Here is a 117,274-nt window from a genome sequence, read left to right on the forward strand (position 1 = left end):
CAGCCCCAGACCATTATTCTTCCTCCACCAAACTTTACAGTTGCCACTATTCATTCGGGCAGGTAGCATTCTCCTGGCATTCGCCAAAACCAGATTTGTCCGTCGGACTGGAAGATGGTGACGAGTGATTCATCACTCCAGAGAAAGTGTTTCCACTGCTCCAGAGCCCTTGGCGGCGAGCTTTACACCACTCCAGCTGACACTTGGCATTGCGCATGGTGATCCCAGGCTTGTGTGCGGCTGCATTTCACTGTTCGTCTACACCTGTTATTTACGAAGCATGTGACAAATAAAATGAAATGTTTGAGCTGAAAGCTCCACTTATGTCGAACTTCCCACTGCAACACAGGCAGAACACAGCAGAGAGACACCGTGCATAACTAATGAGTCTACATGTGGTCATGTACTCTCCTTCTCTCTCTCCCTCTCTCTATTTGTTCTTCCACTCAGTCTCTTCCTCTTGCTCTCTTCTGTCTCTCTTCACCGCTTTCTCTCCCTCTCTCTTTGTCTTTCTTTGCTTTCTCTCTCTCCATCGTACAGCAGCTCACAGTCTTCACCCACCCACTCAGTGTCAACCCGACGCTGTGATTTAAACAGTGGGCATAACCCAACACTTTAGCAGTACACAGCTGAGATAAATGAAGCTGCCAACCTGTTTGTAGGTCACCCAGTAAGACTAAAGTCTGTGTTGTACTGCCTTGTGGAAAAGCATGTACATACAGAGGTATTACAGTGTTTGATGTAACATCGTGGCTATATAGGAGCCTGTTGTTAATAGAATTAGTCTGATGAAGTAGTTTATTGTATAAAGGGGATGTAAAGATATTTTAAACGGATGCATGGTCTCTTGTGTTTTCTATGAGTTTGAATTGAGATCCAGGTTTCATGTTCATAAAGCATCTTGAGGGATGATCTAGGATCAGGTCCCCCCTGTCCATATAATCATATCACTTATGATCTAAAGGCAAAACTGGTCCTAGATCTGAACTCTTTCTCTGAGACGCTGTATGAATACAGGCCCTGATTCACAGACTTTGTTTAATCTTGTTTGGACAGCATTTATTGAAGATTAGCCCACATAGGGGAAGCCATGGTGACCTACTGGGAATTCTGGGAAGGAAATTCAGTGCTCAGAAAATGTGTCAATGACTGTGCCTCCAAGACACTGTTTCTTCTCTCCACACACAGACACACACTTACACACACACACACACATTTCTTTTCTCCACATCTCAGAGGACCAGACAGTAGGGGAGGACACTTTACTTGGAGAGTTGTCTGGATGGCCTACATTCAGAGTTTGTTAAGGCGTGAAAGTGTGTCAAATCCCTGGGTTCGAGACCAAAAATACAACCTTGTGGTTGAGTGCAGTCCCTAGGTGCAATGGTATTATTTTAAAGCCTGGCACGCAAGGATAGGTGTAGGACGATGCAGGTTGATCATGCTGTTGGAAATATACTATCCGCTTACAACCTTTAGATAACTTCAATAGATTCCATTAGGTCAACATTTAGTTGAGGCACAATGTAAAACTTTTAAATAAGTCAATTGTAGTAAATCTCTTTAGGTGGGAAAATACATTTCATATTTCACTAAAGAACAATGGAGAGAGAGAGAGAGAGAGAGAGAGAGAGAGAGAGAGAGAGAGAGAGAGAGAGAGAGAGAGAGAGAGAGAGACCTCGGCCTAAACATCAGCACCACATGCACCTTCCACAAAGCTGTGAACGATCTGAGAGACAAGGCAGGAAGGTCCTATGCCATCAAACGGAACACCAAATAATGCATGCAAAGCAGAATTAGGCCAATACCCGCTAATTACCAAAATCCAGAAAAGAGCCGTTAAATTCTACAACCACCTAAAAGAAAGCGATTCCCAAACCTTCCATAACAAAGCCATCACCTACAGAGAGATGAACCTAGAGAAGAATCCCCTAAACAAGCTGGTCCTGGGGCTCTGTTCACAAACACACCCCACAGAGCCCCAGGACAGCAACACAATTAGACCCAACCAAATCATGAGAAAACAAAAAGATAATTACTTGACACATTGGAAATAATTAACAAAAAACCAGAGCAAACAAGAATGCTATTTGGCCCTAAACAGAGAGTACACAGTGGCAGAATACCTGACAACTGTGACTGACCCAAATTTAAGGAACGCTTTGACTATGTATAGACTCAGTGAGCATAGCCTTGCTATTGAGAAAGGCCTCCGTAGGCAGACCTGGCTCTCAAGGGAAGACAGGCTATGTGCACACTGCTCACAAAATGAGGTGGAAACTGAGCTGCATTTCCTAACCTCCTGCCATATTAGAGACACATATTTCCCTCAGATTACACAGACCCGCAAAGAATTTGAAAACAAACCCAATTTTGATAAACTCCCATATGATGCTGCCATCACAGCAGCAAGATTTGTGACCTGTTGCCACAAGAAAAGTGAAGAACAAACACAGAGAACCCATATTTATGTTTATTTATTTTCCTTTTTGTACTTTAACTATTTGCACATAATATGACATTTGAAATGTCTTTATTCTTTTGGAACTTTTGTGAGTGTAATGTTCACTGTAAAAAAAATGTATTGTTTATTAAACTTTTGTTTATTATCTATTTGTAATCTTTCTTTAACTAGGCAAGTCAGTTAAGAACAAATTCTTATTTACAATGACGGCCTAGGAACAGTGTGTTAACTGCCTTGGTCAGGGGCAGAACGACAGATTTTCACCTTGTGAGCTCAGGGATTCCATCAAGCAACCTTTCGGTTACTGGCCCAACGCTCTAACCACTAGGCTTCCTGCCACCCCATTTCACTTGCTTTGGCAATGTAAACATATGTTTCCAATACCAATAAAGCCCTTAAATTGACATTGAATTGAATTGAGAGCGAGAGACATTGATCCCCCGGTACTATAATCACTTTATTTAGATTCTCCTTCTCTCTCTCCCAGGGTATTTCAATACAACTTACCCCAGAAAGGTCACACTAAAACAAAGGAGATGTGTTCTATTCCAAAGACTGGCTTCGTCCCAAATTGTACCCTTTTCCCTATATAGTGTATTACTTTTGGCCAGAGCTCCAAGTCACTGACAAGGATGATAATCCACAGTAACGCATCGCTCAGACCAGACAAGTGGCATATTTTCCAATTTACACAATACACTGAATGAAAACTAAGAGGGACAGACAGGACGTCAAGTCAAATGGCTGCAGTCAGACATTAGAGCCAATCAGCAGTTTACACGTCTCACCTCGCTTCTCCTCTTATGTCTGTCTGTTGTGCAGCCGCCACAGACCCAGGGTGCATCTCAAGTCTAGCACGGCTAGCATGGCTTCTTCCCCTCATCTCTTCTCCTTATGGCTTCCTCTCTACTCCATCTGGCTTCCTTTCCTCGTCTCCTCTCCCTCTGCATTTATCCATAAACAAAGGAATGGTGGAAGCAATATAGTGGAAGCCTACTGGGAAGGAAATGAGACAAGAGAAGGAGAATAAGGACAGGAGGCAACTTTAGACTATAGTGGTACCTCTCCCAAGTGTGTCAAACTGTGGGTGACTGTGCTGTTGCTCAATATATTATTGACTGAGGCTTCAGAAAATTGCTGCAGTGACACTGTGGATGTAGGTATTTCTTCGTACCACAACCCTGCCCCCATTCTGTCCTTTCTCTGCTATTCCTGAGGATTGCCATGCATATTGAATCAAGCCTGCCGCTGGGAGGGAGTGTGTTTGTGTGTGTCTTTTACAAAGTATCAACACTTGACAGATAGGGAAAGAGAGCCCTCGTGTGGCAACTCCTGTTACTACAACCTGTGCGTGTTGTTATCAACGCTAACAACTCTACGTTAGTGTTTCTCAATCCATTCCTAGCCTGGCTAGGGTTTGCACATTTATGTGCTAGCCAAGCACTATAATTCATCTCATCGAGGGCTGGGTAAGCACAAAAACGGATATCCTGGTAGCATCCCACAGGAATGGATTGCACACCTCTATTACAAACCACTAAACACAGGAGTTCTACTAGGTCTATGATCAAATCAGTTTGCACTGCATATTTTGGCTCGTTCAAATACATTAAAGTCCGCTTTGCAAGTGCCATTGTAACTGGGCCCACACTAGTCTTTGTAAGGTGGATGTTATAACGATAATTATTATGCGCTGCCATCGGTAGTAGGGGCATCTGCTTAGACAATAAACATTGGCTGTGTCCCAAATGTAATGCAATGCAAACCTCGGAGGTCCTGAGGGGATATGTGTCACTAACTGCACTGATTATGTGCATATTTGATTAGTGTTTACTGCTATGCTAATGATGAAAGTAAATTCAATGCCTCCAAAGAGAAGTCTATTGGGTCATTCAGAGTCTCATAATGCCGTCTAGCTACACTCAATGTGTGTGGTGCCAGAAGACGTCCAGGGTGCCCCCCCATGTTTAATTAACTGCAAATCATATTCTTCACCTTTTTGTTGAAATTACGAAAATGTAAGTGGTTGGGTGCTGGTTAGAAATTGATATCCTGTTGAAATAACCGGATTATCTGCGGGTCACTAACTGTTACTTTATGTACTGGCTGGTGTATATCGTGTTTGCCAGAGTTAGGTGGCGAAGGTCTGGGCGCTCCTGCTTCCGTAACTACCCAGTCATACCAAAATCTAGCATCGTTAAACCAGCCTGGTATAGCAAACTCATGTTCTGTTTCACGTCACGTGTCAAATTGACAAAAAATGCAGAGGGATTAAATATAAATGAACAGGTTGAATCTCTGTTGACGCATTAGTCTCTGCATCGTAGCAGCATCAGTTTGGCTCTGAACACAATAGGGTGTCGCCCAAGGTCACAGAGGTTTTTCGCAGTCTGAAAGGACATAACAATGGAGTTTTTCAACAGTGATGGAGGTCTAGGAGCTGGCAAGCTTCCCCCAGGAACGAATAGCAGTGCAATATTGTTTAGCTTGGAGTGGTGGGCCAACATCAAAGCGGAGATGTCTGCCAGGCCAGCCACACAGGAACCCTACCTGCAAGAGTTGAGTGCCATCAACGTAAGTTATGACGCTGTGATAGAAGTACCAGGTGAGTTTGTGTACAGAGAACCAAGGGGGACCTAGTAACCTTAGAGACAGCAGTAGTAAGGTGCCAGGTATGATGCCAACAAAAAGAGTGCAAAGCCGGAGACGATTCAGCGTGAGTTGCAGCAGTAGTTTGCATCGTAGCAGCATTGGTTCGGCTCTGAACTCACACGAAGGTTCTTCAGTCTGGACACAATGGAACCCTTCAGACAGAGCACTTCATTTAAGTCTTATCGTTGTGAGAAAATGCATTAGAAATATTCAGTTCATACGCGCTTCATGTCTACAAAGAGAAAAACACAGGACCGGTGTATGAGACTGTCACCACAGGCTAAACACAACCCACCTCAGTAATTCACCATGTAATGTATTGGGTAACACCATTCAACATTTTTAAAGGAGAATATAGCCAGTCAACAATAGAGACGTCTGGTCAGGAGGCCTTTAATGGAAGATTCGCTCAAATTAAGGGGATGTATTGATTGGTTCTCAAATGTTTTTCTTGGGGGATTTGAAAAACCAAGTTGTGTAATGCAAGGGGCGGCGCGTGGCTGTTTGCTGAGACTAGAGAACCAACCAGTAAAAGCAGAGCCACCGCGTCATTATCGACGCATCATGCCAACTGCATCAAAATAGCCTTTCCAGACTGAAGTCAGGAGGACTTAAGACTTTGGTATGAGGTATGCGCCAGACTACCTATATCCCAAAAACGACTTTGAACATAACCATATTCAAGCACACTGCAAATGTAATAGTGTACAGATAAACATGTCAAATATACATGCTTTTTAAAATCCAGGACATGTTGAGGAAATTACAAAAACAGGACAGTTTCAGACTTTTTTTCCCAAAGTTTTTTTATTCGATGACAATATACAAGAACATCTTGAGCACGAGGAACATCCCTGATTCTCCGGGCTCACTGTAGGGAAACAGAGGAAGAGAAGTTAGTTCACCTGCAAAACAGAAATTCACAATCTCCACTTACAACAACTCTACTGGGGGGGGGGGGCACAACTCAACTAGAGGAAGAGGGGTAATTGGGCTGAGGGTCCGAAGGGTAATAGTATTGAAATTGGGAACAGATGCATTTGCTAGAGACGAAGCTCAACCTACATATTTCAAAAAAAAAATATGTAAATGCATCCAAATGAAAAACTGTCATATTGCAGTTAACTGACATTTTTCAGCTCAGTGAAGAATTTATTGGGCAGTAGAGTATAAAATAATATTGAAGTATATAGCAAAGTACAGTTGAAGTTGGAAGTTTACATACACCTTAGCCAAATACATTTAAACTTCTCACAATTCCTGACATTTAATCCTAGTAAAAATTCCCTGTCTTGGGTCAGTTAGGATCAGCACTTTATTTTAAGAATGTGAAATGTCAGAATAAATAGTAGAGTGTGATTTATTTTCACTTTTATTTATTTCATCACATTTCCAGTGGGTCAGAAGTTTACATACACTCAATTAGTATTTGGTAGCATTGCCTTTAAATTGTTTAACTTGGGTCAAACGTTTCAGGTAGCCTTCCACAAGCTTCCCAGAATAAATTGGGTGAATTTTAGCCCATTCCCCCTGACAGAGCTGGTGGAACTGAGGCAAGTTTTATAGACTTCCTTGCTCGCACACACTTTTTCAGTTTTGCCCACAAATTTTCTATAGGATTGATGTCAGGGCTTTGTGATGGCCACTCCAGTACCTTGGCTTTGTTGTCCTTAAGCCATTTTGCCACAACTTTGGAAGTATGCTTGGGGTCATTGTCCATTTGGAAGACCCATTTGAGACCAAGCTTTAACTTCCTGACTGATGTCTTGAGATGTTGCTTCAATATATCCACATTATTTTCCTTCTCATGATGCCATCTATTTTGTGAAGTGCACCAGTCCCTCATGCAGCAAAGCACCCCCACAACACGATGCTGCCACCCCCGTGCTTCACGGTTGGGATGATGTTCTTCGGCTTGCAAGCCTCCCTTTTTCCTCCAAACATAACGATGGTCATTATGGCCAAACAGCTCATTTTTGTTTCATCAGACCATTTCTCCCAAAAGTACAATCTTTATCCCCATGTGCAGTTGCAAACCGTAGTCAGGCTTTTTTATGCCTGTTTTGGTGCAGTGGCTTCTTCCTTGCTGAGCTGCCTTTCAGGTTATGTCGATATAGGACTCGTTTTACTGTGGATATAGATACTTTTGTACCCGTTTCCTCCAGCATCTTCACAAGGTCCTTTGCTGTTGTTCTGGGATTGATTTGCACTTTTCGCACCAAAGTACGTTCATCTCTAGGAAACAGAACGCGTCTCCTTTGTCAGTGGTATGACGGCTGCATGGTCCCACGGTGTTTATACTTGCGTATAATTGTTTGTACAGATGAACGTGGTACTTTCAGGCATTTGGAAATTGCTCCCAAGGATGAACCTGACTTGTGGAGGTCTACAATTTTTTTTCTGTCTTGGCTGATTTCTTTAGATGTTCCCATGATGTCAAGCAAAGAGGCACTGAGTTTGAAGGTAAGCCTTGAAATACATTCACAGGTACACCTCCAATTGACTCAAATGATGTCAATTAGCTTATCAGAAGCTCCTAAAGCCATGACATCATTTTCTGGAATTTTCCAAGCTTTTTAAAGGCACAGTCAACTTAGTGTATGTAAACTTCTGACCCACTGGAATTTTGATACTGTGAATTATAAGTGAAATAATCTGTCTGTAAACAATTGTTGGAAAAATGACTTGTGTCATACACAAAGTAGATGTCCTAACCGACTTGCCAAAACTATAGTTTGTTAACAAGAAATTTGTGGAGGGGTTGAAAAACACATTTTAATGACGCCAACCTAAGTGAATATAAACTTCAACTGTATATTGTATTAAATGAAACTAGGAACTTTAACATTTCAGAGAAAAGTCGTATGACTAGGCACGTGGTTCAGTTGTCTCACATCGAGACAGTGGGCTATAAATTATTATCATCTTAGACATGCTTTAATAAACAACCACCAAAGGTCACCGCTCATAACGCATGTTAGCATAACTGTACTGAGCGTTTGATCAATACATAGTCATAATAAAAGAGTTTAATAGGAGAATAAGAATGGTAATCGTTTAGAAGCAATTAAATCGTTTTTTTTTGTTGATATGACGTTAGTTGATATTATAATATTTGTCAGAGAATAAGTACCACCAGCCAGGGTAGGTTTAGGAGTTTGGGGGAAAAGGGGGATGGAAGATGGGTTGAAGTAGTAAGGATGCGTGCTTGTAGATAAGGTTGTTGGAAGACTACAGGTGAGATCTCTACAGGTGAGGTACCAAGAGATAAGATTCAATGTGCAATTCAACACAATATAACACACCATGCCCTGTTTTCTTTATACCTGTAACAGACACCTCATTTCTGTAAAAAAAAATCCATGGGAGGCAAAATAAAAGGCAAAAGGATGAAGAAAGTAATGTTAAACTCTTTTACTTCAAATAATTCACACTCCTATTGTAGATCTCTGAATGGCATAAGATTTGAGCCTATAGATGAATTTCATTCAGTTGGGGCCAATTCCACCAAGGAAAAGAATACAAAATCAAAGCTAAATGCTGAGCGCCAGATGCGGACATGTCAATAAATGCACACAAATGCAGCTTCTAGATACGTCCCTCAATACATTCCTGCAGGATCCCTGGGGGATGCACATGTGTGTTTTAGCCCAGCACTGAGACTTGATTAGTTGAATTATGCGTGTTTGTACTGGGATAAAACAAAAATGTGTACTGCATTGGGGTCCTTAAGGAATGAATTGAGAAACTGCTCTAGTTCCTAGTCTTTCAGAGATCCACTAGGCAACCTACTGTTGAGTCTTAGGACCACACTATACGGTTCAACCTGGGATCTAAACCACTATTAGTGCTCAGTTCACACTCGCCAACATTAGTGTCATGAGTTAGAATGAGCAGCTAAGTATTAACTGGTAGGTGACTGAACTGAAACCCAATGTGGATGTTAGATAAATCCACATGTAAAAAGGCACCGTAGCTTTTTAGGTTATATAATGGGAAGATGGGGATGAAGTCTAACAGGAGTTAGCTAGGAACATCACCCCTAAGTAGTAGTATCTGCACACAGCAGTTAGTCTACTGATGAAAACAACATTTACCTTCTACATTCCCGAAGAACAGTAGATAAGAGAAGATGACAATGCATATTAAAACAGTAAGAACGTATAAATAAAGAAAGTACTAACAGACTTGGGAAGAAGGAAAGATACACATGTAATTAATGATTAATACGAAATAAGTGAAACTTGGGGTGCGTTTCAATAGTCTCAAGAAATTCCCTCTTCCCTCCATCTGAACTGATGTGAAATTCGCTTGGGTGAAAGCAGCCATCTAGCATTATGCATTCACCAACTCTGCTGATTTACAGTGCAGATGAAGGAGAATAAAAGGAGCTATTGTAAAAATGTGACTATTGAAATGCATCCATCCTTGAACAAGAATAATGTACCATAGGGAGAATGGCCACATTACCTTTTTGCCAGCAGCGCCCACACTGGCTTTCTTGGTGCCTCGTACTTTCTTCATTCTGTTCTTGCGTTCCTTGCGCTGTTTTCTGGAGGACTTCTTCTTCTCATAGAGACCGTGCTGTGAGAACAGAAAACCAAACATTTTAACCAAACAGCACTGCGTCCACTGTGTGTGGGTTATCTTTCCATTAGTCAGCATCACTGGCAGACAATACTTGATAATGATGGGACTCATAGAAACTATGTACAGACTTGGTGTCATACAAATAGAAAATATTGCCTAAAAACTGCTATATCCATTCAATTGGTGCATTCCACAAACAAAGGCCCACTTGTTTCCATTTTTCCAGCATCCACTCACCCTGGCCAGTCTGTGCTTGGGCTCGTTTTTCTTAGCGTAGTCGAGAGAGTCGTAGACCATGGCGAAGCCCGTCGTCTTGCCGCCACCAAACTGGGTCCTGAAGCCAAAGACGAACACCACATCAGGGGTGGTCTTGTACATTTTGGCCAGCTTCTCCCGGATCTCAGTCTTGGGGACTGTGGCTTTGCCCGGATGGAGGACATCGACAACCTGGAAGCGGAGACAATGGACAAAAGTTTATGACCATGCAGCACTAGAAAACTAGCACACAAGTGATCTTGATGCTTCCTAACATTTAACAGATCATTTAATCAATAGACCATCAGGGCAGATCATGACGGTCTTTTGATCTACTGATAGCGGTCAGCTGAACACTCAGTATGAAGAGATGTTTTGTTTTGGTGGTATACAGTGGTAGGAAAGAAACATTTTGGCTTACCATTTGCTTCCTCTGAAGCAGCCGGTTTGTCATGAACTTTCGGGTTCTGACTGTCACTGTGTCGTTCTGAAAGTAGATGGGGGAACAGAGTTTAGGGACCCTACACACATCTAGATACTATACACACACGTAGCAAGACACGTAGTATACATCAACACAAGTATTGAAACAAGACATTGGCTTTGTCAGGTAGCAAGTTAGTTAGCAGGCCATTATGAAAAGTTACTTGTTGCATTACAATTACACATCAGATTACAAATCAACTGTTACTCTAACAGTGAAATGCTTAATTATGGGCCCTTCACAACAATGCAGAGAAAGAGGAAAAAATGTAAACGTAATAAAAAGGTAAAAACAATTCGTAACAATAATGTGGCTATATACACGATACCAGCACCGGGTTGATGTGCAGGGGTACGAGGTAGATATGTACATATAACTAGGAATTAAGTGACTAGGCAAAAGGATAGATAAACAGCGCATGTGACAAGGCAAAAAAGTTAGTGCAAAAAGGGTCAATGCAGATAGTTAAATAGTTTACCAAATAGTTACCCGGACTAACTATTAGCAGTCTTATGGCTTAAGGTTAGAAGCTGTTCAGGGTCCTGTTAGTTCCAGACTTGGTGCATCAGCACCACTTGCCATGCGATACCAGAGAACAGTCTATTACTTGAGTGGCTGGAGTGACAATTTTTAGGGCCTTGTTCTGACACAGCCTGGTATAGAGGTCCTGGATGAGTTCCGCCACTGATGTACTGGGCTGCATGCACTACCCTCTGCAGCGCCTTGTAGTAGGATGCCAAGCAGTTGCCATACCAAGCGCTGATGTAGCCAGTCAAGATGCTCTCAATAGTGCAGCTGTATAACTTTGAGGATCTGAGGGCCCATGCCAATTCCTTTCAGCCTCCTGAGCAGGAAGAGGCTTTGTCGTGCCCTCTTTACAACTGTCTTGGTATGTGGACCATGATAGATCCTTAGTGATGTGGACACAGAGGAACTTAAAGCTCTCGACCCGCTGCACTACAGCCCAGTCGATATGAATGGGGGTATGTTTGGCCCTCCATTTCCTGTAGTCTACTCTCAGCTAGTGTCTAGCTGATGTTGAGGGAGCGGTTGTTCTCCTGGCATCTTCCCTATAGGCTTTCTCATCATTGATCAGGCCTACCACCGTCATGTCATCAAACGTATCATGCCATGCAACAAGAGGTAGCTAGCAAACTACATTACTTGGATTTAGCAGCTAGATAGATACGAGTGACAAGTCCAAGATATACTTTTGAGGACAGTCCTAAACCAAATCATAGCGACAGGTTACTGCATCAATAACTAACATCCTGGCTATCTACTGTAGCCAACCAAGGCAAGTTAACTAGCTAAGTTAGCTTCCATCTACTCAAATCATGTAAACGAACCACTTCAAACACCGGAGCACTTCTGGACAGGTTGACTACAAGGAACATGACAAAGATCATGCATTTGTGGTAACTTAGCGTTAGTCATCTTGTCGGAACTAGCTAGTTACCAGAATCCTAATACCACTTTACAAGTGACATACTGTGCCAGGGAGGCTCACTAGCCACAGCAGTCGAGGACACCTTGCTAGCACATACCTTAGCATGTAGCTAGCCATATTGCCTGTGCTACCCAAATAATAGTATTAGACAAGACTGGACAAAACCACAATGTCGCCGCCAACACGTAGTCGTGGAAAATAAGAAGCCATGTGTTACAAAAGTATTACTGAATGGTTTGTACAACTGAACAGGTCCAACAGCCGGGCGCTTGGCTAGGCCACCGAAATTCATCAGTTCATAAAAGACTAAAAACTACTTTTACCATTTCAATATTCTAATATTCCTACAGGAATGGCTTATACATGTATTTGAACTTCGTGATTTTAATAACGATGAGAGGATGGTAAAGATAAACAAAAGATTTAATTCTACATTTTATGCCACAAGACTCACCATCTTGACATCAGCCTCTCAGGGACGAGGAAAAGGAGGAAGGACCAGATGCCGGCCAACCAAACGCCTGAATGCAAGCCGTGCGACTTGAATACTTGCCTGAATAAAAGTACATTCAAATTATTTGAGAGACCACATAGGGAAATAGAACGTGTCGTTTTTGTATTTTTTTATGTATTATTTCTTTCAAGTGTATATGACTACAGAGTGTCACTCAATCAAATAAATGCCCATGTAATTTTAGCAAAACACATGAATGTATGCAATACAGTATGAATAACATGTTTGTTCATTACAAATGTATTAATTGATGACATTTTATTCATCTTGCAGCTACACAATCATGCCCTGATGCCCTTTTTCCAAAAGTAGCCCACCACAGTATTATACAGTATATGTTTATGTATCATTTTGTTTATTATTGAACGACGTAAGTATTTCTATTCACATGATTCATGGAAATGGACGGTAGTAGACAAAACAAAGAGCGCAATTTTTGAGTTTGTATTTGTATTTGTATTTATTAGGGATCCCCATAAGCTGTTGCCAAGGCAGCAGTTACGCTTCCTGGGGTCCAAACACATTAAGGCACTTACATTACATATAAAACAAAATATAAAACAGTACATCATATAACATTATTACACCACTACATATCTACAATACAAAATGTATAATACACACCATACAACAATATACGTGTGTGTGGAGTGTGTATGCTTGCGCTTGTGTGCGTCGCTACCTTTGTGTGTGCCTCTTCACAGTTCCCGCTGTTCCATAATGTGTAATTCCTACCGGTACCGCTAGATGTCAGTAAAGTAGTGTCAATGACAGCCTGGTCAAAGATTTATTTAACCTTTATTTAACCAGGCAAGTCGGTTAAGAACACATTCCTATTTACAATGACGGCCTATCCCGGCCAATCCCTACCCTAACCCGTACGACGCTGGGCCAATTGTGCGCCACCCTATGGGACTCCCGATCACGAGCGGTTGTGATACAGCCCTGGATCAAATCAAATCAAATCAAATTGTACTAGTCACGTGTCGATTACAACAGGTGTATTACAGTGGAATGCTTACTTACGAGTCCCTAACCAACAATGCAGTTAAAAATAATAACACGAATAATAATAATAATTAAAAAGTAACAAGTAATTAAAGAGCAGCAGTAAAATAACAATAGTGAGACTATATATAAGGGGGTACTGGTACAGAGTCAATGTGCAGGGGAACTGGTTAGTCGAGGTAATTGAGGTAATATGTACATTTAGGTAGAGTTATTAAAGTGACTATGCATAGATGATAACATCAGAGAGTAGCAGGGGTGTAAAGGGGGAGGGGGGGGGGGCAATGCAAATAGTCTGGGTAGCCATTTGATTAGATGTTCAGGAGTCTTATGGCTTGGGGGTAGAAGCTGTTTAGAAGCATCTTGGACCTAGACTTGGCGCTCCGGTACCGCTTGCTGTGCGGTAGCAGAGAGAGCAGTCTATGACTAGGGTGGCTGGAGTCTTTCACAATTTTTAGGGCCTTCCTCTGACACCGCCTGGTATAGAGGTCCTGGATTGCAGGAAGCTTGGACCCAGTGATGTACTGGGTTGTACACACTGGTCTGTAGTGATGCCTCTAGCACTGTGATGCAGTGCCTTAGACCGCTGCGCCACTCATGTGATACTTTTGAGGAGATGGAAAGCTCCATTTGAATAGCTCCACTCAATTAGTATTTGGTAGCATTGCCTTTAAATTGTTTAACTTGGGTCAAACGTTTCGGGTAGCCTTCCACAAGCTTCCCACAATAAGTTGAGTGGATAGGTGGGTTTTGGTTAGATAACGTGGTATAAGTGGGAGAGGTGGGTTTTGGTTAGATAACGTGGGAGAGTTGGGTTTTGGTTAGATAACGTGGTATAAGTGGGAGAGGTTGGTTTTGGTTAGATAACGTGGTATAAGTGGGAGAGGTGGGTTTTGGTTAGATAACGTGGGAGAGGTGGGTTTTGGTTAGATAACGTGGGAAAGGTGGGTTTTGGTTAGATAACGTGGTATAAGTGGGATAGGTGGGTTTTGGTTAGATAACGTGGGAGAGCTGGGTTTTGGTTAGATAACGTGGTATAAGTGGGATAGGTGGGTTTTGGTTAGATAAAGTGGTATAAGTGGGATAGGTGGGTTTTGGTTATATAACGTGGTATAAGTGGGATAGGTTGGTTTTGGTTAGGTAACGTGGTATAAGTGGGAGAGGTGGGTTTTGGTTAGATAACGTGGTATAAGTGGGAGAGGTGGGTTTTGGTTAGATAACGTTGTATAAGTGGGAGAGGTGGGTTTTGGTTAGATAACGTGGTATAAGTGGGAGAGGTGGGTTTTGGTTAGATAACGTGGCATAGGTGGGTTTTGGTTAGATAACGTGGTATAAGTGGGAGAGGTGGGTTTTGGTTAGATAACGTGGGAGAGGTGGGTTTTGGTTAGATAACGTGGGAGAGGTGGGTTTCGGTTAGATAACGTGGTATAAGTGGGAGAGGTGGGTTTTGGTTAGATAACGTGGTATAAGTGGGAGAGGTGGGTTTTGGTTAGATAACGTGGTATAAGTGGGAGAGGTTGGGTTTTGGTTAGATAACGTGGGAGAGGTGGGTTTTGGTTAGATAACATGGTATAAGTGGAATAGGTGGGTTTTTGTTAGATAACGTGGTATAAGTGGGAGAGGTGGGTTTTGGTTAGATAACGTGGGATAGGTGGGTTTTGGTTAGATAATGTGGTATAAGTGGGAGAGGTGGGTTTTGGTTAGATAACGTGGGACAGGTGGGTTTTGGTTAGATAACGTGGTATAAGTGGGAGAGGTGGGTTTTGGTTAGATAACGTGGTATAAGTGGGATAGGTGGGTTTTGGTTAGATAACGTGGTATAAGTGGGACAGGTGGGTTTTGGTTAGATAACGTGGTATAAGTGGGAGAGGTGGGTTTTGGTTAGATAACGTGGTATAAGTGGGAGAGGTGGGTTTTGGTTAGATAACGTGGTATAAGTGGGAGAGGTGGGTTTTGGTTAGATAACGAGGGAGAGGTCGGTTTTGGTTAGATAACCTGGTATAAGTGGGTTTTGGTTAGATAACGTGGTATAAGTGGGATAGGTGGGTTTTGGTTAGATAACGTGGTATAGGTGGGATAGGTGGGTTTTGGTTAGATAACGTGGTATATGTGGGATAAGTGGGTTTTGGTTTGGTAACGTGGTATAAGTGGGAGAGGTGGGTTTTGGTTAGATAACGTGGTATAAGTTGGGTTTGGTTAGATAACGTGGTATAAGTGGGAGAGGTGGGTTTTGGTTAGATAACGTGGTATAAGTTGGATAGGTGGGTTTTGGTAAGATAACGTGGTATAAGTGGGAGAGGTGGGTTTTGGTTAGATAACGTGGCATAGGTGGGTTTTGGTTAGATAACGTGGTATAAGTGGGATAGGTGGGTTTTGGTTAGATAATGTGGTATAAGTTGGATAGGTGGGTTTTGGTTAGATAACGTGGTATAAGTGGGAGAGGTGGGTTTTGGTTAGATAACGTGGTATAAGTGGAATAGGTGGGTTTTGGTTAGATAACGTGGTATAAGTGGGATAGGTGGGTTTTGGTTAGATAACGTGGTATAAGTGGGAGAGGTGGGTTTTTGTTAGATATTGTGGTATAACTGGGAGAGGTGGGTTTTGGTTAGATAATGTGGTATAAGTGGGATAGGTGGGTTTTGGTTAGATAACGTGGTATAGGTGGGAGAGGTGGGCTTTGGTTAGATAACGTGGTATAAGTGGGAGAGGTGGGTTTTTGGTTAGATAACATGGGAGACGTGGGTTTTGGTTTGATAACGTGGTATAAATGGGAGAGGTGGGATTTGGTTAGATAACGTGGTACAAGTGGGAGAGGTGGGTTTTGGTTAGATAACGTGGTATAAGTGGGAGAGGTGGGTTTTGGTTAGATAACCTGGGAGAGGTGGGTTTTGGTTAGATAACGTGGTATAAGTGGGAGAATTGGGTTTTGGTTAGATAACGTGGCATAGGTGGGTTTTGGTTTGATAACGTGGTATAAATGGGAGAGTTGGGTTTTGGTTAGATAACGTGGCATAGGTGGGTTTTGGTTTGATAACGTGGTATAAATGGGAGAGGTGGGTTTTGGTTAGATAACGTGGTATAAGTGGGAGAGTTGGGTTTTGGTTAGATAACGTGGTATAAGTGGGAGAGGTGGGTTTTGGTTAGATAACGTGGTATAAGTGGGAGAGGTGGGCTTTGGTTAGATAATGTGGGAGAGGTGGGTTTTGGTTAGATAACATGGGAGAGGTGGGTTTTGGTTAGATAATGTGGTATAAGTGGGAGAGGTGGATTTTGGTTAGATAACGTGGTATAAGTGGGAGAGGTGGGTTTTGGTTAGATAACGTGGTGTAAGTGGGAGAGGTTTGTTTTGGTAAGATAACGTGGTATAAGTGGGAGAGGTGGGTTTTTGTTAGATAACGTGGTATAAGTGGGAGAGGTGGGTTTTGGTTAGATAACGTGGTATAAGTGTTATAGTTGGGTTTTGGTTAGATAACGTGGTATAAGTGGGAGAGGTGGGTTTTGGTTAGATAACGTGGTATAAGTGGGAGAGGTGGGTTTTGGTTAGATAACCTGGGAGAGGTGGGTTTTGGTTAGATAACGTGGTATAAGTGGGAGAATTGGGTTTTGGTTAGATAACATGGGAGAGGTGGGTTCTGGTTAGATAACGTGGTATAAATGGGAGAGGTGGGTTTTGGTTAGATAACGTGGTATAAGTGGGAGAGGTGGGTTTTGGTTAGATAACGTGGCATAGGTGGGTTTTGATTAGATAACGTGGTATAAGTGGGACACAATGCAGATGGCCCGGTTAGCCAATGTGCGGGAGCACTGGTTGGTCCTCCCAATTTAGGTAGTATGTACATGAATGTGTAGTTAAAGTGATTGTGCATATATGATAAACAGAGAGTAGCTGCAGTGTAAAAAGAAGGGGGGGGGGGGTTATCTAACCAAAACCCACCTATCCAACTTATACCACGTTAACTAACCAAAACCCACAATGCAAATAGTCCGGGTAGCCATTTGATTAGCTGTTCAGGTGTCTTATGGCTTGGGGGTAAAAACTGTTGAGAAGCCTTTTTGTCCTAGACTTGGCACTCCGGTACCGCTTGCCATGCGGTACTAGAGAGAACAGTCTATGACTGGGGTGGCTGGGGTCTTTGACAATTTTTAGCGCCTTCCTCTGACACCGCCTGGTGTAAAGGTCCTGGATGGCAGGCAGCTGGGCCGTACGCTGTCACGAGAATTTTCAATCCCAATGATGATAACTAAACAATCATTTAAGCTTTGACCAATTCCCAAGGTTCGTAAGACCCTGGGTTTAATAATAATTAGGCAAAGACTCAGATTCTGCAAAAGGTTCGTGGTTCTTTATTCATGAGAGCTCTAAAGTCAAAAATGCATACACAGTCATTTTATAACTCCCCCCCCCCCCCCACACACACTCAGACAGTTTATCACTTTTATACCAGCCTAAGCCTCCCTAGTTTAGAGGGGCCTTGAAAAGGCCCTCTTTCCTGTTATCAGTTTTTCAGAGTTACAACCAGGTCATGTGTAGTTCAATTGTCCTTTGTTTTCTCAACCATACTTTTCTCACCCTTAACTTGTCTCACACATACATTATTGAATTATAGTTTTATAATTCTAATACATTTCACATAGTCTTATACGTTTCAGGGTGAAATTGTTTAGTCATTACTTTAAACATATAAATTCCTTTATCATACGCATTACCCTCTGTAGTGCCTTGTGGTCAGAGGCCGAGCAAATGCCGTATCAGGCAGTGATGCAACCAGTCAGGATGCTCTCGCTGTTGCAGCTGTAGAACCTTTTGAGGATCTCAGGACCCATGCCAAATCCTTTTAGTTTCCTGAGGGGAAATAAGCTTTGTCGTGCCCTCTTCACGACTGTCTTAGTGTGTTTGGACCATTCTAGTTTGTTGTAGATGTGGACACCAAGGAACTTGAAGCTCTCAACCTGCTCCACTACAGCCCAGTCGATGAGAATGGGGGCATGCTCCTTTTCCTGTAGTCCACAATCATCTCCTTAGTCTTGGTTACGTTGAGGGATAGGTTGTTATTCTGGCACCAACCGGCCAGGTCTCTGACCTCCTCCCTATAGCCTGTCTCGTCGTTGTCGGTGATCAGGCCTACCACTGTTGTGTAATCTGCAAACTTAATAATGGTGTTGGAGTCGTGCCTGTCCATGCAGTCGTGGGTGAACAGGTAGTACTGGAGGGGACTGAGCACACACCCCTGGGGAGCTCCAGGGTTGAGGATCAGCGTGTGTTGCTACCTACCCTCACCACCTGGGGGCGGCCCGTCAGGAAGCCCAGGATCCAGTTGCAGAAGGAGGTGTTTAGTCCCAGGATCCTTAGTTTAGTCATGAGCATTGAGGGTACTATGGTGTTGAACGCTGAGCTGTAATCAATGAATAGCATTCTCCCGTAGGTGTTCCTTTTGTCCAGGTGGGAAAGGGCAGTGTGGAGTACAATAGAGATTGCATCATCTGTGGATCTGTTTGGGCGGTATGCAAATTGGAGTGGGTCTAGGGTTTCTGGGATAATGATGTTGATGTGAGCCATGACCAACCTTTCAAAGCACTTCATGGCTACGGACGTGAGTGCTACGGGTCTGTAGTCATTTAGGCAGGTTGCCTTTGTGTTCTTGGGCACAGGGACTATGCTGGTCTGCTTGAAACATGCTGGTATTACAGAATCAATCAGGGACATGTTGAAAATGTCAGTGAAGACACCTGCCAGTTGGTCAGCACATGCCTGGAGCACATGTCCTGGTAATTCGTCTGGCTCCGCTGCCTTGTGTATGTTGACCTGTTTAAAGGTCTTACTCACATCGGCTACGGAGAGCGTGATCACACAGTCGTCCGGAACAGCTGATGCTCTCATGCATGCCTCAGCGTTACTTGCCTCGAAGCGAGCATAGAAGTGATTCAGCTCATCTGGTAGGCTCGTGTCACTGGGCAGCTCGCGACTGTGCTTCCCTTTGTAGTCTGCAATAGCTTGCAAGCCCTGCCACATAAGACGAGTGTCGGAGCCGGTGTAGTATGATTCAATCTTAGCCCTGTATTGACGCTTTGCCTGGATGATGGTTCGTTGCAGGGCATAGCAGTATTTATTGTAAGCTTCCGGGTTAGAGTCCCGCACGTTGAAAGTGGCAGCTCTACCCTTTAGCTCAGTACGAATGTTCCCTGTAATCAATGGCTTCTGGTTGGGGTATGTACGTACAGTCACTGTGGGGACGACGTCCTCGATGCACTTATTGATGAAGCCAGTGACTGATGTGGTGTACTCCTCAATGCCATTGGAAGAATCCCGAACATGTTCCAGTCTGTGATAGCAAAACAGCAAATCAGGCCTACCACTGTTGTATTGTCAGCAAACATGAGGTTTGAGTTGGAGACGTGCGTAGCCACGCAGTCAGAAATGTAGATTCCATGAAAACAAAAATCTGACATAGATTGATTTTTCATGACGAGTCCCCGTGCTTGTCTCAAAGCAGCGCGATAACACTTTCCCAATCATAACGCAGCTGAAATTATGGTTAACCACACACAGCTATTTCTTTAAAGTATTTAAAATGGCTGGATGACCTTGGGAGTTTCAGTAAGCAACAATATGATAAATGTCGTCAATGGTATTAGTCTACTTTTTTCCAATATTTTCGTCATTGAGTGATATTCATTTCCACAGTAATTATTGATTTAAGTTGTGGTTAAGAAAACATGCATGAATAGTGGTAGGCTTTGTGAAGTCATGTGTGAAGCGACGGGCCTCACAATGTTAAGAACTGCCACGAGGATGGTAACATCCTAGTAACTGGTGCTGCCTATCAACCATCATTATGAAGCATAAATCTTGTGAATGCGTTGCTTACGCCAGACTTAGCTTCGACAAGTCTTATTTTTGGTTGGTACAACAGGTATAAATTCTGATCCAAAAGTTGGACGTAGCTATGCCCGACCTAGCATTAAAGACTAACTTTTACCCCTAACTGGTGCAACCAGAAGAAAACAGAGAGACCCAGATGTACTGCCAGTTCCATGTTGGATCTATATGTAATAGCAATTAACACTTAGGAGTGACAGACAGAGTGACCGACAGAGTGACAACAGAGGAGCACAAGGAGAAGCAAAGACAGGCAGACGGTGACAGACACAAAAACAGACAGACAGAGACAGTGACAGCAGAGAATATATGCAGAGAGAGATGGAAAACAGGGAGGCAACGAAGGGCCCGGTTATAGTGGTGAGTTGAAAGGAGGAGGACTATGCTACACCGGTCAATGATAAAGTAACAGTTGAGGAACACTGTAATATAAAGTACTGCCTATGTTACGTGTCAGTAGCATTACTGCCTGTGTGTGTAAGTAGCATGGGGTGCGGGTGTGCATGAGGTGACGTGGGCTTGTATGGCTAAAATCTGTGACTTATTCCACTTATTTCATTTGCTGTATATAGGCTTATTTTTTTCATATTTATTTAGGCAGGGTGGAGTCCTTATTTGAGACTTATTGAAGCGATAGGCCTAAGTCAAGATAATATCCCTGCTGTGTCCCATGCATCACCAGAGATATATACGTAAATACGTGAGTATAGCCTATTCCTCTCTCAGTGTGGAGACACTCCAGCTGTGCTACTAGCTCTCCTTGACCACTCCGCTGCATCGCGCGCTGGCATGTTGCATCATCACTCAAGCATCATTAGGCTATAGGACGTTGATAGGAGAACATTTAACCACCTCATGTAACCTATAACTGCAATGAAATATTGAGGATGATGATCATCATCATCATCATGGGATAGAAAGGAGTGGCTATTTAGGGTTCAAGGACGGTGTTATAGCCCATCCTGTCTCAGAGCATTTCGTATTATTCTATATGTAAATCCGAGACACTCCAATGAGTTTGACATGTTACGTTTCATATGGTATGTATTAATTTGTGGATGTCCATCATCCATTTGATATGATATGTTATGAATTACAATTCGTAAAATTCAGTACCAGTCATAATATTTGTCCATGAAGGCCTGATTCACGCAGTCTTCTTTGAACAGTTGATGTTGAGATGTGTCTGTTACTTGAACTCTGTGAATCATTTATTTGGGCTGCAATTTCTGAGGCTGGTAATTCTGATGAACTTATCCTCTGCAGCAGAGGAAACTCTGGGTCTTCCTTTCCTGTGGCGGTCCTCAGGAGAGTCCGCTTCATCATAGCGCTTGATGTTTTTTGCGACTGCACTTGAAGATCCTTTCAAAGTTCTTGAAATTTTCAGCATTGACTGACCTTCATGTCTTAAAGTAATGATGGGCTGTTCTTGCCATAATATGGACTTGGTCTTTTACCAAATAGGTCTATCTTCTGTATGCCACCACTACCTTGTCACAACACAACTGAAAGGAAATAAAGTTAAAACAGAAAAAGATAAAAGTGAAGTAGGCATAGGACAACTTAATCGCATAGCCTTTACTAACCCCTTAAAACGTTTCAATGTCCAAAAGAAAGAAAACGGATTTCAAGTGTAAAGAATATAAATGGACACTTCTCAGCTAGCACATTTGGTTCCTTGGAAGTTGTGGGAATGTACGTTTTTGATTTACCATTGGTTCTGAGAATTAAGTTTCCTGACCGGCAGAACTGAACATTTTTTAAACGTTCTGAGAAAGGAAGTGAACATTTCACCTGTTCTAGGAACATTGATTTTGAGATTGCAGGGAGATTCTGATACTATGGTTCCCTGAAAGTTTTCCTGGGAGGTTTAATTAATAATAACTTAACCTTAAAACTTTCACTGAATGTTTTAATAACATTTTTAAAGGGTAGGTAGCATAAATGTAACCAGTGCAAAGTTTTCTATTTTTGGAGTTATTACATAAAACCGATCAGAATTCAAAATAAGTCATGTCAGAAAATGTTTTTCTGGGATGTGATGTAATATGGAGGACCGGGGAAGCCAGCCTATTCCCTCCAACAGAATTAACTTCAAATGTATATCTTCAAATTAAACCAAATCGTTTGCACTTATAACTTCTGATTTCAATTTAATTTTCAACCAACTTACAAGCAAATACTTTATGAATTTATTGTTACAAATCAACTTGTAAGGTTGCTAGCCAACTAGCCTGATAATGTTAACCCTACTAGCCTGCTAACTGTAGCCCTACCAGCCTGTTAAACGTTACATTAACACTGAATGAGTCAGCCAGTTTCTATCAACACCTAGCTTACAGGCACATTAAAGTAAACCAAAGTTTGAGAAATACGTAACGCCATCTAACCATATATCAAATAATGTTAGCTATATGCAGGTATCTTAGTCAGCAAGCTAGCCAGCCAGCTAAAAAAAAGCATGCCAGCAAGCCAGCCGGGTAATTACATTTACATTTAAGTCATTTAGCAGACGCTCTTATCCAGAGTGACTTACAAATTGGTGCATTCACCTTATGATATCCAGTGGAACAACCACTTTACAATACAACATCTAAATCTTTTAAGGGGGGTTAGAAGGATTACTTTATCCTATCCTAGGTATTCCTTAAAGAGGTGGGGATGTTAGCTATTTTGCCAACTAATGTTAGCTATTAGCCTAGACAACCAGCACGGCTATGATCGGCATGCTAGAACCCAACTACTGGAGATCAGTTAGAATACAACTAATACAACACAACTGAAACCTAACCGCAGATCATAAGAGCAGAGATTGATGGGTGGGGCCTGTCATGCCAAATAGTGTCCTCCGGCCAAATAGTCCCCCCCTCTGCATCACAATGGGATTCGATGAGTTCTAGCTTCTGTTGCTAGGGCTGTTGCCAGAACTTGCACAATTCTGACTGGATTACGTAATGAACCAAAGTGTCCATTGCAATGCTGGTTGCTTGGCTCTATTTTACCTCGTAGTGGTTGCGAAGGAAGGAGGATGCGGGCAGTTCTAGTTCTATTTCACCAGCATAAACACTTTCACAGTCCTCATATATTTTTACATTTTAGGCAAGTTAGTTAAGAACAAATTCTTATTTACAATGACGGACTACCAGGGAACAGTAGGTGAACTGCCTTGTTCAAGGGCAGAACAACAGATTTGACCTTGTAAGCTCGTGGATTCGAGCCAGCAACCTTTCAGTTACTGGCCCAATGTTCTAACCACTAGGCTAACTGCTGCCCCTATTTAAGGATGGCCAGCCACACAGAAGGGTGATTTTTACTAAGGAGGAGAAGGAGGCTGTGCTGACCAATATGCCTGCTAGCCATTTCGGAGTGAAGCACATGATTGCCAAAATCAAACTATGCTTCTTCTGACGGGGAAATGGACAGCTGGGCAAGTGAAATAACCTTTGTTTATCAATCACATTATATTATATCAGAAAATATTATGATTTCAATGAACGTCATATCAGAGAGCACAAAATGTTTCAATATGTCACTTTTTGTTTAAAGGTCAGTACCATGTCTAGCCTGCCAGAAGTTTGAGAGGGCGAAGACTGTGGCAACGGAGTTGAAGCCATCAAAGTTTTTTCACCATGGCACATGATCGGTAAGTGTCTCAATTCAAATTTTCCCCTGATAAGTTGTTTTGTAATGGTTACTTTATTTGACCACAGCAGAGTTCAATATTATAGAATATGTGTGTGTGTGTGTGTGTGTGTGTGTGTGTGTGTGTGTGTGTGTGTGTGTGTGTGTGTGTGTGTGTGTGTGTGTGTCAGTATCCTTACAAATATGAAAATGTGCAGACTGTATGACACAAATAAGGGTAAGAATAAAGTAATCTTCTCTCTAACACTTTAAATATTATGGGCGGACCTCATCGGACTCGTCACAAAATCCAGGAATGGCAACTGGTGTCTGATGGCGACCGATCACTTTACCAAGTGGGTGGAAGGCAATACCCATTAAGGTCAGTAAAGGAAGACTATGTGCCTAACTCTAAATTCCCTTCTATAACCCTTAAAAAGTGTGCTTGGAACCAAAAATAGATTTGTTTTGTATGATACCTATCAAGGACGAGACTGGCGAGGCCACCTCCAAGGCGATGGTGGACATCTTCAACACCGGTTCTCCTGAGGTCATCTTGAGTGACCGAGGTCATGAACGCTGGAACAAGGTACGGATGTTATAGGTTATATTCTGTCACCAATGGTTTGTTTAATTAATTTTTACAATTTGTTTTTGTTTTTCTATGGTACATAATCCGACATATTTCAATATCTTACATTGTCAATAATCACTTTCCTAACCTCTCCTTCAGGTTTGGTGAATCGACCAACCAGACCCTCAAGATTGCCATGGAAGCCCCTTGTTGGTACAAGGAAGGGTTGGAGAACAACCTGAAGGTTGGGAGCTGCAGCTGTTGACTGAGGTAAACAATGCAATTGTATATATAATTATTGCATATATTGTAGTCTTTAAAATGTGTGATTGACTTAGTGTTGTTGTTAGTCTATTGCTATTTTGTATAACGTACTTTCAGATCACTGAAACCCCACCTGATGTGGTGGAAGTCGTCGAACCAGATCAGAACGCCTTCGAGGACCACCTCCAGGCATGGACTGAGAAGGATGTGGAGGTTTTTGACCAGGTAAAAATGATTGTCCACTGTTAATTTATTTTCTGACTGGCCAAGAGATATGTAAGAAATGTATTTGTAATATGAAATATAATTGCATTTATTCCTGTTCTCAATCAAGGTGAAACTGAACATGGACAAGGCGCAGGAGAAACAGAATGAGAGCTACCGTAGCAGAGTCATTAAGGAGATCAAGTGCTATGACATACCGGCAAATTACTTGGTTTGGAAGAAGGATGAAAGGAATGCGAGACCTGGGAAACCTCGCTGCTCTTTCGCTCCTAGCTGGGGTCACCATCTATTAAAGTGAATATAAAAAATGATTTGCACACAAAATTACCTGAAGCTAGTATTAGTTTCCCTAACACTAATATTTTGATCTTTGTCTTCCTATGCTTACCTCGGTGGTGAAAGCCAACAATCTTCTACAGTTGGAGCAGTTGGACGGTCGACCACTGAAAGCACTGACACCCTACACTTCAGTGAAGCCCAATAGAAAAAGTATGTTAAGCTTTGGTTGACATTTGAGAAAGCAAGAAATGGTAGTTATGCTGAGCTTATAAAAAATGTAGCTCTTCAATTTACCTCTCCAAATGACTTTAGGACCATCGACTGTCTGAGCCCCCCAGGAGGTATCCCATCCACCAGAACCAGGGAGTTCAGATCAGTCTGATTCTCTGTGCTCTGAGTCGGAGGGGAACCAGTTTGAGGTAGGCTATACCTTCCAAAAGTGTTGAAATGTACATATCTCCCATTTCTAACACTGCACGAATCCATCAAATGTTCTCACAGTAAAGTGTAACCTGTGCATTTGCTTGTTTACGTCTTGTCTCCTACACTGTTCCCTTTAACTATGCTCCTGTTCTCCAAGAGCTAGGGGTTCTGCCCAACACCCAGACGTGGATCCACCTGATGTCCTCCATTACCAACCACCTTTCATTACATCATCTACAGCTACTGTTGTTGTCATTATCTGCTAAGAAAGTTGTGTTGCTCTATCATACTGGGCACATAATATGTGAGATACACAGATTAACTAAAAACACTAGTCCTGCAAACACTCAGAACAAAGCGAGCAGCAGGGCCTGGACTTTGCAGTCTCCCTCTTCAAGTCCCCCTTCCGAGACTGGCTGCCTGTTGAGAACAAGTGACAGGCAGAACCTCCCACCCACACAGCAACCACCTCATCTATTTTCCACACACCAGAATGCAGTATTTTAGTCTATGATTGCCATGCGAGTGTACAAAAAAATCTGTGAAAATAAATGAATGACACAACTGTACCAAAAACTATCAAAGTTTATGTATTACAATCTTAAATATTGCCAGGTTGGTTTTCACAGCTGTTTCACAAGGTGTTCATTATAGTAAGTTGTAAGTTATCCTTTGATGGTATTTATTTGTTCCATATTATTCATTGTTGTATCCAAAACCTACAATAGATTCATATATACTCAACCACAAGGGTGTACTGATGAGCTATGCGAGATAGAAAAAACAATCATAGTAGAGGACTACTGAAATGATATTATTTCAGTGTAGATAAGGGAAGTGCAGGTTAAAATAAAATCATGACAGCCAGACAAGCCAGTGTTGAATCGAACGGATTTGCATATGAATGGAGTGGAAATTAGCTGACTTTGTGATCTGTAAGGTAAGTAACTTTAATGTGTCAAGCAGATTACACATTTCTTTGCCATTTCCAAAATATAGCAACGTTTAAGACATGGATTTAATGTTGTAATGTTAACAAGGTACCCAAAAGTAGTTTGAATTAATATTTTAATTTTATTAGCTAAACAAAACTTGTTTAAACAGCAAAATTGTGGCGGAAATCAGCCTTGTTTGCATAGCGATGATGAAAATAACATAATTTAGGCTGTAATGATCTCCAAAATTTGAATAATCAGGTCATCACACCGTTGATATAGCAACGGACGCTAATAGTTTATCGAATCCCATTGTGACGCAGAGGGGGACACTATTTGGCCAGGAGACATTATTTGGCATGACAGGTCGATTGTTGTTTGGTGGTATTATTCATTTGTAATGTAAGTGCCTTAATGTGTTTGGGTCCCAGGAAGAGTAGCTGCCATGGCAGCAGCCAATGGGGATCCTTAATAAATAAAAATACAAATCAGATGGTAAGAGTCAGGGAAGATCCAAAAGCTATAGCGAGAAAAATCCAAAATAGATAGATTCCAGATATCAGTCAGCTAGTCTACTTCACAGAGAAAATGCCGAAGTGGGGGGGACATAACTTTTAATTTATTTGTATTTTATTAATTTCTTATCCAGTCGGATAAACACTCCAAACAGCCTACCAGAACGCTCGGAGGCGTCAGCATGGCCCTAAAGCACACCATTACCTCGTTGTGTATCACATTCCAATGATAAAACTGGGGGGGACAAAAATGCTATTTCAGAATGTGGGGGCAGAATGCAGTCTTACCTAGCTACAGGTTATGGAAAATGTTCTCTTTTAGTATTTGTAAAAACATTTGAGTAAATACTACAGTAATATCCCCAAAAACAATACAATAAATACTACAGCACAGTACAGTCTGCAAAATACTACAGTAAACATTATTACAGTTTGCAAAAATACTACAGTAAATACTACAGTATACTAGTCAGCAAAAACACTACAGTAAATACTACAGTATATTACAGACAGCAAAAACACAAAGTAAATACGACAGTATACTACAGACCACAACAACACTATAGTAATTAATATGGTATATTCAAAAAATATATCATTTATACTGTAGTAAACTGTAAATACTACAGTATAATACAGTAAATACTACAGTAAAGTCTGCAAAAACACTACAGTGAATACTATAGTATTCCTACCATAGTATACCATACAAGCATTTTGCTATACCCACAATAACATCTGCTAAGTATGTGTATGACCAATACATTTGATTTGATTTGAGTATAGTATTTTTTCATGTGAGCACTAAGCTCTCCCAGTTTGAGTCTGATCAAAACTCTCACTCTCACTCACGGTCTCCTCTCTTCACAGTGTTGTCAATTGTGGAAGGTAATGTACCTATTTTTATAGAAAGCTCCATAAATGACTTCCAAGGAAAATTTTAGATCAGGTGAGATACGGTTTGTGTGTGTGTGTTTGTGTGCAGTGTCTGGAATGGAGATGGAAGCTTACAAACCCTCATCCAATCCTAACCCTTTCCCTCTCAGTATGGATTCCCTGTCCAGCTTAAATGTATACTGTTCATTCAAATATATAGGAATTAAACAAATGTAGCAGGAAAAATACTTTTAAAGTTGTCCAACATTCATACTTACATTTGAAGTCGGAAGTTTACATACACTTAGGTTGGAGTCATTAAAACTCGTTTTTCAACCACTCCACACATTTCTTGTTAATAAACTATAGTTTTGGCAAGTCGGTTAGGACATCTACTTTGTGCATGACACAAGTAATTTTTCCAACAATTGTTTACAGACAGATTATTTCACTTATAATTCATTGTATCACAATTCCAGTAGGTCAGAAGTTTACATAAACTAAGTTGACTATGCCTTTAAACAGCTTGGAAAATTCCAGAAAATGATGTCAAGGCTTTAGAAGCTTCTGACATCATTTGAGTCAATTGGAGGTGTACCTGTGGATGTATTTCAAGGCCTACCTTCAAACGCAGTGCCTCTTTGCTTGACATCGTGGGGAAATCAAAAGAAATCAGCCAAGACCTCAGAAAAAAATTGTAGATCTCCACAAGTCTGGTTCATCCTTGGGAGCAATTTCCAAACGCCTGAAGTACAGAAGTATAAACACCATGGGACCAAGCAGCCGTCATACCGCTCAGGAAAGAGACGTGTTCTGTCTGCTAGCGATTAATGTACTGTAGTGACCCGCACAGACAGCTGTGTGTTATGTGTTAGGCTATTAGTTGGTTGTCTGGTACTTACCAGTACCCAGTGTTCGTGGGATCCGACATGCCAATCAACCTGCTATCTGCCAATCACGGGAATGCCTGGAATGTTCTGATGCTGGGCATCCTGGTGGTTGGCGGAGTGGCGTGGAGGGGGTTGGGCAGGGGGATGGAGCATTGGAAGTTAAGACCAGGTTTAGCCATTGTACTTCCTCTTACGTCTGGGCTTCACAAGAGAAGGTCACGGTTGGTTTGTAGGGTATCTTTCATTTATTTGGCGTGGGCTACGGCCAAACAGTAGCCTGTGTAAAGTTGGGTTAATAAACCGTCAATTCGTTAACTCAGTCCTCTGTCTGGACAATTGTTCCTTTATGATCTAGTCTGGTCATTACAGTACTTTGGTGCGAAAAGTGCAAATCAATCCCAGAACAACAGCAAAGGACCTCGTGAAGATGCTGGAGGAAACAGGTACAAAAGTATCTATATCCACAGTAAAACGAGTCCTATATCGACGTAACCTGAAAGGCCGCTCAGCAAGGAAGAAGCCACTGCTCCAAAACTGCCATAAAAAAAGCCAGACTATGGTTTGCAACTGCACATGGGGACAAAGATCATACTTTTTGGAGAAATGTCCTCTGGTCTGATGAAACAAAAATAGAACTGTGGGGCCATAATGACCATCATTATGTTTGGAGGAAAAAGGGGGAGGCTTGCAAGCCGAAGAACATCATCCCAACCGTGAAGCACGGGGTGGCAGCATCATGTCGTGGGGGTGCTTTGCTGCAGGAGGGACTGGTGCACTTCACAAAATAGATGGCATCATGAGGGAGGAAAATTATGTGGATATATTGAAGCAACATCTCAAGATATTAGTTTAAAACTTGGTCACATACGGGTCTTCCAAATGGACAATGACCCCAGGCATACTTCCAAAGTTATGACAAAATGGCTTAAGGACAACAAAGTCAAGGTATTGGAGTGGCCATCACAAAGCCCTGACCTCAATCCTATAGAATATTTGTGGGCAAGGAGGCCTACAAACCTGACTCAGTTACACCAGCTCTGTCAGGGGGAATGGGCCAAAATTCACCCAACTTTTTGTGGGAAGCTTGTGGAAGGCTACCTGAAATGTTTGACCCAAGTTTTAAACAATTTAAAGGCAATGCTACCAAATACTAATTAAGTGTATGTAAACTTCTGACCCACTGGGAATGTGATGAAAGAAATAAAAGCATAAAAGTAAATTGTTCTCTCTACTATTATTCTGACATTTCACATTCTTAAAATAAAGTGGTGATCCTAACTGACCTTAGACAGGGAATTTTTACTAGGATTAAATGTCAGGAATTGTGAAAAACTGAGTTTAAATGTATTTGGCTAAGGTGTACTTAAACTTCCGACTTCAACTGTACATGGGACAGCAGCGTTGGCTGTGTGAGTGTGTTTGTGTGTGTGCGTTTGTGAGTATGGGCGTATGGGTGTGTGTTAGTCTTTATATGTGAGAACAGGAGTCTGCATGTGTATAAGGTGTGTGTGTGTGTGTGTGTGAGAGAGAGAGAGAGAGAGAGTTAGAGAGAGAGAGAGAGAGAGAGAGAGAGAGAGAGAGAGAGAGCTTGTGTGTGTGTTTTGTGCAAGTGGGTCTATCTTTGTCTGTTAGTACAGGAGATGGTGCAATGACTGTCTGATGGCCTGGAGATAAAAACTGTTTTTTCAGTCTTTCGGTCCCGGTCTTGATGCACCTGTTCTGTCTATCTGCTAAATGGTAGCAGAGTGAACAGACCGTGACTCGGGTGGCGAGGTCCTTGATGATCTTCTTGGCCTTCCTTTGACACTGAGTGGTGTAAATGTCCTGGAGGGCAGGCAGTGTGTCCTCAGTGATGTGTTGGGCTGACCGCACTACCCTCTGGAGAGCCATTCGGTTGAGGGCGGTGTTTGCAGAATCAGTAAGTGGCACTTTTCAAATGCAATCCATGTATCATTAAAGTTTGCAATCACAGACATAAACACAGTCTCTGGTTTTTAATCAGGTAGTGTACATGGATACTGCTGGAGCCTTGTGTGGAGACTCTTAGCCTTGAGAGGCAGTCATAAAGGTTGGGAAGCTTTATCCCAAATGGCACCCTATTCCCTATATAGTGCAATATTTTTGACCTGTCGGCCCTGGTCAAAAGTAGTGCACTGTATAGGGAATAGGGTGCCATTTGGAACACAGACTCAGTGTATGAACTGTCACTCAGAGAGAAAAGCTATTTCAGAGCTCCTTTGTTAATTTAGTTAATTTAGTCTGGGCCCAAACATTATGCATAAAGTATAAAGCATGAATATATTAATTCTGCTTTAATTGACCTGCACAATAATATAGATGTGTCTGCAATTCATCATTAGCAGACATCAAAGACGACAGTGAAATGTCTCTCTACATTACTTTGTTATGCACTTTGCTGTCTTCAAACCTAGACTAATCATATTTGAAAATATGAAATGTGATATCCCTCCTGCATTTGAAAGCTATGGAAAGTTTGGGGTTTTAATCACAAGTTGTCTTGATCTAGTTGACACTTTGTTGTACGCATTTAATAGGATCGTCTGTCATTTAATTGCTTTTCTCTTTCTTCGTATAATGTGCTTATTGTCTCCATTTGGAGAGGTGGTTTTCAAACTTTACTGATCTAGAATTCTGTTAGTGTTTTGTTGTTTGGACAAACCCCAGGGAACCCCAATTTCACTGCATTGATTTTGTCCCCAGTTCTTTCCTATGTGGGCAGATTCCCAGGCATTTATAGATTCAGTTGTTGTGCCAATAATTTCCACTGCGCTTCACAAAACTAGACAACAGTTTAATTTGAAGCTAGAAAACAGTTTCATCAAAATAGAATGAATTTCCAATTACCCAACACAGTCATATAACGAGTTGTTTGGCGCTTTAGAACACTTTTCGTACCCTCTACGGGAGACCACCTGTGTGTGTGTGTTTGTGTGCCAATGCATTAGTATTCTCAGGCCTTGTCTTAGGGGCCAGGGCAGACCTACTCCTCCGATTATGCCTGTTATAAACAAGGTTTCAGCAGGAAGAAAATAACAATCTGTTTCTTTCTGTAAGATTGGGTGTAATCATAGTCTCATTCCAAATCACCAGATGTGTCCAGTACTGCCTGGTCTCTTAGGGAGGTGAACAACAATAATATTTTGTTTTGTTTTACTTGGAAATGTATGTATAGGAGCCTCAGCGGACTAAAGTAGGCTATGTTTATGTTTTAAAACATCCTCATCCATCCCAATAGCTCAACCTCTAAAACCAACACACTAACAGCCTCCTACAGTCTGACCACCTTCTCGGCTACCTATAGCCTACATTTTAACTAATGATTAATTGAGCACTAACCAGCTATCCAGCTGTGACTGTGAAAACTATTTCAGATCATGAAACAGACATAGCATTATAACTATGTTAGCTCCTTTCATTTTTCAGAACTGATTTATTCATTGGATAGATGGTGGAATGTATTTGAAAATGTAATCTGCATGTTCATATTCAGTCTACATCTCTCTGTTAATAAATGTGTAATATTGATTTTATATTTTCTGGATGAGATCAAAGCACAGTGGACCTATGGAACGGTCGAGGCTGGAAACGTGTAAGTGTTGACTCAAATCTCATTACACTAGACTAGGTTCAAGGTTCGGTCAAATACCTTGTATAAATGTGTTGGTCTTTTAATGATCAAATTGTATTCTAAGCCTTTTCCCGGTGAGTTTTACTCCTGGATGTAGCTTTACTGTACTTGACTGTACAAAGAGAAGCACAGCCAAGAGCTGCCCAGTGACACGAGCCTACCAGACGAGCTAAACTACTTCTATTCTCGTTTCGAGGCAAATAACACTGAAACATGCATGAGAGCACCAGCTGTTCCGGACGACTGCAGCCGATGTGAGTAAGACCTTTAACAGGTCAACATTCACACAGCTGCAGGGCCAGACGGATTACCAGGACGTGTACTGCGAGCATGCGCTGACCAACTGGCAAGTGTCTTCACTGACATTTTCCTCGTCCGAGTCTGTAATACCAACATGTTTTAAGAAGACCACCATAGTCCCTGTGCCCAAGAACACTAAGGTAACTTGCCTAAATGACTACCGACCCGTAGCACTCAGGTCTGTAGCCATTAAGTGCTTTGAAAGGCTGGTCATGGCTCACATCAACACCATTATCCCAGAAACCCTAGACCCACTCCAATTTGCATACCACCCTAACAAATCCACAGATGATGCAATCTCTATTGCACTCCACACTGCCCTGTCCCACCTGGACAAAAGGAACACCTATGTGAGAATGCTATTCATTGACTACAGCTCAGCGTTCAACACCCTAGTACCCTCAAAGCTCATCAATAAGCTAAGGACTCTGGGACTAACATGCTGACTACACCGCTTGTGTCGCGTGCGCGAGCATTGCAAAATAAATGTACACATACCTGTTACTTAATCATTGCACCCACACTACTCGCGCGCGCCAATGAGCGTCTGCGTTACCAAGCGCTAAAATAGAAGTCAGTTCTATTTGTGATGCTGAACGCGGTGCAAGTCCTGCCTCTCCCATCTCCTCATTGGCATATACCCACGTGCCATCTCCTCATTGGTTATACCCACGTGGGTGATTTGAAAGATGAACAGAGGTCGGTCAGTCGGTTGTTGAAATACACCTTATTATGAAAGTTAGATGCCAATTGCCATATAAAGTCCAAAGAAGAAAAAGCCTGGAAGGAGGAGAGATGACTAGAAAGGATTCGGTTGACCGTTTTATGTGTGGATTAATTGTCGGAGTAGAGGACCTTCTGCATTTCAGGTAAAATAACAACTCAATGTTTATATCCCAGGACAAATTAGCTAGCAACAGCAAGCTAGCTAAATAGGACCAATTAGCTAGCAACCGCAAGCTAGCTAGCTAAATTGCCATAAATGTTTAATGCTTTTCGACCTGTCCCCAAATTAACATAATTGGTTCAGAGTTTGTTTTGATATTTCAACCTGCATGTCGTGATCGCGTTTGGTATGGGGGGGACAAAATCCATTTGCGCATGATGGCGCACGATGGCGCACGCGGACGTACGCGCACGTCCGGTTTGGGCATGGTGTAATCCTGTACTCCCTGATCACTCAGGACTGCACGGCCAGGCACGACTCCAACACCATCATTAAGTTTGCCGATGACACAACAGTGGTAGGCCTGATCACCGACAACGACGAGACCGCCTATAGGGAGGAGGTCAGAGAGCTGGCCGTATGGTGTCAGGACAACAACCTCTCCCTCAATGTGATCAAGACTAAGGAGATGATTGTGGACTACAGGAAAAGGAGGACCAAGCACGCCCCCATTCTCATTGACGGGGCTGTAGTGGAGCAGGTTGAGAGCTTCAAATTCCTTGGTGTCCACATCACCAACAAACTAACATGGTCCAAGCACACCAAGACAATCGTGAAGAGGGTACGACAAAACCTATTCCTCATTAGGAGACTGAAAAGATTTGGCATGGGTCCTCAGATCCTCCAAATATTATACAGCTGCACCATCGAGAGCATCCTGACTGGTTGCGTCACTGCCTGGTATGGCAACTGCTCGACCCCGGACTGCAAGGCACTACAGAGAGTAGTGCGTACGGCCCAGTACATCACTGTACAGGACCTCTATACCAGGCGGTGTCAGAGGAAGGCCCTAAAAGTTGTCAAAGACTCCAGCCATCCTAGTCATAGACTGTTCTCTCTGCTACCGCACGGCAAGCAGTACCGGAGCACCAAGTGTAGGTCCAAGAGGCTTCTAAACAGCTTCTACCCCCAAGCCATAAGACTTCTGAACATCTAATCAAATGGCTACTCAGACTATTTTCATTGCCCACCTCCCCACCCCATCTTTCATGCCGCTTTTACTCTCTGTTATTATCTTGGGCTCCCGTGTGGCGCACTGGGCTCCAGAGAGGTGCAGTGGTCTAAGACACTGCATCTCAGTACAAGAGCCGTCACTGCAGTACTTGGTTCGAATCCAGGTTACATCACATCCGGTTGTGAATGGGAGTCCCATAGGGCGGTGCACAACTGGCCCAGCGTTGTCCGGGTTTGGCCGGGGTAGGCCGTCATTGTAAATAAGAATTTGTTCTTAACTGACTTGCCTAGTTAAATAAAGGTTAAATAAAAAATATATGCATAGTCACTTTAATAACTCTACCTACATGTACATATTAACTCAATTACCTCAACTAACCGGTGCCCCCGCACATTGACTGTACCGGTACCCCCTGTATATAGCCTCCACATTGACTCTGTACCGGTACCCCCTGTACATAGCCTCCACATTGACTCTGTACCGGTACCCCCTGTACATAGCCTCGCTCTTGTTATTTTACTGCTGCTCTTTAATTATTTGTTCCTTTTATTTCTTATTCTTATTCATACTTTTTAACTGCATTGTTGGTTAGGGGCCTGTAAGTAAGCATTTGGATGTTCCCCTGGAGCTAGTTTAGGGGTCTTCCACTGGTAAGAACCTTTTTTAAGGGCACAACAGCAGGAGATGGTATAGACTACCTGGTATCTGAAACCATCAGTTTTCTGGTTGCCGGCAGTACATAGGCCTGTGGAAAAACTACTTAAAGACTGACACTGACAATACATCGGTCTGTGGAAAAACTACTTAAAGACTGACACTAACAAAGCCAGTGCCTGACACAGATGCTGACATCTATGCTTCTGAGTACTGATGTACTTTGTTGTATACTAATTCTGTCTCCATACAGTCGTTATCCCGTTTCTGGTAAGACCCAAATACAGACTGTGTTGAAGTCACAATGTTTATTATAGCAACAGGGGCAGGCAAACGACAGGTCAAGGCAGGCAGGGGTCGATAATCCAGGGTAGTGGGGCAAAGGTACAGGACGGAGGGCAGGCTCAGGGTCAGGTCAGGCAGAGGTCGGTAATCCAGAGTAGGGGCAAAGGTACAGGACGGCAGGCAAGCAGGCTCAGGGGCATGCAGAGTGGTCAGGCAGGCGGGCTCTGAGTCAGGACAGGCAAGGGTCAAAACCAGGAGGGCGAGAAAAAGAGAGACTAGGAAAAGCAGGAGCTGAGACAAAACACTGGTTGAATTGGCAACAGACAAACAGAGAACACAGGTATAAGTACCCAGGGGAAAATGGGGAAGATGGGCGACACCTGGAGGGGGGTGGAGACAAGCACAAGAACAGGTGAAACAGATCAGGGCGTGACAGTCTTCTGTAAAGCCTTATTCTCCCCATGTCTTTTCAATGGGATTAACTAATGATGAATCAGAAAAGGACAGTTTCTGAATTACTCAATGACCTTCAGGTTTTACGTAGACACACCCATACCCACGCGTTGATCATTATGTTGTTATTGTCAGAGGATGTAAAACAAGAAGAACACCTCAGTGGAAAGATACAATTAAAACATTTGTAACTTCCTGTCATCAAACATCATTTAAAATGACCTCAGTCTTCTCAGATAAGGCTGACCTGAACTAGCCTACAGTAATTAGGAAATTCAACACTGCAATTTTGAGGCTCTCTTCTAAAACAAGACTTCCTTTCATGACTTCCTGTCTTCAAACATTCATTCAAAATGGCCTCCGTCCTTTCGGATAAGAATAAGACAGATCTGAGCTACATTAGGCTAATTAAGCAATAAGGCTCAAGAGGCCACGCTATATCATGATATAGTCACAGGTAAATGGTGTTGTTCAACCCGACACGAGGCAGAGGGTCAGTCAAACTATTTACCTGTGACCAGGGGCGCAACTTTCACTGGGGAAAGGGGAGACATGCCCCCCCCCCCCCCCCCCCCATTCTGAAATTGCATTTTTGGCCCCCACAGTTTTATCATTGGAATGTGATACAAAGTGAGGCAACGGTTTGCTTTAGGACCATGCAGACTTCTTCGAGCAGTCGGGTAGGCTGTTTGGAGTGTTTATCCTGCTGGATAAAAAAATATATTTAAAAAATGATGTATCCCCCACTTCTAAAACCAAAGTTGCACCCCTGCCTGTGACTAAATTCAAAATATAGCACAGACTCGCGTGCCTTATTGCTTTTATAAAATGGTTACTAACAAATTAAAATAACAATGAATAACATATTTTAACACAACTCAAAGACAACGAGAAGCTTTTGGGTAAAATAACAGCTGAAAATGAAGGAAGATAATGGTTCAGATATGATTATACTGAAACCGTCGACCATATTTATAGATTGTTTTTTATAAATAATGTTTTGTTATTACATTTAACCTCCTTAGGAGGTGACGTTAGAGGACAGCATGCAGGAGAAGTGAAAGCTCAGGAATGAGACGAGTTTCCCATTAGTAATTACAAGTTGGAAGGGTGTTCAAGTGGATTTTTCCCAGTAGTATGTGGTAAATACCACCTTCCCACTTGGTTATGAACACAGCATCAGGGGTGGTTTATTTAAGCAATAAGACCCAAGGGGTCTGGTATATGGCCAATATAAAATGGCTAAGGGCTGTTCTTAGGCACGATACAGCCCTTAGTTGTGGTATATTGGCCATATACCACAAACCTCCAAGGTACCTTATTGCTAATATAAACTGGTTACCAGCATAATTAGAGCAGTAAAAATGCATGTTTTGTCATACCTGTGGTATACAATCTAATGTACCACGGATGTCAGCCAATTACCATTCAGGGATAGAACCACCCAATTTATAATTAAGCAATAAGGCATGAGGGGGTGTGGTCGTGCCTAAGAACAGCCCTTAGACGTGGTATATTGGCCATATGCAACTAACACTCGAGGTGCCTTATTGATATTATAAACTGGCTACCAATGTAATTAGAAGAGTAAAAAGTATTTTTTGGTCGTATCCGCCAATCAGCATTCAGGGCTTGCACCACCTGGTTCATAATTAAGCAATAAGTCCCGGGGGGTGGGGTATATGGCCAATAGGGTTAGGGTTAGGGCTGTCCTTATGCACAACGCAACGCAAAGTGCCTGGATACAGCCCTTAGTCGTGGTATATTGGCCATATACCACAAACCCCCGAGGTGCCTTATTACTATTATAAACTGGTTACAAACGTAATTAGAAGAGTAAAACATTTTTGTGGGTCATGCCCGTGGTATATGGTCTGATATACCACGGCTGTCAGACAATCAGCATTCAAGGCTCTAACCACCCAGTTTATAATGCCCATGATTGATTTACTGCTCTAATTACGTTGGTAACCAGCTTATAATAGCGGCTAAGGGCTGTATCCAGGCACTACACATTGCGTAATGTCAAAGAACAACCCTTAGTCTGTCACGATCGTTAAAAGGAGTAGACCAAGGTGCAGCGTGGTAAGTGTTCATCCTTGTATTTATTTTAAATCAGAACTCTAAACACAAAATAAGAAACAATGATAACAACCGTAACATCTTGCAGGCTTAACATGCTGTACAAAAATAAGATCCCACAACTACAGGTGGGGAAAGGCTGCCTAAGTATGATTCCCAATCAGAGACAACGATAGACAGCTGCCTCTGATTAGGAACCATACTCGGCTCAACACAAAGAAATAAACACCATAGAATGCCCACCCCACACCCTGACCTAACCACATAGAGAAACAACCTGTCTCTCTCAGGTCAGGGCGTGACATAGCCGTGGTATATTGGCCATATACCACACCCCCTTGCGCCTTATTACTTAAATATACAACACCTCCTTAGGCCTTATTGCTTAATCGTAACGTGTCAATAGACTGTGGGATCCAATGATTTACAAGGTGTGCAGATTTTTCTTCGCTAATCATTTTGACAAATCATGATCTCACAGGTGTTCCAAACATTCAAATTTCAATAGGGGAGGGGATATTTCGCCCCTCCCCTTGACTGTAACTTGCGAACAGATGGGGGTGGAGCTACCGCCCTGTTCCTCGTTGTAGTGTATTTTTCTAACACGTCTTCCCCTAGGACTTAATCTAGCATCTGACGCAATTACGTAAGATTTTAGTTCTGCGTTTCAGAGATTACGTTGCTACAGACAGTGGCATGCACACGGCCACATAGAACACACACACACACACACACACACACACACACACACACACACACACACACACCACACACACACACACACACACACACACACACACACACACACACACACACACACACAGCCACATAAAACACACACACACAGCCACATAAAACACACACACACACACACACACACACACACACACACACACACACACACACACACACACACACAGCCACATAAAACACACACACACACAGCCACATAAAACACACACACACACACACACACACACACACACACACACACACACACATACACACACACACACACATACACACACACACACACACACACACACACACACACACACACACACACACACACACACACACACACACACACACACACAGCCACATAAAACACACACACACAGCCACATAAAACACACACACACACACACACACACACACACACACACACACACACACACACACACACACACACAGCCACATAAAACACACACACACACACAGCCACATAACACACACACACACACACACACACACACACACACACACACACACACACACACACACACACACACACACACACACACACACACACACACAGCCACATAAAACACACACACACAGCCACATAAAACACACACACACACACACACACACACACACACACACACACACACACACACACACACACACACAGCGACATAAAACACACACACACACAGCCACATAAAACACACACACACACACACACACACACACACACACACACACACACACACACACACACACACACACACACACACACACACACACACACACACACACACACACACACACACAGCCACATAAAACACACACACACAGCCACATCCACACACACACACACACACACACACACACACACACACACACACACACACACACACACACACACACACACACACACAGCCACATAAAACACACACACACAGACACACACACACACACACACACACACACACACACACACACACACACACACACACACACACACACACACAGCCACATAAAACACACACACACAGCCACATAAAACACACACACACACACACACACACACACACACACACACACACACACACACACACACACACACACACACACACACACACACACAGCCACATAAAACACACACACACAGCCACATAAAACACACACACACACACACACACACACACACACACACACACACACACACACACACACAGCCACATAAAACACACACACACAGCCACATAAAACACACACACACAGACACACACACACACACACACACACACACACACACACACACACACACACAGCCACATAAAACACACACACACAGCCACATAAAACACACACACACAGCCACACACACACACACACACACACACACACACACACACACACACACACACACACACACACACACACATTCACACACACATCATTTGGATATATACTATATAAACAAAAGTATGTGGACACCCCTTGAAATTAGTGGATTCGGTTATTTCAGTCACATCTGTTGCTGACAGGTGTATAAAATTGAGCACACAGCCATGTAATCTCCATAGGGAAACATTGGCAGTAAAATGGCCTTAATGAAGAGCTCAGTGACTTTCAGGGTGGCACTGTCATAGGATGCCACTTTTCCAACAAATGTATGCCCTGCTAAAGCTGCCCTGGTCAACTGTAAGTGCTGTTATTGTGAAGAGGAAACATCTAGGAGCAACAATGGTTCAGTTGCGAAGTGGTAGACTCTACACAAGCTCACTGAACGGGACCGCTGACTGCTGAAGCGCGCAGTGCATAACATTTTTTGTCCTCGGTTGCAACACTCACTACCGAGTTCCAAACTGCCTCTGGAAGCAACGTCAGCACAATAACTGTTCGTCGGGAGCTTCATGAAATGGATTTCCATGGCCGAGCAGCCGCACACAAGCCTAAGATCACCAAGCACAATGCCAAGCGTCAGCTGGAGTGGTGTAACGCTCGCCACCATTGGACTCTGGAGCAGTGAAAACGCGTTCTCTGGAGTGATGAATCACACTTCAACATTTGGCAGTCCAACAGACAAATCTGGGTTTGGAAGATGCCAGGAGAATGCTAGCCAGACTGCGAGCCAGGCCTAATTGGTGGAGGAGGAATAATGGTCTGGGGCTGTTTTTCATGGTTTGGGCTACGCCCCTTAGTTCCAGTGATGGTAAATCTTAACGCTACAGCATACAATGACATTCTAGATGACTCTGTGCTTCCAACTTTGTGGCAACAGTTTGGGGAAGGCCCTTTCCATTTTCAGCATGACAATGCCACCGTGCACAAAGCGAGGTATATAAAGTATTGATTTGTTGAGATCGGTGTGGAAGAACTTGACTGGCCTGCACAGAGCCCTAACTTAACCCCATCAAACACCTTTGGGATGAATTGGAAAGCCGAATGCAAGCCAGGCCTAATCTCCCAACATCAGTGCCCGACTTCACTAATGCTCTTGTGGCTGAATGGAAGCAAGTCCCCGCAGCAATGTTTCAACATCTAGTGGAAAGCCTTTTCCAGAAGAGTGGAGGCTGTTATAGCAGCAAAGGGTGGACCAACTCCATATTAATGCCCATTATTCTGGACTGAGATGTTCGACGAGCATGTGTCCACATACACTACAAGACCAAAAGTATTTGCTGTACTTGAAACACTTGACATTGCACACCACCTAGTGGTCAAAATAATATCCTACACCAGGGCTATTCAATAACTGACCCTAGGGCTGAGGAACTACTACCCATATAGCCTTATGGTGTCATATTTGCAGAGGACTTGTATTACTATTACAATGTCAGTTATTTCATTATTGATGTTTTCAAGACAACTGGGAACTAAAAAAAACGAGGTCAGATCATAACGCCAGTGATCTTCAAGCCGGAAAGCCAGAGCTCTAGAAAGGGCCAGAGTTGCCGACAATTCCGAGTTGGATGACCGTTCAAAATGATTTTTCTTAGTCGGAGCAAAAAAAAATTAAGGTTCGCAGTTGTCTTCAACACACTGAAGTCGAAGATTTCCGAGTTCCCAGTCGTTTCGAACACGACAAACCCAAGCATGTCTGTTTTTCCAGAGGACGATTCGGACGTGATTAAACTGCCCTCTGTAATTTTTTTTTTTTACCGTTATGACTGAAGCCTTGAGGCTTTTCTATGCTGCATCAAAACAACTGGGAACTTGTAAATCTCTGACTTCAAACTTCAGTGCATTCAAGACTGAAAACTCTGGGGGAAAAAACGAGCTCTGACTGGGAAAAATAATTTTGAACGATCATACAAATTGGAATGGTCGGAAACAATTATCTCTGTGACTGTGATTAAAACAGAAAAGGAAGACTCTTCAATGTACGCAGTGCACCCAAGCGTGACATTGAAAACACTTGGGAAAATAGATTGCAGTATGAGTCTTTCTTTTCTTTTTATTGAACATACTGTGTACACTCTAATCTCCAACACCTGCTCAAAGCAACTGGATGTATGTATATTCTTCTCTGTGTGTATCTCTGTCTTTTGGAGGGGTTGGGAATGGGATAAAGCAGAAGACAAATTTGTGTTGGACATTTGTTATCAATGTGATCACAACCATGTGAAACCATGTGTACAGACAAAACAGGGAGAACAGCATAATCCTCATCATAAGGAACTTTATTGATCTTGCTGTAACAGTGTCCACTGGCATTGAAATTTCTCAAAAAAATGAAGTGAATTCAAATTAGAACAGCAGTTAAGTTTGTAGTTTCAAATCTCTTTTGTGACAAAATACAAACCATTCATGTAGCTAATTCAAATGTATTTAGTAATTATCGGATTATGTCTAACATTTAGTATAGCCTGAAATAATGTAGAAATTAATTTTCTCCTTTCATTTTGCAAATCTATCAAACCATCACCACAAACGGAAAGCCAAGGTTTTCCAAATGGTAAATCTTTATAAAATCCTTTACCAGAAAGACCCAAAACGCAACATAAAGTCAGGCTTGTATTGGTGATGGATAGATATTCAAGGCTTGGAATGATGATGAAATTCTCAGCTAATCAGAATTGAATCAGTCACATCATCCCTTATGAGTTTAATTGCTGGTAACTAACGGACTACAAAACAGGCAGGTAAGAGCATATCCAGTATTTTTTTGTTTTGTTTTTATGAACATTTTACCCAAACAATGACAAAGGTTCTGAAAAGGATAAGTAATATCAATCTCTTTGACAGAGGATTCTAAGGCCAGTACTTTGCTCTACAAAGTAGTACAAGTAGTAGATGTTGTACAGTTTCTTAGGCCCCATTATAAAATGTCTAAAGCAGTAAAGACGGCTTTGTTTACAGTGTGCTCTGGTAGTAAGGACACATACAGAAATACAGAATGGTCAGTTTAGATTACTGCATTGACTTGGGCGTCTATATTTTGTTAATGGTTAAGAATATCTCTGGTTACCTTTAGACCCTTTTCCTTGTTGTGTGGCTGAAGTACATACAATACATATACGGCAGATTGGTAACCCTGAGACCTATTCAAATAGACCAGCAGAGTCTTCCGCTAGGTCTCAGGGTTAGCCATAGCCTTGGTAGCCCAGTCAGTTTGTATTGTAGCCAACTCCTCTTTGTGTCGTTTCATTGTCATGCCAAACTATGGCTTGACAACGATAGAAGAGTTGGCAACAACACATGCAGGCTACATTCCAATATCCACAGTACCATACCACTTAGGATGCATGTCAAATACATTGCTTCATTCTAAGTGGTATGCTAGCATGGACATTGAAACAGAGCCACAGTATGGGTCCAAGTTGGCCGTACAGTTAACGTATTACATGGTATAGTTTATCTGCGTGGTTTACATACATCACACCCAGTGACGGTGAGACAGAGAGCTAAAGAAGATGGCTGCTGTGAGTGATGTGAGAGCTCACAACATTGGTTTCTACAAGCCACTAGCACACAGCACAGGAACCAGGTTTGTTTCTTCTTCTGTTGTTCTGGTGTGGTTCCTCAGGTGAGGTCAGATGTCCATCTCAAACTGAGCATCCTCACCTTTAAAACACAAGAACACAAATACAATGTCATCTGTACTCTAAAACAGGGGGTGTAATACCTTTGTTATTACTAATTTGACTCAGGTGTTCCATGATAAAACATGGTTGACATGGACTACAGAGAGAGAGCATGTTGTATGGCATGACAACAGCAGTCAGAGGATATGGCACCCACTGACCGGTGGCTGTCTTGCCATGACTGTTGTGGGGTTTTATGTGGTTGTTGGCCTCGTTCCTTCGGTTCTCGGTCAGGACGTTGAGGCTGGTCACCCCGGGGATGATGGGCAGGTGGGCCGGGGGGGTCTGGGCGATGGGGGAGTTACGCCGGTCCAATAGGAACTTACGGTCGTAGATGATCCTGGTCCCTATGACAGAGGAGAGTGATTATTTAATAACATCTTTGACATATTAGTTACAACCATCGAATGTATAGAAATGCATTAACAACAGATGTATTACAAACCTGCTTTAGAGAACTGGTACACCATCATGTCGATAATAACACGCTGATTATATTGCATCGATTACTTTAGGTGTAGATGGAGTCGTTGTCGTTTTCTTCAACTTACAATGTTGTTCATTTATATGGAACATGCAATAGCGAAGCACTGTGCAGCAGTGCAAAAATAGGCAAATCAAGGTCAAATTTCATTCATCTGTTTTCTTGTTTTGCAAATGTCATCATTACAATGGTGACAGCAAACAAACAAAATGATGCACCAATTCACAATACACACATCTGTGAATGGAAAGGGGAAGAGCATAAATCTGTTTGGTTCGTTACATATTTACTGTAAATACCCATTTGAATCAAAAGATGGCGTGTCATGTACAACACGGCCTAGGTACCTACATCAGATGCTGGGATAATCGTTTACGGTATCGTCAAACAAAAAGCTGGAAACAAAAAGCAGCGACCTTAGCTTTCTATAAACATTATTTCAATAAAAGTGCAATATTTATTTAAATGCAAAAGCACTGTCTGGGACAATGAAATTCAGATACTTCCTCAAACCAGCCATGCATGGATGAATATATGAATACATTGTAACTACCTACAGTGCCTTCAGAAAGTATTCACACCCCTTCACTTTTTCCACATTTTGTTGTGTTACTACGGAAGTCCAGAGAGATCCTATGAATTAAAAAAAATATATACCTTCATTATGTTGAGATCCCAACTTATTTATCTCATGATCACGACATCACAAAAGTTGTTTTTGTCAAGATCACAAGATTAACTCTATAAATAGGAATAGACGCATTGATGATAGATTGGCAGTATGGCTGAGGAGGCAGAGCCCATGGTGGATCAGCGCATATGTTTTTATTGATTGCTACACTCAGGGATGGTACATTTCATCCTAACATCATGCTTTCATTTGTGTTTGGCGCTCATTATCAGTTTATAAGTTAGAATGTTAACAAGCTAAATGTCCCTTATCTTGAGCCAAGAGCTCATGGGGCATCTAAGCCTTTGTGGGGCAATTAAGCCCTGAACAATGCCTAACAGGCAGCCCTGTCTCCCAGGCTGTATGCTACCCCCAAGACCACAGCCAACCGCATGGAAGCAACAATGCAGCTAACTTGGCTAGTCTTGTGAGCGAGCTAGCTAGTTAGCCTTGTTGCTAGCGTGTTATATATGCTGGGTGTTAGCTTTCATAACAGATATGTTTATAATTGTACGGGACACTTCATGTTTTATAGATAATATTTAAAATGTACAGAGTGGGTGAGCTCCAATTCTGACAGGATAATAAGATTCGATAGCAGTCTCAGAGGCTGATAAGTCAGGATTCTACCTTGCAGGCTGTTTCATAGGTAAAGCTCCTTGCAGGCAGATTAGCAGTCAGGATGCATTATCTATATGATCAAGACTGGGTGCTCTCTATTCCTGACAAGCTGATCAGATTCATTAGAAGCCTCAGAGGCTGATAAGTCAGGACGCTACCTAGTAGGCTGTCTGCAAGGAGCCTTACACATGAAACAGCCTACAAGGCAGTATCCTGACATCAACCTCTGAGGCTGCTATTGAATCTGATCAGCCTGCCAGGAATAGAACTCACCCCCTGGATCAGATATGCATATGGCTATAAAGCACTTTCACAGCTAATCTACCTGCAATAAGCCTTGCCTATAAAAACAGCATATAAGGCAGCTTCCTGACTTATCAGCCTCTGAGGCTGAAATTTAATCGGATAAGCCTGTCAGGAATGGAGCTCACTCAATGTAAATATTACCCACAAACATGAAGTGTCCCTTATAATTATACACATATCAGTTATGCAAGCTAACAACCAGCATAGATAACAAGCTAGCTAACAAGACTATCTAGCTAGCTCACAATACTAGCCAGGTTAGCTCTGTTGTTCCCTGCATGCGATTGACTGTGGTCTTGGGGGCGGCACGCAGCTTGGGAGACAGTGTTGCCTGTCAGGTATCATTCAGGGCTCAAATGCCCCACATTGCACTCAACAAAGCCATAGGGCTCCTTGATGAAGTTGTTATTTTGGTACTGAACAAATTAATGGATGATGCGTGGTACTTTTGATTATCTTGTGATCTCGACAAAACAACTTTTGTTATGTAGTGATCATAAGATAAATACGTTGTGATCGACATAACGAGGGAACAACTTTTTAAATTAATTTGTCCTCTCTGGCCTTCCGCGTGTTACAGTCTGAATTTAAAATGGATTAAATTGAGATTTAGTGTCACTGGCCTACATACAATACCCCATAATGTCAAAGTGGAAATATGTTGTAAGAATGTTTTACTAATTAATAAACAATGAAATGTCATGAGTCAATAAGTACTCTTTGTTATGGCAAGCCTAAATAAGTTCAGGATTAAACACGTGCTTAACAAGTCCCATAATAAGTTGCATGGACTCACTCTGTGTGCAATAACAGTGGTTAACATGATTTTTGAATGACTACCTCATTTCTGTACCCCACACATTACATTTTCTGTAAGGTAAAAAAAAAGAAGCTTTTGTCAACGCACTTGACTCTTTTCCCCCTTACTAGCGCTGACTTTGCTGATAGCTACTTTTTTGAGGAACATTTTACTTACTATCACTGTGATTCTCCCACCTAGCTGTCTTAAGATGAATGCACTGTAAGTCGCTCTGGATAACAGCATCTGCTAAATGACTAAAATGTAAAAAGGTCCTGAGTCAAGCATTTCAACCACAAAGACCAGGGAGGTTTTCCAATGCCTTGCAAAAGGCACCTATTGGTAGATAGGTGAATTTTTTGTTGTTGTGGCAAACATTGACTATCCCTTTGAGCATGATGAAGTTATTAATTCCACTTTGGATAGTGTATCAATACAGGCAGTCACGACAAAGATACAGGCGTCCTTCCTAACTCAGTTGCCGGAGAGGAAAGAACAAGCTCAGGGATTTCACCATGATGCCAGTGGTGACTTTTAAACAGTTAGAGTTTAATGGTTGTGATAGGAGAAAACTGAGGATGGATCAACAACATTGTAGTTACTCCACAATACTAACCTAAATGACAGAGTGAAAAGAAGGAAGCCTGTACAGAAAAAAAAATATTCCAAAACATGCATCCTGTTTGTAATAAGGCATTAAAGTAAAACTGCAAAAAAGGTGGCAAAGAAATTAACTGTGTCTTGAATACAAAGCGTTATGTTTGGGGCAAATCCAATACGTCACTGAGTACCACTTCATATTTTCAAGCATGGTGGTGGCCGCATCATGTTATGCGTGTGAATGTCATCGACAAGGACTAGGGAGTTTTTTTATGATAATAAGAAATGGAATAGAGCTAAGCACAGGCAAAATCCTAGAGGAAAACCTGTTTCAGTGTGCTTTCCAACAAACACTGGGAGACAAATTCACCTTTCAGCAGGACAATAACTTAAAACACAAGGCCAAATATACACTGGAGTTGCTTACCAAGACGGCATTTGATGTTCCTGAGTGGCCTAGTTAAGGTTTTGGACTTAAATCGGCTTAAAAATCTATGGCAAGACATGAAAATGGCTGTCTAGCGATGATCATCAACCAACTTGACAGAGCTTGAAGAATTTGGAAATATTGTACAATCCGGTTGTGTAAAGCTCTTAGAGACTTACCCTGAAAGACTCACAGCTATAATCGGTGCCTAAGGTGATTCTAACATGTATTGACTCAGGGGGTTGAAATCTTATGTAATGAAGATATATTAGTGTTTTATTTTTCATTATAATATATATATATAGTGTATTTTGTGTGGATCGTTGACGAACAAATGACATTGAAATCCATTTTAATCTCACCTTGTAACAATTTCTTTTGAAAAAGACAAGGTGGTTGAATACTTTCTGAAGGCACGGTAATAAATAACATATTGCACTGTTACAAATGGAGCCACCATGATTCAGAATCATTGCGTTGAACACCAACAAATCACATTGCCAAAGGTGACGGCAGCGTCCGGGCAAACCTTTGTTTTTGTTTTGAACGCTTGGAGGATGCCTTGACATGCAATCAGTCTAGCTACTGTAGGCCACAAATGCACGACAGTGCATAGCGAAATGGCGACAGTTGCTGAAACACACATCATATATCAGTAATAAGAGACAATTTATCGGTTCGGGTTGATTTTACCTCCCGGAGTTGTTGAAAATAAAGTGCCTCCAGGGGTGGTGCAATAATCATGAGGTAGCTGCGTTCTATCGTTGATCAACACCGTCCTGGTTGGAATGGCCCTGCTTTCGCTAAGCTGACGACTGGTAGACGACGACATTTCACCCCCGGTTTAGTGACTGGTCAGACGGTGTTGCAATCTGTAGGTGGTTGATACCTAACCTGACGGACGGTGGAAACCAGGACCTTTTCCCTTTCTATCTTATCTCTTCCCAAGGCTTTCTTGTCGCTCCTCTCTTCCTCCCAGCCGTCAGTACATCCCCACTCCCTCCGTCAGGCAGGAAAAACAACAACACAAGCAGACCGGATATGATGTCAATGGACGACAGCCAGCACACGTGTTTAGAAAAAAAAATATATATATTAAAACAAGTTATTTGATATAGGTCGAGGCCATATAGACCATGGTTCGCCAACTGGCGGCCGCAGGTGATTTTATTGGGCCCCCCAAAGTATATATATATATTTTTTTGGGGGGGGACATAAAAGACTGTAAAAACATCAGCAAATCAGCTCCAAGTGATTTTGAGTTTGGAAATATGTTCCAAAGTATTCCCACACATAATAGAGAGATATATGTGATCGTATACAAATGTAAGCAAAGTTTTAAATTATTACATTTTAGTCAAATATATCTGTTTGGGTTTCTTGCAGTCAATTTGCAGTCTGACCATCGAAAAATCACCCATGATTGAATCTATACTGGGCTTTATTACAGACATAAATTCTCCTCAGTTTCATCAGCTGTCCGGGTGGCTGGCCTCAGACGATCCCGCAGGTGAACAAGCCGGATGTGGAGGTCCTTGGCTGGCGTGGTTACACTTGGTATGTGGATGTGAGGCCGGTTGGATGTACTGCCAAATTCTCTAAAACGACTTTGGAGGTGGCGTATGGTAGAGAAATGAACATTAAATTATTTGGCAACAGCTCTTGTGGACATTTCTGCAGACAGCATGTCAAGTGCACGCTCCCTCAAAACTTGAGACGTCTGTGGCATTGTGTTGTGTGACAAAACTGCACATTTCTGGGATCTTTTATTTCAGCTCATGAAACATGGCACCAAGACTTTACATGTTGGGTTTATATTTTTGTTCAGTGTAGTTGATGATTCCTGCCATAGACTGTAAAAATAATTGTTGAGGCAAAGTGCATCTTCTTCTCTGGTTCAGGGCAATGTTGCTTTAACGTTTCCATGTAGCACATGATCTACATGTAACAAACTAAAGTCTGATTTATGGCAGAAGAAGAACACATAGTTTTAGTGGATTCATATGTTATCAAGATAGAAGATATTATGATATCTCCCATATTGAAGAAAATGTACAGTAGAATGGGTTGGAGACCTGACTTATATTAAGCTGGTTTGCAAAAAACCTATGGTTACATGCACACAATAATGCTATTATTGTGGATAGCAGGGGCACAACTTTCACTGGGGACAGGAGGGACATGTACCTCCCACATTCTAAAATTGCATTTTTGTCCTGGTTGGGAAGGCTGTTTGGAGTGTTTATCCGACTGGATAAAAAATAAATAATAATAATTATGTCCCCCCCACTTCTAAAACCAAAGTTACGCCCTTGGTGGATAGTCCGATTAATATAATAGTTTGATTAAAATGTTTACATGCTTTCCCGAATAATTCTGTTTCCATGGACACATCTGAAATCAGGCTACCTGATGGCACTTTGATGAATGCAGAAAATAATCAACTGAAATTAATGTTCGACCACAGCGACCATGTTATTTTTGGGAAGAATATTTGATTCCGAGTTCAGACATAGAAGTAGTTTTCGCATAGAAATGTTATAAAACGCATACATTCAGTTGTTCTGAACTAATTTCACTCGTGCTAAAGAGCAAGGCTCACTCGGTTGGTGCTAGCACATGCACCGCTGGAACGCATGTCCTAATAGATCAGAAAAACAGGCAGGTGTTTTATGCTTACCTCAATTTCGATTTTACGCCGATTAAGAAAAACAGAGTATGGTGTTTACATTACTATTGAATAAAATGCCTACTTTCAAAATCAGTTTAATGTCTAATTATTACTGTGCATGTAAACATACTCATTGATAAACTCTTACAAATGAACTGCAGTATCAGTACATACACAATAATAATTAAATATAGATATTTTTATAAATAATGTTTTGTTGTTACATTTAACTTCCGGAAATGCTGTTATCGAGGTCTCCACCCGCTGTAGTGGAGCGGGTCAAGAGCTTCAAGTTCCTCGGGGTCTACATCACTAAGAAATGAACATGGTCCACACACACCAACACAGTCGTAAAGAAGGCAAGACAACACCTCTTCCCCTCAGGAGGCTGAAAAGATTTGGCATGGACCCTCAGATCCTCAAAAAGTTCTAAAGCTGGACCATAGAGAGCATCTTCACTGGCTGCATCACCGCTTGGTTTGGCAACTGCTTAGCATTTGACCGCAAGGCGCTACAGAGTGTAGAGCGTACTGTGCAGCCGTATTCATCAACCTGGCCAAGGCTTTCAACTCTGTCAATCACTACATTCATATTGGCAGACTCAACAGCCTTGGTTTCTCAAATGATTGCCTCGCCTGGTTCACCAACTACTTCTCTGATAGAGTTCAGTATGTCAAATCGGAGTGCCTGTTGTCCGGACCTCTGGCAGTCTCTATGGGGGTGCCACAGGGTTCAATTCTCGGGCCGACTCTCTTCTCTGTATACATCAATGATGTCGCTCCAAGTCATCTACAAGTCTATGCTAGGTAATGCCCCGCCTTATCTCAGCTCACTGGTCACCATAGCAGCACCCACCCGTAGCACGCGCTCCAGCAGGTATATCTCACTGGTCACCCCCAAAGCCAATTCTTCCTTCGGCCGCCTCTCCTTCCAGTTCTCTGCTGGAGCTGGAGACTCTTACCTCTCTCACTAGTTTTAAGCACCAGCTGTCAGAGCAGCTCACAGATCACTACACCTGTACATAGCTCATCTGTAAATAGCCCATCCAGCAACCTCATCCCCATACTGTATTTATTTATTTATCTTGCTTCTTTGCGCCACAGTATTTCTACTTGCACATTCATCTTCTGCACCTTCTACCATTCCAGTGTTTAATTGCTATATTGTAATTACTTCACCACCATGGTCTATTTATTGCCTTACCTCTCTTATCCTACCTCATTTTCACATGCTGTATATAGATTTTTCTACTGTATTGATTGTATGTTTGTTTATTCCATGTGTAACTCTGTGTTGTTGTATGTGTCAAACTGCTTTGCTTTGTCTTGGCCAGGTCGCAGTTGCAAATGAGAACTTGTTCTCAACTAGCCTACCTGGTTAAATAAAGGTGAAATAAAATTAAAATAAAACGCTGCCATAACTGTTTAGTATCTATCCTGTTGCCTAGTCATTTTACCCTTACCTATATGTTCATATTTACCTCAATTACCTCGTACCCTGTACATCGACTCGGTACACGTATATATAGCCAAGCTATCATCAAAAACCATACAATATGAAGATAGGCAGAAACTGCTTCTCCAACAACAATCACGCTTGTAGGGGATGTAATGGTGAAGTTGGCAAGCTAAGCTCACGTGCAGAAACACTTCATCAGGTCTAATGGTTGCCTGCGTTGATCTGCTCATACGCAGGCCGTCAAATCAAAGGCAATTCTTCCATATAAAGTTGTTTTTGAAGAAAATTCAAACATGTCAGTTTGTCATTTTCATGAAGATATTGTGTTAAATTACTGAAGAGAAAAATAACAACTAAGGAAGAATTTTTCACTTCTCTCATTGACTTCTTAAACCCCAAATCGGTATAGGGACAAAGTGGAGTCACAATTCAACAGCTCAGACACGAGAAGTATGTGGCAGGGTCTACAGGCAATCACGGACTACAAAAAGAAAATCAGCCATGTCACGGTCACCGACGTCTTGCTTCCAGCTCCCTCCTTCTCCGTGGCCGACGTGAGTAAGATATTTAAACGAGTTAACCCTCGCAAGGCTGCTGGCCCAGACGGCATCCCTAGCCGCATCCTCAGAGCATGCGCAGACCAGCTGGCTGGTGTGATTAAGGACATATTACGGACATATTCAATCTCTCCCTATCCCATTCTGCTGTCCCCACATGGTTCAAGATGGCCACCATTCTTCCTGTACCCAAGAACGCAAAGGTAACTGAACTAAATGACGATCACCCCATAGCACTCATTTCTGTCATCATGAAGTGCTTTGAGAGACTAGTCAAGGATCATATCACCTCCACCTTGCCTGCCATCCTTGACCCACTTAAATTTGCATACCACCCCAATAGGTCCACAGACGATGCAATCGCCATCACACTGCACACTGCCTTATCCATCTGGACAAGAGATATACCTATGTAAGAATGCTGTTCATTGGCTACAGCTCAGCATTCAACTCCATAGTACCCTCCAAGCTCATCATTAAGCTTGAGGCCCTGGGTCTCAACCCCGCCCTGTGCGATTGGGTCCTGGACTTCCTGATGGGCCGCCCCCAGGTGGTGAAGGTAGGTAACAACATCTCCACTTGGGGCGGCCCATCTCCACTTCACTGATCCTCAACACCTGGGCCCCACAAGGGTGGGTGCTCAGCCCCCTCCTGTACTCCCTGCTCACCCCTGACTGCGTGGCCATGCATGCCTCCAACTCAATCAGCAAGTTTGCAGATGACACAACAGTAGTGGGCTTGATCACCAACAACGACGAGACAGCCTATAAGGAGGAAGTGAGGGCACTCGGAGTGTGGTGTCAGGAAAACAACCTCTCACTCAACGTCAACAAAACAAAGGAGATGATCGTGGACTTCAGAAAACACCAGAGGGAGCACACCCCTATCCACATTGACGGGACAGCAGTGGAGAAGGGGGAAAGTTTTAAGTTCCTTGGCGTACACATCACGGACAAACTGAAATGGTCCACCCCCATAGAAAGTATGGTGAAGAAGGCACATCAGCACCTCTTCAACCTCAGGAGGCTGAAGAAATTTGGTGTGTCATCTAAAACCCTCACCATTTTTTACCACCCGAGCCACTGCCTGTTCACCCCACTATCATCCAGAAGGTGAGGTCAGTACAGGTGCATCAAAGCTGGGACCGAGAAACTGAAAAATAGCTTCTATCTCAAGGCCATCAGACTGTTAAACAGCCGTCACTAACATAGAGAGGCTGCCTACATACATACTTGAAATAAATTGGCCACTTTAATAAATAGATCACCAGTCACTTTAATAATGCCACTTTAATAATGTTTACATATCTTGCATTACTCATCCCATATGTATATACTGTATTTTTATACCATCTATTGCATCTTGCCTATTCCACTCGGTCATCGCTCATCCATATATTTAAATGTATATATTCTTATTCCACCTCTTTACTTAGATTCGTGTGTATTAGGTAGTTGTTGTGGAATTGTTAGATTACTTGTTAGATATTACTGCACTGTCGGAACTAGAAGCACAAGCATTTCGCTACACTCGTATTAACATCTGCTAACCATGTATCAAGGCACTGGAGAAGATGGCTGACGTTTTACGTGCTCCTAACCAACTGTGTTTTTTTGTTCGGTTTTTTGCGTTATTTAAAAAAAATAACAAATAATTCTGTACATTATGTTTCTGCTACCGTCTCTTATGACAGAAAATCACTTCTGGACATCAGAACAGTAATTAGTCACCACGAACTGGCAGAATATTTTTTTCCTTTAACGAGTCCGACGAGCCCGACGTGAAGGACAACCTGCGTCCCGGGAACAGGCCCAAATCCCTGTCATTTGCGCAAAGAGAAGACGGAGAAAAAGAGGACGGAGGTCGGGTTGCCTTCTGAGAATTCGTAGGCGATCGAATAAACCCCCACTGCCTTCTGTTCTACTAGCTAAGTTGCAATCATTGGAAAATAAATTCTATGACCTACGAGGAAGATTAAACTACCAACGGGACATTAAAAACTGTAATATCTTATGCTTCACGGAGTTGTGGTTGAACGACGACATTAATTCCTCTCGTGTGCCGAGTTCCAAGCTGCCTCTGGAATCAACGTCAGCACAATAACTAGCTGCTAGCTAGCTGACTATCAAGCTGCAGGGTTTTGTGGCTGGGACCGTGGATGTCACTGAGTAGGCTGATACCGGACGGGCCACTGCGTGGTCATCGTCTGCGAGTTTGCAGATCTCTGCTGCAGCTGCATTCGCTGGCACCTCCATGATGGAGGCTATTTGTTGTCGTTGATACAGTGCGATCCATGTGTGCTGTTGGCCAGAGAACTGATCTCTCTGCCTGTCTGCCTGCCTGCTCCCTGCCTGTCCTGGTCTGTCTCTCCCATTCTTGTACAGGTGCCCTCGCCACTTTCTCTCTCTCACCCCGGACCTTTCTTCACCTACATCATACTCATACATCGCTGACTTTTTATTGATCAGCGGTTTAACTATTTGATTAGTGACCTTTAGGGCATTTAACAAACATGATGCTGTTGTTCATTTCGCTGGTGTCTACCCTTGGCTTTTACAATGTTGGCGATACTTTTAGAGCCCGTTGCACTGTGAATGAGGAAATATATGATTGTTTCTCCCTTAAGTATTGTGAGAAACCCCACGCTTGCTCCTGAAATGCACATGAGAACTATGCACATTTCTCCCGAACAATATGGGAGAAATCGGACTCTTGCGCTCACATGTCAGGACTGTTCCCTTGGTACTTAACCATGTCTCTGGACTTCACACATCTCCTGAAATATGTGGCGTAAAAGACTCTGGTGACTATGGATTCTTGTTCAAGTGCTGTCTGTAAATCCAAATGTTGTAACCCTCGATCAAGACTTGCCATTATCGTGCTGCTTCTATTGTCTGGAAATGTCCAGTCTAATCCAGGTCCTGACATTCTTACCCCTGCCGAATTAAGTAGTCAGAGTGGCCTGAAGTCTTTGCATAAGAAGTAAGAAGTCTTCTGCCGAAGCTTGATTTTGTGAATATATGGATAAAAACTGCCGACCCTGATGTATTTATGCTTTCTGAAACCTGGCTTAAAAAATCTATTACTGACAAAAATATTGGCATAAATGGTTACAATGTGTTTCGTACAGATCGTAAATCTAAGGGTGGTGGTGTTGCTGTACGTATATGTAAAAGACAAGTTCTCGGTGGTCGTTCTGACTTCTGTTACTAAACCTAAGCAATTTGAATATCTGTCTTTGAACCTAAACCTTGGCTTATCTTTAAATATTGTTGTATCTTGTTGTGATAGACCTCCATCTGCTACTGTTGACTCTCTGGATTGTATTTTCAAATTGTTCTCACAGAATGTCAATTCTGAGTTTGTCCTGATGGGTGATCTGAATCAGGACTGGCTAACATCTAGCTCTGATCAACTCAAAATTCTGTGCAATACCTACAATCTCACTCAGATTGTCAACAGTGTAACTAGGTTGAATATAAAATATCCTCTGAAATCCTCTTTGATTGATTTGATCTTAACCAATACTCCTCATCGTTTTAATGCTTCTGGTATTTTTGCAAATGACATAAGTGATCACTGTGCTATTGCCTGTGTGAGAGATGGTAAAATTCCTAAGAAATCTCCACGTGTTATTACGAAAAGAAACTGGATGCGGTTTGATATTCAAGGTTTTTTATATGATGTATCTAGCATTGAATGGAATAGAATGGAATTAATCCCTGATGTTGAACTAGCCTTTTCTTACTTCCACAACGCATTCCAGGATGTATGCTATAGGCATGCCCCTTTAAAAAAATGCAGGATAAGGGCATAGAGAACCCTTGGTTTACTAAGGAACTTACAAAAATCATAAGGGAATGAAATGCTATGTGGGCTAAAGCAAGAGGGACTGGTTTGGCAGATGATTGGAAGGCTTTTAAACATCTTTGAAATATGGGTGTGGCTATGATCCGTAAATTGAAAGCAGACCACTACCTGAAATCTACTTCACAAAATGTAAATAATCCATCCAAGTTTTGGCAAGTAGTGAAGGGTTTGGAGTGCAAAAAAGATACACAGCTTCCCAAACAATTGTTGGTCGATGCACAGATTGTAACTGAGAGAACCTCCATTCTGAAAGCCTTGAAACAGCATTTTTTAGATGCAGGCAGTTTATTTGAAAAGGTCAAAGGTATAATTGAGCCCCCTATGAATTTACCTGACACCCCTGTGCACTCCTTCACCAGGTTCTCCTTCTCATCTTTCTCTGTTTCAGAAGTGTGTAAAGCCCTGAAAGAAATGGATTAACAAAAATCCCCTGGCCCTGATGAACTAGACCCCCGCCTCCTACACCTAGCTGCAGACATCATTGCTCCCCCCTTAACATGTATTTTTAAAATCATGCTTGATGTTAAGGAAATACCCAAGTTATGGGAATCTGCTTTTGTACTGCCTCTCCTGAAAGGTGGAGATCCTTCGCTACTTGACAACTATCGACCCATATCAAAATTGTCTGTACTGTCAAAGGTACTGGAGTCCTTAGTTAGTAGGCAGCTATAGGTCTACTTCCAAGTAAACAACATCTTAAATGGAATGCAATCAGGTTTTAAGTCTAGCCACAGCACTATTTCAGCAACATTGAAGGTTTTAAATGACATCCACTGTGCTCTTGATAAGAAGTTACATTGTGTGTCTGTTTTTATTGATTTGTCGAAGGCTTTTGACACCGTGGACCATGCTGCGTTAGTGCAAAGGTTAAAATGTTGTGGAATTACTGGTCATGCTCTAGATTGGTTTATAAATTACCTATGAAATCATACACAATGTGTAATGTAAATCTGAGTCCATAGAGGGGTGCTCAGGTGTTCCGCAAGGTTCTATTTTGGGTCCACTGTTGTTCATTTTGTATATCAACAACATTGGGGATATTATTGAAACAGCGGATGTTCATTTTAATGCACATCATACTGTTCTTTATTCAAGTGGTAGTAGTCTTTAGCTTGTGAAAATGCCCAAAGAGCATTTAACATCATACAACAGAATCTGTATGACTTAAAGCTGATTCTAAATTCAGGTAAAACAAAATGCATGGTATTTTCAAATGCCAGGCATGTTACAAATCATGTCATTGCTATATTGGCTGGACATACTATAGAGCAAGTTAAAGTGTACAAATATTTGGGTGTGTGGGTTGATGATAAGCTGAGCTTCACTGTGCATGTAGAGAACTTGATAAGGAAGTTCAAGCTGAAAATAGGATTTTATTACCGGCATAAGGCTTGTTTTTCTTTTGAGGCCAGGAAGGAGCTGATACGGTTTTCGATTTTAGTGATGTTATATATATGCAGGCCTCACCCACTACCCTGAGAGCACTTGATTCAGTGTATCATGCATCCCTCAGGTTCATTACAAATCACAAACATCTAACACATCATTGTGATCTCTACAGCGCTGTTGGCTGGTCGTCATTGACCTTCCTGGTGCACAAAATCTAAGGAAGTCTCAAGGTTTTGCTCACCTGAGGTAGAGTATCTCATGATAAGCTGTAGACCACACTATCTACCTAGAGAGTTTTCATCTGTATTTTTCATAGCTGTCTACATACCACCACAAACTGATGCTGGCACTAAGACCGCACTCATTCCACCGTAAGCAAACAGGAAAACGTTCATCCAGAGGCGGCGCTCCTAGGGGCCGGGGACTTTAATGCAGGGAAACTTAAATCTGTTTTACCAAATTTCTATCAGCATGTTAAATGTGCAACCAGAGGGGAAAAACTCTAGACCACCCTAGACCTCTAGACCTCTCCACACACAGAGACACGTACAAAGCTCGCCCTCCATTTGGCAAATCTGATCATAATTATATCCTCCTGATTCCTGTTTACAAGCAAAAATTAAAGCAGGAAGCACCAGTGACTCGGTCTATAAAAAAGTGGTCAGATGAAGGAGATGCTAAACTACAGGACTGTTTTGCTAGCACAGACTGGAATATGTTCTGGGATTCTTCCAATGGCATTGAGGAGTACACCATATAAGTCACTGGCTTCATCAATAAGTGCATCGAAGACGTCGTCCCCACAGTGACTGTACGTACATACCCAAACCAGAAGCCATGGATTACATTCTCACTGAGCTAAAAGGTAGAGCTGCCGCTTTCAAGGAGCGGGACTCAAATCCGGAAGCTTGTAAGAAATCCCGCTATGCCCTGCGACAAAGCATCAAACAGGCAAAGTGTCAATACAGGACTAAGATCGACTCGTACTACACTGGCTCCGACTCTCGTCGGATGTGGCAGGGCTTGCAAACTCTTACAGACTACAAAGGGAAGCACAGCCGCGAGCTGCCCGGTGACACAAGTCTACCAGACGAGCTAAATTACTTCGATGCTCGCTTCGAGGCAAGTAACACTGAAACATGCATAAGAGCATCAGCTGTTCTGGAAGACTGTGTGATCACGCTCTCCGTAGATGTGAGTAAGACCTTTTAAACAGGTCAACATTCACAAGGCCACAGGGCCAGATGGATTACCGGGATGTGTACTCCGAGCATGCGCTGACCAACTGGTAAGTGTCTTCACTGACATTTTCAACCTCTCCCTGTCTGAGTCTGTAATACCAACATGTTTCAAGCAGATCACCATAGTCCCTGTGCCCAAGAACACTAAGGTAACCTGCCTATATGACTACCGACTCGTAGCACTCACATCTGTAGCCATGAAATGCTTTGAAAGGCTGGTCATGGCTCATGTCAACACCATTATCCCAGAAACCCTAGACCCACTCCAACTTGCATACCACCCTAACAGATGCACAGATGATGCAATCTCCATTGCACTCCACACTGCCCTTTCCCACCTGGACAAAAGGAACACCTACGTGAGAATGCTATTCATTGACTACACTTCAGCGTTCAAACCATAGTGCGCTAAAGTTCATCAATAAGCTAAACACCCTGAGCCTAAACACCTCCCTCTGCAACTGGATCCTGGACTTCCTAATGGGCCGCCCCCAGGTGGTGAGGGTAGGTAACAACACATCCGTCACGCTGATCCTCAACACAGGGGCCCCTCAGGGGTGCGTGCTCAGTCCCCTCCTTACTCCCTGTTCACCCATGACTGCACGGCCAGGCACGCCGTCATTAAGTTTGCAGATGACACAACAGTGGTAGGCCTGATCACCGACAATGAAGAGACAGTCTATAGGGAGGAGGTCAGAGAGCTGGCCATGTGGTGCCAGGACAACAACCTCTCCCTCAATGTGATCAAGACAAAGGAGATGATTGTTGACTACAGGAAAAGGAGGACCAAGCATGCCCCCATTCTCATCGACGTAGTGTAGTGGAGCAGGTTGAGAGCTTCCAGTTCCTTGGTGTCCACATCACCAACAAACTAATATGGTCTAAGCACACCAAGACAGTTGTGAAGAGGGCACAACAAAACCTATTGCCCCTCAGGAGATTGAAAAGATTTGGCATGGGTCCTCAGATCCTCAAAAGGTTCTAAAGCTGCACCATTGAGAGCATCCTTACTTGTTGCATCACTGCCTGGTATGGCAACTGCTCGGCCTCCGACCACAAGGCACTACAGAGGGTAGTGTGTACGGCCCAGTACATCACTGGAGCCAAGCTTCCTGACATCCAGGACCTCTATACCAGGTGGTGTCAGAGGAAGGCCCGAAAAATTGTCAAAGACTCCAGCCACCCTAGTCATAGACTCTTCTCTCTGCTACCGCACGGCAAGCGGTACCGGAGCGCCAAGTCTAAGAGGCTTCTAAACAGCTTCTACCCCCAAGCCATAAGACTTCTGAACATCTAATCAAATGGCTACCCAGACTATTTGCATTGCCCCCTCCCCTTTTACTCCGCTGCTACTCTCTGTTATTATCTATGCATAGTCACTTTAATAATTCTACCTACATGTACATATTACCTCAATTACCTCAACTAACCGGTGCCCCCGCACATTGACTATGTACCGGTACCCCCTGCATTTAGTTTTGCTATTTTTATTTTACTGCTGCTCTTTAACTACTTGTTTCTTTCATTTATTTAATTTCTTATTCTTATTTGTATTTTTAAACTGCATTGTTGGTTAGGGGCTTGTAAGTAAGCATTTCACTGTAAGGTCTACACCTGTTGTATTCGGCGCAAGTGACGATTTATTTTTGGATTTGATTTGATTTTAACCATGTGTATGTGGCCAATAAAATTCGATTTGATTTGATCCTGGCCTGGTCTGTTTGGTCTGCTTCGCAAGCATTTCCGGAAGTCTTGCGATGTTGCACCTCTGGGTTTAGAAACTCTGTGTTATCGTTACTCATTGTGTATGTATTCCTCGTTTAATTATTATTCTATATTTTTCTCTCTGCATTATTGGGAAGGACCCATAACTAAACATTTAACTGTTAGTCTACACCTGTTATTTACGAAGCATGGGACAAATAAAATAAAATATTTTATTAATTTCATTAGAAGATGATGTCAGCGGTCAACATGTGGGAGAAGTTGTGGGGCTTTCAAGATAACCTGGAACTCGAGTTCTAGAAAGATGCTTGAGTTTCTGACTTGGAATTCTGAGTTGGATGACCGTTCAAAAATATTTTTCCCGAGTTCCCAGTTGTCTTGAACGCATTGAAGTCAGACATAGGGGCTCCCGAGTGGCTCAGCGGTGTAAGGCACTGCATCTCAGTGCTTGAGGTGTCACTACAGACATCCTGGTTCAATTCCAGGCTCCCGTGATTGGGAGTCCCGAGTCCCATAGGGCTCGGAACCTCAGTTAAAGTTTGCATATGTTTTTTTTTGTGTAGAGCTTCCTATTGGTTCATTGATACTTTCCAAATGGTAAAACCGGACCTCATCTTTCTTCAACGAGATTCCAGTCATAAATCTCAGAGTTTCCGACTCCCGAGTTGTCTTGAACGCAGCATCAGGGATGATAGACGATTTCCCCACTAGTAATTACCAGTTGGAGGGTCATTTAAGTGGATTTTTCAGACGTATGTGGTAAATACCACCCTCCCACTTGGTTAAGAACACAGCATAACATTTTGTTTGTGATGCTGCTTTACTAGGCAACTCAGATGTCCTAGTCAAAAATAGCAAACGCAGACGTTTCTGAATGGGAAACTCGTTGTAGAACGATAATACCCACGTTTCCCACTTGAAAGGTATCAGAATCAACTAATAGAAAGCTCAAAGCAAATAACTAGTTTTATTTTAACTCGGAGGTTCTGAATTTTGATAGGCCATGAACTCGCCATCATGCGTTTATGATTATTCATTATGCGCAGTTGCAGCACACTTTCTAAGCTTTCTGTCTAGAAATGCGCATGTGCAATACAGTTCCAGTGCACTAGCCATCACTATATCATCGGCAAGAACCCAACACAGACTAAACATGAGCTTCACAGTCGAAGAGAGGGGAAACCCCAATACATTGAGCTATCGTTTGTTTTTCAGTAAGTGTTATCCACTTTTTAATGGAAATATAGCTTAAGCTAGCTTAGTTAATATGTGTCTATAATACTGCAAGGTTCGCTCCATTGGGGATTTGTCGGCTTACTAGTGGGATCGGGCCCCACCTCCCACTTATTCATTGGTTTTATACTCCTAATGTCAAGTTCAAGTGTAGATTTCACAGGTATTTGCACCTAGTTAGGATCGTTGAGTATATGCATGTATCAGCGCTTTGACCTTTGCTCCCCATTTGAGTTGAGCAGACATACAGTAACTAGCAATTGCATGGACCAGTTTTGCCGGTTTGCTGGACATGAATTTGACTTACCGGTATCAAGATCTAATTCCGCTGTTTTAGTGTGTTAGATTTATCCTGTCATTGTGGTATTTCTGATATTAGTTAGCTAGTCTTGTTGGGATACCACACCAGCAACCTCGATAATATTAGTTAGTTCGTCTTGTTGGGATACCACACCAGTAACGTCGATAAATCATATTTTAGCCACTGTACGTGTGGGTTACACCCAGTTTCAGTTTCTAAGATCAAGACTAGGCTTTAAGACCTGTCAAACAAAAGGTGTTTCTCATGTGACCAGTGTTAGCCTGAATGTATCATTGTTCAAATGTGATGTAGCAGTCTCATATTTGTTGCATACAGTGCAGCCTTATGATTGCGCACTTAATTACCATTACACTGGGGGTTAATTGCATCATGAATATCATGTGTAAGTGGTTGATTTCTTGCATACATTTACACACACTAAACTTAAAGGTCACTCATATTCTCCCATTCTCATGATGTATGTTGTCTGTTCTCTGTAGAAAATGCTGATGGAAAGTATGTCTCCCCATTCCATGACATACCTATGTATGCTGATGAGAGCCAGGTATGTCACCTTTATCCTGCTACAATGCCCCATTACATATCACACACACACTGAATGGAGATGGGATATCAATTCAACTGCTTCTTTTATAGAAAGATACCCACTTAGTCTAACTTTTGACTCATGGTTAAATCTGCAATATTAAACTTTTTGGGTGACCTGACCAAATGGACATAGAAATGTGAGTTGTAGATATGTCATTCTCATTGAAAGCAAATCTAAGAAGTGGTATATGTTGTTTTTATGTTGTCTATTTCTATGCTTCTCATTCTTAAGTTTCATTTTTGCATCTTTTACTTTCGGTTTTGTATATCAGCTCAAGCAAACATATTAAGTGGCGCAGAGGTCTAAGGCACTGCATCTCAGTGCTAGAGGCATCACTACAGACCCTGCTTTGATTCTAGGCTGTATCACAACCGGCCGTGATTGGGAGTCCCATAGGGCGGCGCACAATTGGCCCAGCGTCGTCCGGGTTAAAGGAGTAGATGTATGAAAGCAAATCAGCTATTTGGGCAGATTTGTTGCCACTCAAGACTGTTTTGCGTGGCTGATTGGGCTGCACTACGAGTCGATAGTAAGCCGGAGAGGTGTTGTGCTTCCTACTGAGTAACATTATTATTATTGTGTCGCCGGCGGTAGCTACGTGGAATTTTATTTCAAGTAGGATAGCAGACTACACAATAAATAACTAATATTGATAACTAGGGTTGCAAAGGGTTGGAAACTTTCCGGGATATTTCCGGAAATTTGCCATGGGAAGTTAAGCCTGGGAATTTTGCTTAAATTCATAAAAAAGGTTAGCTTATAACAGTGAACCTTTTTTGTTGGATACACATAAGGCAATTCTAGGTCTTCTGGCATAGTTTAACCAAAATATCACCAATTCAATGGAATTGCAACCCTCTTCATGCACAGTGCATTCTTCATCATGTGTACAGCTGATTCTCAAGGTCTTGCACACTAATGAGATGCTATTGAGTCCACACAACTACACTGTCTGATCCAAGGACTACATGCTTTCTGGTAAGTTTTGATTGCAATACTGTGTGGGGCGAATATATTTAATGCATACATGATTTTTTGTTAACTAGTAAATAGCCTACAGCAAGTGTGTTTAAATAATTTCTAACTTGTTAACAATTTCTGCTAGTTAGTTTTTGCTACCATGTGGGTTTTAGCTTGTTTGAGCCTGCTAACTTTCCATACATGTTTCATTTTAAAACATGTATCTTACAAAGGAGTTGTTTAATCTAACTGCTTAACTATTTATCTGTACATGGAATTGTATTTGTTTTGTTTTTTTACAAAACAAATTATAATCTTTGCAGGAAAATTCCACGGGCACTATCTGATGTGTGGAGACATTTACTGCAGCTAATGTAGAAGGAAAAGCTGTGTACATTTGCAAATACTGTGCCAAATCATATGTGAAGAATGCAACAGATGCAGAATCATCTGGCCAAGTGCATAAAGTTCCCTCAGCGCTCACAACAAGCAACCTCTGACAAGTCTCTCTACTTCTATTCAAGGTGAAAATTATGAATCAGACACCTTATCGATAGCAACAGCTCATGGTCTTCCTGGAATCAGAAGTTTTTTTGACTCAATGGAGGAACGTAGTCAGAGAAATGCCGATGAATGTCTTGCTCAAGCTGTGTATGCAACTGGTTCACCTCTGATGCTCACAGGCAATGTGTATTGGAAGAGATTTCTGAATGTTCTTTGCCCAGCATACACCCCTCCAACCAGACATGCTTCATCTACTCATTTGCTGGATGCAGAGTTCAACAGAGTTCAAGTGAAGGTCAAGCAAATCATAGAGAAAGCAGACTGTATTGCAATCATCTCTGATGGATGGTCGAATATTCGTGGGCAAGGAATAATTAACTACATCATCTCCACCCCTCAACCAGTATTCTACAAGAGCACAGACACAAGGGACAACAGACACACCGGTCTCTACATTGCTGATGAGCTGAAGGCAGTCATCAATGACCTTGGACCACAGAAGGTATTTGCACTGGTGACAGACAATGCTGTGAACATGAAGGCTGCTTGGTCTAAAGTGGGAGTCCTACCCTCACATCACATCCATTGGCTATGCTGCTCATGCATTGAATCTGTTCCTGAAGGACATCATGCCACTGAAAATAATGGATACAGTCTACAGGAGAGCCAAGGAAATGGTTAGGTATGTGAAGGGTCATCAAGTTATAGCAGCAATCTACCTCACCAAGCAAAGTGAGAAGAATAAGAGCACCACATTGAAGCTGCCCAGAAACACACGTTGGGGTGGTGTCATCATGTTTGACAGTCTCCTGGAGGGGAAGGAGTGTCTCCAAGAAATGGCCATATCACAGTCTGTCAATATGGACAGGAGAGAGTGGTAAGTAGCCTGAAACTCCTGAAACCTATAGTGGTATCCATTGCGCATCCTGTCTGATGTTCAGACTCTGCTTGCAGATGTAAGAGAAGAAATCTGTACTGCCCTGCCCACTTCAGTGTTGCTCCAAGCAGAGGAAACTGCAGTTCTGAAATGCATCAAAAAGCGTGAAGACTTCTGCCTGAAGCCCATACACGCCGCAGCGTACATGTTGGACCCCAAGTATGCTGGCAAAAGCATCCTGTCTGGTGCAGAGATCAACAAGGCTTATGGTGTCATCACTACAGTGTCTCGCCACCTTGGCCTGGATGAGGGCAAGGTTCTTGGCGGTCTGGCGGAGTACACTTCCAAGCAAGGGCTTTGGGAAGGAGATGCAATATTGCAGTCGTGCCAAGATATCTCATCAGCCACCTGGTGGAAGGGACTTTGGATCTGTTGCCTTCAAATCCCACAAACCATCAGCCGCCTCAGAGCGCAACTGGTCCTTGTTTGGGAACACACACACCAAAGCACGCAACAGGCTGACCAATACAAGGGTTGAAATAGCCATATCACAGTCTGCCGATATGGACAGCCCCATCAAGAGGATCCTCCTGGATGATGTATTTTGGGAGAGAGTGGTAAGCAGCCTGAAACCTATAGCAGTAGCCATTGCACAGATTGAGGGAGACAATGCCATCATGTCTGATGTTCACTCTGCTTGCAGAATAAATCCGTACTGCCCTGACCACTTCACTGTCACCCCAAGCAGAGGAAACTGCAGGGTTGACAAATTGGTGGCCATCTGGGCTAATTTGAGCCTTTTTGAGCCTCACAATGAGCCATCCTCAACAAGGTTGGAAAGTGATAGTGAAGATGAGGCCTCAGAGTCTGATGTTCAAGAGGTGGACATTGAGAAGGTCCAGGGAGAAGACATGGAAGCCTGAGAGGAATTCAACCAAAGCTTTAGTTTCTAGACTATCATTTTAAAGATGTATGTTGAAAACATTTTTGGGAGATGCGATGGATCATTGGGGATCATTCAATATTCCCTTTCTTTTGTTGTTCAGTGAAATCATCCCATGTGAAGAGTCAACTCATTTAATTAAAGTTCAATTCGTAACTAAATATTTTTTTTTACTTCTATTGGAAGGATTTAATAATTTGCAGTTATGTCTACTTATGATAAGGTAAAAGGTTTATGTTTCTGTCTCCATATGATATGTTAAATATATCCAATTAAAAAAAAAATCTACATTTAAATGGTATTAATTTGCATATATTTCCGTTAATTCCCACCTCTGAATATTCCCCAAAATGTTCAACCCTATTGATAACCATCTAGATGTCACCTTGATTGCATACATACATACATACATACATACATACATACATACATACATACATACATACATACATACATGCATGCATACATACATACATACATACATAGTCAACTACTCAATGGGGAGGGCATGAACAGCAATAATACAGTAACAACACCGGGACACATTGCCCTTTGCTCCCACTCAACAAGTACCTAGTAGCCAATATCATGGTGACAGTCATAGTAAGCACACACATGCAACGCATGAAACAACAGTACACCCATCATCAATAATTGTAATAACTAAAACAGTTGTCAGTTTTATAACAGAAAATATACAATTATGTGTGAAACTAACAGTGAAATATGACTCCGACTCATCCTCGGACTTAAAAACAGAAGTCCTGACTCTCGTGGTACGATAGTTCAATATATAGTAGTTGCCTGGGGGGAGAACTCCAAAAGTATTGAATCCCTGACTCCTTGCCCGTCGACTCCTATTTCTGGGTGTCAAGCTTCGACTCCTAAGATTCTGTATTTTTTGCAACGGAGAAAACTATTTTCCGTAGTCTACTTGGAGAACACTAACTCATCTTTCACAGCAAAGAAAGACTGAACTAGCGAGGGGAGAGAGGGATGGGAGGGGCACAGCCAGGCATAGGCAGGCATGTCGGCCACCAGGCAGACATTCAGAACAGTGCATTGGTAATCAAAAAATGTAGGCTATAGGCTATCGCAACGCTGTATTTTGCAATTTCTTGGATTGCAAGGTCTTGCGCAAGTTCACTAAAGTAGGGGCTATCAGTGAGTATGCTAAGCTATTCTACACGTAACAGACCAGAAACCAAACACATACTAGATTTTTTCATAGCGAACAGAAAGGGGAGCAGGTGAGGGAGAGTTTGGATCAGCGCAGGCAGAGAGACGGTCAGAACCGTGCGCACAGGCTATACCAGTGGTTCCCAACTTCTTTTGGTTACTGTACCACCAACTGAATTTTGCTCTGCCCGGAGTACCCCTGAAGTACCCCCTCATGTACATTTTACCAGTAGGCCTATGGTCTCATGAGTCTAAGTACCCCCTGTGGATAGGACAAGTACTCTCAGGGCAGGGGTCCTAGAACCACTGGGCTATACTGTATCTTGGTAATCTGTATATATCATTCCATAAGATATCGCTTAAATAGTATTTATATTTTCAAACAAAATAGGCCTTTTTATAGGCAAATGGGCAGCATCATGCTCATGTCAGTCCTCTTGAACACAAATGTTGTCTTCCTAGTAGGACTGCAATAATGAGATGGTGTGTAGGTGTGTGCGCATTCGTTTCTGTGTGTTTTGGGAGTCAAGCAAGAGTCGACTCCTACGACTCTACCTACAGAAGTTGGAGCCGACACCAAAAATCCTGAAGTCATTCACCACAAAAAACAACAGCTCAATCAAAACCGCCTAACCTATAGCAGAGTGGTCTCGATACACCCACTACTTTCCTTTCGACACACCCACTCGCCCATACACCAATTGCCATATTGGGATGCAGCTACCCCCTTCTCCACCAGCTTCAAACAGCTGAAAATACAATGAAAATATATTTCACAGCGGTTTAGATGGTACAGTGATTCTCTAAACCAGGTATTCCCAAACTGGGCACGCCAAATAAAAATGTGATTCCATTTATATTTTCCAACGGGGCTATAGATTTGGGTGAGGTTTTTTTCTGGCCTGAGTTGCCTCGTTTCACTGCCAAAAATAAAATTAAGCCATCTAGTGTTCAGCGAAATAACAACACAATGTCAAATACAGGTAGCCTAGTCAAATAATGAACATCCAATCACATTAACCGTTACTCTCTTGCGGGAATTCCACTAACGGTCCGTATGTAGCCAAACGTAGCTGCTGCTCATGTTGGTATCTGTTCTGATGGCACAAAAGCCATGACTGAGACAATGCAGTTGCTCCCGACGCCACTTGGGTACACTACAGCATCCACTGAGAGGCTCTTGCTGCCAAGGGAATGCCTGACAGCTTGAAATAGATTTTGGACACTACAGTGGAAATGGTTAACGTTGTTAAAGCAAGGCCCCTGAACTCTCCTGTATTTTCTGCACTATGCAATGATATGGGCAGCGACCATGTAACGCTTTTACAACATACAGAAGTGCGTTTGTTATCAAGGGGTAAAGTATTGACACGTTTTTTTGAATTGAGAGACGAGCTTAAAGTTTTCTTTACTGACCATCATTTTCACTTGTCTGACCGCTTGCATGATGACGAGTTTCTCACACGACTGGCCTATCTGGGTGATGTTTTTTCTCACCTGAATGATCTGAATCGAGGATTACAGGGACTCTCCGCAACAATATTCAATGTGCGGGACAAAATTGAGGCTATGATGAAGAAGTTGGAGCTCTTCTCTGTCTGCATTAACAAGGACAACACACAGGTCTTTACATTATTGTATGACTTTTTTTGTGTGCAAATGAACTCAAGCTTACAGACAATGTCAAATGTGATATAGCGAAGCACCTGAGTGAGTTGGGTGGACAATTACGCAAGTACTTTCCTGAAACGGATGACACAAACAACTGTATTCGTTATCACTTAGAATTTTAGCAACCAGGAAATGCTAGTGGTTTCTGCATATTGCACCTTTAAAGATGTCATTGAGTTGTATCTCCATAGCATTCTTGGTTGGAATTGTTTGTAATGTATTCATTTTTGTTCCCTATGCGTGTGGAAGAGTAGGAGTACCGCTAGCAAGGTCATAGTCTGTTTGTCAAAGCAATGATCTTTACCACTCCAACACTGAACTCTTTAATAATTGTCTTATCTCTCTGGAGTAATATATCAGAGTTGGATGACCTTTCCTTTCCTCCAACATATCCATAGGCATAAATACATTATTCCTGGGTATATTGATATTATGATATGTGACAAACTGGGACACAAGTATGCAAATGTATTCACTCACTACTGTAAGTCGCTCTGGATAAGCGCTTCTGCTTGATCACTAAAGTAAATGTAACAACAAAAAAATGTCCATGGTTGTTAATGCTCAGTTTGTGTGCACATTTGACATTTTAGTCACTTTGGAGATGCTCTTTTTCAGAGTGACAAACAGTTAGCTAGGTGGGACAACCGCATTTCATAGTCATACTAAGTACATTTTTTTCTCAAAGTAGCTACCCGCAAAGCCAGAACTACTAAGGGGGGGAAAAAAGTGTGAGTGTTAGTTCACAAAATGTTATTTTTTTTGGGGGGGGGGGTTATTTAAAATACTCTTTGAAGAGGTAGGGTTTCAGATGTTTTCAGGGCAGGGGCAGGAACAGGGACTCTGCTGTCCTAGCTTCAAGGGGAAGCTGGTTCCAACATTAGGGTGCCAGAACAATGAAGAGCTTAGACTGGGCTGAGCGGGAGCTGCCCTTCCGTAGGGGTGGGAGGGCAAAGAGGCCAGAGGTTGCAGAACGTAGTGCTCGGGGTGGGGTGTAGGGTTTGAGCATAGCCTGAAGGTAGGAAGAGGCAGTTCCTCTTGCAGCTCTGTTGGCAAGTACCATGGTGTTGTAGTGGATACAAACTTTGTCTGGAAGCCAGTGGAGTGTGCGGAGGAGGGAGAACTTGAAGGTTGAACATGGGAGAACTTGAAGGTTGAACACCAAGCGGTCTGCAGGGTTCTGGATGAGTTGCAGGTTTTTGATGGCACAAGTGGGGAGTTTGACCAACAGCGAACAAACACATTTGTTTACTACTAGTGAAGTATGAGTCATTGCTTTCTTCTCTTTCAGAACATTTTCCACATGGTTGTTGAAGTACCAAGATGGACAAATGCAAAGATGGAGGTAGGTTCACCTTGATTGATTTTATTAGCCAGTTAAAAACAATACATACAGTGCCTTCGGAAAGTATTCAGACCCCTTCACTTTTCCCACATTTTGATATGTTACAGCCTTATTCTAATATTGAGTAAATGTTTTTCCTCATCAATCTACACACAATACCACATAATGACAAAGCGAAAAGAGGTTTTTAGAATTTTTTGCAAATGTATTTAAAAAGAAAAAACAGATACCTTATTTACATAACTATTCAGACCCTTTGCTATGAGACTCGAAATTGATCTCCAGTGCATCCTGTTTCCATTGATCATCCTTGAGATCTTTCTACCATTTGATTAGAGTCCACCTGTGGTAAATTCAATTGATTGGACATGATTTGGAAAGGCACACACCTGTCTATATAAGGTCCCACAGTTGACAGTGCATGTCAGAGCAAAAACCAAGCCATGAGGTCGAAGGAATTGTCCGTAGATCTCCGAGACAGGATTGTGTCGAGGCACAGATCTGGGGAAGGGTACCAAAACATTTCTGCAGCATTGAAGGTCCCCAAGAACACAGTGGCCTCCATCATTCTTAAATTGAAGAAGTTTGGAACCACCAAGACTTCCTAGAGCTGGCTACCCAGCCAAACTGAGCAATCGGGGGAGAAGAGCCTTGGTCAGGGAGGTGACTAAGAACCCGATGGTCACTCTGACAGAGCTCTAGAGTTCCTCTGTGGAGATGGGAGACAACCATCTCTGCAGCACTCCACCAATCAGGCCTTTATGGTAGAGTGACCAGACGGAAGCCACTCCTCAGGAAAAGGCAGCCTGCTTGGAGTTTGCCAAAAGGCACCTAAAGACTCTCAGACCATGAGAAACCAGATTCTCTGGCTAGTCAAGCAAAATAAGACAAAAGATAATTCAATAATGTTTGGTTTTTCTACTTCCAGATTGCAACCAAAGACCCCCTGAACCCGATCAAGCAGGATGTGAAGAAGGGGAACCTGCGTTACGTCGCCAATGTTTTCCCCCACAAAGGCTACATCTGGAACTATGGAGCAATACCTCAGGTCAGACATTCACCAAACTGCACATGGTCTGAAATGCAAGTACAGGCTTGTGACTGTACATTTACAAGACTTTTGGCATTCCAACATAATCCTTGTAGTGTGTCACTGTTTCTGCATTCAAACATGTTACAATGCAGACTAATACGTTTGTAGAAGCAGACCCCCGCTACATGTCCAACTCAATTCATTGATCACCTAGTTGAATTGGCCATGATTGCCTAGTTCTGTCATATGAACTAAATATCACAATCTCTTTTGACTGTGATATTTCTCTTTCTCGATAGACTTGGGAGGATCCCGGGCACAAAGATGAAGACACTGACTGCTGTGGTGACAACGACCCCATCGACGTCTGTGAAATCGGTACCAAGGTACAGCACTTTATCCTCTAACTACTATTAACCTTTGGAGCCGTTTTTAAGATCTTGATATTGTTTCTTCCATTCAATCTTTGCCATTCCTACATGCTTAAGGTGTCATGCAAAGCAGCTTTTTGTCACCTAAGCAAGGTGTCCAATTTCGAGAAAGTATGTCTGACAATTTAGCTGGGTTTGTTACATCATTAGCTGCCTGTACAGATGTGTTGTGAGCTTTGTGTATGGTTGTGTGATGAAATTCACTTTCCTTCAGCATGTGATCTGCTTTCTGACTTATTATTGAAAGTGACCTAACCCCATACCAATATTGTACTTTTCTATGCTGTACTGATCATGAATCTGCCTCCTCCTCCAGGTGTGTTCGCGTGGGGAGGTGATCAAGGTGAAGGTACTGGGGGTTTTGGCCATGATCGACGAGGGGGAGACGGACTGGAAGGTCATAGCCATCAACGTGGAGGACCCTGAAGCTAAGGACCTGAACAGTAAGCATTGGAGGAGCTAGATGTGGACTAAACAGATAATCCCTAATATAACAGGCCATTCCTTAATAGTGCCCATTTAGCCCAGTCACTGCATATAGTAGTACTGGAATATGATTGCTCAAGTGGAGAATGCAGTGATTGAACATTTGTTTTCCCAAGTGTGCGTGTGTGTGTATTCCTATTGCCACAGTCATCTGCAAGTGAAGAATGCAATAAATCAATGTTTTCCCAAATGTGGGTGTGTGTGGCTGCGTACATGTGTGTCTATTCCTATTACCACAAATCATCCCACCACTCCTTTTCCCTCACCTGTCACCCTATCCTGTGTACCTCAGACATCGGTGACATCCAGAGGCTGAAGCCAGGTTACTTGGAGGCCACCGTGGACTGGTTCAGGAGGTACAAGGTACCAGATGGGAAACCAGAGAACCATTTTGCCTTCAACGGAAAGTTCAAAGACAAGGTATCCATTTTGTACCCCATACACAGGAGTTTGTGTTCTGTAATCCTTTGGCCCGAGCCATAATGGCTCATCTCCTGTTTCTATAGTATTTGGCAAGGTATTGTAGCCTTGAAGTTGTCACAGCCTTGGTACAGTAGCTACATCCATCCTCATCAACATACTTTTCATTTATCTATTTACCTTGTACCACATCCACCCTCATCTATAACAGCTGAAACAAACGTTTCAGGTAGCCTTCCACAAGCTTCCCACAATAAGTTGGGTGAATTTTGGCCCATTCCTCCTGACAGAGCTGGTGTAACTGAGTCAGGTTTGTAGGCCTCCTTGCTCGCACACGCTTTTTCTGTTCTGCCCACAAATGTTCTATAGGATTGAGGTCAGGGCTTTGTGATAGCCACTCCACTACCTTGACTTTGTTGTCCTTAAGCCATTTTGCCACAATTTTGGAAGTATGGTTGGGGTCATTGTCCATTTGGAAGACCCATTTGCGACCAAGCTTTAACTTCCTGACTGATGTCTTGAGATGTTGCTTCAATATATCCACATTTTCCCTCCTCATGATGCCATCTATTTTGTGAAGTGCACCAGTCCCTCTTGCAGCAAAGTACCCCCACAACATGATGCTGCCACCCCCGTACTTCACGGTTGGGATGGTGTTCTTCGGATTGCAAGCCTCTCCATTTTTCCTCCAAACATAACGATGGACATTATGGCCCCACAGTTCTATTTTTGTTTCATCAGACCAGAGGACATTTCTCCAAAAAGTACAATCTTCGTCCCCATGTGCAGTAGCAAACCGTAGTCTGGCTTTATTATGGCGGTTTTGGAACAGTGGCTTCTTCCTTGCTGAGCGGCCTTTTAGGTTATGTCCATATAGGACTCGTTTTACTGTGGATATAGATCCGTTTGTACCTGTTTCCTCCAGCATCTTCATAAGGTCCTTTGCTGTTGTTCTGGGATTGATTTGCACTTTCGCACCAAAGTGCATTCATCTCTAGGAGACAGAACACGTCTCCTTCCTGAGCGGTATGACGGCTGCGTGGTCCCATGGTGTTTATACTTGCATACTATTGTTTGTACAGATGAAAGTGGTACCTTCAGGCGTTTGGAAATTGCTCCCGAGGATGAACCAGACTTGTGGAGGTCTACAATTTATTTTCTGAGGTCTTGGCTGATTTCTTTTGATTTTCCCATGATGTCAAGCAAAGAGGCACTGAGTTTGAAGGTTGGCCTTGAAATACATTCACAGGTACACCTCCAATTGACTCAAATGATGTCAAGTAGCCTATCAGAAGCTTCTAAAGCCATGACATGATTTTCTGGAATTTTCCAAGCTGCACAGTCAACTTAGTGTATGTAAACTTCTGACCTACTGGTATTGTGATACAGTGAATTATAAGTGAAATAATCTGTCTGTAAACAATTGTTGGAAAAATTACATGTCATGCACAAAGTAGATGTCCTAACTGACTTGCCACAACTATAGTTTGTTAACAAGAAATTTGCGGAGTGGTTGAAAAACTAGTTTTAATGACTCCAACCTAAGTGTATGAAAACTTCTGACTTCAACTGAACATGGATAGTCGTTTAGCCTGAATGTCAGTCTGTCTGCAATAGCCTTGTTAAATGTTGCGTTGTTGAATGCAGGTAAAGTCTGGTACCAAGCCTACATTGTGTTGGCCAAATAGAGGCAAATTCAGTGTGTTGTACAAGAACTGACATTTATTTTGCAAGACCCATAGGGTTGTATTATCCTGTTGCAACATAGTATGTCCCTGAGGATACAATAACCTTTTTACAATATACAGTGTCCAATGAAGTTCAATACAGGCTTGTTTTTTAAATTGATCGGTTCAGCTAAAATACAGAAATGCAAAGGGCTGGTTTCACGGACATAGATTAACACTATCCTGGACTAAAATGCACTCACATTTGGGATTCTACATTGAGTTTGCATTTTCCAGGAGTAGGCTTAATCTGTGTCTGGAAAACCACCCCAAACTGGATGTTTCCTTGCCCTACAACAGCCTCAGCTCTGTGTGTTTCCTTGTCAGGAATTTGCCATTGAGACAATCAAGAGCACCCATGGCTTCTGGAAGGCACTTATCTCTCAGAAGACCAACTCTGGAGGACTCAACTGGTGAGGAGAGCATACACCATTTGCAATCCTTGTACAGTAAAATACCTCTAAAACTGGCATTTGTTACAGTCCCATTATCTTAATATCATTACTGTAAATTAGATCAATCTTTAAAGGCCTAATCCGTAATTCCAACATGTAAGCCCCGCCACTTAATTTGTGAAATTAGACCTTACTTCTGAAAAACTATAGCAACAAGCAAGACTTTGTTTGAATCTGAATACAAAATGAATGAATACCTGACTGATGTGACCTTTTTCTCCAAATCCTGCAGTAAAAACACGTGTGTGTCGGCTGGTGACAGTCCCTTCTGCTGCTCCACGGACGAGGCCAAGGCTGTCATAGAAGGGGTCAGTACCTTCTGCTTCTCTATGGCTAGTTTCTAGAACTTCAGGGTCGGGTCAGACCTCTCTCCTTTATGTGCTGTGCTCCTACATGCCTCTGCTGTGGTCAAACATGTCTAGCATATACATTTTATAAATTGCTCAATCAGACCATCCAATTCTGTGTATTATTATTATTATTATTATTATTATTTTTTTTTTAGACAACCACTTGTGGAACCGAAGATCCTATCCCCTGCTCAGGTATGTCTCTTTAAAATCATTTTTACCTCAAGATTGTGAAACGTGTACTATGAATCTACTTTGTTTTATTGAATATCGTGAAAATGTGTTGGACGTGCGCTGACAATGCAATTGTTATTTGGATAATTCTGCCTATTTGCTTGAACATATAATAAAAACGGATCTAAATGAATCAACAAATTAAATAACTCCCATAGTTAATAATGATCCTTGCTATGATCATATATTTACGTATTGGATCCTGCCTTGACTCAGATGTTTATTTGACGTATTGTAAACCTCCCACTCTTTATGGTCATTTTATGACCAACCTGGAATGATAGGAAAGGACTGCATGGTTGTACACACGTATTTTATTTTATGACGGTCAATTCCATTGCTATTCAGGAAGTAAGCTAAGATTCCAATTACATTTTTCGTCAGTGGGGAAAATTGGAATTTCAGTTTACTTCTTGAATTGAAATGGAATTGACCCAATGGATTCATGTGAATTCACTGGGGCGGCTGGTAGCATAGTGGTTAGAGCATTGGACTAGTAAGCGAAAGGTTGCAAGATCGAATCCCTGAGCTGACAAGGTAAAAATCTGTTGTTCTGCCCCTAAACAAGGCAGTTAACCCACAGTTCCTAGGCCATCATGGAAAATAAGAATTTGTTCTTAACTGACTTGCCTAGTTAAATAAAGGTAAAAATAAAATAAAACACTTGACTTACTCTGTACACATCTAATCATGTGATTTTCTATTTCCAGTGGATAAATGGTTCTACTATGAGAAGGAGTAACTTTAAGACGAAGACTCAATGGACCAGTGTCTCACCTGTTTAGCAAGTGTACTTGTAGATCATAGACTTAATGACAGTTGGGGGTGTGGCTGCGAAAGAATAGACTTTCTTCTCCATACTCTGAAGATAAGAGAAGATGGGACAAAAAGAGTGAAATAATGTCTGAGGAAATGTGTTGTTACTGTTATTTAACAAAGGTCTCATTGGAGATGTGCTGTCGAACAGATAGTAGGTAGTGTGCTTCCTTTAGCTAGCTACTATATGTACTGTATGGGATCGTAAATCCTTTAATAAAGCTTTTACTGTAAAACAAAAATACTATGATCGTTTTGTTGGATAATGTAAAGAATTGTAGTAACCTTCAATTTTATTTGCTCTGACATTATTTTGTAGGAAGTTGTACTCTGTTACCCAGCTGACATGTAGATGAGGGCTGATTTGGTTACCCTTTGCTAGAACAGTCGAATACTGTACTGTGGAAAAGACACGTTTGTATGTTGTGTTCTACTGCCATCTAGCGGTCATTTTCTATGCCAAGGCGCTCAGGAATTGTCATTTTATTTTTTTAACCTTTTATTTAACTAGGCAAGTCAGTTAAGAACAAATTCTTATTTACAATGACGGCATACAGCGACCTAACCCGGACGACGCTGGGGCAATTGTCCGCCGCCCTATGAGACATTCTCTGCATAGTAGTGGTGCGACTACAAATTGCCATTCGTGTATTTTTAGATTCGAAAAATATATAAACTTTGTTTTGATGTGAGACTCTGAGTTCCTTGTCTTAGAAAATCAAATTATATAAAGGTATAGGATCGTAATTTCACGTGACGCCTGTCCCAATAGCAGTTGTTACGCAGTTCCGGTAAACTGTCAAATTATTTTTGGACCAGTCATTCACGGAAAATAAGCCTTGACCAAAAGTAACGGGACGGAGTGTTAGAGCCACGGACACAAGGTAAATTATTACATTTTTGCCATCGGTTCCATGAAAATCAACATTACACACTTGTTTATCAGAAAATCAGGCCAATATGCTTTGAGTTTGATCAATTGGAGTGGGTTGTTTGTTGTTTACACTGATGTTTATTCCAGCAACGCTGATGTTGCAAGTTTACAGTCACCTGCTTCCAAACTGGATTTCCATATGGTGTCAACAACAGTAGGCCTATAGCTATGATATTATATTGTCCATTGTAACAATTGCACAGCTGTAATGTCTAGTGTATATCGATAGTCAATAACCAATCTTACTCCAATAACCTTGAGTTTTATCATAGCCAGGCAGATATAGGTAAACTCTAGAATTAGTTGTTGCATTCCTTAAGGTCACTTTCATGATATTCACACAGCAAGTTAGTAGACACTATCAAGAATGTGATGTGTGTGTATCAGTCAGTCATGGCTGTCCTAGAGGTATCAAATGTCATCTGTTGCCACAATTTGTTCTTGCTGGACTATTTTTATGGACAGTCTGACTGCTATGATCAGTTAGCCAGCTCCCTGTTAGTGTGAATGGGTGACAGTTGTCTACCTGCACTATATATACACAAATGTATGTGGACACACCATCAAATTAGTGGATTAGGGTATTTCAGCCACATCTGTTGCTGACAGGAGTATAAAATTGAGCACACCGCCATGCAATCTCCATAGACAAACACAGCCACAAAGTGGTAGGCCACACAAGCTCACAGAATGGGAGCACAGTGCTGAAGCGTGTAAAAATTGTCAGTCCTCGGTTGCAACACTCACTACTGAGTTCCAATCTGCCTCTGGGCACGAACTGTTCCTCAGGAGCTTCATGAAATGGGTTTCCATGGCTGAGAAGCTGCACACAAGCCTAAGATCACCATGCACAATGCAGAGACTGTCAACAAATACAGCAAAGAGATGCTGTTTTTATTAGTGAGTTCATGTTTAAGTTCTTACTCGGACACTGTCAACACTTTTTATAAGCCATAAAATGTGTGTTCTTCCTATTTCCACTCAGCGCTACAACAAGCACTGCAGCAGCGTGTAGGAAAGTGGCTTGTGTTATTATTAGTGGCTTTGGGGGGTTATGTCAAGGAATATTTCACTTTCTCTGTTCATAGGAGTAACGAATTTGTGCATGTGATGGTGCGAGTTTCACCATCAGCTGGAAGATGGTGGCCCTTTTTGGTCAGTGTCAGTGGAGGAAAGGGAGAGTGGAGGGATGTTGAGGCAGACTGACCTTCAGATATGCAGGCACCATCAGCCCAGAAAAATAAAAAGCAAATTATTTAAACGTATGCTCATGTGGCAGAGTCTAGGAATATGGCTTTCCAAGACTACTGTGAGCCAGGTGACATACCCCCCCTGCCAGAATTCCCCCCTCCCTTCTAATTTCCTTAATTATGTGGCTAGAGTCAAATACTTTCTATAGAACAAATTTCACGTCAGGATAGGCAACCGAAATGAATAATGAATGTATGTGTTTTATCTTAAACATAGAGGAGGGAGTAAAATGTTGGCAAACAATAAACATTTAAGAACAACTATGGCTGAATTATCTTACACTTTCAAAAAATACTTGTCGAATAAGACATGTGGGAGATGACAAATTTTGGCAAAGATATTTATTTATAGACTAATACAAATCAGTAGCGGATTTAGGTACGGGAGACATGGGCAGCTGCCCAGCGCAGCATCTTGACCCCCGGGTGCGGGCGGGCGTTGAAGGGGGGGTCGCCAAGGGCGTCATACAAGCAAGAACCGCCACATACACTTGAAACAAATAGCCAAACCGAAAACTGCAGACAAAAATGCTTTCTGCTACTAAGATCAGTGAAATGTAGGCTAAACTGACAACGGAGTGAAGAGCAGAAATCTCAACTAGCAAGCAAGTCGCAGCAATGAAGAACGGGGGGGGGGGGGCGAATTCTAACAGGGGGGGAGATTTTCCGCACACCTGTTCTAAAAAGGTCCCCGGGAGAGATGGCGCCACGGAGTGCGCAGGCAAGTGTGTTGTAAAAGGAGGAGAGAAAGAACGATAACGAGTAGAGAGGAGCCGAATTCAGAAAGTAACTTACCTCTGAGTATCGTTGGAGAAAGAGGACGTGCTAGTTCTGGAAGAGGATTGTTCCATACCACCGAATGACTGTCATTTTCGCCAGAGTGATGCTAGCTATCTAACGTTACCCACCGGAGTGATTCCCGTGGAAGTAATTGAACTTTCAGTTTATGACCTGAAAGATGAGGACATCTAAAGTTGGGGACTTTTCAGTTGTTTGACATTACATAGTATTGCAAGGATAAGAAGGGACACTGTTAATAATGAACATTTAGGCCTAATTAGCCATTCAAAGGAGAATAATATTACCGTGACAACGTTGCAGTCTACTTCTATTAGCCCTCATACAGACTCCATGAACACAGTAACGGGTGTCATTCGTTATTTTTGTTTGTTATTGGGATATCTGATATAGTGTCTAAGCTAGGCTAACCTTGCACGTGAGGTAGGTTACAGTAGGTTATTCTGTGAAATTATGCCTGTTGTGTTGCCTAAAACTGGCAATATATTTTCATTATTTTAAAGCAGAACTATCTTTAAATTACTACTGCCTTGGGGCAAGGGGCCTAACCTGTCATAGGTATTGGGATGTATTGCGGGTGGATGCGCCATGCTATTAACCACGTAATCTGAGGGGCTGCATACAGTGAGTTATTTGTAATTTTTCACCCTATACTATTAGGGAAGGTGCCACTACTGGGGTTGCACATTTTTGGGAATATTCAGAGGTGGAAACTTTACGTGGGAATATACAAATTAATATTAATACCATTTAAATGTAGATTTTTTTTTGCATTGGATTATTTACCATATCATATGGAGACAGAAACATAAACCTTTTACCTTATCATAAGTAGACAATTGCAAATGATTAAATCCTTCCAATAGAAATTTAAAAAAAACAATTTGTTACAAATTGAACTTTAATTAAATGTGACTCTTCACATGGGATGATTTCACTGAACAACAAAAGAAAGGGAATATTGAATGATCCCCAATGATCCATCGCATCTCCCAAAAACGTTTTCAACATACATCTGTAAAATAATAGTCTAGAAACTAAAGCTTTGGTTGTCTTCCTCTCAGGCTTCCATGTAGACCTCCCCAATGTCCCTCTCTTGAACATCAGACTCTGAGGCCTCATCTTCACTGTCACTTTCCAACCTCCAACATCAGACAGGATGGCATTGTCTCTCTCAATCCGTGCAATGGCTGCTGCTATAGGTTTCAGGCTGTTTACCACTCTCCCAAAATACATAATCCAGGAGGATCCTCTTGATTGGGCTGTCCATATCGGCAGACTGTGATATGGCTATTTCTTGGAGAGAGTCCTTCCCCTCAAGGAGACTGTCAAACATGATGACAACTCCACCCCAACAGGTGTTGCTGGGCAGCTTCAATGTGGTGCTCATATTCTTCTCACTTTGCTTGGTGAGGTAGATTGCAGCTATAACTTGATGTCCCTTCACATACCTAACCATTTTCTTGGCTCTCTTGTAGAGTGTATCCATTGTTTTCAGTGCCATGATGTCTTTGAGGAGCAGATTCAATGCATGAGCAGCACAGCCAATGGGTGTGATGTGAGGTTAGGACTCCTCCACTTTAGACCAAGCAGCCTTCATGTTCACAGCATTGTCTGTCACCAGTGCAAATACCTTCTGTGGTCCAAGGTCATTGATGACTGCCTTCAGCTCATCTGCAATGTAGAGACCGGTGTGTCTGTTGTCCCTTGTGTCTGTGTTCTTTCAGAATACTGGTTGAGGGGTGGAGATGATGTAGTTAATTATTCCTTGCCCACGAACATTCGACCACCCATCAGAGATCATTGCAATACAGTCTGCTTTCTCTATGAGTTGCTTGACCTTTACTTGAACTCTGTTGAACTCTGCATCCAGCAAATGAGTAGATAAAGCATGTCTGGTTGGAGGGGTGTATGCTGGGCGATGAACATTCAGAAATCTCTTCCAATACACATTGCCTGTGAGCATCAGAGGTGAACCAGTTGCATACACAGCTCGAGCAAGACATTCATCAGCATTTCTCTGACTACGTTCCTCCATTGAGTCAAAAAAACTTCTGATTCCAGGAGGACCGTGAGCTGTTGCCATCTATTGATAAGGTGTCTGATTCATCATTTTCACCTCGAATAGAGGGATTTGGCACAATATTTGCAAATGTACACAGCTTTTCCTTATACATTAGCTGCAATGAAATGTCTCCACACATCAGATGGTGCCCGTGGCATTTTCATGTAAAAATTAGAAAAAAAATAGTAAAAAAATTCAGATACAATTCAATGTACAGATAAATAGTTAAGCAGTTAGATTAAACTCCTTTTTACATATTTTAAAATGAAACATGTATGGAAACAGGTGAATTAACACTCAGTTAGCAGGCTCAAGCAAGCTAAACCCACATGGTAGCAAAAACTAACTAGCAGAAATTGTTAACAAGTTAGAAATGATTTAAACACACTTTGCTGTAGTCTACTATTTACTAGTTAACAAAAAATCATGTATGTCATATAAAATATATTCATCCCACACAGTATTGTAATCAAAACTTACCAGAAAGCATGTAGTCCTTGGATCAGACAGTGTAGTAGTGTGGGCTCAAAGCATCTCATTAGTGTGCAAGATCTTGAGAATCAGCTGTACATGTGATGGAAGAATGCACTGTGCATGCAGAGGGTTGCAATTCCATTGAATTGGGGATAGTTTAACCAAAATATGCCACAAGACATAGAATTAATTACTTTATGTGTATCCCACAAAAAAGGTTCACTGTTCCTGAAATTTACCGGAAAGTTTCTGACTCTTTGCAACCCTAGCCACTACTACTAGATACTGTGGTGAAGTTAAATGTGTTTGGCAACAGAGACACAGCTCAGTTTGTTGCTCAACCTCCCAAGGCTGATCTGAGGAAAACCCTACAAAATCAGGGATTTCCTATCTGTTACACTCATTCAGCTGTGCTTCACAAGTAATACAACAACAGATCTATTAATGGTGTGAACATATAGCCTACCTCAAATGTTGAAATATAATTTAAAAAGATTGGTCAAGAACAACAATGCATTGGAAGGGCAATTAAAGCTAAGCCAATATGCGGTGATAATGTATTGGGCCTATAGCTTACTGCACAAACTTCATTGTTACAGTACTGTTTAAAATTGGTTAATGTTGCATAGACTTTTTTTTAAACATGACTTAAAAAAAAAATAATTAACGGTAGATCTAGGCTTGCATTTTGACTCACTCAGGAAAGGTTGGTGTCCACTGTTCTAGAGTTTTGTCTGTAAACACTATCAATGTTTCCCTTTACTGTGGCAATTGTGATCGAATCAATGCAATATTAGCCACTTTCAATGCAACATACCTATACAAAATGAACTATGCAAGAGATTTTGTTGTTGGCAGAACTCATCGGAGTAGGATTCTATTGAGTTGACATGCACTACTCAGCCCTTACTCTACACAGACTGTGTTTACAGCATGAGCGGTCGTGGGTAGATGAGCTTGATTTGAGATCAAAGTGAGAGCTGCATGTAGTCACGTGTGCACATTTTGTTCATATCCTTTGCTAGTTAGTGAGTTATTAGCCCAGTTATAGATCATTTGTAGTCAGCAATAGGGCTGTGATTGCTTCCTACAAGAGCACAAAACATATACATTTCTAGACATCTTTGAAAAGCGAGTCAAATATAATTTGCCAATATAATAGTATGGGAATAATAATGCATTTTATTTTGTAAAGTGTCGTTTTTCTTTCTTCAAAAGTCTCATGGTATATAGGCCTGAACACCACACATTGCCTGCTACTGTAGGCTGAATGGTAGAACAGCTATTTCCATGTTAAAATGTAATGGGATGCATTTTCTCCATTGTTTTTAATGGTAGGCGTACATTATGATCAAATAGCCACAGTAGCCTACATGGCCACTTAAAACTAACTTAAAGTGGGTACAGCCTCAGTGGTCACAGTAAACACACACTGGAAGTTGCACAGAAATTTCACAAGTCATTGAAATTTGCTCTCAGCAGACCTGAAATCTGCTCAGTGCCCAAAAAATTTGAGGGAACATTGGTTGTAATACCCATGAAACCTAGCGGTCAAACAGAGAAATGGTTTCAATTGTTTTTTCCACCATAAAATAAGGTCTGTCTTGTGTAGGCTTACCCTGGCATGACGTTTTGATATACCTACAAATCTCTCTAGGACAAGGTGACTTAACAATATGTTCACCTGTATTTGCCACCCCAAAAATGAAATGCTAATGTGGCTATCATAAAGAACTACAAATGCCATGATGATCTGGATGAGCCAGCGAAATCGAGGTAAATGTAGGAATCTCTGGATTAACTATCTGATGTTAGCTACATTTAGCAATTAATAAATTGGCTACATTTCTTTAAATTGACAATTCTGTGAGCTGTCTTGTGCAAGTTTTAAATTGACACTTCCTGTTAGCAAAGGTGTCAGCTAGAGATGAAGTGCAGGAGCTGCAGATTTGTAGTGTGGCATGATGTCTACTTTGATGCTAATTAGCATTTTAGAATCTGAGTAAATAGCTGAATATATTGATTAGAGGTCATGGCCAATTAATAAGGGCCGATTTCAAGTTTTCATAACAATTGGTAATCGGCATTTTTGGACGCCGATTATGGCCGATTACATTGTAATCCACGAGGAGACTGTGTGGCAGGCTGACCACCTGTTACGCGAGTGCAGCAAGGAGCCAAGGTAAGTTGCTAGCTAGCATTAAACTTATCTTATAAAAAACAATCAATCTTAACATAATCACTAGTTAACTACACATCGTTGATGATATTACTAGTTTAACTAGCTTGTCCTGCATTGCATATAATCAATGCGGTGCCTGTTAATTTATCATCGAATCACAGCCTACTTCGCCAAATGGGTAATGATTTAACAAAAGCACATTCGCGAAAAAGCACAATCGTTGCACCAATGTACCTAACCATAAACATCAATGTCTTTCTTAAAATCAATACACAAATATATTTTTTTAAACCTGCATATTTAGTTAAGAAATCCATGTTAGCAGGCAATATTTCGACTTAGGGTTGCCACCCGTTTGATAAAATTCGAAACGGTTCCATATTTCACTGAAAGAATAAACGTTTTGTTTTCGAAATGATAGTTTCCGGATTTGACCATATTAATGACCAAAGGCTCGTATTTCTGTGTGTTTATTATATTATAATTAAGTCTATGATTTGATATTTGATAGAGCAGTCTGACTGAGCGGTGGTAGGCAGCAGCAGGCTCGTAAGCATTCATTCAAACAGCACTTTCCTGCGTTTGCCAGCAGCTCTTCGCAATGCTTGAAGCACAGCGCTGTTTATGACTTCAAGCCTATTAACTCCCGAGATTAGGTTGGCAATACTATAGTGCCTATAAGAACATCCAATACTCAAAGGTATATGAAATACAAATGGTATAGAGAGAAATAGTCCTATAATTCCTATAATAACTACAACCTAAAACTTCTTAACTGGGAATATTGAAGACTCATGTTAAAAGGAACCACCAGCTTTCATATGTTCTCATGTTCTGAGCAAGGAACTTAAACGTTAGCTTTTTTACATGGCACATATTGCACTTTTACTTTCTTCTCCAACACTGTGTTTTTGCATTATTTAAACCAAATTGAACATGTTTCATTATTGTCATGGTTGTCGTAGGGTAAAGTGGACCAAAACGCAGCAGGAATATGTGCACTCATCTTCTTTATTAAATGGACAAGAAGGTAAACCAAAACGACACGTACACCAAAAAAAAAAAAAAACACGACTAATAACAGGCCGGTAAGACACAAAGCTATACACAGCACAATCTCCCACAAATACTAAAAACAAACACATACCTATTTATAGAACCCTCAATCAGAGGCAACGAGAAAACACCTGCCTCCAATTGAGGGTTCAACCCCCAATAAACTAAACATAGAAATACAAAGAACTAGACTAAACATAGAAATACATTAACATAGAACAGTGCCCCAAACCCCGGAATAATAAATCAAACACACCACTAAACACACAACCACCCCGAACCACATAAAACAAATACCCCCTGCCACGTCCTGACCAAACTACAATAACAAATAACCCCTATTACTGGTCAGGACGTGACAATTATTTATTTGAGATTACATTTATTTTATTTATGTATTATATTAAGTTAAAATAAAAGTGTTCATTATTACAAATATATAAAAATATCTATAAAAAAAAAATCAGCCGATTAATCGGCAGCGACTTTTTTTGGTCCTCCAATAATCGGTATCGGCATTGAAAAATCATAATCGGTCGACCTCTAATATTGATAAAAGTAACCTTGTTCAAGAGTGATTTATATGGTTATCAAAACGTCATGCTAGGGTAAACCTACAAGGAAACACAGCACTTATTTTAAGTGTTTCTAAAATGAATACAATAATGGTGGAAAAATTATTGGAACCATGTCTTGTTTGACCGCTAGGTTTTATGGGTATTATGACACCTACACTGTGGGGCTCTATTGGAGGTTATATAGGTGTGACTAAGTCTATTGCGGTGTGTGATTTGTGATTTAGCTGTTATATTATTTCAATTGACTATCTGTATTTTTATTTCGTCATGTTTCATTGACAAACAAATTGTATGACCTCTAACAATTTGTTAGAGGTTTTGTTATTTCACTGAACAAAAATATAAATGCAACATGCAACAATTTCAAATATTTTACGGAGTTACAGTTCAGGAAATCAGTCAATTGAAATACATTCATTAGGCCCTAATCTATGGATTTCACATGACTGGGAATGCAGATATGCATCTGTTGATAAAAAATAAAATAAAAATATGGGCGTGGATCATAAAACCAGTCAGTATCTGGTGTGACCACCATTTGCTCATGCAGCACGACACATCTCCTTCACGTAGAGTTGATCAGGCTGTTGATTGTGTTCTGTGGAATGTTGTCCCACCACTTTTCAATGGCTGTTTGAAGTTGCTGGATATGGGCGGAAACTGGAACACGCTGTCGTACACAGCGATCCAGAGCATCCCAAACATGCTCAATGGGTGACATGTCTGGTGAGTATGCAGGCCATGGAAGAACTGGGACGTTTTAAAGTTTCCAGAAATTGTGTACAGATCCTTGCGACGTGGGGCCGTGCATTATCATGCTGAAACATGAGGTGATGGCAGCGGCTGAATGGCATGACAATGGGCCTCCAGGATCAGCTTCTTGATATACCACACCTGTCAGGTGGATGGATTATCTTGGCAAAGGAGAAATGTTCACTAACAGGGAGGTAAACAAATTTGTGCACAAAATTTGAGAGAAATTCTGTGCATATGGAAAATGTCTGGGAAACTTGGGGCCAGCACTTTACTTGCTCTTTCACAAATAAGATGTGAAGTATATGGGTATAGAAATGGGTAGAGGCAATATGTCTAACTTTCTCTTGCATGGCAGAGTTGTAGTTGGCCCTTGTCTGTCCTCTAATGAATAAAGCTGAGTATAGATAAGAGTTAAGTACTGTCAGGATTTTCATTAACACTGTAAGTGACTGTTTGTTATTTAACCGTTCTGTTTCAGGTGAAGATAACAGACATGTCGTTTATATTTAACTGGATCTACAGAGGCCTCAGTGGTGTGCTGCAGTTACTAGGTACAGTGCATTTAAGCTATAAGGCTAGAGGAGGTGTGGTATATGGCCAATATACCACGGCTAAGGGCTGTTCTTATGCGTGACGCAACGGGGAGTGCCTGGATACAACCCTTAGCCGTAGTATATTGGCCATAAATCACAAAGCCCTGAGGTGCCTTATTGCTATTATAAACTGGTTACCAACGTAATTAGAGCAGTAAAAATAAATGTTTTGTCATACCCATGGTATACGGTCTGATATACCACGGCTGTCAGCCAATCAGCATTCAGGGCTCGAACCACCCAGTTTATAATACAATTTAAACCATTCAATCATTAAAACTAACTACTGAAGAAAGATTACTTACTGAAGAGTGATCAACTTTATTTCTGAGTGTATCTGTAGCGTTTGACTCATGCTGTACCAATAACTGTGTTTTCTTTCTCAAGCACATTCCTAACCTAATCATATTATGGTCAGATCAGGTATTCAATCCCATGTCGTATTGTCAGCATCATATTTTCCTACATAAAATTTGATGGTAAATAGGCTGTCTCTTCGCTTGTATCTCCCTCCAGGTTTGTATAAGAAGTCTGGGAAGCTGGTGTTCCTTGGTTTGGACAATGCTGGGAAAACAACCCTACTGCACATGCTCAGAGATGACCGACTGGGACAGCATGTGCCAACACTACATCCCAGTAAGGCAAAGGAGGTTCAGTCACCTTGCTTACTTACCTATGGCTGTCCATCGTTCTCTTTTAAATGCTCTCATTGAATGACCTTTGTCTGGTGTTCCTAAAGTAGTCTATTTGTCTGCCTCTGTCCCACAGCATCAGAAGAGTTAACCATTGCTGGGATGACGTTCACAACATTTGATCTTGGTGGTCACACACAAGGTACACATTAGAACTCAAACTTGGTTAACTTATGGTTAAGTCTTTAAATCTTCAGGTGATACTAAGGCTTAAGTGGCAGTGACAAGTTACTTGTGATCAATGAAACTGCTTTGATTTTCACTCACAGCCAGAAGAATCTGGAAGAACTACCTCCCAGCTATAAATGGTATAGTTTACCTGGTGGATTGTGCAGACCATGAGAGACTACAAGAAGCCAAAATTGAACTGGATGTAAGCCCCCCCCCCCCCAACACAATTCAACAAAGAAAATAAATAGTTGTAGTAAATAAGCAGTATACAGTATCTTACACCCAGTAGTTATTGTATGGCTTAATGCTAATCAATACACCATTGCTTTTCACTGATGGGCAGGGCATTAATCCTTAAGAGTCTATTGACGCACCTGTGCATCAACTTAATGAACATAATACAAAAATCCTGATCAAAATCCATCAGTTTAAAGCTGCAATATGTGACTTTTTGGGCGACCCCCGAAAAAGTCACATAGAAATTTGAGTTATAGATCTGTCACTCGTTGAAAACAAGTCTAAGAAATGGTAGATCAGTTCTATGTGTGCTATTTCAAATCAAATCAAACTTTATTTGTCACATGCGCCGAATACAACAGGTGTAGACCTTACCGTGAAATGCTTACTTACAAGCCCTCGACCAACAATGCAGTTAAAGGAAGAGTTAAGAGAATATTTACCAAATAAACGAAAGTAAATCAAAAATGAAAAAAGTTACACAATTTAAATAACAATAACAAGACTATATACAGGGGGTACAGGTACCAATTCAATGTGCGGAGGTACAGGTTAGTCGAGGTAATTTGTACATGTAGGTAAAGGTAAAGTGACTATGCATAGATAATAAACAGCGAGTAGCAGCAAATGGGGGGTGTGTCAATGTAAATAGTCCGGGTGGCCATTTGATTAGTTGTTCAGCAGTCTTATGGCTTGGTGGTAGAAGCTGTTAAGGAGCCTTTTGGTCCAAGACTTGGCGCTCCGGTACCGCTTGCTGTGCGGTATCAGAGAGAACAGTCTATGACTTGGGTGACTGGAGTCTTTGACAATTTTTTGGGCTTTCCTCTGACACCACCTAGTATATAGGTCCTGGATGGCAGGAAGCCACTACCACTGCCTTACGGTCAGATGCTGAGCAGTTGCCATACCAGACGGTGATGCAACCGGTCAGGATGCTCTCGATGGTGCAGCTGCAGAACTTTGAGGGTCTGGGGACCCATGCCAAATATTTTCAGTCTCCTGAGGTGGAAATGGTATAGTGCCCTCCTCACGACTGTCTTGGTGAGTTTGGACCATGATAGTTCGTTGGTGACGTGGACACCAAGGAACTTGAAACTCTCGACCCGCTCCACTACAGCCCGGTCGATGTTAATGGGGGCCTGTTCGGCCCGCCTTTTCCTGTAGTCCATGATCACTCCTTTGTCTTGCTCACATTGAGGGAGAGGGTGCTGTCCTGGCACCACACTGCCAGGTCTCTGACCTCCCTATAGGCTGTCTCATCGTTGTCGCTAATCAGGCCTACCACTGTTGTCGTCAGCAGATGTAATGATGGTGTTGGAGTCGTGTTTGGCCAAGCAGTCGTGGGTGAACAGGGAGTACATGAGGGGACTAAGCATTCACCTCTGAGGGGCTCCAGTGTTGAGGATCAGCGTGGCAGACGTGTTGTTGCCTACCCTTACCACCTGCGGGCGGCCCGTCAGGAAGTCCAGGATCCAGTTGTAGAGGGAGGTGTTTAGTCCCAGGGTCCTTAGCTTAGTGATGAGCTTTGTGGGCACTATGGTGTTGAACGCTGAGCTGTAGTACATGAACAGCATGCACACATAGATGTTCCTTTTGTCCAAGTGGGAAAGGGCAGTGTGGAGTGCAATAGAGATTGCATCATCTGTGGATATGTTGGGGCGGTATGCGAATTGGAGTGGGTCTAGGGTATCTGGGATGATGATGTTGATGTGAGCCATGACCAGTCTTTCAAAGCACTTCATGGCTACCGATGTGAGTGCTACGGGGCGGTAATAATTTAGGCAGGTTACCTTTGCTTTCTTGGGCACAGGAACTATGGTGGTATGCTTGAAACATGTAGGTATTATAGACTCGGTCAAGGAGAGGTTGAAAATGTCAGTGAAGACACTTGCCAGTTGGCTTTGAGTACACGTCCTGGTAATCCGTCTGGCCCTGCGGCTTTGTGAATGTTGACCTGCTTAAAGGTCTTACTCACATCAGCTACCGAGAGCGTTATCACACAGTCGTCCGGAACAGCTGGTGCTCTCATGCATGCTTCAGTGTTGCATAAAAGGCATTTAGCTCGTCTGGTAGGCTCGCGTCACTTGGCAGCTCGCAGCTGGGTTTCCCTTTGTACTCCGTAACAGTTTTCAAGCCCTGCCACATCCGACGAGCGTCAGAGCCGGTGTAATAGGGTTCAATATTAATCCTGTATTGACGCTTTGCCTGTTTGATGGTTCGTCTGAGGGCTTAGCAGTCATCGGCTTCATCAATAAGTGCATTGACGACGTCGTCCCCACAGTGACCATACGTACATATCCCAACCAGAAGCAAGGGATTACAAGCAACATCCGCATCACATAAACAGCCTTTAGCTCGATGGGGATGTTGCTTGTAATCCATGGTTTCTGGTTGGGATATGTACGTATGGTCACTGTGGGGACGACTATGTCGTTGTCGATGCGCTTATTGATGAAGCCGATGACTGAGGTGGTATACACCTCAATGCCATTGGATGAATCCCGGACCATTTTCCAGTCTGTGCTAGCAAAACAGTCCTGTAGCGTAGCATCCGCGTCATCTGACCACTTCCGTGTTGAGCGAGTCACTGGTACTTCCTGCTTTAGTTTTTGCTTGTAAGCAGGAATCAGGAGGATAGAATTATGGTCATATTTGCCAAATGGAGGGCGAGGGAGAGCTTTGTATGCATCTTTGTGTGTGGCGTAAAGGAGGTCTAGAGTTGTTTTGTTTCCTCCTCTGGGTGCACATGTGACATGCTGGTAGAAATGAGGTAAAACGGATTTAAGTTTGCCTGCATTAAAGTCCCCGGCCACTAGGAGCGCCACTTCTGGTTGAGCATTTTCTTGTTTGCTTATGGCCTTATACAGCTGGTTGAGTGCTGTCTTAGTGCCAGCATCGGTAGTGGTGGTAAATAGACATCTACGAATAATATAATATAGATGAGAACTCTCTTGGTAGATAGTGTGGTCTACAGCTTATCATAAGGTACTCTACCTCAGGCGAGCAATACCTCGAGACTTCTTTAATATTAGACATTGCGCACCAGCTGTTGACAAATAGACACACACCCCCGCCACTCGTCTTACCAGACGTAGCTTCTCTGTCCTGCCGATACATGGAAAATCCCGCCAGCTCTATATTATCCGTGTTGTTGTTCAGCCATGACTCGTGAAACATAAGATATTACAGTTTTTCATATCCCGTTGGTCGGATAGTCTTGATCGTATATCATCCATTTTCTTTTCCAATGATTGCACGTTGGCCAATAGAACAGATGGTAGTGGAGGTTTACTCACTCGCCTACAAATTCTCAGAAGGCAGCCTTACCTCCGCCCCCTTTTTCTCCGTCTTTTCTTCACGCAAATGACGGGGATTTGGGCCCGTTCCCGAGAAATCAGTATATATTTTGCGTCAGACTCGTTAAAGAAAAAGTATTCTTCCAGTTCGAGGTGAGTAATCGCTGTTCTAATGTCCAGAAGTTATTTTCGGTCATAAGAGACGGTAACAGCAACATTATGCACAAAGTAAGTATAAAACAAAGTTACAAACAACGTGAAAAAAATAACAAAATAGCACAGTTGGTTAGGAGTTGGTCATCAGTTGGTCATGCCCTCCGGCACCATTCTTAGAGTATTTCTATGCTTCCAGTTTCTTTTATTTAGCTTTTGAGTTTTTTACTTTCGGTTTTGTACACCAGCTTCAAACAGCTGAAAATACTATATTTTTGGTTATGGAAAATGTATTTCACAGCCGTTTAAATGGTACAATGATTCTCCAGACTATACTTGTTTGTTTTGTCACATAAACTGTAATTAAGCGAACTATTACTATTTTAGCAAACAGGAAATGTCGGAGCGATTTCTGCGTAGTGCATCTTTAAGCTAGATATCAGTTGCATGGGCTGCGTCCCAATCCACTGCATCTGCCTATGTCGCCCTTTCGCATCTGCGGTGGAAAGTGGCAGCATTGCAGAGCTGTTTGTCATACCAGGAGACATCCCGAAAATCGGTCTCGTCACGAAAATGTCTGTAGCGTCCAAAATGTTTGGCCTACTAACTAATATGACGACTCCATGGAAAGATGAGACTCTCACGAACACGGCCCCCACAAGTGTCACAGAACTAGTCTCAAGGTAACCGATACAAATTAATGGAGGTAGTTTTGGGCCAACAAAAATAAGCGGTTAAATATGTGTCTAAAACATCAAATATTTGTGAGCTTTCTTATATCTCCTAGATATAGGACAGACAGCTTATTCCTTGTTATTTCTTTTTTGGACTGTCTTTTTTGCCATTTATGCATGTGTTATTCAATGCGTTTCTAAGGGCAATAGTAGTAAAGGTCAAATGTAAATATTTTGTAGGATATTTTTTTATAATTAGTTTTATACCTAAAGGGGTTCTAAAATTCCAACTGAAATAGCTGAAGGATCCATGGTATGACCATCTTCAAACAATATCATATGTTACCTTAGTAGAACTTTTAGAAGTTTAACTGACCCTCTACATTCTCCCTCTCCAGGCGCTGTTAACAGACGAGACCATTTACAACGTGCCTGTACTTATCCTCGGGAATAAGATCGACCGTCAAGAGGCAATCAGTGAAGACGCACTCCGAGGGATGTTCGGACTCATTGGACACACTACCGGAAAGGTGAGGAGGAGAGGGGCTTACTGTTGAATGCACACAACATCATTTACCTTCTAGAGCAGCAGCCTCCAGAGCAACTGACATCAGATAGTACCAGTACCATCATACTAGGAAGTAAAGAAGAAAAAGAAACAAAACATAAAGCAGTCCTAATGTTGAAAGAAACAGCATTATGTTGTCACAGTTGGTTTATTTTGAAAGCACACAATCGACACTATTTTCCATATGTTTTTTAATAGGTTTTTGAAGGACCATAGAGTTAAGTCTGCTTTATATTTTCCTAGTTGCCAAGTAAATCTGGTATCGTAGTTTTGCAATACTGGTATTGTGAGAACACTACTACAGAGCTAGGCAGTTGGGTCTAGTATTGACAATGATTAGATGTGGATGACAAATGACTGATTTAGAGTACAGTTAGGATCCACTTCATTGTAGTAGTTTATGATGGTAACTCTGTAGTCTCACATTGACTCCAATGCAAAGGAAAAGGTTGGAATGGAGGGTAATCTTTACTTGTCTCTTCTGCCTATGTGTTTCTCTCCTCAGGGTAATGTGTCACTGAAGGAGCTGAACCTTAGGCCCATGGAGATCTTCATGTGTAGTGTTCTGAAGAGGCAGGGATACGGAGACGGTTTCCGCTGGCTCTCACAGTACATTGACTGATCGATCCATCACTATTGCTCTTACTAGATTCACACTATACAGCCATCCCAAACCTTACTGGGTGGGCTAGATCATTTTATTTGAAATAGTCATTTCCAGCATGGTTCAAGCAACTATGATGGATGTGTAACAAGTTCAGGTCAGCCAAGTACACAAGAGGACATGCCTCACAAATCTACCCGCTGGAAAAGCTATTAACTGCTAGCGTGCTATATTTATTGTAATTTTTACGTTTGAGAAAGTGTGGCCTCAATAAGTAAATATATTTCTAAGAAAAATATATTTTTATTGATACAGTATTTATACTCTTGTGTTTTGGACATATTTCTTTGGGTTCAAACAGTGTTGAAATATGCAGGGTTAGTAATTGTTTGATAGTAGAATAGTAAAATCTATTAATAATTGGTACACCATTTTATAGTCTGAGCCCTATGTAGTGAATTCAAACTTCAAAACCTGCAAACCCAATATTGTGTAGTTTACACGTTGCGTCATTTTCAATAATGATCTGTTACTTTCTGAAAGTACTGTGGTGGTGTGCATTTTGAATCATACCTCATGATGTCAGTCAAACAGTTTTATTATTATAGTATTATTTCCCCTCCCACTTATGATGAAGTTACAGGGTAGGACATGTCATTGCTTTGAACCAGTTCGTAACCCTGGTTTATTTTTAAGTCGCTGGCATTGGATTAGAGAGGAGGGGTTATTGGTGTAACAATTCCGCGTTTGTGTCTTTTCGACATTGCTGCTCTCTCCTTCCACGTACATTTGAAGTCGGAAGTTTAGAAACACTTAAGGTTGGAGTCATTAAAACTCGTTCTTCAACCACTCCACAAATTTCTTGTTAACAAACTATAGTTTTGGCAAGTGGGTCAGGACATCTACTTTGTACATGACACAAGTAATTTTTCCAACAATTGTTTACAGACAAATTGTTTCACTTATAATTCACTGTATCACAATTCCAGTGGGTCAGAAGTTTACATACACTAAGTTGACTGGGCCTTTAAACAGCTTGGAAAATTCCAGAAAATGATGTCATGGCTTTAGAAGCTTCTGATTGGCTACTTGACATCATTTGAGTCAATTGGAGGTGTACCTGTGGATGTATTTCAAGGCCTACCTTCAAACTCAGTGCCTCTTTGCTTGACATCATGGGAAAATCAAAAGAAATCAGCCAAGACCTCAGAAAAAAAATTGTAGACCTCCACAAGTCTTGTTTCCAAACACCTGAAGGTACCATGTTCATCTGTACAAACAATAGTACGCAAGTATAAACACCATGGGACCACGCAGCCGTCATACCACTCAGGAAGGAGACGCGTTCTGTCTCCTAGAGATGAACGTACTTTGGTGCGAAAAGTGCAAATCAATCCCAGAACAACAGCAAAGGACCTTGTGAAGATGCTGGAGGAAACCTGTACAAAAGTATCTATATCCACTGTAAAACGAGTCCTATATGGACATAACCTGAAAGGCCGCTCAGCAAGGAAGAAGCCACTGCTCCAAAACCGCCATAAAAAAGCCCGACTACGGTTTGCAACTGCACATGGGGACAAAGATTGTACTTTTTGGAGAAATGTCCTCTGGTCTGATGAAACAAAAATAGAACTGTTTGGCCATAATGACCATCGTTATGTTTGGAGGAAAAAGGGGGAGGCTTGCAAGCCGAAGACCACCATCCCAAATTTGTGGGCAGAACTGAAAAAGCGTGTGTGAGCAAGGAGGCCTGCACCAGCTCTGCCAGGAGGAATGGGCCAAAATTCACCCAATTTATTGTGGGAAGCTTGTGGAAGGCGATCTGAAACGTTTGACCCAAGTTAAACAATTTAAAGGCAATGCTACCAAATACTAATTGAGTGTATGTAAACTTCTGACCCACTGGGAATGTGATTAAAGAAATAAAAGCTGAAGTAAATCGTTCTCTCTACTATTATTCTGACATTTCACATTCTTAAAATAAAGTGGTGATCCTAACTGACCTAAGACAGGGAATTTGTACTAGGATTAAATGTCAGGATATGTGAAAAACTGAGTTTAAATGTATTTGGCTAAGATGTATGTAAACTTCCGACTTCAACTGTACTCCATACCAGGCCTGGGTTCACATACTTTTAGAAATCTATGAAATACTTTGCGCTTTTTTTTTGCCTGCCTGGATTGCCAGGTTTGTATATCTGGGACTTTTCTGTTGGTTCTATTGCAACATACAAGCTCAGTCAAGCACAGCGGAAGTATTTTAAATTATTTCTAATTGTAATTGAGCTAGGTCTGCTATACCAACCAGGCCAGATACTTTTTTCTATAACTGCCAAAGCATATAGGCCTACACCCTTACATTTATTCTAAGCATTTCTCTTTTCAAATGCATATTATAAAAGGAAAGCAATGGTGCCCTAAATGTATTTTACTGTACAAATCAAAACATGGAATCTATGCAGATGATAATTGAGGTTTTATTTCATGGCTATTCCAGTAGAATTCCACTTCCTTCAAGAATATACAGATATCCTATTATTCTGTTCTATATGTAATACTATGGTCTCACTCCTTAATATAGCAGCACCCCTCAAGACATGCTATTTCAGGTTATTTGACCATTAGAAGTAGTTACATACCAGACAGGTTTTACCAACAGGTTTTACCAACGAGGACAAAGTTGTTTTCTCGTAAAATGACAGTTTTTGTATTGATAAATTCAAATTGTTTTACTACCAACCGATGACATGAATGTGACTACAAGTGCATTAACACTTTTTATTTATAAATTGTTTAATACAAAAGTGCAGTATTTTGTAATACCAGGGTTTTATCACAACGTTGTAGGTTACAGATAATGTATGCAATTTCCTATAGTCTACCAACTGTATAAATGTTTTTTGTTACTGTAAAATAAGTACTTTGTTACTATTGGCTGCTCATAGCTATAATAAACTCAGCAAAAAAAGAAATGTCCCTTTTTCTGGACCGTCTTCAAAGATAATTTGTAAAAATCCAAATAATTTCACAGATCTTCATTGTAAAGGGTTTAAACACTGTTTCCCATGCTTGTTCAATGAACCATAAACAATTAATGAACATGCACCTGTGGAACGGTCGTTAAGACACTAACAGCTTACAGACGATAGGCAATTAAGGTCACAGTTATGAAAACTTAGGACACTAAAGAGGCCTTTCTACTGACTCTGAAAAACACCAAAAGAAAGATGCCCAGGGTCCCTGCTCATCTGCGTGAACGTGCCTTAGGCATGCTGCAAGGAGGGATGAGGACTGCAGATATGGCCAGGGCAATAAATTGCAATGTCCATACTGTGAGACGCCTAAGACACCGCTACAGGAAGACAGGACGGACAGCTGATCGTCCTCGCAGTGGCAGGCCACGTGTAACAACACCTGCACAGGATCGGTACATCCGAACATCACACCTGCGGGACAGGTACAGAATGGCAACAACAACTGCCCGAGTTACACCAGGAACGCACAATCCCTCCCTCAGTGCTCAGACTGTCCGCAATAGGCTGAGAGAGGCTGGACTGAGGGCTTGTAGGCCTGTTGTAAGGCAGGTCCTAACCAGACATCACCGGCAACAACATCGCCTATGGGCACAAACCCACCGTCGCTGGACCAGACAGGACTGGCAAATGCTCTTCACTGACGATTCGCGTTTATCGTTGAAGGAATGAGCGTTACACCGAGGCCTGTACTCTGGAGTGGGATCGATTTGGAGGTGGAGGGTCCGTCATGGTCTGGGGCAGTGTGTCATAGCATCATCGGACTGAGCTTGTTGTCATTGCAGGCAATCTCAACACTGTGAGTTACAGGGAAGACATCCTCCTCCCTCTTGTGGTACCCTTCCTGCAGGCTCATCCTGACATGACCCTCCAGCATGACAATGCCACCAGCCATACTGCTCGTTCTCTGCGTAATTTCCTGCAGGACATGAATGTCAGTGTTCTGCCATGCCCAGCGAAGAGTCCGGATCTCAATCCCATTGAGCACGTCTGGGACCTGTTCGATCGGAGGGTGAGGGCTAGGGCCATTCCCCTCAGAAATGTCCGGGAACTTGCAGGTGCCTTTGTAGAAGAGTGGGGTAACATCTCACAGCAAGAACTGGCAAATCTGGTGCAGTCTATGAGGAGGAGATGCACTGCAGTACTTAATGCAGCTGGTGGCCACACCAGATACTGACTGTTATTTTTCATTTTGACCCCTCCCCCCTTTGTTCAGGGACACATTATTCCATTTCTGTTAGTCACATGTCTGTGGAACTTGTTCAGTTCATGTCTCAGTTGTTGAATCTTGTTATGTTCATACAAATATTTACACATGTTAAGTTTGCTGAAAATAAACGCAGTTGACAGTGAGAGGATGTTTCTTTTTTTTGCTGAGTTTATGAGAGTACTTGTGTGGTACTAAAGATAATAGGCTATGTAGGACAGACACACAATATCTGAGAGTGCAGTAGATAGAGGGTACCTTTTATCCTTTTTGTAAATAATGTGAAATTATTCTGCATGACCTCTTGCAGTCATTTATTGATTTCGATATTTTTTCTTCGGTTTAGATCAGTATCAAAATAAATATTTTGGACAATCTGTTTTGCTATATTATCATTTTTGATTTGAATTTTATGTTCTTAAATGCATGGTCTATGACACATATTTATAGTTGGTTGCCTTAAAGTTGCAATGGATATGAGACTACAATCTATGATATTTGAATTGCCTCAAGTTTGATCTAGATCACTAAATACTCATAGAGAGAAATGGTGGTCTAATAGCCCACTAAGTTATTACTTTCCTATATTAAGGAATGTTGTTACACGCCTTGACTTTTTCAACATTTTGTTGTTACAGCCTGATTTTAAAATGTATTAAATTGAGATGTTGTGTCACTTATCTACACATAATACCCCATAATGTCAAAGTCCAATGTTGTTTTTAGAACATTTTACAAATGAATGAAAAGTAAGTATTCAACCTCCTTTGTTATGGAAATACTAAATAAGTTTGGGAGTAAATATTTGCTTAACAAATCACAAGTTGCATTGACTCACTCTGTGTGCAATAATAGTGGTTAACATGATTTTCTTTTATGACTACCTTATCTCTGTACCCCATACATACAGTTGAAGTCAGAAGTTTACATACACCTTAGCAAAACACATTTAAACACTTTTTTACCTTTATTTAACTAGGCAGGTTAGTTAAGAACAAATTCTTATTTTCAATGACGGCATTGGAACAGTGGGTTAACTGCCTTGTTCAGGGGCAGAACAACGGATTTTTACCTTCTCAGCTCAGGGATTTGATCTTGCAACCTTTTGGTTACTAGTCCAACGCTCAAACCACTAGGCTACCTGCCACCCTGTTTTTTGCAATTCCTGAAATTTAATCCTAGAAAAATTCCCTGTCTTAGGTCAGTTAGGATCACCACTTTATTTTAAGAATGTGAAATGTCAGAATAATAGTTGAGAGAATGATTTATTTCAGCTTTTATTTCTTTCATCACATTCCCAGTGGGTCAGAAGTTTACATACAGTCGTGGCCAAAAGTTTTGAGAATGACACAAATATTAATTTTCAAGTCTGCTGCCTCAGTGTCTTTAGATATTTTTGTCAGATGTTACTATGGAATACTGAAGTATAATTACAAGCATTTCATCAGTGTCAAAGGCTTTTATTGACAATTACATGAAGTTGATGCAAAGAGTCAATATTTGCAGTGTTGACCCTTCTTTTTCAAGACCTCTGCAATCCGCCCTGGCATGCTGTCAATTAACTTCTGAGCCACATCCTGACTGATGGCAGCCCATTCTTGCATAATCAATGCTTGGAGTATGTCAGAATTTGTGGGGTTTTGTTTGTCCACCCACCTCTTGAGGATTGACCACAAATTGTCAATGGGATTAAGGTCTGGGGAGTTTCCTGGCCATGGACCCAAAATATTGAGGTTTTGTTCCCCGAGCCAATTAGTTATCACTTTTGCCTTATGGCAAGGTGTTCCATCAGGCTGGAAAAGGCATTGTTTGTCACCAAATTGTTCCTGGATGGTTGGGAGAAGTTGCTCTCGGAGGATGTGTTGGTACCATTCTTTATTCATGGCTGTGTTCTTAGGCAAAATTGTGAGTGAGCCCACTCCCTTGGCTGAGAAGCAACCCCACACATGAATGGTCTCAGGATGCTTTACTGTTGGCATGACACAGGACTGATGGTAGTGCTCACCTTGTCTTCTCCGGACAAGCTTTTTTCCGGATGCCCCAAACAATCGGAAAGGGGATTCATCAGAGAAAATTACTTTACCCCAGTCCTCAGCAGTCCAATCCCTGTACCTTTTGCAGAAAATCAGTCTGTCCCTGATGTTTTTCCTGGAGAGAAGTGGCTTCTTTGCTGTCCTTCTTGACACCAGGCCATCCTCCAAAAGTCTTCAATCAAATCAATCAATCAAATGTATTTTTATATAGCCCTTCGTACATCAGCTGATATCTCAAAGTGCTGTACAGAAACCCAGCCTAAAACCCCAAACAGCAAGCAAAGCATGTGAAAGAAGCACGGTGGCTAGGAAAAACTCCCTAGGAAAAACTCCCTAGAAAGGCCAAAAACCTAGGAAGAAACCTAGAGAGGAACCAGGCTATGAGGGGTGGCCAGTCCTCTTCTGGCTGTGCAGGGTGGATATTATAACAGAACATGGTCAAGATGTTAAAATGTTAAAATGTTCATAAATGACCAGCATGGTCAAATAATAATAATCATAGTAGTTGTCGAGGGTGCAACAAGCACGTCTGGTGAACAGGTCAGGGTTCCATAGCCGCAGGCAGAACAGTTGAAACTGGAGCAGCAGCACGGCCAGGTGGACTGGGGACAGCAAGGAGTCATCATACCAGGTAGTCCTGAGGCATGGTCCTAGGGCTCAGGTCCTCCGAGAGAAAGAAAGAAAGAGAGAAAGAGAGAATTAGAGAGAGCATATTTAAATTCACACAGGACACCGGATAAGACAAGAGAAATACTCCAGATGTAACAGACTGACCCTAGCCCCCCGACACATAAACTACTGCAGCATAAATACTGGAGGCTGAGACAGGAGGGATCAGAAGACACTGTGGCCCCATCCGATGATACCCCCGGACAGGGCCAAACAGGCAGGATATAACCCCACCCACTTTGCCAAAGCACAGCCCCACACCACTAGAGGGATGTCTCCAACCACCAACTTACCGTCCTAAGACAAGGCCGAGTATAGCCCACAACGATCTCCGCCATGGCACAACCCAAGGGGGGGCGCCAACCCAGACAGGAAGACCACGTCAGTGACTCAACCCACTCAAGTGACGCACCCCTCCCATGGACGGCATGGAAGAACACCAGTAAGCCAGTGACTCAGCCCCTGTAAAAGAATTAGAGGCAGAGAATCCCAGTGGAAAGAGGGGAACCGGCAAGGCAGAGACAGCAAGGGCGGTTCGTTGCTCCAGCCTTTCCGTTCCCCTTCACACTCCTGGGCCAGACTATACTTAATCATAGGACCTACTGAAGAGATAAGTCTTCAGTAAAGACTTAAAGGTTGAGACTGAGTCTGCGTCTCTCACATTGGTAGGCAGACCATTCCATAAAAATGGAGCTCTATAGGAGAAAGCCCTACCTCCAGCCGTTTGCTTAGAAATTCTAGGGACAATTAGGAGGCCTGCGTCTTGTGACCGTAGCGTACGTGTAGGTATGTACGGCAGGACCAAATCGGAAAGATAGGTAGGAGCAAGCCCATGTAATGGTTTGTAGGTTAGCAGTAAAACCTTGAAATCAGCCCTAGCCTTAACAGGAAGCCAGTGTAGGGAGGCTAGCACTGGAGTAATATGATCAAATTTTTTGGTTCTAGTCAGGATTCTAGCAGCCGTATTTAGCACGAACTGAAGTTTATTTAGTGCTTTATCCGGGTAGCCGGAAAGTAGAGCATTGCAGTAGTCCAGCCTAGAAGTAACAAAAGCATGGATTAATTTTTCTGCGTCATTTTTGGACAGAAAATTTCTGATTTTTGCAATGTTACGTAGATGGAAAAAAGCTGTCCTTGAAACAGTCTTGATATGTTCTTCAAAAGAGAGATCAGGGTCCAGAGTAACGCCGAGGTCCTTCACAGTTTTATTTGAGACGACTGTATAACCATCCAGATTAATTGTCAGATTCAACAGAAGATCTCTTTGTTTCTTGGGACCTAGAACAAGCATCTCTGTTTTGTCTGAGTTTAAAAGTAGAAAGTTTGCAGCCATCCACTTCTTTATGTCTGAAACACAGGCTTCTAGCGAGGGCAATTTTGGGGCTTCACCATGTTTCATTGAAATGTACAGCTGTGTGTCGTCCGCATAGCAGTGAAATTTAATATTATGTTTTCGAATGACATCCCCAAGAGGTAAAATATATAGTGAAAACAATAGTGGTCCTAAAACGGAACCTTGAGGAACGCCGAAATTTACAATTGATTTGTCAGAGGACAAACCATTCACAGAGACAAACTGATATCTTTCCGACAGATAAGATCTAAACCAGGCCAGAACTTGTCCATGTAGACCAATTTGGGTTTACAATCTCTCCAAAAGAATGTGGTGATCGATGGTATCAAAAGCGGCACTAAGATCTAGGAGCACGAGGACAGATGCAGAGCCTCGGTCTGACGTCATTAAAAGGTCATTTACCACCTTCACAAGTGCAGTTTCAGTGCTATGATGGGGTCTAAAACCAGACTGAAGCGTTTCGTATACATTGTTTGTCTTCAGGAAGGCAGTGAGTTGCTGTGCAACAGCTTTTTAAATTTTTTTTGAGAGGAATGGAAGATTCGATATAGGCCAATAGTTTTTTATAATTTCTGGATCAAGATTCGGCTTTTTCAAGAGAGGCTTTATTACTGCCACTTTTAGTGAGCTTGGTACACATCCGGTGGATAGAGAGCCGTTTATTATGTTCAACATAGGAGGGCCAAGCACAGGAAGCAGCTCTTTCAGTAGTTTAGTTGGAATAGGGTCCAGTATGCAGCTTGAGGGTTTGGAGGCCATGATTATTTTCATCATTGTGTCAAGAGATATAGTACTAAAACACTTTAGTATCTCCCTTGATCCTAGGTCCTGGCAGAGTTGTGTAGACTCAGGACAATGGAGCTTTGGAGGAATACCCAGATTTAAAGAGGAGTCTGTAATTTGCTTTCTAATGATCATGATCTTTTCCTCAAAGAAGTTCATAAATGTATTACTGCTGAAGTGAAAGCCATCCTCCATTTGCGAAGGCTGCTTTTTAGTTAGCTTTGCGACAGTATCAAAAATAAATTTTGGATTGTTCTTATTTTCCTCAATTAAGTTGGAAAAATAGGATGATCGAGCAGCAGTGAGGGCTCTTCGATACTGCACGGTACTGTCTTTCCAAGCTAGTCGGAAGTCTTCCAATTTGGTGTGGCGCCATTTCCGTTCCAATTTTCTGGAAGCTTTTGGCCCATTCTTCCTGACAGAGCTGGTGTAACTGAGTCAGGTTTGTAGGCCTCCTTGCTCACACACGCTTTTTCAGTTCTGCCCACAAATTTTCTATAGGATTGAGGTCAGGGCTTTCGATCCCTCCGATGTCAACAACTACAGACCAGTATCCCTTCTTTCTTTTCTCTCCAAAACTCTTGAACGTGCCGTCCTTGGCCAGCTCTCTTGCTATCTCTCTCAGAATGACCTTCTTGATCCAAATCAGTCAGGTTTCAAGACTGGTCATTCAACTGAGACTGCTCTTCTCTGTGTCACAGAGGCTCTCCGCACTGCTAAAGCTAACTCTCTCTCCTCTGCTCTCATCCTTCTAGACCTATCTCCTGCCTTTGATACTGTGAACCATCAGATCCTCCTCTCCACCCTCTCCGAGTCGGGCATCTCCGGCGCGGCTCACTCTTCTGATTGCGTCCTACCTGATAGGTCGCTCCTACCAGGTGGCATGGCGAGAATCCATCTCCGCACCACGTGCTCTCACCACTGGTGTCCCCCAGGGCTCAGTTCTAGGCCCTCTCCTATTCTCGCTAAACACCAAGTCACTTGGCTCTGTCATATCCTCACATGGTCTCTCCTATCATTGCTACGCAGACGACACACAATTAACCTTCTCCTTTCCCCCTTCTGATAACCAGGTGGTGAATCGCATCTCTGCATGTCTGGCAGACATATCAGTGTGGATGACGGATCACTACCTCAAGCTGAACCTCGGCAAGACGGAGCTGCTCTTCCTCCCGGGGAAGGACTGCCCGTTCCATGAACTCGCCATCACGGTTGACAACTCCATTGTGTCCTCCTCCCAGAGTGCTAAGAGCCTTGGCGTGACCCTGGACAACACCCTGTCGTTCTCCGCTAACATCAAGGCGGTGACCCGATCCTGTAGGTTCATGCTCTACAACATTCGCAGAGTACGACCCTGCCTCACACAGGAAGTGGCGCAGGTCCTAATCCAGGCACTTGTCATCTCCCGTCTGGATTACTGCAACTCGCTGTTGGCGGGGCGCCCTGCCTGTGCCATCAAACCCCTACAACTCATCCAGAACGCCGCAGCCCGTCTGGTGTTCAACCTTCCCAAGTTCTCTCACGTCACCCCGCTCCTCCGCACACTCCACTGGCTTCCAGTTGAAGCTCACATCTGCTACAAGACCATGGTGCTTGCCTACGGAGCTGAGGGGAACGGCACCTCCGTACCTTCAGGCTCTGATCAGTCCCTACACCAAAACAAGGGCACTGCGTTCATCCACCTCTGGCCTGCTCGCCTCCCTACCTCTGCGGAAGCACAGTTCCCGCTCAGCCCAGTCAAAACTGTTCGCTGCTCTGGCACCCCAATGGTGGAACAAGCTCCCTCACGACGCCAGGACAGCGGAGTCAATCACCCCCTTCCGGAGACACCTGAAACCCCACCTCTTTAAGGAATACCTGGGATAGGATTAAGTAATCTATGGCATCTGGGATGATGGAGTTATGTGCCATAGCCAGCCTCTCAAAACACTTCATGATTACAGATGTGCGTGCTACAGGCCGGTAGTCATTGTGGCATGAAGCCTTAGAGTTCTTTGGAACAGGAATGATGGTGGTCAGCTTAAGACGTGGGAATTACCGACTGGGACAAGGAGTTGTTGAAAAGGACGGTAAATATGCCTGCCAGCTGTTCTGCGCATGCTCGGAGAACGCACCCTGTAATACCGTCTGTGCACTTCAGCAAGTCTTTATTCATATAAAAAAATCTGATTTATTGAATTGTCCATGTGGTCTATATTAAATGGCACTTCGTTTCATTTAACAGGCTTTTAAAAATTCAATATTTGTGGACAATTTCTACTTAAAATATCAAAGGGACGCAAAAGGCACTCATTTCGTGGAACGACCCAAGTGTAGTGCAACAGCCAAGAGGTCTTGGCCTTCATGGTACAAGAGATGTACTACAGGGTTGTTGGTTCAAGTTCCACTTTATGTTATGCCCTGGATTTTTTTATATATCAGCTGCTATATAAAAGAGAAATCCGGTGCATAACATAAAGTAACATTTATTCCATACCAGCATGAAGACCATCATGAAGACGAAAGTAGTGCACACAACATTATACAGATCAAAGGGAAGTTCCATCACTGTTGAAGTTGTTTTTTTCCTCCCTATAAGTTTCATGCTGTGGTGGGTGATGTCCTGTACTCCATCAACCCATCGTCTCCCTACTGTGTAATTAAATGCGCCAACATTTCTTACATGTCATTATGATACCTAAATGCTATTTTTCTAGTTTATTTGAATATGTACAGTGCCTTCGGAAAGTATTCAGACCCCTTGACTTTTTCCACATTTTGTTACGTTACAGCCTTATTCTAAAATGTTTTAAATCGTTTTTCCCCCCCCCCTTGTCAATCGACACACAATACCCCATAATGACAAAACAAAAACAGGTTTTTAGAAATTTTTGCAAAGGTATAAAATTAAAAACTGAAATATTACATTTACAAAAGTATTCAGACCCTTCACTCAGTACTTTGTTGAAGCACCTTTGGCAGCGATTACAGCCTCGAGTCTTCTTGGGTATGACGCTACTGTCATAAAATAAGTTGTACTCATCCTTAAAAATGTCGTACTGGAGAGAAGAGGACCAAAACGCAGCAGGTATGTGCAGGCTCATCTTGACTTTTATTCACTATCAAAATGAATGCCAAAATAACAAACCATGAGAATGAACGAACAACCAACAAACAGTCTGGCAAAGCATAGGCTCAACACAGAACAATTCCCCACCAACCCCAGTGACAAACAACTCCTACATATGTGACTCCCAATCAGGAACAACGATTCCCAGCTGTTCCTGATCAGGAGTCACAAGACACACACCAGACTGCCACGTCCTGACCCCCAAACTACTACACCAGCTCCATCTGCTGGTCAGGACGTGACACTACCCCCCCCCCTCAAGGTGCAGACCCCGGAATGCACCTAAAAAAGAAAAACAAGAAAAATCCCCAATACCCCAACAAAAACCCAACAAACAATAACCCCTAAACCATAAGGGAGGGAAGGGAGGGTGGCTGCCGTCAACGACGGCACTGTGCTACACCCTCCCTCCCCAACCCACCTATCCTGGAGGTGGCTCAGGTGCAGGCCGTTCCAGGCTGTCGGGGCAGTCTGGCAACTCGGGACAGTCGGGGCAGTCTGGCAACTCGGGACAGTCGGGGCAGTCTGGCAACTCGGGACAGTCGGGGCAGTCTGGCAACTCGGGACAGTCGGGGCAGTCTGGCAACTCGGGACAGTCTGGGCAGTCTGGCAGCTGGGGATAGTCTGGGCAGTCTGGCCACTCCGGCAGGTCAGGGCAGGTCAGGGCAGTCTGGCCACTCCGGCAGGTCAGGGCAGTCTGGCCACTCCGGCAGTTCAGGGCAGTCTGGCCACTCCGGCAGTTCAGGGCAGTCTGGCCACTCCGGCAGTTCAGGGCAGTCTGGCCACTCCGGCAGTTCAGCGCAGTCTGGCCACTCCGGCAGTTCAGCGCAGTCTGGCCACTCCGGCAGTTCAGCGCAGTCTGGCCACTCCGGCAGTTCAGCGCAGTCTGGCCACTCCGGCAGTTCAGCCCAGTCTGGCCACTCCGGCAGTTCAGTGCAGTCTGGCCACTCCGGCAGTTCAGCGCAGTCTGACCTCTCTGGCGACTGTTGACTGGCGGGCAGCTCTGACGACTGTTGACTGGCGGGCAGCTCTGACGACTGTTGACTGGCGGGCAGCTCTGACGACTGTTGACTGGCGGGCAGCTCTGACGACTGTTGACTGGCGGGCAGCTCTGACGACGACTGTTGACTGGCGGGCAGCTCTGACGACGACTGTTGACTGGCGGGCAGCTCTGACGACGACTGTTGACTGGCGGGCAGCTCTGACGACGACTGTTGACTGGCGGGCAGCTCTGACGACGACTGTTGACTGGCGGGCAGCTCTGACGACGACTGTTGACTGGCGGGCAGCTCTGATGACGACTGTTGACTGGCGGGCAGCTCTGATGGCGACTGTTGACTGGCGGGCAGCTCTGGCGACTGACTGGCAGGCAGCTCTTGCCCCGTCAAACAGCCCTTGTGCCCCCCCCTAAAAAATTATTGGGGGTGCCTCTCGGTCTCCCTTACCTCGCCAGCCTTCTTCCGCTGCTTGGTCCTTTGTTGGTGGGGAATTCTGTCATAAAATAAGTTGTACTCATCCTTAAAAATGTCGTACTGGAGAGAAGAGGACCAAAACGCAGCAGGTATGTGCAGGCTCATCTTGACTTTTATTCACTATCAAAATGAATGCCAAAATAACAAACCATGAGAATGAACGAACAACCAACAAACAGTCTGGCAAAGCATAGGCTCAACACAGAACAATTCCCCACCAACCCCAGTGACAAACAACTCCTACATATGTGACTCCCAATCAGGAACAACGATTCCCAGCTGTTCCTGATCAGGAGTCACAAGACACACACCAGACTGCCACGTCCTGACCCCCAAACTACTACACCAGCTCCATCTGCTGGTCAGGACGTGACAGTACCCCCCCCCCTCAAGGTGCAGACCCCGGAATGCACCTAAAAAAGAAAAACAAGAAAAATCCCCAATACCCCAACAAAAACCCAACAAACAATAACCCCTAAACCATAAGGGAGGGAAGGGAGGGTGGCTGCCGTCAACGACGGCACTGTGCTACACCCTCCCTCCCCAACCCACCTATCCTGGAGGTGGCTCAGGTGCAGGCCGTTCCAGGCTGTCGGGGCAGTCTGGCAACTCGGGACAGTCGGGGCAGTCTGGCAACTCGGGACAGTCGGGGCAGTCTGGCAACTCGGGACAGTCGGGGCAGTCTGGCAACTCGGGACAGTCGGGGCAGTCTGGCAACTCGGGACAGTCTGGGCAGTCTGGCAGCTGGGGATAGTCTGGGCAGTCTGGCCACTCCGGCAGGTCAGGGCAGGTCAGGGCAGTCTGGCCACTCCGGCAGGTCAGGGCAGTCTGGCCACTCCGGCAGTTCAGGGCAGTCTGGCCACTCCGGCAGTTCAGGGCAGTCTGGCCACTCCGGCAGTTCAGGGCAGTCTGGCCACTCCGGCAGTTCAGCGCAGTCTGGCCACTCCGGCAGTTCAGCGCAGTCTGGCCACTCCGGCAGTTCAGCGCAGTCTGGCCACTCCGGCAGTTCAGCCCAGTCTGGCCACTCCGGCAGTTCAGCGCAGTCTGGCCACTCCGGCAGTTCAGCGCAGTCTGACCTCTCTGGCGACTGTTGACTGGCGGGCAGCTCTGACGACTGTTGACTGGCGGGCAGCTCTGACGACTGTTGACTGGCGGGCAGCTCTGACGACTGTTGACTGGCGGGCAGCTCTGACGACTGTTGACTGGCGGGCAGCTCTGACGACGACTGTTGACTGGCGGGCAGCTCTGACGACGACTGTTGACTGGCGGGCAGCTCTGACGACGACTGTTGACTGGCGGGCAGCTCTGACGACGACTGTTGACTGGCGGGCAGCTCTGACGACGACTGTTGACTGGCGGGCAGCTCTGACGACGACTGTTGACTGGCGGGCAGCTCTGATGACGACTGTTGACTGGCGGGCAGCTCTGATGGCGACTGTTGACTGGCGGGCAGCTCTGGCGACTGACTGGCAGGCAGCTCTTGCCCCGTCAAACAGCCCTTGTGCCCCCCCCTAAAAAATTATTGGGGGTGCCTCTCGGTCTCCCTTACCTCGCCAGCCTTCTTCCGCTGCTTGGTCCTTTGTTGGTGGGGAATTCTGTCATAAAATAAGTTGTACTCATCCTTAAAAATGTCGTACTGGAGAGAAGAGGACCAAAACGCAGCAGGTATGTGCAGGCTCATCTTGACTTTTATTCACTATCAAAATGAATGCCAAAATAACAAACCATGAGAATGAACGAACAACCAACAAACAGTCTGGCAAAGCATAGGCTCAACACAGAACAATTCCCCACCAACCCCAGTGACAAACAACTCCTACATATGTGACTCCCAATCAGGAACAACGATTCCCAGCTGTTCCTGATCAGGAGTCACAAGACACACACCAGACTGCCACGTCCTGACCCCCAAACTACTACACCAGCTCCATCTGCTGGTCAGGACGTGACAGTACCCCCCCCCCTCAAGGTGCAGACCCCGGAATGCACCTAAAAAAGAAAAACAAGAAAAATCCCCAATACCCCAACAAAAACCCAACAAACAATAACCCCTAAACCATAAGGGAGGGAAGGGAGGGTGGCTGCCGTCAACGACGGCACTGTGCTACACCCTCCCTCCCCAACCCACCTATCCTGGAGGTGGCTCAGGTGCAGGCCGTTCCAGGCTGTCGGGGCAGTCTGGCAACTCGGGACAGTCGGGGCAGTCTGGCAACTCGGGACAGTCGGGGCAGTCTGGCAACTCGGGACAGTCGGGGCAGTCTGGCAACTCGGGACAGTCGGGGCAGTCTGGCAACTCGGGACAGTCTGGGCAGTCTGGCAGCTGGGGATAGTCTGGGCAGTCTGGCCACTCCGGCAGGTCAGGGCAGGTCAGGGCAGTCTGGCCCCTCCGGCAGGTCAGGGCAGTCTGGCCACTCCGGCAGTTCAGGGCAGTCTGGCCACTCCGGCAGTTCAGGGCAGTCTGGCCACTCCGGCAGTTCAGGGCAGTCTGGCCACTCCGGCAGTTCAGGGCAGTCTGGCCACTCCGGCAGTTCAGCGCAGTCTGGCCACTCCGGCAGTTCAGCGCAGTCTGGCCACTCCGGCAGTTCAGCGCAGTCTGGCCACTCCGGCAGTTCAGCGCAGTCTGGCCACTCCGGCAGTTCAGCGCAGTCTGGCTACTCCGGCAGTTCAGCGCAGTCTGACCTCTCTGGCGACTGTTGACTGGCGGGCAGCTCTGACGACTGTTGACTGGCGGGCAGCTCTGACGACTGTTGACTGGCGGGCAGCTCTGACGACTGTTGACTGGCGGGCAGCTCTGACGACTGTTGACTGGCGGGCAGCTCTGACGACGACTGTTGACTGGCGGGCAGCTCTGACGACGACTGTTGACTGGCGGGCAGCTCTGACGACGACTGTTGACTGGCGGGCAGCTCTGACGACGACTGTTGACTGGCGGGCAGCTCTGACGACGACTGTTGACTGGCGGGCAGCTCTGACGACGACTGTTGACTGGCGGGCAGCTCTGACGACGACTGTTGACTGGCGGGCAGCTCTGATGACGACTGTTGACTGGCGGGCAGCTCTGATGGCGACTGTTGACTGGCGGGCAGCTCTGGCGACTGACTGGCAGGCAGCTCTTGCCCCGTCAAACAGCCCTTGTGCCCCCCCCTAAAAAATTATTGGGGGTGCCTCTCGGTCTCCCTTACCTCGCCAGCCTTCTTCCGCTGCTTGGTCCTTTGTTGGTGGGGAATTCTGTCATAAAATAAGTTGTACTCATCCTTAAAAATGTCGTACTGGAGAGAAGAGGACCAAAACGCAGCAGGTATGTGCAGGCTCATCTTGACTTTTATTCACTATCAAAATGAATGCCAAAATAACAAACCATGAGAATGAACGAACAACCAACAAACAGTCTGGCAAAGCATAGGCTCAACACAGAACAATTCCCCACCAACCCCAGTGACAAACAACTCCTACATATGTGACTCCCAATCAGGAACAACGATTCCCAGCTGTTCCTGATCAGGAGTCACAAGACACACACCAGACTGCCACGTCCTGACCCCCAAACTACTACACCAGCTCCATCTGCTGGTCGGGACGTGACAGCTACAAGCTTGGCACAACTGTATTTAGGGAGTTTCTCCCATTCTTCTCTGCAGATCTTCTCAAGCTTTGTCAGGTTGGATGGGGAGCGTTGCGGCACAGCTATTGTCAGGTCTCTCCAGAGATGTTTGATCGGGTTCAAGTCCGAGCTCTGGCTGGGCCACTCAAGGACATTCAGAGACTTGTCCCAAAGCCACTCCTGCGCTGTCTTGGCTGTGTGCTTAGGGTCGTTGTCATATTGGAAGGTGAACCTTCGCTCCAGTCAGGTCTTGAGCGCTCTAGAGCAGGTTTTCATCAAGGATCTCTCTGTACTTTGCTCCGTTCATCTTTGCCTCGATCCTGACTAATCCCTGCCGCTGAAAAACACCCCCACAGCATGATGCTGCCACCACCACCATGCTTCACCGTAGGAATGGTGCCAGGTTTCCTCCAGATGTGACGCTTGGCATTCAGGCCAAAGAGTTCAGTCTTGGTTTCATCAGACCAGAGAATCTTGTTTCTCATGGTCTGATAGTTTTTTAGGTGCTTTTGGGCAAACTTCAAGCGGGCTGTCATGTGCCTTTTACTTAGGAGTGGCTTCCGTCTGGCCACTCTACCATAAAGGCCTGATTGGTGGAATGCTGCAGAGATGGTTGTCCTTCCAGAAGGTTCTCCCATCTCCACAGAAGAACTCTAGAGCTCTGTCAGAGTGACCATCAGGCCCTTCACCCCCGATTGCTCAGTTTGGCCGTGCGGCCAGCTCTATGAAGAGTCTTGGTGGTTCTAAATGTTTTCCATTTAAGAATGATGGCCACTGTGTTCTTGGGGACATTCAATGCTGCAGAAATGTTTTGGTACCCTTCCCCAGATCTGTGCTTCGACACAATCCTGTCTCGGAGCTCTACGGACAATTCCTTCGACCTCATGGCTTGGTTTTTGCTCTGACATGCATTGTCAACTGTGGGACCTTGTATAGACAGGTGTGTGCCTTTCCAAATCATGTCCAATCAAGTTGTAGAAACATCTCACGGATGATCAATGGAAACAGGATGCATCGGAGCTTAATTTCAAGTGTCATAGCAAAGGGTCTGAATACTTATGTAAATAAGGTATTTCTGTATTTAGTTTATTTTTGTAGATTTGCAAACATTTCTGAAAACCTGTTTTTGCTTTGCCAATATGGGGTATTGTGTGTAGATTGCTGAGGATTTTATTTTATTTAATACATTTTAGAATAAGGCTAATTTAACAAAATGTGGAAAAAGTCAAGGGTTCTGAATACTTTCCGAAGGCACTGTATTTGTATGTACAGTATATTGTAACAATCTTTGGTTCACTAATGTTTATTTTACCACTATGAACCACCCTCTCCCAGGTGTTGGCATAGTTGCGGGAAGTAGGGGTGTTGAGGGTCCTGCAGCAGAATAATAAATAAATAATTTAAAAAATGTAGTTTGAAAAATATATATTTTCACAAAAGTATTGCACTGGGGCTTTACTAGTCCTGCATTAGTGGACAGATATAGAGTCTTCAGGGCGGGAAATTTTTGTTCTCTGCGCAAGAGGACAGCCAGAGGAGGATGAGCCTTTCTGCCACGTCAGGATCTTCTCACGGTTTCCTCCTTCCAGGCACTTTTTCCTTGCCATTGTGCTTCTGATCTCTCTTTAGGGTCTATAGGTCTACTAAGCCGAGTTACTTTAAAGCGCTTTGATGTAAAAAGTGCTTTATAATCAAAAGGTGACTGAGAGATTGAAATGATCTGGAAATGATAGGTGATAGGTGATAGGGTGTTATTTGAGAAATAGCTCCCTGGGTCTGTCCCCAGGTGAGGATGTGGTGGGGGTGGGTTACGGAGCCGTCAGCCAGCGCTGCTTTCCCTCTCTGGCCAGTGACATCCTGTCCAGGGCCTTCAGCTGTCACGGCCGTCATGCTGCAGATCACCGTTGCACTGCAGGCAGGCACCAGCGGGGGAGCTGTGGTGCGTGCAGAATCAGGAGAGCCGCTAGGTAAGGCCACCCTACTCTTGGGAGAGCTACTGGGTTTGTAGGCTTTTGTTCCAACCCTGCTCTAAAACACCTGATTCAGGGTCAAGGCCCTGATGATCGGCCAAGGCTGGAACAAAAGCCTGTACACAGCTCTCCAGAAGGATAGTGACTAGATGGAGTACAGCTATGACCGGAAGTCACTTTTTGTAGCAAGTTAGAAGAGCATTTTAGCTAATGCAAACCTGCTATGTTAACTCTCCTAACCTGCTACCGGTCGTAGCTGTTTACCACCTAGTCAAAACCCTCAAGGTGGGATGGTGGCAACCACTGATTTTGAAAGAGTTATACCCTTTTTGAACATAGGGGGGCACTTGTTGACCATAGAAAATACACTGAGTGTACAAAACATCTTGACTGCTCTTTCCATGACATAGACTGACCAGGTGAATCCAGGTGAAAGCTATGATCCCTTATTGATGTAACTTGTGAAATCCACTTCAATCTGTGTAGATGAAGGGGAGGAGACAGGTTAAAGAAGGATTTTAAGCCTTGAGACAATTGAGACATGGATTGTGTGTGTGCCATTCAGAGGATGAATGGGCAAGACAAAAGATTTAAGTGCCTTTGAACAGGGTATGGTAGTAGATGCCAGGCGCATCAGTTTGAGTATGTCAAGAACTGCAACACTGCTGTTTTTTTCACGCTCAACAGTTTCCTGTGTGTATCAAGAATGGTCCACCTCCCAATGGACTTGATACAACTGTGGGAAGCATTTGAGTCAAAAATGGGCCAGCATCCTTGTGGAAAGCTTTCAACACCTTGTAGAGTCCATGTGCCGACTAATTGAGGCTGTTCTTTTTTACCCCTTTTCTCCCCAATTTTGTGGTGTCCAATTGGTAGTTACAGTCTTGTCTCATCGCTGCAACTCCCGTACAGACTTGGGAGAGGCGAAGGTCAAGAGCCGTGGGTCCTCCAAAACACAACCGAACTGCTTCTTGACACAATGCCCACTTAACCAGGAAGCCAGCCGCACCAATGTGTCAGAGGAAGCACCGTACACCTGGCGACTGTGTCAGCGTGCACTGCACCCGGCCCACCACAGGAGTCGCTAGTGCACAATGGGACAAGGATATCCCTGCCGGCCAAACCCTCCCCTAACCCAGACAACGCTGGGCCAATTGTGCGCCGCTCCATGGGTCTCCCGGTCAATTCCGACTGCGACAGAGCCTGGACTCGAACCCAGAATCTCTAGTGGCACAGCGCGCACTGCGATGCTGTGCCTTAGACCACTGCGCCACTCGGGAGGCAAATTGAGGCTGTTCTGAGGGCAAAAGGGGTGCAACTCAATATTAGGAAGGTGTTCCTAATGTTCTGTACACCATTGGAGGCCCCTCAGAGGAGGAAGGGGAGGACCATCCTCTTCAGTGAATTTCATAAAATTAAGAATTGTAAAACATTTGAAAAGTTATCCTTTTTAGATAAAACTATACTAAATATATTCAGATGTCATCAAATAATTCATTTAAACACACTGTTTTGCAATGAAGGTCTACAGTAGCCTCAACAGCACTGTAGGGGAGCACCATGGTGTAGCCAGAGGACAACTAGCTTCCATCCTCCAGTGGGTACATTGACTTTAATGCAAAACCTAGGAGGCTCATGGTTCTCACCCCCTTCCATAGACTTACACAGTAATTATGACAACTTCCAGAGGATGTCCTCCAACCTATCAGAGCTCTTGCATCACGAACTGACATGTTGTCCACCCAATCAACAGATCAGAGAACGAATCTAGTACTGAAAGCGCAAGCTACAGCTAGCTAGCACTGTAGTACATAAAATATGGTGAGTAGTTGTCTCAAAGAGAAAGAGCAATAGTTGAACAGTTTTGAACAACTTAATTTCTTCAAAAATGAAGGAGAAGCAAGACAGAAATGGAGAGAGAGGGAGCTTTTTTTACCTTTAGTTTCACTTACTTAGCTAGCAAATGCAGCTAGGTAGTTTAGCCTACTCAAACACCCTGCTCAAACAGACGGATGCTATGTTAGCTAGCTGGCTATGACTATCCAACACAACACTGGAACTCCCCAAGTCAAGGTAAGCTTTTGGTTTGACTAATTTATTGCCACCGGGGCCCACCGGTGTAACTGCTAAACTTCTTACTGACTATACACTAACATTACTGCATGATTGTAGCGGGTTTACTGACATATTCGTTCTATTAGCTATGTCGTTGACTAGGACTTTACTATGTAAAATGTGTGTAGCGGTTATGATATGGTTTGGCTTGGAAAGTTTTTTTTCGCCTGGTCACATACAGCTGATGTGTAGTGCATTGAAGTCCACAAACGAAGGGAAAAGGTGAGTGGGATAGAGCATTGATTTGAGAAGGAATACAATGTGGCTGCTATGAAAGTGAACTGTGTTTACGTGTGATCAGGGGTGTATTCATTCTGCGAAAAACATTTCTTAAATGGAAGCAAAATAAACGAAACGGGGATAAACATACCTGAATTTGTCCAATAGAAACTCTTGTTTGCAACTGTTGGACTAGTTAATGATTACACCCTAGATTAGCTAGAAGCAGGCAAGAGTGTGCATGGCAGTTTTGCATGTGTCACTGTCTGTCCATGTGTAACTGTCTGTCAGCTAATTTCTTTCTCTTGACCTGTGTGCACCTACGTTGTAAACTTCCATTCATAGGCTAGGTTGCAGCAACCTCATGATGGCTATTGGGAAAATTAGAGTATCATGTAGTAGCCTCAACATCAATGTTTCATTGAACTGGGTGAATGGAATGTGAACGACAGTCACCCAATATGCAATAATAGAAATAAGGCCATCCTCATCTTAAACGACACCGACCGCTACTGTGTACACTCAGTGTATATTTTTTATATACAGTGGGGGGGGAAAGTATTTGATCCCCTGCTGATTTTGTACGTTTGCCCACTGATAAAGAAACGATCAGTCTATAATTTTAATGGTAGGTTTATTTGAACAGTGAGAGACAGAATAACAACAAAAATATTGAGAAAAACACATGTCAAAAATTTTATAAATTGACTTGCATTTTAATGAGGGAAATATGTATTTGACCCCCTCTCAATCAGGAGTAAAGCATCCACTTAACAAAACAATAAAGGTGACAACAGCAACAGTTCTGCAGGCTATTAAACGCAGTGCAAAAACAACCACCCACAACCCCAAAGAAAAACACACACACCTATATAGGACTTCCAATCAAAGGCAACTCAACACACCTGCCTTCAATTGGAAGTCCCAATCAACAACACAATCATTTACATACACAAAAACTGCCACGTCCTGACCCCAAAACTAATACAATAGCTCCATCTGCTGGTCAGGACGTGACAGTACCCCCCCCCCCCCCCCTCAAGGTGCAGACCCCGGAATGCACCTACCAACAGAAAACACCAACAAAAAACCCATAAACAATAACCCCTAAACAATAAGGGAGGGAAGGGAGGGTGGCTGCCGTCACCGACGGCACTGTGCTACACCCTCCCTCCCCAACCCACCTATCCTGGAGGTGGCTCAGGTGCAGGACGTGGACCTCGCTCCACCTTCGGCGTCGCCCACTTTGGTGGCGCCGTTAGCTGCGCCGGGCAGACGGGCCACTCGGGCTGACCCTGACAGACGGGCCACTCGGGCTGGGCCGGAGGGCCGGAGGGCCACTCGGGCTGGGCCGGAGGGCAGGAGGGCCACTCGGGCTGGGCCGGAGGGCCGGAGGGCCACTCGGGCTGGGCCGGAGGGCAGGAGGGCCACTCGGGCTGGGCCGGAGGGCAGGAGGGCCACTCGGGCTGGGCCGGAGGGCAGGAGGGCCACTCGGGCTGGGCCGGAGGACAGGAGGGGCAGTCTGGCCACTCTGGCAGCTCCGGGCAGTCTGGCCACTCTGGAAGCTCCGGGCAGTCTGGCCACTCTGGCAGCTCCGGGCAGCTCCGGGCAGTCTGGCAGCTCCGGGCAGTCTGGCAGCTCCGGGCAGTCGGGCCACGCTGGCAGCCCGGGCAGTCGGGCCACTCTGGCAGCTCCGGGCAGTCGGGCCACTCTGGCAGCTCCGGGCAGTCGGGCCACTCTGGCAGCTCCGGGCAGTCGGGCCACTCTGGCAGCTTCTGACTAGCGGGCGGCTCTGGCGGCTCGTGACTAGCGGGCGGCTCTGGTGACTTACGACTGGCGGGCAGCTCTGGCGACTCTTGACTGGCGGGCAGCTCTGGCGACTTACGACTGGCGGGCAGCTCTGGTGACTGTTGACTGGCGGGCAGCTCTGGTGACTGTTGACTGGCGGGCACATCTGGTGACTGTTGACTGGCGGGCAGCTCTGGTGACTGTTGACTGGCGGGCAGCTCTGGCGACTTACGACTGGCGAGGCTGGGCTGACGCACTAGACTCCTGATGCGTGGGGCTGGTACTGGACGTGCAAGCCTGGAGACACGCACCTCCATGCTAGTGCGTTTAGCGGGAAACACCGGACCGAAAGGGCGCACTGGCGGTCTTGAGTGCAGGGTTGGCTTCACCCCTTCCGGCTCGATGCTCA

General features: G+C 43.2%; 4 protein-coding genes across 5 annotated transcripts; 2 read left to right on the top strand and 2 right to left on the bottom strand.

Annotated features, from left to right (window-relative positions):
- Positions 1-5,904: 5,904 nt before the first annotated feature.
- LOC106608423 (small ribosomal subunit protein eS24) lies at positions 5,905-12,448 on the bottom strand. The gene is made up of 5 exons (XM_014206362.3): positions 12,350-12,448; positions 10,383-10,448; positions 9,944-10,153; positions 9,587-9,700; positions 5,905-5,987 (listed from the first exon to the last, which is right to left on the bottom strand). Exons 1-5 carry the CDS (start codon positions 12,350-12,352, stop codon positions 5,985-5,987), a joined length of 396 nt encoding a protein of 131 aa, XP_014061837.1. The 5' UTR covers positions 12,353-12,448; the 3' UTR covers positions 5,905-5,984.
- Positions 12,449-30,524: 18,076 nt separating this feature from the next.
- Positions 30,525-76,674, top strand: LOC106608436 (inorganic pyrophosphatase-like). Of its 2 annotated transcripts, NM_001314480.1 has the most exon segments (11): positions 61,911-62,071; positions 62,892-62,956; positions 70,427-70,480; positions 71,409-71,528; positions 71,813-71,899; positions 72,261-72,387; positions 72,723-72,850; positions 74,905-74,990; positions 75,265-75,340; positions 75,538-75,577; positions 76,327-76,664. In NM_001314480.1, coding segments are annotated over 11 exon segments (876 nt in total). In that variant the 5' UTR covers positions 61,911-62,010; the 3' UTR covers positions 76,359-76,664.
- On the bottom strand, positions 42,618-48,978 carry eif4ebp2 (eukaryotic translation initiation factor 4E binding protein 2). The gene is made up of 3 exons (XM_014206395.3): positions 48,640-48,978; positions 44,201-44,386; positions 42,618-44,019 (listed from the first exon to the last, which is right to left on the bottom strand). The coding sequence occupies exons 1-3, from the start codon at positions 48,776-48,778 to the stop codon at positions 43,988-43,990; spliced, it is 357 nt and encodes a 118-aa protein (XP_014061870.1). The 5' UTR covers positions 48,779-48,978; the 3' UTR covers positions 42,618-43,987.
- A 536-nt stretch (positions 76,675-77,210) lies between the features above and the next one.
- Positions 77,211-98,129, top strand: LOC106608453 (small COPII coat GTPase SAR1A). Its single transcript, XM_014206386.3, has 7 exons — positions 77,211-77,316; positions 87,004-87,076; positions 87,635-87,754; positions 87,887-87,952; positions 88,080-88,183; positions 92,740-92,871; positions 93,415-98,129. Exons 2-7 carry the CDS (start codon positions 87,019-87,021, stop codon positions 93,529-93,531), a joined length of 597 nt encoding a protein of 198 aa, XP_014061861.1. The 5' UTR covers positions 77,211-77,316; positions 87,004-87,018; the 3' UTR covers positions 93,532-98,129.
- The last annotated feature ends 19,145 nt before the right edge of the window (positions 98,130-117,274 follow it).

This window comes from Salmo salar, chromosome 01 (genome assembly GCF_965601325.2).
Source record: "Salmo salar chromosome 01, fSalSal1, whole genome shotgun sequence".
NCBI lineage: Eukaryota > Metazoa > Chordata > Actinopteri > Salmoniformes > Salmonidae > Salmo > Salmo salar.

Coding starts and splice junctions, on each gene's coding strand:
- eif4ebp2 (XM_014206395.3), bottom strand. CDS start 48,778: ATGTCGTCGTCTACCAGTCGTCAGCTTAGCGAAAGCAGGGCCATTCCA. Junction 44,387..48,639: donor ATTTTCAACAACTCCGGGAG/GTAAAATCAACC, acceptor CCTCTGTCATAG/GGACCAGGATCATCTACGAC. Junction 44,020..44,200: donor TCATGGCAAGACAGCCACCG/GTCAGTGGGTGC, acceptor TGTGTTTTAAAG/GTGAGGATGCTCAGTTTGAG.
- LOC106608453 (XM_014206386.3), top strand. CDS start 87,019: ATGTCGTTTATATTTAACTGGATCTACAGAGGCCTCAGTGGTGTGCTG. Junction 87,077..87,634: donor TGGTGTGCTGCAGTTACTAG/GTACAGTGCATT, acceptor ATCTCCCTCCAG/GTTTGTATAAGAAGTCTGGG. Junction 92,872..93,414: donor TTGGACACACTACCGGAAAG/GTGAGGAGGAGA, acceptor TTCTCTCCTCAG/GGTAATGTGTCACTGAAGGA.
- LOC106608423 (XM_014206362.3), bottom strand. Junction 10,154..10,382: donor TGCTTCAGAGGAAGCAAATG/GTAAGCCAAAAT, acceptor CTCCGCTTCCAG/GTTGTCGATGTCCTCCATCC. Junction 9,701..9,943: donor CCAAGCACAGACTGGCCAGG/GTGAGTGGATGC, acceptor CTGTTCTCACAG/CACGGTCTCTATGAGAAGAA.
- LOC106608436 (XM_014206378.3), top strand. CDS start 30,716: ATGTCCTGGAGGGCAGGCAGTGTGTCCTCAGTGATGTGTTGGGCTGAC. Junction 30,815..70,426: donor GGGCGGTGTTTGCAGAATCA/GTAAGTGGCACT, acceptor CTTCTCTTTCAG/AACATTTTCCACATGGTTGT. Junction 70,481..71,408: donor GGACAAATGCAAAGATGGAG/GTAGGTTCACCT, acceptor TTCTACTTCCAG/ATTGCAACCAAAGACCCCCT.